The 136,443-nt window shown below is 40.9% G+C and overlaps 2 protein-coding genes and 1 long non-coding RNA gene across 5 annotated transcripts; 2 read left to right on the top strand and 1 right to left on the bottom strand.

Annotated features, from left to right (window-relative positions):
• The first annotated feature begins 39,272 nt into the window (after positions 1 to 39,272).
• SYNM (synemin) lies at positions 39,273 to 62,006 on the top strand. The gene is made up of 4 exons (XM_065847376.2): positions 39,273 to 40,153; positions 45,920 to 46,044; positions 53,175 to 53,248; positions 54,748 to 62,006. The coding sequence occupies exons 1-4, from the start codon at positions 39,368 to 39,370 to the stop codon at positions 58,422 to 58,424; spliced, it is 4,662 nt and encodes a 1,553-aa protein (XP_065703448.1). The 5' UTR covers positions 39,273 to 39,367; the 3' UTR covers positions 58,425 to 62,006.
• Positions 62,007 to 67,315: 5,309 nt separating this feature from the next.
• Positions 67,316 to 81,495, bottom strand: LOC136107007 (uncharacterized). Its single transcript, XR_010652211.2, has 3 exons — positions 81,379 to 81,495; positions 69,038 to 69,187; positions 67,316 to 68,918 (listed from the first exon to the last, which is right to left on the bottom strand). It is a non-coding gene; the product is annotated as an uncharacterized lncRNA (long non-coding RNA).
• Positions 81,496 to 81,715: 220 nt separating this feature from the next.
• Positions 81,716 to 136,233, top strand: LRRC28 (leucine rich repeat containing 28). 3 transcript variants are annotated; one of them, XM_065847362.2, is made up of 10 exons: positions 81,716 to 81,835; positions 84,517 to 84,745; positions 88,824 to 88,864; positions 91,443 to 91,480; positions 92,236 to 92,373; positions 115,574 to 115,780; positions 122,613 to 122,715; positions 125,940 to 126,115; positions 128,636 to 128,795; positions 131,710 to 136,233. In XM_065847362.2, the coding sequence occupies exons 2-10, from the start codon at positions 84,578 to 84,580 to the stop codon at positions 131,780 to 131,782; spliced, it is 1,104 nt and encodes a 367-aa protein (XP_065703434.1). In that variant the 5' UTR covers positions 81,716 to 81,835; positions 84,517 to 84,577; the 3' UTR covers positions 131,783 to 136,233. The 3 variants fall into 3 exon arrangements, with proteins under 3 accessions (XP_065703434.1, XP_071670097.1, XP_065703435.1); XM_071813996.1 differs by lacking the exon at positions 81,716 to 81,835 and adding an exon at positions 81,900 to 82,322; XM_065847363.2 differs by lacking the exons at positions 81,716 to 81,835; positions 91,443 to 91,480 and having other exon boundaries at positions 84,649 to 84,745.
• The last annotated feature ends 210 nt before the right edge of the window (positions 136,234 to 136,443 follow it).

Here is a 136,443-nt window from a genome sequence, read left to right as displayed (position 1 = left end):
GCATCATCTGATTGTACCAGGTCTGAAGTACATCAAGAAGAGGCTTTGAAGAGTATTAACTTTTTGGAGAGTGTCATTGCTCTTGAATAACAGGAAGAGTGGACCTGTGTAGTCACTTCTTTTTCCTGGATTTCATGCATTAATCCTGGAATTTAAACACTGAAGCCTCCTGGCTTCTCCACATGCCTGTGTCCCCATGGAGCACAGTACGAGCCACTCTGGCTCTAGTGACAATACCGTAGTTTTATCACATGTACTGTAGTATCGTCCCTTGTAAAGCACAACACTCTTGAGTAGGCATAGTAAACTGAAGACAATCAAGATCTTAAAGGGTAATACATTTTTATGTGTTTAGTAGCTTACGGTGCTATATAACTTCAGAGCCCAAATACAGCAGTGGCCTCTCCAAATCACACTATTAATATCATATAATGAGCAGTGCTGCTACTCTTGAATTCTGGCACACCAGAGGGCGATTTCCAGCACTTCTAGTCCCCAGTAAAAATCTTATCCTCTCTACCGTATATGTGCTTGCCTTATGCTGAGCAATGCTGTTCAGAACTGCAGTGGTGTCAGTGTGATTGAAGGAAGGTTTTCCACACTGATGCTGGGGTAACCGAAGATGGGAGTTTGGCTTTTTGCTGCCTAGGGATTACCTAAATTGCATTAAAAGAGATGTTTTCAACTGCAGAATAAGTTTTCCTTGCTCAATGGGACCCCTCAAGCATTTTTTTCTCCAAGAACCAGCTCTCCTCCCCGCTTTAACCCTGAGCCAGGACACAAAGCAGTGTTGCACAGTGTGACCTGACACATCCCTGCAGTGTGAGTAAGGCTTTGTGCATTGTGTCCGACCCTCAGACAGAATCAGCATTTCTGACAACTTCCTTCCCTTCGACCCCAGTGAGAGAGCTCCTGGAAGTCAGTTTGTTCATGTTCATACACAGGGAATAATCAAGATTTGAGCTACATTGCAGCATAGCCAACTGTCCTTTCCCCTCTGAACACAGATGTGGATGATGCGCCTCTCAGCTCTGGCACTTGGCATTCTGGATTTTCGTGAGGATTCAGAGAGCAGAATATGTCTCCGTCTTCCCATCTGCTCTCTGAGAATAGCTGGAAATTAAGGCTAGAAGTTGCCTTGCCTTTGCTTTCCTCTGTCTTTCTGTAGGAGTCGCAGGACCCTCGTGCCTCGGGCAGCCCCCTGGGGCTACACAAGCCTTAGGAGCTGATCATGGTTTTGTGTGCCCTGAAATCTTTCCTGAGATTTTATGTGAAGATGCCTGTAGAAAGACACACACACACACACAACAAACCAACCAACCCCCCCCTTACCCAGCCCTCCCCCCCCAAAAAAAAAAAGCTATAGAAGTTTTCCAAGATCATCATTGGAGGACAGAGCTGAGCTCAGCTTAGATTACTCATGCAGTTTTATAGGGCACTGCTGCAATGCATCACTTATTTGCCATCAGTAAGAGGTATGTGAACAGCAATGGGAAACAACAGTAGCAGTGTTTGTACAATGCATCGCCACCTCAGAAAATTTGGTTTCTAGTAACAAACTGTCACGTATCCAAGGCTAACACAAATTAAGACTGTGATACAACAAGTGTCATCGTGTTTTCAAATCGAAAGCATCTTGCTCAAAAAAAAATCGCTTTCATGTTGGGTTTCCAGTGCTTTACAACCACTCGACTGAAGAAAACATTGCCCAGCACCTGAGCAATGGGCACAGGACAGAACAGAATAGTAAGGAACAGCTTTTTTTTTCCCCTTACTAATGGTATTTTGCTCCTTCCCACAGTAATTAGAATTCAGATAATGTTAATATTCCCATTCTTATGTTAAAATTAATAGTAGACTGCTGGTATTTCAGCTAGACATTAATTATATAATATTCATATGACAAATGCTGTTAGTTTTAGAAATCTTCCAGATAAACTTATATAAATTTGTCACCACAAACCCATGAAAAAACTTCCGTGCATATTGATTAAGGCTTTTCTACAGTAATGCCAGAATCCTGAATACTCCAACAGTAGCTGCCTGCTTCTAAATAAAAAGGAGACTATCCAGCTGTATCACTCCATTCTTTCAGTCTTCTTTCTTTTCATTTTAAGCCTGCCATTTCTCACCACCATGTAATGCTGAAGAAATCACCTTCACATCAAAACTTACTTCCAGAACGCATTTTTGTGTAAAAGGTTAATATTTTACAGCTATTATCTGGACATTATTTGAATTTGAGTGATAGAAAAGAAATTTGGTGAGCAGCTGGCATACACTTTCCAAAAACAAGAATCTGTAACAAGAGTTTTCAAGGGCTTTTCAGCCACAGGCAACTATTATATACACACACTCTCACCTCCCTCTGCTCATTCCTCTCTGCATTGTCCACACCTGCATATTGTCTTCGTAAACCCCCTCCTGTGTTGCAAATAAGAGGAGGTCCCCAGCAGGCACAAACTATCAGAGATCCCATTAAGTCACCTGAAGATCTTCCTGGGTGCTCTATGGTAAAAACTTAACAGCATGTTTCATCATTATGCTATTTGCATTAGGGTTACAAGTCAGCTGTTAGGATCATTATTCTGTTGTTCTTGAAGACTGTACCGACTACTCTTGTCTTCCAGTCCCCCACTGTCTCCTCAGCTCCTCTATGACTTACTCAAACAAGCATTTGAAGGCTCAACTTATTTTCAAGACGAGCACGCAGTTTTAATTCAACCCTCTTCTCCTATAAAAGGATGCACCAGCCTCGCTATGAAATGCAAACTGGTTCAGTGGAAAACATGTTTAAGTAAACCTTTTTTCTTTAAAAAAAAAAAAAAAAAAGGTGAAACTGCTTATGTTAGTAACTGAGATGTTGGATACTAAGGCAAATAAGTACTTAGGAGTGTACGAAATCCCAGAAACTCATAGAGCTTGACTCTTTGCTCATGACTGTTAGAAAATGACTTTTGCAAATGCTCTGCAGCGCTTTGTGTAACCTGAGTTTCCCCGTTTCCCTTCATTGTATTCCTTTGTGCAATCCAGATTTGTAAATCATTCCAGGAAACTTTTTATTAACTCACAAGAGCCCTCCAAGACAATATCCTGTAATTTCCACTGCTCTGAGTCAGACCCAATCATATCAGCTGAGAAATATCCGTGACCTTTTTGTGTCATTTTTCATCTGGTGATTGCAGAAAACCAAAGTAACTTCTGGGTAAAGTTCTTCTTCACTATTATGAAGGGGAAGGTTTTACCCATTCCTTCAGCCCAGCTGAATTTGCACTGAATAATTTCATTATGCCTCTGTAAATTCCCCTCACAGCTCAAAAAGCACCAAGTATTTTTCTTTCATTGATTACAGCTGAGTAGTCTAACACAGCTGCATTTCAATGCAAGTGAAGTGATTCCTTTATGTTGTAGCTATTTTGCCAAGAGCGTATGGTGTGAGGTGGATAAAAAGGACAATATTGCAGATGGCCACAGCAGAACCTCATCTATCATAACTCTGAACCTCCCGCAGCACAATTTTTATGTCTCTCCATCGCTGGCCGACTCCTCCTTGCCAGGGTGCGCAGTGACAGGAGCACTCGCAGTGTCCCCCAGCAGCTCAGCCATCGGATCTGCTGCTTCATGAGGATGCTGAGCGATCTGAAGCATCTTTTGTATGAGGAGAGACTGAGAGAGCTGGTTCTGTTCAGCCTGGAGAGAGAAGCTGAGAGGGATCTCATAGATGTTTATAAATATCTCAGGGTGGGTGTCAGAGGATGGACCAGACTCTGTTCAGTGGTGCCCAGTGACAGGGTGAGGGGCAACGGGCACAGGCTGAAACACAGGAGGTTCCATCTGAATATGAGGAGAAACTTGTTTGCTGGGAGGTACCAGAGCCCTGGAAGAGGCTGCCCAGAGCGGGTGTGGAGTCTCCTTCTCTGGAGATGTTCGAAACCCTCCTGGACACATTCCTGTGTGATCTGCTCTGGTGACCCAGTGTTAGCAGGTGGGTTGGACTGGATGGTCTCCAGAGGTCCCTTCCAAACCCAGCCATTCTGTGATTCTGTGATTCATTTCAGCCCCAGCTCAGCAGAACCCATTTCTCCTCCAAGAGCAAGGAAACACCGCGACATTATGGCTGCAGGGGAAATACCAATGAGGGTGTTGCGTTTTCTCATCCTCTGCGTATGTTGTGTTACAGCTGAGCAGGCAAGGTGCCCCATGGGGAGCTGCTATTCGTTTCGGAAGGTACTAGTGGCACATGGATGTGGGGATTTCTGTCCCGTCAGAGCCACAGGCTCTACCATCAGATGAACTTTTGCTGTGAATATGACCTGGGCAATGACCTACAGGCTCCATGGCAGCCCTTTGCACAGTGGGCTCATGTTTTATTTCTGGCAACCTCGACTGGCCAACAGTCACTAATGCATCCAAAACCTCCTCCTGACAAACACGCTGCTTCCCAAGAAAGACAGAAACTCATCCTCTTTTGTTTTCATCCATTTTCACAGTGTACTTATGTTGAGCTGACTGACATTTGAATAAGCCCCAGGAGAATCATACCTAGGACATTTCTACTAAATATTGCCACTGTAGTAGGAGGGTGCAAACACAAGGGAGGCATTTGGAAGAGACTTGTAAACAGTTGCCTTGGTACTGCCTAATTCAAGTGTTACCTTGTCTGGTGGGATCCGCTCCCAGGAATGTGCATAGCCTGGGTTAGCTTTTCCAGAGCTGGGGTGGTAGACTGCAAGCAGGCAAGATTGGGAAATAACTTGTAAAAGGAGTTGAGATGTTTTCAGTCTCTTTTTCTGGGGGCTTTTTGTTTGTTTAGCTTGATACTGTGGCAGCTGTGCCCACATAATTGAGGGGTCTAGGTTGCTTAATAAGAAAAATTGTTGCTTATCCTCTGTCTGTGGGGTTGCTTACACAGAATCAGCGTGGTCCAAGGAACCATCTCCAGAGAAGGATTTCAAAGTCCTGGGCTTTACTTCTGAGCTTGCTTTTGACAAGTTGGGCAAGCTTGGCCAAGACACTTTTCCTGCCCTTGTTCATACTCTCTAAATTTTATTTTCCTGGTCCTGGGGCTCTGCAGGTTACCTGTCTGTACAGGTGAGGCCCTGCTGCAGCTCCAGGTGATACAGTGGTAACACATCGAAGGAGATTTCAGGACTGTATCGCCTGGGTAGCATTTGTAGCATCCTTTTCTCAACATGGCCATAAATTGTTCTGCAGACCTTATTTATGGTCAAAAGAACCTTGTGCTTTTTGGTTTTCTTTTTTTTTTCTTTTTTTTTTTTTCTTTTTTTCCCCTGTTCTTTTATTCGCCTGGTCTGTCACACTTGCTTCTGTCAGCACCTGTTGTCACTCCGTATTCTCCTATGTTTGACTATGGAAGAGCCATCAGGTGAGTATGTTCTGAGCTGCTTCTTCCTTCAGTACTAGTCAATGGCTTGGGACTTGAATGCAGAAATCACCTGGCCATCAGCTATACCTTAAGGGAACGTGGCAGTGCTTCATCTCTGAATACTCTAAGGAAAAAAGGATCCTGATTTCCTCCTCAATCAGAATTCTGGGGAACTTTCTGGAAGCCTTTACTAGGTGAAGGGCTGCTGAGAACAGAAATGTTGGTACTTGGGGCTGGATAGAAGATGTTGTACATGTAGGAGATAACCCTGGGAAGGGAATAGAAATGTTCTTATCCTCCCATTAACACAGTCTAGCCATTTATTGCACATACTAATTGCTTAGTTAATAGTATTGCAATTTGATTATTTAGTGGCTCTAATATCCCTTTTGATTATTCTTTTGTACATTCTTAAGCGTAATGATTTCCAATTAATTAAATGGCTTTAGATTTCATATTACTATTTTAAAAAAAATGAAGAGTGGTTAAAGATAGATAGCCATTTGACTAAATTCTGGGATTCTTGAGATGTTTTAAGTCTGTTTGCTTGGTTCCAGAGGAGAATTATTTCCAGTTTCAGAATTCTGAATGTACAGAGGGAAAAGTTCTGGGAACCCAACTCAGCCCAGAGAACCACAGCTGCTAATAATCATCTTTGTGAAAAATTCTAGTTGATGTAATTTCAGCAGCTTTTCCTACTATGATTTTTTTTTAATCTATAATGGCAGCTGAATTGTTGCTGCATGTATTTAAAGCAATTAAAAAAATACGAAACTACCAAAAAATCAAAAAGCAAACTAAATGTCACACAAACTTGACACCATGGATCTCAGTGTGAGCTCATCTGACATAAGGTCCATTGGAAATTTAATCGATTCCACAGTAAATTCTTTTATCAATGAGTAGCTGATTGGATTTGGTTTCTATGAGTTGACACGTGTGAGTCCACCTGCCAGTTTTTGTGCCTTTAACCATCATATTTCAAAAGGTTTTTTCCTCTCATTCTCTTTACATCATTATGAAAAAAAAACAAAACACATGAAGAACAAAAGGAAACTACCTAAATGACCGCACAGTGGAAACACTGAAACCAAATACCCTGTTCGCAAAGTGATATCGAATGAACCGAGTAAACAACCTGGAAAGAAAGAGATAAACCCATTCTTCTTATCCCTTTCCATTTTGGTAATCTTAGACATTATTTTTGACCACAGCAAAAATCAGACAGACAGGCCATTTTAAGAAGCTTTTAAAAATGTGACAGGACTCTGGTGGAGTCGCTCCCAAATCACCCAAACGAGAGCTGAGTTGGGCTCGGCTGGGTCGGGCTGTGTCCCTGTGGCTGTGGAGCTTGACACGGCAAAATTCGGGTTGTTTGCTTGCTTGGTCTGAAACAATTTCTTTATATTGGTGTTGGGTGAGTCACTAGCCAGGAACTGCATATCATGCAGACCATATGCAGGGAGCTGCAAAGATCTGACTCAGAGATGTAAATCTGTGTCATGGTGAGGCACCGGGGGGTTTACAGACACTTTATTCTTTCCGCCTTTTTTGCTATTGTGGGGGTGGCAAAAAAAATCTCCACACCCTTTTGTCATTTTAGGGATGTTTACTTTGGGATAAATCAATTTCTTCTTTGTGGTTGTGATCAGAGGTGTCTGGAAAACGCGCCGGAGCTCAGATGCTCGCCCGGTCAATCGCCTACAGAACAAATCCCCGGAGGTCTCCGGCGCTGAGCGGCAGCGAGATGATACGTGAATCCGATCGCTCGCATTCCTCTCGCTGGGACCACCCACATCCGATGGGAGCCGTGGAGGCATGGAAAACATCTTGCTTGAGTGTGTGTGCGTCTGAGTGTGTAAACTCGGAGCTATGAGAGCTGGGCTCAGTTTTGGGGCACTAAAAGCTCAGGCCAAGCCACTCACCCCACGGCTGCTCGGGACGTCTTGGGGGATGCCGAGAGGTCCCCGGTTGCTCCCCAGCTCCCATGGGGTGCCAGGGGCTCATGGGTGGGAACCACCTGGGTGTTTTCCCCCACTCCTTGCACTAGGGCTGCCCTTGGTGCCCAGCACCCATGAGTCTCCCCCTCCAGGTCCTGATCCTACTCGGGCGAGACTCCGCTCCGGTTTTTAGGGTGCTGCATATTTTGCTCATGACATATGGACTGTCTGGAGGTTTGCGCCAAGAGGTGGGGTGGATTTTGCTTCAGGAAACCTGGATCCTCATTGAAAAATCCTCATTCATCCAGAGCAAAGAGAGAAAAAAAACCAAAACACAACAACAACAAAACAGCTGCAATGCCTGCAGGCAGGCTCCACTCCGCTATAAATAGACGCTGTTTATTTTACACCAGTTTACTGCACCGTACCACCAAATCATGAAGCAGATTTCTCCGCGTGCAGGCTGCCTCTGTCTTTGCTACCTATGCTGATGCCAGCGGGCTCTGCCTGTGTTCCTTTGTTTTGCTTTGATATGTGGAATTATTGTCTGATAAAATCTTCCAAGCTGGGATGCTGAGTGAGGAGGAAACGAAAAGTGTACACTGGTAACGACAGCGTGCTAATGGGGATCACTCAGAAAGACTGGCTTGTTATTTGGAGCTGTAAAGGACTGAAACTAGACCACAGGTGGGCATCCTGTTGACAAAGTCTTGCTTAGCGTGAGCAAAATTTCGTTCTTATGCAAAACTGCCTGTGCAATCAGCCAGAGAAGCTGCCGCAGGCTTCAGCTGGACATAAGAAACCTAAACTAAAGAATTAGTTGGCCTTTTAAGTTTAAACCATTAAAAATGGACCTGGAGAGCAAAGGCATTCTAAAAGAAAACAGCATTTCTAATGCCTCTTTTCTGATTTCTGAGGGGTGACAGGGCTGTTGAGGCCCCCTCACGTTGCTTAATGTTGTGTCCTTGGTATTGCAACCACTACAAAAACCTGTGCAAGAGCTGCTTGAGGCTGGACCGTTGCATCACACCCATAAACTACAGATGGATTTTGCATAACTCTCCAGTTTTAATTCTGTTGTTACGGCATGCTCTGGACGTCTGCAATGGCTCCTCCGAGGAGTGAGTGTTCAGAAGCCTTGCGAAGGCTGGAGCAGACAGAAGATCTTAATCTCAGCCATGCTATTCCTGCTGGAGCAGAAGGAATTGTGCTCTGGGGCTGTGCAGAAACTCGCTCAGGGTCTGCTGTAAGCTCAGAGAACTTCAGGACCATCCTAATTGTTTTTCTGCTTCTCCCTATCCCTCCAAAGCTGAGCAAGCCCTGATGGGGTGAATGCAGGCTGCATTATTTTCTGCCCATTAGCAGGGAATACACTCGAGTGGCCACATCTTTCCAGAAATCTGTGCAAGGCAGAAAATCAGATGTTGGCTGCTGTGTCCGGAGGGATGCACGAGAGCGGGTAGAGCAGCCACACCATGCATGGGGCAAGATGAGGTTGTGGTGTCCCTGTGCCACCTTCTTCCCATCTTCTGCTGCTGGTCCTGCTCAGGAAACTCAGATTTCTTTTTGCCACTTTTGAGAAAAGCAAGCGGGGGCTTGGGGTGCTTCCTGGCAGACAGGGCACAGCACGGGTTGGGTAAGGCAGGAACGATGTGCAATGGCAGAAAGAAAGAAAAAGAAAGAAAAAGAAAGAAAGAAAGAAAAAGAAAGAAAGAAAGAAAGAAAGAAAGAAAGAAAGAAAGAAAGAAAGAAAGAAAGAAAGAAAGAAAGAAAGAAAGAAAGAAAGAAAGAAAGAAAGAAAGAAAGAAAGAAAGAGAGAGAGAGAGAAAGAGAGAGAGAAAGAGAGAAAGAGAGAAAGAGAGAAAGAGAGAAAGAGAGAGAGAAAGAGAGAGAGAAAGAGAGAGAGAAAGAGAGAGAGAAAGAGAGAGAGAGAGAGAGAGAAAGAGAGAAAGAGAGAAAGAGAGAAAGAGAGAAAGAGAGAAAGAGAGAGAGAAAGAGAGAGAGAAAGAGAGAGAGAAAGAGAGAGAGAAAGAGAGAGAGAGAGAGAGAGAAAGAGAGAAAGAGAGAAAGAGAGAAAGAGAGAAAGAGAGAAAGAGAGAGAGAAAGAGAGAGAGAAAGAGAGAGAGAAAGAGAGAAAGAGAGAAAGAGAGAAAGAGAGAAAGAGAGAAAGAGAGAAAGAGAGAAAGAGAGAAAGAGAGAAAGAGAGAAAGAGAGAAAGAGAGAAAGAGAGAAAGAGAGAAAGAGAGAAAGAAAGAAAGAAAGAAAGAAAGAAAGAAAGAAAGAAAGAAAGAAAGAAAGAAAGAAAGAAAGAAAGGGGATGGGGGGAAGAGCAGGAGCTACAGGTCTGGGCACAGTCATGCCTTGGGTAGGAATGTTGCAAGTCCCTGTCTGCATAGTGTTGTTGTTGATTTTGCCATCTTTGATCAAGGTAAACAGGACTTGTGTGCACAATGAAAACAAACAAGCCAGGCTGGAAAGGATCATGAGTCAATAAGGCTCTTTTGGTGCCTCCACCTTTCTTAACCCCGAGTCAGCAAGTGCTTAAGTGCCTGGTAAAGCCGGAGAAGAGCCCAGGGCTCCAAGCGTGGGGCAGCCCAACCTCCACACGGGCTCCAGCCTCCTCCTCCTGCTTAATTAGAAGACCATCAACAAAATGTTTAAATCCTGGGCAATCAGCATTGTGTTATGAATAATTGTCGTGACACTACTGGAAAGCAGGTTCCCTCTGCATCTGAGACTTACATTGAATCTGCAAAGGATCCTCCCACATTAAATTAGTGGATCAGCAATAAACTATTTTTCACTTGCTCACTCCCTGCACTCCTCCTCACCTCTTTCACATAGATACCATCAGCCAGAACTTACCCTTTGTTATAGCACAGATCTTTTCTTTCATCTGGAGCCATTTCTCAGGATGATGCAAAGTTTGGTTGTTCCTTAAAGTTTTCTGCATTGTGCTGATGAAAAAGAAAAAGAGGGAGAAAGTTTTAAAACAATTTATTTATTTTTTTAATTTTACTTTGCCTGGATCACTTTCCACACTGTTTTTATGACGAAGCACTCACACTTTTGGACATCAAAGCAAATCCTGGCAACTTCCCAGGAGCCCGGGAAGTGCAGCACATGTTACCAGCAGCTCTGGCTGACTTCTGGTGTGAATGGAAATTAGTTGGGGTGGAAAGAATTTTTGCTGAGCACCAGCTCTGTGCCCTCTAACATGCTCCCTCAGCTCTGCCTCTCAAAACATCACTCACCTCTGCAGCCTGGGATACTCAGAAAATTAAAGGTATAACATTAACCCAATGCCGAGCAGCTGCAACACCATTTGAGTGCTTTAAAGTTAGTTTTTGAAATCTTTATTTCCTTCTCAAAATGTGCTCACCCTCTCCCTGGTTAAGCCAGAAGGGCCTGGCATCTCTGAGCAGCATTAAATTGTTCTTAAAACCTCTTTTTTTTTTGGTATCTCTGAGGACAGTAAGAGTCACACACACATTTCTCATCATCATTAACCCTTTTCTGGTTTATTTACATTATCTGCCCCCATCGTGGCTTATCAGCCCTACCCCTAAATAGGCTTTTTTAATGCCCCAATACCATGGTGATGGTCTCTCTAAAAAGAGGACAAAACTTGCACCTCCCACGTGACAATATGGAACTATTACAGTGAAGATTTAAGATGCCAGGAAGAAAAAACCATTGGAGATCACCCCAAGAAACGGGGGTGGGTGTCACCTCAACAGGCTGCTCCCCCCCAGCTGCCCCACAGACACATCATTTCACTCCTAGGGAGGTGCTGACATCTAAATGGCTTAATGGCACTTAAAAACATGTATATATTACTTCAAAGCAATCATGATTATTGGATATTTGGGAACCTAGAAGGTCAATCCAGCCTCTGTATATATTTTAAATTATATGCTTTGTTAAATAAATGAACACAAGGCACTGAAAAATTTCTCATTTCTAGGTGGTTTTGAGTAGACAATAATAACTCCCAAGATATTAGATAACATTTTATTGCAAAATATAAATTAATCTCTGTTTAGCTAAGCAAAGAATATATAACTCAAAAATTAAATGCTGGACTCCCAAAAAGTAATAAAGTAACATAAATAATAATAAGAACATCCCACAGAATTATCTCTATTTTAATCATAGCTCTTAGAAGCACTTTCAATTATTCATTTATTCTATTTTCTTGTTTGGAAAAAAAATCAAACAAACAAAACAGAATTTTATTTAGTTATTTCCATATTAAAAAAACCTTGCCCCCTTGTGAAATTAAACTTATTTTATTGCCTTGCTGAAATTAGGTAACACTTATTTCTACCCTAAAAGTATCATATGTAAAGGTAGGAAAACTCTAATGAAAAGAGAATGGCAGAACTGTTCTTTTATTTGGAATATTTGATTTATTCTTCAGAACAGTTTTGGCATTTGCAATAGAAACATCCTTCTGTCCATTTCATGAAGTGCCATTAATTGTAACCAGCTCCTCAGCAAATATTTTATTTTTTATAATTAAGTTCTTTTAAAGCAGAAATTTAATGTAAAACTTACCTAGACCACTATAGGTTGCTATAGTTAAACCATTTTACAAATGATACACTGGTCAATTGATCAGAGGACTGTACAGATTATTATTTTCTTTCAGACTAACAGAATATTTTGGTGTTTTCTTTGTTTCCTCTAGAAAAAGAGCAGGTATTTCCAGTGTAGGATTTTTAAGGAAATAACCATTAAGTGGAATTAAGCATATTAAATTTTCCAATAGAATTCTGCAGAGGATTTGTAAAAAACGGTCCCGTACCTGAGCTGTTCACAAAGTACATTTTCCATTGAACGTAACAGGAATCTATCTGGAAATGAGCATCAGGTTTTGCGATAGATCTGATTTCCACCCCAGTACTATAGGAGTAAATCAGATGTAACTCTGCTGCACCCACGGGAGTTCTAATCGTGTGAAATCCATGAGAAGAAAGCCAGTAGAGTTTTATTAACATACTTCTTAATTTTTAATTGCATAAATTGCATTGTAAGTGTAAGCGAGGAGACTTAAAAACTTCCTTTCTGATACCTGTGTACAGTCCTTATGCAGCATTAACAGCCATCATTAGGATTATTAGGATAAAATTTGGAAAATCCTGCTATGAGATGTGATGCCGGTGTCCCAGAAGATGTACAGACTCAGAGCCGAAAAGATAATCCCTACATTCCCCAACCTAAAAAAACCACAGTGGTTTTCAGGAGCTGGTTGCAGGATTGGTAAGATTTGCTTAAGCTTTTGTTTCGATTTTAAATCTGTGATGGCAAAGCTACTAGCTCAAACAAAATTAAAACAAAATTATACCTTTCTGTAGAATTAGTCAAAATGTTCCCATCAGTGTTACTATATATTATATATTTAATATATCAAATTTATGTTTATTATATAATTAAATATATTATTTAGACTTGCAGCAAAATGGGAAAAATTAATACTAACATTCTGCATTACAGACACTTTTGATCAGCTGAAGCAAACAAACAAACAAACAATAGATAAAAAACTAATGGTTTTAATTTTTTTTTTTGTTAAATTAGAAACTTTTCAATCTGATACGCATTTTTCCCATTGACTCCTGCGTTTCCAGATTGCAGCCATGACCAGGGTCAGAAACAATGAAGCTCAATGAGAAAGGACAATTCCCAGAGCTTTCCGAGCCAGCACAGTTTGCCTCGGAGGTCGGGATCATTCAAATAAAGATCAGCACCATATCAGAACTTCCGTCTCTTTATCCAAACAGCCGAGTCTTTTCCAGCTGGCCCATCACAGCTCAATAATCATATGGAGTTATATCAGTGATGCTCATTCGTATTTCACAGGCTATAATAAACACAGCAAAATTAGATGAGGTTCCATTTGAGGTTAAATGTTTCCATGAGATAATAATTTCTGTTTATAACAAGGAGAAAGAAAAAAAAAAGAACACTGGTCTATTTTCAAAACCTAATTTAGACCCGGTATCCGTAATATCAGTTCACAACAGACCACGAGTGAGACAGGATTCCGCTCTCTTCTTCATAGTTTTAGATGTAAATGAGGGTGCTGGGAGTCCTGCTGAGTGGAGGCTGAGCCAGCGGGACTCCACGAGCCTTTGTCTTGCCCACGTTGCAGGTGGTTTTCATTGTTTCATCCCCAACCATTCTCACACTGACACATTTTCCTGCCCTGTCCAGGTCAGAGCACTGACATTCTTGTGCCACATTCTGGTTTCTTCCTAAAACATGAAGTAACCCCAAGGAAAAGGCACCGCATCCCTTTCCCTGCCCTCACAGCCGCTTTGGGACTTTGTGGTCCAGCACCATGGGGAGGGTGGGATGTCACCGGCTGGGATGTCACCATCGCACATGAGCACGAAAATTTAAACAGGGGGAAGTGATAACACAAAGTTCACGTTGGAAGAGATGCAGCCCCTGCTGCCACAGAGCTCGCTGGGGCTGTGGGCATGTGGGAATGGGCAGCGTCTGCGGAGGAGTGGAGGCTCAAAGCCTAGGACTGGCTAGTGCAAGAGTAAATTTTGCTATTTGTTATTTAGAAACCTTCAAACAAGCACGTAGAACATACCCCATTAATTGCACCAAAATGTGGATGTTTGGAGCTATAGGTAAGCAGGAACCTAAAAAGGAAAGCAATGCTGCTGTCTAGCTGGAGGAAAGCAGGAGCAGAGTTACCATTAGTTGTACTTTACCAGTGTGTTCCAGGCTTAGCTCAAGTTCTAGCTGCAGTGCACCGGGTGATGAGCAAATGCACCAGCAAAATGTGACCGCTTGCTGTAAAGAGCTTCCCCGTCAGATCAAAGGGTGAGAGGTAAATGCATTAGTCTTGTTTTGCAGTTTGGAAACAGCAGCAGTGGAACATTTGCAGGTGATTTTCCCCAAGGTCCTACTAAAAGTCCAAGGTAAAGGTTGAGAAGACCTGTGAGGCTCCACTCAGCGCTGTCATCCCCCGGCTCTTCTGCCTACGCGGAGCTTGCGGCTGCGTGTCCTGCCCTCTCCTTGACTTCGATAGATTTTTAGGGCACACAGAGAGTAAAACTCCCATAATTACAGGCACCCATGTGTTAAAGAGCACTCCAAATGCTTTTTCTCTGGTTTTGCATTAAAGCAAGAAGGGATAGTTTCGAGTGGTTATTTGGAGTTTAGGTATTCCTGCCTACAGAGCTTTATGTTTTTATGCCATGTTGTTTGTGAGCCATAGGCTGCAGTCTCTTTTCAATGACAAAACAATAAAACAACTTGCTTTTGTTTCCTTTCAGGCACAGAACATTATACTAGCTAAAAAGTGCCTTTTAGAAACATAGCTTTACTCGTGGAAGAGGGCCATTAACATGTTACCCCCTTCTCCAGCAACTATAATTCATTGTGCCATTAAGACGGTGTCACGAGCTGATAGCGAAATAAATAGCTATGAGAAAGTGTTCAGTGAATTATTTTGCAACTGGAGTTTATTAAAAGTGTGTCCTTTAGCCTGTCTGCCCTGGAAAGTTTTGGCAAGGCAACAGAGGCTGATCCTAGTCCTCCTGGGGTGGACAAAAAGATGTCCTGGACGAGGGAGTTTGGCTGCTGCCAACCCACCCGCGGGATGGAGCCGGGGCCACGGCACAGAATCCCTTGCTGCTCTGCAAGCAGCTCGGACAAGAGGCTTAAAATCATGTTCTACAGGAAAAACCTAAATTAGTGCAGTGGAAACCACCTTTCCATCGCAGGAGTGAAGAAATCCCAGATAATTCCAGAAACAGGACCCTGCAAAAAACTGCAGTGATGAGTCCCGGAGGGGAAGGTGGGGAGGAGGCTCCATCCCTCACCCTGTTGCTCACAGACGTGTGTGTTTTTGCCGATTGCTGTTCAGAAAATCACAGAGTTGGTTACTGAGTGTCCACATGAAAATCTCCAATTCTGGAAGTTTTGTTGTCGTAGAACCAGATAAGCTCAGAAATGTGAAGCCAAGGTTTCAAAGTCAGACAGCCAGTAAGTGATTTTTGAGAACTTGCAAGTTGAGAACTCGAAGCTCTGTCTCTAGAGACAAAGGACAAAGCTCCTTTCCACTGAGGAGGATTAGAAGCAACAGGCTCGTTCTTAGCTAAGGACGGGCAGTGCATGAGCCGAGGGGCAACTCGGGATTTTTCAGCCTGTAGGTAGCACTACCAACAAAATTGATAAAATTAATATCTCCTGCAGTGTGTTTTCATTCCTCCTTCCAGTGAGATTTAGCTGAAAGAGAACATGTTCTGTAAAAATCTGAAAAATAAAAAAAAATCAGGAATAGTGGGAGTTAAGACTTTCTTCCAGAAAAATAAAGCCCATTTGGCAGAGGGAAGGTTTCCAGGCAGAGCGTAGCTGCCCGTTCAAACAGGCAGCGAGCTGAGGGAGGCAGGGAGGGGTTTTGGACATCTGAGCAGCGTTTAAATCTCAGGAGATGCGGCGTTGTTTCAAAGCAGACAGGTAACTGGGAAAGTGACACACAGCCCAGTTCGGGACTGGAGATACCCCGTATGTTTTGCAGAGTGCCGTCACGCTGTGCTTGCTGAAGGAGAGATCATCCCCCCCCCAAAATCCCTGCCCTCCAAAAGCCCCCCGTATGCAAGCCCTTTCCCACAGCTGGCCCATCTCACCTCCCCAGTACACACCAGTGCATACTGGGGGCCAGATCCTGGGCTCTGGGGTCCCCACCAGGCCAGGCAGAATGGAAATCTCCCATGGGCAGATTTTGCAGTTCCAGGTGAAAATGCTCGATGAGGTGGGGAGTGGAAAAATCCTTGGCAATTTCCTCAACTTAACGACTTTTTAAATTGGATGGCATTGATTATTTTAGTGATGAAGCGTATTTGGAATATGGAAACAACACAAAGCATGAATGAAGATTAACTCTTTTTTCCAACCCTAGAAAATGTTAAAAAGAGTTACCAGAGTATTTGGAAATATTTTTAATAGTTTGGAACAACTAAATTTAGCTAAACTGCAGATAGGCCTCTCTTTATTACAGCTAGAGTTGCTATGGCAACATGCTACAATTATTTATCGCCATGACGATCCACTGTAGATTTTTTAAATGCATTATCTATTTTTGTTTGCATTGTCATTCCTGCCAGGGGAGGGAAGACACCAATTTGGTGCGCTGTGAAATGGTCAGCATTTCATCCAGGCAGTCGCAGGGTGGAGGCTGGGGAGATTTTAAAATGAGCAGCAGTAAAAACCAAGGAGCAACCACTCTCAGGAATAGTATTATTTTTTCTTTTTCAATCTCAAACAGGTTACTGTTTCTAACTGACAAGTAAATAGGAGCTTGTTCTTTGCTGGTCTTCCTCCTGACTGCTCTTTGATAATCTGAGATACCAGAAACAAATGTGAATGAATGAAGTTCTTCAACACCCGTGAACTGTTATTATCTCTGCTGTGGAGAAAGGGAAATGCGAACAAGCTATATTAGGAAACTTCTCTAAGGTCACATCACCAGGCAGCGATAAGGACACGATTAGGACCTGCTTCCTTGGCCACATTATCTGGTGTGGTGGCAACGTCACGATTACAGTGCTGCTGTCACAAGTGCTCTGTGTCTTTATTAAATATACCAGGTCAGGGGAAATTGGACAAGCCTGGCCGTCTCTAGTTTGCAGAGGAAAAGAAGGATATCTGCTACGTGCTGCAGCTTCAGCTGTTCAGCTGTTCAGCTGCCACAGCACAGGTGCTCCACCAGCTCCCTGATGCTTGTGGGACATTTTTGGGGTGCAGGGTGGGTTTCCACTGGCTTCACTGAGCTCACATCAGCATTTCGGGGTGGATGCTCCAACCCAGAGATGTCTTGTCCCAGCAGATCTCCCCCCATTCGAGGGCACGGTGCGTGGGCAGCGCTGTCTTGTGCAGGAACCTGCCATCCATCCCCCCGTACCTGCTGTGGGAGATGCTGGGGTGGAGCAGGTGTGTTTGGGGAAAGGATGCTGTGTTCTGGCACATCCAAGTAATGCTTTGCTGGTCTTGTCCAGAGTGATGGTTAAGTAATCCTAAGGGGAACTTGGAAAGAGCTCCCTTTGTGGCTCTCTGACTAATGAAAAGCCCTTTATATAATCCTGCAATCAACTGCATGGGGCTGCTGGGACGGGTAATTGGGCTACAAACGGGCTCCATTTACCGGAGATTATGTAATTTACCGTTCTGCCATTGTCTGCTCCCAAAACTGTGATTGTTTCTCCAAGGCTTACATTCCCGAAGATACAAGTAATGGCCAAGACTTGGCTCTTCACATCTTACGTCATGAACAGAATCTTTGTGGGTGCAGCTAGTCTGGATTAAATCCGACTCCCCAGTGTGCTAATATGGGCAACCTCTTGGTGGGAGATTCCAGATTTTTGCTCTTGTATGGCACATGTAGATATGAAAGTGATGGGCACCTGAGAAATTAGTAGACAGGCAAGACAGAGGCATTCAAGCTTCTTTCTTACCAATGGTTGTCCACTGAGGGCTTTGTAGAGCAGGTAAAACAGGTGAAAGACGTACCTCATTGAAAAGGGAGGCAGCATGCAGAGATAGAAAACGCTACATTACATACCCTAATATTGGTCCGGCAGAGAATTTGCTGAGCTGTTTGAATTAGAAAAACATTAAAGAAGAGATAAGTGTTACTTTTATTAAATAAAACCAAACTTTTTGCTCTTGTACTGTTCAGGGTCTCTACAAGCAATGACTGCCCACGAACAAGTGCCAACAACAAGGGGTGAAACTGGGGAGGAAAGCTCACTGGTGTTACACATTGAGAAAGACTCCCTGGAGGGGCAAGAGCCATTTTGAAATACCTCTGTACTTCCCTCAACCAAAACCACATCCTTGTAAAGCCTGAGAACATGGGCTATATAAAAAAAAAAAGACAACAAAACCCCTCACATATATAGCAATTTTAAAATTATAATTCAGCAAAGACACTCTTCGACTAAGGGACCTCTTAGGTCACAACTCCTGCTAGTCTAGTAGAGCAGAAGGTGCAGGTGCCCACCCCTGGTGTCTCCTGGTATTTGCTGCTCAGGAGTGTGCTGGAGTCTTTACTCGTGAGCAAAAGAAGCAATGCAGGGCACTGTGCTTCCTGCCCCTCTATTGCCAAGCACTCACCCAACATCCAAGCAGAGAAGAGTTTTTACAATGGCTCCAGCAGTGACTAACATGTTGGCCTCCTGGTCCTTATCGTGGAGATCCGCTTGGTAGAACAAGCACAGGGGTGCTCTGTGTCCTCGGGCAGCTGCATCCCCACCATTGCCCCTGTCTACAAGTACCAAACCACTGCAAACAGGCCAGCATTCCCCAGAGCTGGCGTCCACGGTTTGCAAACTCAAACTGGTGTGCGTAAAATGTAAAGAATGAGTGAAGGGAGTGGGATAAAAGGGAGTTGCAATAATCCCAGTGGGATTTTACACAGATTTAGTAGGTACCCAGCTTGCAGGGTGGCAACCGGCTGCTGTCAGGTCTATGTGGAATAACAGAAAAGCCTCACCATTTCCAAAGCACAGTCTAATGTTGGGCTGAGATATTCGGACTAGCTACAAGCAGGCTTGTGCGATGCTCTGCCGTGGGTAATTCATCCCACCTCTCAGAGGGGTCTGTTGGTCCCAGCAACGTGACCTGTGAAAGTGGCCGTGGGACTTGCTGTGTGACAGCGGAGCCAGACAGACTTTCCCAGAGGGTCACGCTCTATTTACAAGACTGTTTCCAAGGGGGGATCGTGCTGTAGGTCAGCGCTGCAAGGTCAGCAACCAGACTGAAAAATATAAAAACCAAAGCATAAGAAAGGCTTGCTTCCCAGTGCCGTTTGTGAGGCGACGGTTCCCCACGCCTGGCACATGCCATGGCACAGACACTCCTTCAGAGCGGGACGTGGTCCTGCCTGCAAAGCCGCACACCATGTCCTGTGGCAAATCAACGGAGACGCGTGGACATAGCGATCCCCAGAGCACTCCTGCTGTCATGTCAACAGCCCCTGGGCAAAACGAGTTTAGAAACTGATGTTTCAGACCAGAGAGGTTAGCAGTTGTTGATTTAATAATTTTTCTGCACCTTCCAAGGTTGAGCCATCACCGAGTAGATGCACCATTTTGATCCACCCATGACCTCTAACAAAAGCTAAAGCAGCATTTGCAGAAAGCCTGAGCACAACCAGGCTCTGTGGCAGGAGCACTTGGCAGGTAATGGTTGGGTTACACTGAAAACCAATCTCTTTTCCATCTGGCAGTGGAAATATCTTTTGCAGGAAAAGAAAGAGGCAGGACCAAAACTGCTAAGACCTCCAGAGTCCTTTACTGCTGCAAGGATCCACGGGCAGAGAGAACAGGAGCATCTCTGTTGTCACAGTTTGAAACCCTGAGCATGCAGAAGATGAGTTGGAGCGAGTGGGATTTCCCTGATTTTGCAGGTTTGAAGCCAGGATGGGGACAGGGTGACTGCACCCCTAATGTTGGTGCACAGGGCGACATGAGGCCACTTTTGTGACACAGGCCATCAGGTGACAGCTGCAGCACAAGTCTGTGCAAACAGGAACTCTGCAAGTCACTTTGTCCCCCAAGTTACTCTGCTCCTGTACAGGAAACTGAAGATGTAGGTGGATTATATCTTATGAGTTTTGTAGGACAAGAGAAAATCTATGAGGAATTAGGCCTTTGTTGTACTAAGCACTGCAAATATGCAAAGTAAAAGACCGTATCTCTCTCCAGCTACTTACAATCTTCACAAAGAAAGGGTGGGATTTCAACAGGAAACATAAGTATATTATGTGATTTTTCACTGGTGACACACACAACACAGTGTTTTCTTTGCTCAGACTGTTTACTGATGTGAAAAGCAAAACCCTGCTTGTAAAATCAGACACATGCTGTTTGGAAAGACGTTTTCTAAGAATTCAATCCAGATAAAGTCCTGAGCCAGTTTTTGCAGAGAAGGGATGCAGGAAGACAGATTTGGTTTTAGGATGGATCTGTGGGATTACAATGAGGCCTCTGATGTTTCTCAAGCGATGAATTATTTCAAGGAACAACCTGGGCTATAACAGCCCCTGTGTCACAGTGGCAGGGTGAGAGAGGAACACTTTTAAATGTTAATTAGTAGGGAAGAGCTGTCTTGCACACTAACCACAAAGATCTCTGGTGATGGCAGGATGCAAAGGGGAGCAATAGAGCATTCCATTTGCAATGCATGTTTTTATTTCACCTTGGAGATGCGCTCATTGATGGATTTGGCATGCAGATAATGAAACTGCATTGCTGTAGGGTTCCTGACTGCAAGGTGCTTAAGCACAAAAGGAAACCCCTAGGAAACCTCCTGGTGAGGGGCAGGAACCCTGGCACTTAGAAAAGGGAAAAGGAAGCAGGAAAGTGTTGTACCTGCAAGCAGGTTAGAAACAGCAGGGGCTGAGGATGCACAGTTCCAGCTGGGCAAGGGGAGGGTGAAACAGCAGGGATAGGATGAAGCAATCCTACACAAATCAGACAACATGGATGAGCTGGGTGATGGGGACAGTTCATGCTCCTTTCTGTTGCTTCCTTCTTCACATTGAGGTCTCCTAAGAAGTCCCACTCGTGCACAATTGCCGTCAAGCTGGGAGCAGTTTCCAGTCCTCCAGCTTCACTTCTTATCACACACATTCTTTCCATCGAGTGGACAGAGGAGCCGTGGCTCTACCACGTGCAGGTTTTGAAATGTGGCCAAACTGGGGACACGGTTGTCCCCCGCCCTGTCCCGGCATTGTACTTTGCACCCAGAAGTGGGTGGGGAACGCTGCCACGTTGGAGCTGTTACGGCTCTTGAGCTACACGTGGTTTTACTGGAGGGGTGATGTGCCAAATGCCACGCCAACCCCATCTCCACAGAGCAGACCTCCATCCCACCGCTCTGCTTTGGTTTTCTAGGCTGGGGTCAAATTCATGGTGCCACAAGTGTCACCTCCACCCCAGGCTACCCCGTGAAGAACAACGCTGGGGTGATGTCTTCCTCCATTCAGAGGGAACATCTTGCCTTTCTTGGGTTGCATACAGGTCCTCCTAAACTGGTGTAAATCAGGAATTACTTCAGTGACATTAGAAGGGCCAAATACAGTGTCAGGCAAGAACGAAGCCAAATGTTCCTGCCTGAATCCCTCCTTCTAATTAAACTTAAATTAAAAAAAAAAAAAAGAAAAAAAAAATACATGAAAAATGAGCAGAGGAACCAGCTGATAACGTGTGCTGGGCTGGTGCGGCCAGCGGCTGCATCTCAACGTGGGGGTGGTTGACTTCAGCGGCTGCATTTTGCTCAGTTGCACAGAGTTTTCAAAGTGCTTTTTTGATCGCAGGATGAAAAGTGCTGTATACATGTAGCATTCCCTTGTACAACTGTCTGTCTGTCCCCAGAGCGTGCTCTGCAGCTTGCTTGTTGTCTGCAGTTAAGGGGAACCACGGTTACAGCACGCCTGCATGTTTAATGCTATTTCAAAGTCCCTCTTGACTTCCCTTTTCATCCTTCTTCAGGGCTATGTTTAGACTCTGATTTCCAACCTCCTGGACTGCGATTGTTATTAAAATGCAGCACTGGTAACGCTCCATGCATCCCTGCCATAACAAACCACTGCAGGCAAGCACAGCACCAGGGAGAGGGGGGTCTCCGAGTGACCACGCAGTGTTTAGGCTTTGAAACCAGCCAGGTTTGCTTGGTTTATACAGATCTAAAGACAATTCTCATCTACTCTATACAAATAAGGCACTAGGGAAAAAGGAGGAGAAAGGAGGGTTAAGAGTGTAATCTGCAGAACCAAATGTAAGGGCTATAATTAATCGGGTAATTGCAGTATTTGCGTGGAGTGTCTGTAAATATTACCTTTATTTCTAAGTATAGTACTTCGGACCACGTACCATATCATGGAACTAACTGTCAAATAGAAAACACATCCACTTGACTGGAATATAATGAATATTAGGTCAGCCAAAATGCAAACTGACTAAATTAATTTGTAGTTGTGTACCAACTGATGTTGGTGTGATAATTTAATGAAACCCTTCAAATAAATATCCGCTGGGGGAACAACACCGAGGAGCAAACAGAGTGTGCACTGAAGGATTATAAGGGTTTTATGTGGCTACAGAAGCTGGTCCCAGGGAGCAAACAGACACGAGGGGAGGGGTGATCTTGCAGAGCACAGGGGAGGATGCAAGGGCTGAGCCGGGGAGCCTGGTGATGCTTTGCAGAGCCTTGGACCTCTGAGCTGCCCCCGAAGGACCTCAGCTGGGACACCCAGGGCTGGACGCAGCCCTCCGGAGCCGGCGTGACGCAGACAGAGGCTCCGTGGGTGGCCCTCGGCTCGTGCGGGGCTCCGGCTGCCCCAGCGCTGTCCTGCCGCTCTCCGAGAAAGACGGTGGTTGATGTGACGGCAGTTTGGAGCAGTTTGAGAAACACTGTCTCGGTCTCATGAGAAACACACAACAAAACAAATAGGTTTGAATCCTTCTTGAAATGCTTTGTTTCCTCGGTCAGATGATTTGAAGTTTCCAAAAAACAAAACCCTGTTTTTCTGCATTTTTCACATCCCTTTGTTTCCTTTCTCATTTGAGCAAGGTCAAAATAATCATTGAAATAATTCATTTGAGGAGCCACAATACGTTGATCCCAATGGGAATCTGGGGGAAGAGAGTTGTGTTTGAGGTGTGCAATGTCAGCCCAAATCCAGGCAGAGCAGGGTCAGACAAACAAGTGGTGGGAATCCCAGGCAGGGTCACAGCAGCGCAGAGCTGCTATGGGCTGTGGTTGGCCACACCGATGGACCAGCACGTGTCCCGCCAGGAGAAAGTGGAGATACCACAGAGGGCCCTCGCTTTGCCTAAGGTGGATCAAAGTTACCTCTTCTTTGGGATGCAGAGGCTGTTTGTGCAGACCGATGCTGGAGGGTTGTGCAGGGTCCTTCCTACAGCTCCAGAGATGCCTGTGGGCAGAAGGGGTGAGATGGGCTGAAGGCTGAGGAGCAAACAAGCTTGCTCCAGGTGTAGGGGGGCTGGCGGGACATGCTGCAGCAAGTGAAAAGGGACAGGTGGAGGAAGACAAGCACACACATCCAGGGACAGGCATAGCTGCAAGGCTGCACCGAGTACACCTGCCACAAACCAGAAGACCCAATATTAGCTCTCTGACTCATTATGATGAGAAATACCCTCCTGTATCACCATAGGGTGAGGCAGATAAACATTAGCACAGGATAAAAAAAAGATTAAGCACATCAGGATGGAGACAGAAGGAACTGAGGGACTTTCTCAGCATGAATGTACTTACCCCATGTGACACAGATGTCACTGTCCCCACACAGCCCAAGGTACCACCATCTCCTGGTGCTGCTGCGTATTGGCTGACGATCTCTGTGACAGCTCCAGCCTCTACATTTATCACATTTGGCACCAGGATTTGTCAGGTAAGTGCTGCAGCTGTGTTCCCAAGGTGGCTTCAGGTGATCCAGATGCTGCCCAGTGAGGTCCTGGGGAATTTCTTCCCCACCAGTTGGCTCTGGCATTAGCACTGCCATAACCTGAAGAGCAGGAGGACAGGAGCTCTTTTCCTCCTTCTCGCTTTGCTGCTGGTTTGTGGGGGCAGGGAGGGGAGGATGCTGTGGAAGGACTCTCCAAAAAGTGCCTCGGAGGCAAAGAGAACCACCTCTGTGCAGAAACCTGCCTGTGCCCGTCCAGGCAGAACCTCTCATGACATCACCTCACAACTGGCTTCACAACAACACACTGGAGGAGACCCTGACGTGGAGAGAACCTGCTCCTGGCCATGGAGGAAACACGCTGTGAACCACGGACAGCCTGGCCCTGGTGGAGCCCGAAGGGACCCTCCTCTGTCCCCAGAGCCTCTGGGACTTCACCTGCCACCCCAATCCCTGCCAGGGGCATGGGGGATGCTCCTGTGTGCATGGAGGTAGGTTCCAGCTTAAGCAGTGCCAGTCTAATGTGGGCTCAAAGCACCCTGGAGATGCCCTTTTGATAACTGGGAATTTTCTATCAGTTTAACCACTCCCTTATTCCCCTGCAGTGAAACTGTTCCTTTTTCTGGCACCTGATTTACACAGCAGCAAACAAGGCCAGGCCTGGGGAGTGGGATAGTCCCAAGCCTGTTGTGCTGATGTTGATCTGGGGGAGCCCCAAAAGAGCCTCAAGAGCATTGCTGGGGTTCACAGCTCTCGTGTTCCCCAGCTTCACTCAGACAGAAGCAATCTCAGAAAAGCTGTTTCCACACACTTGCTTTTCCATGTCCTCCCAGCCTTGCATTTATAATCCGGTCCCCAAGTTGACTATAAAAAGGCATCAAATTAACCTGGCTGTGAGCACCTGTTTGTAAACGTGACGGCTCTGACTCTGCTTCGGGGTTGTTTCCAAAATGCACTGGGGAGAATTCAGTGTCCCAGCCCATAATCCTTGTGAGGCTGTGCTGGGAGCGGGCAGCCCGCACGGACCCGGCTGCCTGCCAGGGAACCAGCCCTGCCTGCCGTGGGCAAGGACCTACAAGCCCTCAGGAGCCCGGGACAGGTGTTTTTGCTGCTCTTGCTTGTGGAGGCATCGCAAAGTGTGGGAGGGTGCCGGAGACTCTGTAATTATAGCCTGTGAATTTAAATCCCACAGTTTGCAGGAGCTCTGGGATATTTCATGCAGTGTAAGCTCAGCAACACCTTCGTGACAACATGAAGACTCATGAGTTTTTGCCTGGCTGTGGCAAGGTGCGAGATTTCACTCATTAACTCTTGCGCTACCAGTGACTCCTCTTTGCCTTCTGTAAATGATGGGAAAAAGAACAGGAAAGAAAGAGGCAAGGGAGAAGGAAAACACCCAGAGATGCTTTTAGTAACTGCAGAGCTCAGGGGAGACCTTGGCCATTCCTGGTTGCTCGCATGGGCTTCTTTCTGCCTTTGAGCCTAGTGCTGTAAACAAGGTGAGGGGTTCATGTATTCCCTTGGGATTTTCTTCACCTGAATTAAGCCTGGCTGTGTTTACAGGGACACAGTTCCTTTCACTCTGTATTAAACACATCCCCCCCCCCCCCCCCCATCTCCTTTTTTTCAAAGCATTCAGTTTATTTCAGAGGGTTCATATTGGGCTCCCAAATTCATGGACATCATCGGGAACTCTCTGTATCTCTCTCGGTCTCATCAGGACTCTGTGTCTCCGTTTGCCTCTCACAGGGGAGAGCAGCAGGGCTCCAAGAGTTGCTCGCCAGCATGTATAAAGTGCTAGGAGAGGTTAATGATTTTTAAGTTAGGAGTATTAGTTATGCATATTGTTTCAGCATTCCACATCTATTTAGTAAATATATCTGTATCCTCTATTTTAGAGGGAACACTGCCTCGTTTGTCACCTGGACCCTCCTGCTGTGGTGCTTCACCTGCTCTCCTCATTTCTGCAGGTTTTCCCCCAGACTAACATTCGTGCCTTCACACCCCAGGTGTGCACATGCAAACTGGGGATGAGGTGTGTGCAGAGCAGCCGTGTGCAATTCCCTGCACTTCCTTGGCACCCCATGCTCACCCAGGGGGAGCGGGAGGACAGTGGGGACCTCTGGGGCCAAACGCACAGTTTCACCCCCCCACCAAAGCCCTCAGTGATGCTCGGCACCACCAATGTTTCTACGCTTTTTGGAATGTCTTTAGCTTTGAAGAGGAATATAAAAGCCATTTCCATCTGTTGCTTTGTGCAGCATAAGGGAAGCAGGTTGTTGATCACTTCTCCTGGAGGGTGCCTTACTCGGTGCGGTCTTGGGTGGTCTCTCAGCTTGGCTCCTGCACAACCTTCCCTCAGGAGCAATGGGAGCTTTGCTGGAGTTAATTCCCGCAGAATATGACAACAGGACTGAATTATACCTTTAGCTACCTGAGTTTTTCTTGTTGAGCCTATAATATGCAGAGGCTCGGGCTGCCCTGAGTTGGAAAGTCCATCATTCACCCTCTTATCATAACTCATGGAGCCAACAGGCTGTTTCCTCTGGAATAATAAATATACCTTGAAATGGAGGTTAAAATAGGGCCAGGGAGCGCTGAGAGCACCAGGGCAGGCCCTGACATGTTCATGTTTTTCCTTCTCTCTGTGTATCAGTGGCAGCACATCCTGCCCGAGCGCTGCCCCAGGCCTTGGATGGGGATGTGGGGGCAGATGTTTTTGGCCCCTCCTGGGCGAGGGGATCACGAGGTGACAGTAGGACAGGAGCCATGGTAAGGTCTTCCCTGACCAGCTAAAGAAAGCAAAGAGATGGGTTTCAGCTAAGTGTAATAACATCATTGCACTAAGCTTTGCCTGAAGCTTTTTGCTCTTCCTGTCCTATATGGATAGGGTGACCAATGGTGCAAAGTCTAACTGAGGACAAAATCTTCCCCATTACCAAAACTGCTTGTAATTTGGGTTTTTACATTCCTAAGTACCAGTGGAAGATGTTTGTGAATAAGATATCTAAGTGAGAAGTGATAATTCATACGCACTGAAACATCAGCTCTTCACGCAGCTGTGGGTTTTCTCAGGCTTGGGGAAATTTAATGTCTTCACATCTCTGCTCCTCCGTCGAAAGTGACTGTAAAGCTCAAAAATGACTGTGAGGAGAGAGGGGTCCTGGCAGACAGACAAAGAATCTTTCCACATGTGACCACAGAAAGAAGTATGATAACAACCTGCAATGGGCAGGGGAAAATATTGGGTGAGAGGTGGTGAATTCTGCCTTTGTGTGTGCATATCCTTCTGTGTGGCTCTTTAACACAACCAATAGATGCAAAAAATTTATATATCTGAGCTTGAACTTCCCCACAATCCAGACATGAGCACTTCAGACTGGTTAGTCATAACAAACAGCAGGAAAGTTTGGAGATGTTGGGAGGGTTTTTAGTGTAGCATGATTTTACTCAGGACTTCAGTGAGGTCACATCATAAAGAGGCATTTTTTCCCCATCATAACTAGTTTTGGCTTTCATCGCATTTGTGAGAGCAGAACAGTGGGTCTGAGCCTCCTGCCCAGGTGTGACTCCAGTGACAAGAGCTGAGACTCACATGAGTGAGAGCTGAGCTCGACCTCTGGCTTTGAAATATCCTTGTCCCAAAAGATTTATCACTGGGGCCACACTAAGGCCTTGAAAGAAAGGAAGCGGCTCTGTTTTGTAGTTGTTTCTTCCCGCAAGTTTGTTTGCAGTTGTCCTTCTGTTGTTATTTTAGCTCCAGTGATTACACATGTGGGGCCCTTCGTGCTTTGAGGTCTTTTTGTTTTGTTGGACTCTCAGGGCCATCACTGAAAAGTTACTTCAAAATAAAAATCACTTGTTAAATGGATTTACCTTGTTGTGGACCTGGTATCAGATTTTACTGTGCGAGCTGTAATTAGTCCTTGCATGAGGACTGGTGAGTGGGAGGCAAAGGGTTAAGAGCAAATGTTGGAGAAAGGAAAGATACGTATCATTAAATAAAAATGTGACCACCCATGATTACAAGTGTTGTATTCCTCCTTTTAATAAGCACACACCGTACTTTCATTAACCCGGGCCTGCCTGAATGGCCGCCTGTCTGGCCGAGCGGGCAGTGATTTTGTAAAAGCTGTCCCTAATGACAAAGACAGGCCACCTACCCTGAACTTTTCTCTATGACTTTATTCTTCAGCAGTGCTCATGTGTAAATAAACTTGTTTACTCCCATCAGGATGGTAATGATAATGAAGCCCTATTTGTTTCGCCACAATGACAAAGTAATTTGTGCATAGCCCAAGCGGAGAAAGCGGGGGGTGAGGGTGCAGTTCTGCTTTATGGTTTCTCCATAGGCAAAGTTGCTGCAGTCAGTGTTTTTCTTCATTGTTTTCTCTTCATTGTGTGTGATGGGTCAGCGAGGGAGAACTTCTCATCCCAGAGCTCTGCATGGGCTGGAAAGGGAACAGCAAAGAAAACAGGATGATAAGCCATGAGTGAAGTGAGGAGCCAGACGAGCCGATCTGGGAGGGAGAGAGTGACTAAGTGAGAGGGAAGGGGAGTTATCTGGTCAGGCTTGTGAGTCATTATAGAATATGTACAGAGCAGCACAACCTGATGTTTGGTTAGGTTTTTTTCCATTCACTGATATCTCTGAAGCACTGATGAATCACAGCGACAGGATGTACAGAAAGCAGGGAACCTGAGAGCAACCGGTGCAGCCTGGAGTGCAGGGCAGAGGGCTGGGAGGGGATGGGGCATCTCCAGGGAGGAGGATGTAGCGAGGGAGCACTCCTGGGTAGATGGAGCTGAGCTAAGACTGCTGTGACAGAATGCCCCCCCCCGGCTGCCCTCACCCTGCTTGTGTCCCGTTGCCTCTCCCTTGCCCAGATTTTGGGCATCCTCACAGGTGAGGACCTGACCCAGCTGGAAATCAATCCCTTCATTTTTGGGGCATGGTTAGTTTTCAGCTGATCGTGCCAAACTGGAGAAAGTGAACATAAGATTTGTTTAAAAAGTTAGAACAAACAGTTTAAAGCTAGCTTTTGTAATAATTGCTGGACTAAGAACAGAGATGGGGCGATGTGGTTGTGGCTCACTGTACCCATAACAAGGCAGGCAGTGCAGACTTGGGTTGTGTTCATTATTTGTAACTTCCTGAAAAAACATGATTAATTGAAAAGAAAAACATCATTTAAAAAACACCACCACACCCCTAAATAAACCCAGAATTGAAGAAAAGAAGGAAAAGCCAGCCCAGACAAAATACTCATTGGCAGGCTCCTCAGGAAACCCAGTCAGCAGCTGCAGATGTCTTGTACAGAGTTGGGGAGGTCAATGCAGCTGAAATCTGGAGGGCATTTTACAGGTGACTCACCCCATGGGGTGTCCCACACAGGGGAGCAGATAGAGGCGTGTGTCACAGGGAAACTGGAGCCCAGTCCGTGGGTGCAGAAGTACCCGGAGCTGTGGGGTGATTCCCAAGTGCAGGTGGGTTTGGCAGGAGTTTAGATGGGGCTGGAGAGCAGCAGATATCTGAAAGGTGCTGAGATAATTGACAGGGAATAGAAGTGTAAAATCCCTTAGGCCGTAGCATGTTACATTGCTGAATTACAGGTAAGTATGCTGCAGAATTACTCCACCACAGCATTGGGGTGCAATCTGCTCCAAGCTGAAGCAGAGCGCTCTGTGTTCACACCGCTGAAGGCAGGAGCACCAATTGGCCTCCTAACTGCAACTGTCTTAAGTGGATATACGCCCCTGAAGTGGCTGGATATTCTAATAGCAGTAAATAGTGCCTTGCAATAGAGCTTTTGGGGGTGGCCCTCAGACCCAAGGCGGCAGTGGATCCACGGTTCTTTCTGCTGTGCAGGGTGCTGGGAGCTTTCACCAGCCTGTCCTGCTGGTTGGATGTGCACCAGAGCACAGGAACCATGGGATGCCGTTTCTTCTTACAAATCCCCTCCATTTTGCCTGTGCAAATCAGGCTATTGAGCTTTCCAGAACGTATTCCCTGTCTGACTGCAGTCACAGAAGTTTTGCTCAGACCTCCGGTCAGTGTCGAGGTGACTTTCTGCAGCAGGGATGTGCTGGCAGAAGAGATCTCCAGGAGGCTGTCGTTGACAAGAAGACCTCACTCCCTTATTCTGGCTTCCACCAAGCACAGCAAACACTCACAGATGTGACTCTAGGGCAAAACAGAAACAGCTAATCTGAGGTAATAACACTTTGCTCCTCTGTAGCATCTTCCTCAAGGACCTCAAAGTGCTTTTCAAACGTTAATGAATTAAAGCTTTGCAGCCCTCCTGATGGAAGTGAAAAGGAAGGCGAAACACAGCACAGCAGTGCTACACAAGCTCAAAAACTCTCCAAATTGTTTCCATGGGGACTGAAGTCTCCGCTAACAGCAGCGCGGATCAGCCCACCCCTCCAAAATGCCGAGGGAGCGGGAGCACAGCACCTGCCTGCTGGGGATGGAAACCGGGGAGGGCACGAGGAAGCCTGGCCGGGAAAAGACCTTTCTGCTGAGGAACCTATTTGTGCAAATCTCTCTTTCTGGTCAGGCATGTTTACAAAAAACAAATCACTGAGTCCTCCTGAGCAGGCACCCGATTTGACTCCTCTGAGAAACGATGGTTTGCATGAACCTTCTTAATTTGTTAGAGCAAGAAAGTTCAGGCAATGCTGAGAGGCTGCGTGTGCAGCTGAGCTTTAAAACCTTCCTTGTGCTGCACAAGGCACAGCTCTGCTGGAGCACCGAGCCACCTGGCATCGCTAATGACCTTGTTTTCTCAACTCACCCGAGACAGCACGACACAACGCCCTTCCCCACACCACCTCCGCTCTCACTCAGAAATAACAACGGTGTCGCCTGCGAAACCTCTGGCACCACCTCACACGCTTCTTCGAGGGCTTTCACCCCACGCCTGTCTCGTTTTGACATCGTCTAGCGAGGAGAACCTGACAGGAACCCTAAAGCAGGGAAATACAGGAACCACATTCCCTGCCCGAGTCCCCTTTGCTGCATGACTAAGGATGCAAATGCCCTCAGGCTGTAGGAGCAACTGCACCTACACCCAAAAATCACAATATCTCCATGTCTCTTCCCTTCCCAGCGGTGTGTCCTGACCCATCTGCTCTGCTAGCGCTCACGTCTGCTGCGAGCAGGGCTGAGCTCCTGGGTTTCCAGTTCTGCAGCCTCCACCTGCAGAGCTAAGGCTGCGCTACGGGGAACAGGCACGTTGAGAGCTCTGGTGTTATAGAACATCCCAGAGCAGAAACTGGCCAGTCATAATTTTGGTTCTTAAGGTAATTGTGCTCCAGTGTTGCTTCAGAGGTGCTGACAAAGGTGAGGTAAGGGCCAGGTGACTTTTCCTTCTGTGGCAGACTTAATATGAGAGACAGTGGTTCTGGGGCAAAACCTGAAATTTGGACTTGGACTCTGAAACCTGCAAAGACGAAATAATTGTGTGTATTAATTCATTGAATTAACTGAATTGAATTATTTGATGAATTGTATAATTGAAACAAATGAATTGAAATCATTAATTCGTTCATTTGAACGACAAGGATTCATCTCTCTGATGTGGCTAAATGTTAGTTCCTAATTCAGATTTGTTTCACCCAGTGATTTGGAATAACAGTTAAAACAGTAAATCCAGTCTGCTTCATAGGCTTTCCAGTACCAAACCAGAGCTAAATCTGACAAGCACCAGTAAGTAAAAGAAAAGGCCAGATAGATTATTAGAAATGAGTGTAACACATATAATAAGCATTGAGATCAATAAAAATAACACAGTTCAGTTTCATGGTGAGGTTCTATTATAAATTATTGAGTATTTGTATTTTGGAATTGATTGCCACAATAACTGTCCTGCAGCTGTTCCTGTTGTTAACTCTCAAGGCCTTGGGCATGATAAATGGCTCAGATTATTGTTTATAAAAACAACTCCTTTCAAGGCTTTTTAAGCTTGTGATTAAATATTGTCCTAAATGAGGATTGAAGGTTAACAGTCAGTATTGCTGGAATCATAAATTAAACTCGCCTCCCATAGCTGACTGTCAAAACAGGTAAGGGCATGGGAGGACAAATGTTGAGATTTCTCCCTGCAAATCTAATTGGTTGAACTTTATACGAGTCTAAGACAAAACTGGGGTGGATCTGAGCTGGTTTGTCCCTCCACTGCTTTTTAGAAAGCTGGCAATAATCACATGGCTTGGAAAATGCATTTCTTTGTGCGTGAAGAAACTTAAACATGTGTTCCACGTGAAAGCATCCAGAATGATTTGAAGGGCTGAATGGGGTGCAGAGAATTTGGGGGAGAAGATGTTGCATTAAGGTGTGGGCTGAAAACATCTATTTTGAAGGTTCAGCCCAAGCTACCAGGGCTAAGAGGAGACGAAAGACCAGCCTGGGGAGCTACCACCCTCTCTCAAGGGCACGAGGGCTTTTAACCTTAAATAACAATTACAGCTGATGCGAAGCCATGGCCAGAAGATTGTGGGGACCCAGGAAAGCCAGACGATAATATCAGAGGGGATGTATCTGTGTGAGCAGATCTACCACTCCTCCCCACGTTCGCCTGCACAGACGCCCGGCTGACAGACGAGAAGAGCAGCGCTGTTACTGAGGTTTCTCTGAATATTTTTGGGTCTGATTAAATTCCGAGTGCAAACACTCTCAGCAGTTCCCTTGCAAACAACCTGCTCTTTAGAAATGTGATCAACAGCCTCTCAGGTGTGTTTTCCAGAATCTAAAATAGCTCAGCTGTGGTGCTGCCCTTCATGAAACCCCAAACAAGGGTATCAAGACATGGGTGGGAGGAGGTTAGAGCCCAAAAATCTGTAGAAAGCCAAAAGGCGTTAGAGGATGAAAAAGGGAGTGAGAGGATGAAAAAAAGGGTGCCAGGCTGAAAACAGGATTGCAGGTCAAGAAGGGAAGGGAGGCTAAAAAGGGAGGGATGGTCCAAAAAGGATGGGAGGCTGAGAAGGGGTTGGAGGCTGGTGGTGGGAGAGAGGCCAAAAAACCAGTCAGAGTCTTGGTGATGGAGGGGCGGCTACTACAGAGTTGGAGGGGCTGGAAGGGGAGGGGAGGTTGAAGAAGTTTGGGAGACTGAAAAAGAGTGGGAGGCCAAGAAGGAGCAGGAGAGGGACAGACGTGTCCTCCAAGTGTTCTTTTGCTAATGGCTTTGTTGCTGCAAGGAAGCGTGCTGTCATCCACGCTTAAACTGCTGAATATAAATTGGAAAAAAACCTAAATGCTGTAAGAATGAATCTCAATGCCCACCTCCAGCATCTGAAACCAATGAAGGAGATGGAATTAAATCAAGACCCAGCAATAACCACGTGGCTGCTCAGCCCTGGTCACAGCAAGTGAAAACAGAGAGGGGCTCGGTGGGAGAGGTACCTCTGACAGCATTTATGGGCCTCTCAGCAATACGGGAGGAAAAACCTCCTGGTAAAAAGTGAAATGAAACCCTCTAGCAACACCCTGCCATAACCACATGAAAGCCCCATTCCTGTCTGGTGGCCTTTGTTGGGGACCTCCCAGCAAAGTGTGAAATGTCACACGCTACAGCCAAAGCGCCCGGGTTGTGCCTCACTCCTCCCTTGGCTGCTCCTGGAGAAAACAGGGTGTTTAAACAGACATAACAAAGCTGTTTATATCCTAAAGTACTCTTTTATGCTTGGGAACTGAGACTGTAGCCTCAGCATCCAAGATAACTCCATAATAACCTTTTAGTGGAAATAACCCTTATTTACAAGGAAGTTCTGTTGCTATGCTGAGATGTAAAATAAAAGCAGCAGATATTATTCATAATGCACTAGAAAAGTAGACTCCTTACAAGGGATTTTTTTTTTTTATTCTAAAAGCAACAATTTCAGATTAGAAATCATGGGGAAAATCTTGGGCCCATTGAAGTCAGCACAAGCAATTTCCTTATCCATGTTATGAAGAACATTTTACCTTATGAAAGCCCGGCAGATTTTTTGATCTAATTTCTTTTTATCATTTATTCTATTTGATTACTTTCTGTACATTTCTGCTGGCCGGTGCAAGCAGGTTGGGATCTTTTCTGCCTTGAGTCAATTTAACTGTCCCATTCCTATACCCTAGAGCAGCAAAGACAACTACATGTACTCTCAATTTCTTAAAAAAAAACAACCAACCAAAAAACTCCCAAAACAAAAAGCAGCAAACCCAATTGGCCCTTATCCCTAGCCACAAACTAGTGATATTAATTCTCTATGCCCTCCTTGTTTATTTTCTAGCACTACCAAAACTGGGCTGTTAAATTATCTCATGTTGTTCCTTCAAGTGGGAAAATGCCGACATTCAGAAGGAAACCATTCTCTGTTTCAGGTAAGTGACAAACTGTATGTTGGATATTGAGTTAACCGGGAGATATTACTTATTTGCACTCCTGAGTACTGAAGGGTATTAGGGAATTAAATATTATAGAATTAAAGCAGCTGTGATGCTTGTTCTCGGACATGCTTCTGTACACAAAAAAGAGGTACAAAATTGAATCACAGGTCCAATGATAGACCAGATTTTGAATCTTCCCAGACGTTTCCATAGGGCAATTCTACAAGGTGTATAGAACACCCCAGCACAGCCCCACACATGTAATGTGCAACTCCCTGGCTGTTGCACATCCCTACCCACCATCCTCTCACCGTCACTGTAGGAGCTTTGCCTGCTGAGATCCAAATTCAGGCTGCAGAGAGTGGTGCTCGTCCTCTGTGACACAGATCTGCTGTTCAAGTCCTCCATTGTCTGCTCTGAACTGCTGTGCTGCACATTTAAATCAGCTATGATGTCCTGAAAGGGACTTGGGACATAAAGACCATGTCAGGATTGCTCAATCTACCTCACAGAAAGGTTTTACATCTTAATTCATTAATATTTGGAAAGAATTTTTGAGCCTTTTGGGCAGCATGCATGACAGAAACCACCTTAAAAGCCAGGAATCATCCACCTACAGCTCTCAAAGAGCTTCAAAAGTTAGTTGGAATGTTACACACATGTTAAAATACATTATTCCCCTCCAAAGTTTCACAGCTCCATCCTATGCTGTCCAGAGAAAAGAAGAATAAATAGTGTGGCTGGACTTAGTTATTGCACCACCACCACCGTTGTAGCCTTGTGGTATTATCCACCTCTGTTCCTTCCCCCATTCTTTACATTCAAGTACAAGAGCAGAGGCATTGTACTAGAAAAAATAGATTTTGTTTTAATTTAGTTAGCACAGGATTGAACCCAGGAGACATGTGATACTATTGTTTACATAGGAGATACAGTAAATACTAGATACCCCACATGTCCAACCAATTGTGCCATATAATACACCTTTTTGAAGTATCTAAGTAATCTATTTTTATCATTTTACATTACGCTGTGGCCAGATCCTCATGTTAAGAAAACAAGGAAATACTAAAATCTGTGTGGTTTGGTTGGAGAGTGTTTGGAACCGCAGACAAGTGAGCAAAAAGTTATGTAAAGGCCCAGGCTTAAAGTTCTCCTGGGTAAAACACACCATCTAGAGGTAGCCACCACTTCTGCAAGTGCTCTTCAAAATAACTGCAGACAGAAGGAATGGAACCGCTCACACTAAAGAAGAAATCTCACCTCGATAGAAGCAACTAAAACACCTTAATCAGAACCTCAGCGTTACTTGAAACGGGTATTTTCTGTTTCTGAAACAGGCTCTTCCGTATCAAGTAAAACAAGGCTTCTTTTTTCAACGGCCTTTTGAAAAGAAAATCAGGTTACTGCTCGCACTTCTGACACCAGAGGTCAGAAGGAAGGTGCTGGCTCTTGGGGACTGTGTTATACGTGGGCAGCACAAATGCCTCTGCAGATAGACTCTTGCTTTCAGGTTATATATCTGTGAAGGTTTACCAAAAGGGCCAATATGATGGGATGGTATATAGGAAATTGCACTTTTCAAGAAATCCCTAAAGTGTGTAACTCCGGCTGCAGTCAGTGGGGATGTTGGAGACGCTGCAGGGACTGCGGGAGCTGCAAAGTGTCCCCTCCGGTCTGGGAGCAGAGAGAGGATCCTCAATTCCAGCCCATGGAGAAACAGCCCCTGCCCTGGTGACATTTTAGACAGTTTTTGAAGGGTTGCAGGTTTTGTGGAGCCCAGCAAAAGGATTAAGAGAACTGGAGTCCAGCTTTCCCCAGTATTGGGGAAGTATCTGATATTCATTAAAAGAGTAAATGGCTGGTGTTTTTTTTTTATTATTTCTATTAAAAATGCAGGATAGCCATGAAAGCCAAAAGGTGAAGATGGGAAATACCGCACTTCACATTCCTTCCCCACCCACTGTGGGGGAATATTCCTGCACTGATCCGATTGCAGGTACTGTCTGTAAACAAACGTGTGTTTTGAAGCTCCCATGTAAACAAGAATCAAGACATCTTGCACCGTTTCAATAAACTTGTTTTCTTTGTGTCAGTCTATCTCAAGAATGTTGGAATCAGAACATTTCCCAGTGACAGCTTCATCCTTTAAACTCTGCAGATGAGAGAGCGTGCAGAACAATCTGTGCTGAGGCAGGATTCAGAGTTACCAGGGTGACACTTTGTAGGATGCTGACAACGAGCTTCTCAAACACACAAGAAAGGACCATGGAGACCTGATTTTCCTCTGCTATCACTGAAGTGGCAACGGAGGCTGTGAATTTCCCCTGCCCTCTGCCTCCCCAGATCTTTGCTACTGTGGCCTGTGAGTTAGAGGTGACTTCTGGGGGCACGATAATGGCCCCGGCACCAGGGATTTACCTTGGGAAGAGGGAGGATCCAAGCCGTGGCTTTTCTTGGTTGTGCCCAAGGTCTGCTGCTTCTCTTTCTGTTCCGTCAGGCAGTCCTGCAGCTGTCTTCAGTCTCAGTCACAGCACAAAGTTGTGGCTCTACCACACGTCTTCCCACAAAACCCAAAAAAACAATTAAATTACTGTGGCAGCAAAAGCCTCTGGGTGCTTTTCGTTTGCCCATCACTGGTAGAGTGCTTCAGGTTACTTTCCCTCTTTCTGCAGGTACAAATTAATTCATTGAAGTCTTTAGGGAGAACAACCCTAAAGACTCATTTTTGTTTCAGGTCTCCACACACCTGCATTGGTCAGGGGATTCTCAATGTGCTACTGAGTGTTTGAATCCAGCTCAGAAAACTTCAGGTTCTGGTTCAGAAATAGTTTGCCCAAAGTTTGCCCATTTCAGTCCTTCCCTGACTGAGACCATGAATTTCTTGCCTTGAAGGAGAGGTTTATGGTGTTTTTTTCAAGAGAGATGAAAGCAGAGCTTTAGCATCTACTGGGTTTTCAACAGCGAAATCACAAAAATGTATGAATACAGTTGTCGCAAAATTTAGTCAAATTGTCAGTAGGAAAAGACAAGCAATTTCTTGGTTGACATTCAGCAGAACATCCACAGTGAACCCCAGAAAACTCGTTTAAACAGCCACCCTGCTCCTGCCAGCACACGCGTTGTCAGCGTGCTCTTTGCTCAGGGTTTTTAGGATAACAGTGACATCAGAGGTAGAAAAAACCTCACAAACCACAGGAACTTACCTCTTCCCAGAAACATAGTGGTTTCCCTCATAAAAGAACAGCAGGTGTTAGAGTGTCACTGAGGGACTTGATTTTGACCACAAAGCCAAGAAAAAGCAAGTGTCTCTAGTAAATCTCAGCTTCTCAGTGACCTCTGACGGAGCAAATCTGCCAAGGCTAAATTGGCTGACTTTTAGGCCAAAGCCAATGATTTATCTGTGCTGGTTGGGCTCAAATCCTGGAGGCTATATTGAGATTAGAAGGAAACTTGCTCACTGGATGGCAAAGAAGGAGACAAAATTGGGCTTTTCTGACCGCAGGGAAATGTGGTGCAGAGATGGAAGATGTGGGGAAGGGTGGGACCGAGCAGAGAAGGGAGTGCAGTGCCTAGAGCAGATAGATGGGTGAGGTAGAGCTGTGCCGTGATCCCAGCTTTGCAGGGCTTGTGCTGAATTCCAGTCCTTTTCCTGTGTGAGCTTTCACTGGGAGCGGCTCTGGGTGGGAGATTCAGGGGTGGGAGCCATGCAGAACTGGCTGCCTTAGGACAAGCAGGAAATCTCTGCAAAACTCTCAGTGCTGCAGCGCCAGGTGAAATATGTGTGTGTGTCTGAGAGAGGAAGGGAGAGAAAGAATGCCTGGGGAGATGAAAAAGGTTGAAATGAGTCACTCCTCCTCTTTTTGTCTAATTTGGTAGATAACACTGAGTGTGATGCTTCCCTGCCTCCCTGCTGAGCAGCTTGTGCAGAGCTGGTTCCAGTGCAGTCAATGAAAGGACTCCTCTGGATCCAGCCCATATATGGTGCAAAATAAGGCAGAGGAGAGTCAGACACAGCGACACGCTGGCTGCAGGCGCCTCTGCCGTGTGTGAAGCCTGGGAGGTGGGATGATTTTTTGTTGTGCAAAGATTTTATGAGCTGTGACATAAGCTCAAAATTGGAGGCATTTCAGCGGCTTCCTCAACTTAAAAGTGGTGTTCTTGAATGGCATTTGACACGTTATAAGAACTTAAGCCCAGCCACGGAACATGTATGGATTAGACATCCCAGGGAACAGAGTTCCCACGATGCAGTGATGGTAAAGCAGGAGGAGCCTGAGCCGGTCTGGCTCCACACTGGGGGAGGCGAGGACAAGGATCGTGGAATCACAGAACAGTTTGGGTTGAAGGGACCGTCCCAGCTCCCCCAGTGCCACCCCTGCCATGAGCAGGGACATCTTCACCAGCTCAGGTTGCTCAGAGCCCCGTCCAGCCTGGCCTGGGATGTCTCCAGGGATGGGGCATGCAACACCTCTCCAGGCCAGTATTTTACCACACTCGTAAAAATTTCTCCTGCATGTCTCACCTGAATCTCCCCTCTTTTAGTTTAAAACTGTTACTTCTTGTCCTATTGCAACAGGCCCTGCTCAAAAGTGTGTCCCCCAAATTCAGGCATTGGAACAGGCTGCTCAGGGCAGTGGTGGAGTCACCATCCCTGGAGGGGTTTAAAAGAAGTTTAGACGAGGTTCTTAAGGACATGGGTTAGTGCTAGAGCTAGGTTATGGTTGGACTCAATGATCCTGAGGGACTCCTTCAACTGAAATGATTCTAGGATTTTACCTTTCTTATCAGCCCCTTTTAAGCAGGAAAGGCCGCAATAAGATCTCCCAGATGTGGCAGCAGAAGTTTTGCGAGAGCGGTGATGGGCGCTCCCTAGGCGGGGCTCTGTTCCCTGGGCGGGGCTTTGGCCTCTCCCTCGTCTAACTTGGCAGAAGGCGCTAACGACCCGGCAGGGGGCGCCGCAGGGCAGCGGTGCGGGGCCTGCGTGGGCGGGGCCTGCGTGGGCGGGGCCTGCGTGGGCGGGGCCTGCGTGGGCGGGGCCTGCGTGGGCGGGGCCTGCGTGGGCGGGGCCTGCGTGGGCGGGGCCTGCGTGGGCGGGGCCTGCGTGGGCGGCAGTGTTGCCCCGGGGCTGGCAGCTCGCAGAGCCCCGCGAGGACGCGGCGGAGGCGGCAGCAGTAGTTGAGGGGCCGTCCCGGCCCCGACCCGGCATCCCGAACAAGATGTGGCGGCGCTGGGAAGCGGGATGGGACGAGAAAAGGGAGCTGCAGGAGCTCAACTCCCGGCTGCGGGTGTTCGTGTCCCGCGTGCGGGAGCTGGAGGAGGAGAACCGCTTTCTGGCGCGGGAGCTGGCGGAGCTGCGGGAGCAGGAGCTGATCGGGCTCCGGGTGCCCGAGCAGGAGCTGGCCTGGCTGCGGATGCAGCTGGAGGAGCTGAGCCGGGCGAAGTTGGAAGCGGAGCTGGAGCGGGACGGGCTGCGGCGGGAGCTGGAGCAGCTGCAGCTGCTGGGGGCCGAGGTGCTGGCGATGCGGCGCCGGCTGGAGCCCGAGCTGGCCGGGCAGCGGCAGCTGCTGGAGCGGCTGCGGGGCGACTGCTTCGCGCTGGAGGAGCTGCTGCTGCAGCTGCAGGCCGAGCACGGGCACCTGGCGGAGCGGCAGCGCCGGGAGGCGGTGGAGATACGGGAGCTGCGGATGGACCTGGCCGCCTTGCCGCCCCCCTTGGCCGGGCTGAGCCTGGAGCAGCTGGAGGAGACCTACGAGATGCTGCTGAGCCAGAGCTGCCGGGAGACCCTCCTGCGCTACCAGGAGCAGATCCAGCTGCTGCAGGAGCAGGAGGCGCAGCGGAGCCGGGAGAACCTGGAGCTGCTGCGGGAGGAGAGCCGGCAGTGCCGGCAGCACCTGGAGGACCTGCAGCGGCAGGGCCGGGAGCTGTGCGGGCTCCGGGAGCGGCTGGAGCAGGAGTTGCTCGCCTTGGAGGACCGCCACGGCGCCGAAGTGGAGGAGTACCAGGTGTGTGACACTGTGTCCCCGCTCCGCGATCCATGTCCCCCCCATCCCGGGTCGGTGTCCGTCTCCCCCCACCCCGCCTCGGTCGTCCTCTCTTCGCCGGGACCCTCTGGCTGTGCCGCTTCCTTCCAGCCCTCCTGTGTTCGTTCTGGTTCTCTGTGTCTCCTCCCGCTCAGAAAGACTCAGAAAGACTCACTTTTTCCCTTCAGTTCTGGCCCGTCGTGGGATGTTGATTTCTCATGGCCCTGGCATCCTGCTCCCTTAGACCAACTTCATCCCTCCCACTCCCTCTGCGGGAAGTGTCCAAACCCCTCTGAAAGGTCCCGCATTGCCAGGGCCTCCTCACCCCACTCCGCCTTCCTGCAGGAGGATTTTCCCCAGGCTGGAATAGGTGGCCCAGCAAAAGCTTGTTCCTGCTGAGCCCTTCTCTGATCTCTTGGAGACCCGCTTGGGGAGAGCTGGCTGGGAAAGGTGGGGATCAAAAGGGAGATGGTGACCCTGAGGACATGGTCCTGGTGACAGGTGCTCCCTCCCAAGCTGCCCTTGGCAAGTACCCAAGAGCTGGTGCGCAGGTTTGCCAGGGATGAGCACAGGGGACATGGAACAGATGAACCGAGTCCTCATGCGGTGGGACGCAAAGCTTCCTTCCTTCTAGTCTGAGACTTGAGGTTGTCCTATCCCCATCAGAGACATTATCCAGATTCTCTTCCAGCACCCTGAGCCTAGAGAAAAGCTTGTGGGCTCCAGCATAGTTCAGAAAACTTTTAGTTATTTAAAGGCAGAAAGACTCATTACTGTGCTGCAGGCAATGAGCAGAGTGGGAATAATTTGAAAGAAAGCGATGTAGGTGACTTGTATGTGTTCAAGGTGTATGTTTGGTGTTTTTAAACAGGGTTATGGCATCCATAGCTGAGAATTTGCTCGCTGTCAGAATAACATTTGGCATAACAATGTATAATCACCCTGTGCGTGTGAGCAGATCAGCAAATGCCGGAACAGCAAAACCTCAGTTCATCCAGTTTAGAGTGAAGAGCATGTATTAGATCATCCAGAGCATCAATCGATTTCCTGAGGGCAACATTTCTTTTGTTAATTGTTAGACCTTTTATTAACACTCTGCTGGAGCTGGGTGTTTGTCCGAACCCCGTGTGCTGCCCATCACATTGTGTCCAGCAGCCCTGGTAGATTATGGAGATGCTGGCAACTGGGAAAGGGCTGGGACTGGTTGCTGTGTGTCTGGTTTTCGTACACTGCATGATTGTTTGCAAGTTGCATAGTTTGCAGATGCTGTGAACTGAGGCAGATTAGGTATGTAAGAAGTAATTAGAAAGGCTTTCAGCTCTTAAATATTTTCATTTTTGACAGGACACTTCATTCTTTCAAACATGTATGTAAGTGTTTCCAAAGCTTTAGGAGATGATGTTACATGTAAATCCCTCATTAATTAAATCTATCCATCAGTCAAAGCCAGGTGAAAATGCAAAGAAGAAAAAAAACCCTTTCTTTCTTTTTTTTTTTTTAAAGCAGTATAAGTTTATAGAAATGTACATAAGCCTACTAATATTTAAAGTTACTTTGATTTCCAAAATGTGACCTCCATGTTGCCTATATTTGTTATTAGGGATCTATAATGAAAACTTCATAGCTCTTCAATCATCATTGCTCAAATTGAAAACCTTTGAGTACAGTGTTATTTTAATAAGGGCATTTGGCACAGCTCACTATCTGTGCTACAAGTTTTTATTCTAAAGCCAGTTAGAACGGGTGTGTTCAGATACTAAACTCTCTTTCCACTCAGCAAGGTGTTTTTGTACCAGTGTGGTGTCTTTGCATCTGGTTCTGTTTTTCAAGAACTTTATTCAGAAGAGCAAGTAGAGACAGTGACCTGTTGTAGATGTCAGATAATCAAAATCAATGCACACCATAATTGTTCTTATTCAGTCCTCAAAAATGGATTGTAATTTTGATACCAAGATAACAAATTTTTGGGTTACTCTCACGAGCATTTGGCATGAGTTGGATTTTACAGGAACAGTAGTGTCAAATCTTAGTGATACAAGAAAATAAGTGCTTTGATAGCCAGCCTGAAAACATGTGAGCTCTCTTAGCTTTGAATATATATCTAGATAATATATAAACTCTGGTTAAAATGATATCATAAGGTTTGTAACTTTTGAATGGTTTAATATTTAAAGTGTTTGGTTTCTCATGAGAAAGGCCTTTTCCAGTGGCCAGTCTACTGTACAAGAGAAATAAAATATCTTTTGCTCACATGCAGGAAGAAAAATTATATAATGTGTAGAAGAGGCTGGTTTAGGTTTCCTTCTTGTGAGCAAAGCTTTTGTTCTCCCTCATTGTTTCTTTTATTGGTGAAAGTATGTTCAGCATGGATTTTAAACTGCTCATTAAAGAGCATCCATTCCATGGTTATTTATTGTAAAGTGTCACATAGAAATGATATGTATGTACAGATATAAGCCAAGTGATTATTGTGCATTGCAGCTGCAATGGCAATTAGATTTATTCATATTTTCCATATGTCATCCAGTCGCCTTATATGTCCATCTTTGCCTCCTGCACTGTCCTTATCCTCACTAAAGCTTTCAGCAATGCTAAATAGAAATGTGTATTTGGAGTTATAATTTAGCTGAACCAGGCAAGCTGTAAATCATGCATAGTTTGGAAAATGTTCACTGGCCATGGGTGCTAAAGGGATGAACTCAGTACGTCTCTTACTTGCATAATTTTAGCTGCCTGCTGTGACAATACTCACGCAAAAACTCCCAGTGATTGGAGAAAGCCTTGCATTTTTTGGGTGTAAAAATTGGCCATGGCTCACCCTGCTGCTTTGAAACGAGGCAGATCTTTTCCACTAACATGGTGGGTTTAGGATCGGTTCCTGCATCAGTGTCGTGAGCTCCAGAGATGAAAACATCTTGTCAAATGAATATATAATATCAATGTTGTGCATTTTTTTTGTGCACCAGTTTCTAGCCCTCTAAGTGCAGAGTGTCAGCTCCTCTCCTACAGAGCCACTGGATGAGTTGCGGGATCGATGAATAGTACAGGGATGGACAGGGCTGGAGTCCTCTCTTTATTCCCCGAGTAGGTGCAGCTTGGACAACCCAAGTAAATTCTTTTCCCCCTAACTCACTTCTAAAATTTCCCGCTGGTGCCTAGAAGGGAACATCTGAAGGGTGAGAAAATCACCTCTATTTAGTCACTCAGTTCTAGCAGGACACCACTGTTTTTTGGGGGGGGGGGGTCATGTGTTTGATGTTATTGAGAAACAGATTTTTCCAATCAAGTCCTGGGTGAAGCAAACACAGGTTACCTTTTGCAAAATGGAAGTTTGTCAGTTTGCAATCCTCCGAGCTGCTGGCCAGCCTGCCTATGCAGCGGCTGCTCCTGTTGGAAGGAATTTCTTCGGAACTCTGACACAGCTGGCTGACTTCTGTAGCCCCTTATGGTAATCATTAAGACACTGCATTGAACTCAGACTTTTGGATCCCGAGCGCTCTCCAAATCCAGCGGTGGAGATGGCTGGATCATAGGTGGCTTTTCAAGCACAGGCTGGAGAACGTGGGGGTGAGGGACTGAGTTGCTCAGTCCTAGGATAGATGTGAATATCCCCAGACTTTCAGAGCCCCCCACACCCTCTAGTCCAGTGTACAGATTCTTCTGGGACTGGAGCAAGACCTGTGCATTGTAAAGCTTTTTTTAATGTACGCATCTACACGTATATGTCAGTCTCTGTTTAATCGGGGAGGCGATAAACACGCAAATAATTTCATGCTTTGTATTGGAGCTCTTACCACCTCTAGGGGTTGGTCCCACAGAGATCCAGTCTTGTCTTTGTCTCCTTTTGCTGGCTCCTCTGGCTCTGTCAACACCCCGTCCATTCTTGCTGGAAAGCCTTTTCCTTTTAAAAGCAGTGCCTGGCACTTTTCTTCCCTTCTCGTCTTGGGATTTTCCATTGTGTTAGTTCTTGAACGGGATTGTTGCCTCGGAGCCGCTAAAGGTCAGCGGTTCTGCCTGCCAGGCTGTTCCTGCCGCTGCTGCCGGGATGGGGCTGTTGGGTGGTTGATAGTGCTGTTTCAGATATGCGGATATGATTTGTCTTCTGCCATAAAACGGGAGTTTTAGGGTACACTGAAGACTGTAGGCAAAGTTTGTCACGTCAAAGACAACATCAGTGTAATTGTTTAATAAAAACTGCAAATGAAGAATTAGATTAACATTTATGTTCTCTAGATATATCCACATGTATATGAAGATACAGCCAGCTTCCTTCATAAGGCTTTCTTTTTACTTAAAATGAAAAAAATACTATTAATGTTTGAAATGCCAGCATTTTATGTTCTTCATTCTTAAGCCTTACTTCTGCTTAGTGCATCATACTGGCATTAACCAACCTGGGGAGCGCCCTGCCGTATCTTCCTTTTTATGCTCTTGCTCATACTGTGAGACTTGAACACTTGCTGCATATAAATGATGTATTTTCAGTTTTTTAAAACTAGAATATCAGTGTCTTGATTTTCCAGTTAATACAATCTAAAATACACTCTCAGTAATTCCTGTTCAGTGTTGTACATGTGTATGAGATTTTGCTGTGTAAATGACAATTCAGTGTCCTTGTGTAGTGCAGGGTGATGTGAACAAAGTAGAATTGGGTCTTTCCTGATTTGCCCTTCATGTGAGAGGTGGCACTAGTGATTAAAGCACTTGCTTTCTGCAGCGTTCTTTTCAAGAGCATGAGAGTCAATTGTCTTGGTCTAAATCAAATCTTGATGTTCTGTTGCGTGTCTTCATTGCTTTTTGTGTTGTGTACACTTACTCGGTATTTAATCTTCCATTTACTATTTCAGAGTATGGTCAAATTTAGATCATTTTGGTATTTTTCTGCTCATCAGTCCCTTTCAGCATTTCGAAAACTTGTTAAAGGTGGGCAGGTACTATCTTATCAGTGCTGCTGCTTTCATGTAATTTGTGGGTGTTGTCTAAACTACACTCCTCCCATACATACACACGAATACCCCTATACAGATATGAACTGATATTATCAGCATGAAAATGAAGAATCCCTCATATCTTCTGAGCAGCAGTTAGGACAAAGCTGGGCAGGCTATGGAGCAGGTGGCCAAATATTGTACAAAACTTAGCTCAAAGGAACTGCTGGAGGCTCATCCTTCACCTTCTAGGCACCACGAATATCCCCAGATGCTAGAATCCAAATATTTGTTTGGACCCATATGTCTATGGAACCAAAAATACTGATGAAGGGAAATAGGCCAGGTTGCTGTGGCAAGGCAATTGCCAAAATTTCCAGTCTCAGGTGCGATTTAAACATGTAAATCTATGCTCTTAAAATGGCAAAATGCATTACGTTTATAAAGGAGTGTATTTTCCTTGCTATGTGGCCTAGATAACTTCTGTACAGGGCATCTGAATGGGTTTTACTTACTTAACTAGCTTAGTAAGGCATAAAATGAAATCCTAGCATGAAACTCTGCTTCAGTAACAATGTGTTTCAGATTCTATATGGGTAGTCCTAGAGCTGATTTGTCCTGGTTTTTTGAAGTGGTGGAACATATTGACTTATTCTCTGTGGTTTTGGTGTATTGGGTTTTTGTTGTTTGTTTTTGTATTGTTAGTTTGTTGGGGGGGGGGGGACGACACACTTTTTTATTAAAAGTTTTAAGTTATTAGGCATTCAAGTGTACAGATTTTCATGTTAGTTCAAAACTAATAATGAATATTTCTGTTTAGAGGATAATTGACACCCTAGAAGAAGAAAAGCAGTTCCTGACGATGTCTATCACAGATTACCTGAAGGACTACCAAGAACTACTGCAGGTGAAAGCCGGCCTCATCCTTGAAATTGAAACCTACAGGTAAGAATTGCGGTCACACTAAATTGTCTAATCAGAGGATAATTTAAATCTCTCTTTATAGATACAGAAGCTCTGTTCATCTTCTTTCCAGCATTTAAAATACAGACAGGTACTTTTAGAGTCTGAGATCAAGACTCATTGTAGGTATTGTGGTTTGCTAAATGGAGCGAATGGACCCTTAATATCAGTTTTTAACTTGCTGTTGGCTTGTTCTGTGACATGGGCCCCACGCCGTTCTGTGCTTGGCGGTGCTGTCTGTGGAAGGAAGATAACGCCCCTTCAGAAGGCTGCTAATACGTGTGGATTGGCTGAGTTCTCTGGGAAAACTGTAAGAATAGTCAAATACAGTTATTAGTAACACTGATGAGCATTACCAGTGGCAGGGGTGACTGGAATTTGATCACTGAAGCAAAACTATCTCTGGTCATAATTCATCCTCCTCCTCTGTCTCTAGAGAAACACGTTAGAGAAGCCAATATAATCCATAGGAATCTTATTACTTTGTACAAATATATTGATATGTGAGAAACCTTCTTAGTCCCAGTCAGGTTGATATCAAATTGATGTGAATTGTTGGTGCAATATTGGATTACAAGCTGAGGGGCCAATATCCTTAAATTGTAATCAATAAAACATGGGCAGTGTAGTTGCCATCTCTCAGCATATTTAAATGATGAAATGTGCCATGTATGTTGATTAGTGTCCACTAATCAATTAGTGTCCGCATTGATATAAGTAGCGAGTTCCCTATTCTTGTTTCAGTTGTAGAATAGTGGGAAGATAACAGAAAATTCTGATTAAATCCTGGCTTTCTCCATCGTTGGTTTTTTATGGAAACATGTTGGGATCAAGTATCATCTCTGCTTATGAATCTCCAGTACCATATATCTCTCTAGCTTCTTAATAGCTGTGTGGTTGGAAAACCAGAGTAATTCTCCAGTCTGGAGAATCACAATGTATCAGTTGGCACATGCTGTGAAAGTGATTTAGAAGGAAAAAAACAAAAACATGTATGAATTTGAGGTAGGTACTATTTTATTGTAAAGATAATGGTTTTGTGGGTTTTTTTCTACAACTTAGATGATATTTTCAATACATTTCATTGAGATATTGATCTTCAAATACAGAGAAGCCTAATTCTTACTGAGCAAAGTCAAAATTTGCAAAAACGTAATGTCAGCCTATTTTCATATCATTTTTAAGGAGTGTTACCTCAATGGTTACCTTGTCTATACTATGTGCATTATTCATATTCAACCTGCATAATCAGACATGGCATTAGCTATTATATATATATAATACATGCTTGTGTCCAAAGTGTGCAGTGTTGCTGTGAACCAATAAGCATCTAAGTCTGGATCAAGACAGCACCAGCTGCATGATGGGTGAAATGTGTAGACTAAAGCAACCCACTGATGACTCAGGAATGTAATTGTAGTTGCATAACTGAAAACATGAGAAGCGTGAAAGATCAACTTCCAAGTAGCCTGATAAAGGACTGGTGAGCAAAGGATGTCTGTAGCCCATCAGAGACTAAAAAATGGTCTGTTCAAGATGCCTCGAGTATCGTGTGCTCTGAGGTGTGGACCCAGGCTGGCTTCTGGATGAGATGGATCCCTGTGATCCTTGGAAAGCCAGTAGTGTCTGGAGCATTACTAGTGGAAGAGAAACTGTGGGAACAGTAGCCAATTGTGATCCTTATCTGCATTAATTCTGTTTACTTTGCTAAAATACACGATTCTTCTAAATTTAATCCTAGCTCTGATGTTGACTTTTACTATTGTCACTTAAACTTTCTCCCTCGGTTTATTCATCTGCAAAATGGGATTAACGCTTTCACAGTAACAGACATTTCGGAATTGCTTCAATGATTAGTATTCATCCAGAAGCAGGAATGATAATGCCCAGATATTTAGTTGTTTGGACATGCTCTTAGTTAATAAGTGAACCATCACTGCTTCTGCTCTGTAAAACCCTGTAAGCCAATTAAATTCTGGAAGTCCTCCAGCGGTCATCTCGCTTCTTATCTGGGCATTATTGCTTTGCCTAAGGATTCCCTGCCCTTCTTAATGCAAAGAGAACAATTCGGCATCACCTGCAGTGTGTGTTTTTTGTTTAGTTAAGATGCTCCTTAACCTGTGGGGTTTCTTCATCTGATTGTAGTGAATGCAACCTATATCACTGATTGCCTTGGCAAGGCAAGTTTGTGTGGACAAATGAGCATCTACCTGCTGAAGAAGACATACAGATGAAAACAGACCTTGCTACAGATCAGAGAGCAGACTATCTAATGCCTGCAAACAGAGTTATTTTAAAGTATCGGAAGCTGAAAAGTGATTTTTTTGATTTGTGTTTTTACATTTATGCATTTACATAAATGCATTTATGCATTTATACATTTTACCTGTTGCTCCCTTAAGAAAACGATGCTTTTATCAGCACTGCTGTAGGACAGAATCAGTATAAATCCAGTTAATAAGCTGTTTAGTAAGATAATTCTATACTTTTTTCAAATCCTGTTCCTCTCCCAGGTCTTTTTATCTGGGATAACCAGGGCATGTGAAGCCAGCTTCAGTTTGTTTTCAGGAAGGATACTGGCAGATACCCTTGCTTATGCAGATTAGAAACAAGAGGCACCTTTCACAATTGGTTCAACATCCTCATCTTTCCATTGAGAGGTTTCCATGAGGGACTTGCCACCTCCTCACCTCCTGGCATTAGAGGTTAAGGGTGTAGTATCTGATCTGCTTCTTAGAGCTTTCTTTGTACCTCCCATCCTCTGTATTCTCTTTGTTTTATGACTCCTACAAGTCCTGTTTTAAAGCCAGTTCTTTCCGTTAGTCAGCATTGCTCCTGGACTGGCACGGAGGACCACTGTTGCCAGGAACACCCTTCCCCAAGGACCGAGTCACCTTCCTCACTGATTCAGCTCCCCCTTCCTGCTCTGGGAGCTGAGGCTCGCTCAGGAACTGAAATATGGGTCTTACGTGGCTTTATGAAATGGGAATCTTCGGTCCAAATCCTTTTTCACAAGTGTTGAAAAAAATATTTAGCAAGTGTCTTCTAGTTTTGTTCAGTGTTCTTGGAACCCTGCAAAAGCACAACTACTTAAGCCATGCTTAGATTTTATTTCCAGGTCACCCATTCCAGACCCACCATTCCAGTGGTGAATTCTTCACTGTGTAAGACTTAATTTTAAAAGAAGGTAGAAAATCTGCCCAGGATCAGAATTACAATTAATCCTTTCTCAGCTATCAGAAGCTTCTTCTCTTCAAATAGAGGCTGCTCAGAGCCTCTGCCATAGGTTAGGCTGTTTTTTTGCCCTCTCTAAATGTATTGTTATTGAAGGGTAAAACGTTTACTTTGAAATCCCAGTGCCATGCAAATGTTCTGTTCTAGGTTAGCGTCCTGCGTTTTGAAGCAGCAGAGGATCTCTTAACACACTTGTCAGGGATACTTTCTAATCCTCCTTCAGCTGGTTTCCTCTGTCAACACATCTTCTGACCCTTTCCATGCCTTCCTCAAGAAATCAGCACCAGCGTTATGGCCTCCTCAGCTACTCACCACAGCTCTGTCAGTCACTTTCATTATTTCCTGTTTACAACTTGGGCCGTCCGTTATGTCCTATTCCTGTATATGTTTTATTATGAGAATGTTCTGAGTTTTGTGCACCCAGGGAGTTTAACATGCAGTCAGTTACCTGCTGTTCTTCACACAGACCTTGTCCTCCCATCCCATGATGGAAAACAGACCTTGAGTGGCCTTTACTCCTAAAAATGCTTCCTTCGTTCTGCTTTCTGGAGAGGTTTTTTTAATAACTCCTTACCAAATGCTCTGCATAAAGAGGATGAATCTTTATGGCCTGCTGGCTAACTGCCCCTGTCTGAGATTGGGGGTTTCTGTATTTGAAAGAGAGTCCTTGCTGTTGTGAATGACCACGACAACATTTGCAAGGCATCTTTTTGGTTTTTGTGACTTCTCTCTTCCCCACCCCAACCAGTTTATCTCACCCACCTGCTTTCACGGACTAGTTATTTCTGTAGTCACCCAGCACACCGCGGGCCTTCGTGCTGACTGGCGTGTCCCTGCTAACTTTAGCTAAATGACATTAATGACGAGATGAGTTAAAGGTGCAGCTGGAATATTTTCTGGCAACACTTGAACTATTAACATAATGTGTGTATATGTCATTTAGTATCTGATTTCCAGGAAGTAGCTGGCGAAGTTATTTTTTAAAAGAGAGCTACCTGAAGGAATGCTTTATGTTATTATTGTGAATACTTAAGAGTGCATGCAGTTGAGATTAAAACCCTACTCTTCAGGCAGTTTAAGTTTTAAAGCAGGCCTTACCACAAAGGCTATAGTTGAAATGATTAGTATTAGGAAAGGATGCAAAGGAACAGAAGCTATGGTCAAGCTGAGGAATATAACCTGAGTTTGCCGGTTTCCAAGCCAGTGCTCAGTACGTTGCACTGTGCTTTCTCATGCTCGTTTATTAAACCAAAGTCAGCTTAGCATTTTCTTGTTTGCCTGTGTACAGTAAAACACTGATTCACTGCCCAGTTTTATGAAGTTTCGTGAGGCTTTGCCGTTCATTTTCAAATACAGCATATTTTCAGTAGTAATATTTCAGGTCCAGCTTTCCTGTGTGCTGTTGCCCTTTGCCATATACAGTTACCTTTTGGAACTTATTTTTAGTGACTTCATGCGTTGCTGCAGCAACTGAACAACTGTTGTTTTAACAGCAGCCAGAAATCCTTAGTCAGGCTACCCGCGTTCCTCGTTTCCTTCGTCATGGTTAACGCTTTCATTGCCAGCTCCTTGATGTTTCTGCAATACCACCACCAGCTTCTCCAGTGTGTGTCTATCAGAGCAATTTGTCTGAGGCTCATTAGCTTTGTCAGATCGGATGTTTGGTCTTGGGAAGATTCGCTAATTCCTATAAAGCTTCTCTTAACACAGAGGAAGATAAATAGCTTTTTCTTTGGCTGTACCCAGTAAAGGTTATCCTAGGGTTGAATTTGACTAACCAAATAGAAGTAAGGGTGTCCAACTAAGCCTGTTTTAAGGGGCAATGCGACCTGTAAATATGTTAAGTAATTCTAACATGGCTCTTCTTTTAAATCTAGGCAAATCCATGGTTGCAAAGAAAACCTTACTAATGATATTTTGCTGATGTAGCATTGTTCTACTGAATCTAGAGGCAGTCAGAAACCAAAAGAAGCATAAAATGTCCAAAGGGATCAGTCACGTGGAATCTGTGGGTGACATTTAAAACGCCTGCATTGTTCATTTTGACAGAAATGCCCAGCAAATATTTTTATGCCACAATCCTAAATTGCATTCAGCTCTCCCACTAGGGAGCTGGAAGCCTTGGCTATCAGAATCCTACAGCCTGGCTCCTGACGGCTTTCACGTTGCAGCTGTGCGTTATCAGTGCAAAACATCTGGCGTTTCCCAAACCGGAAATGATGAAACAGTTATCGCACTGGTAGAGCCGAGTATAAACCCACCAAAGTTACTGTACTGATTATAGCATTCCGTCGCATATTGAAAGAACCTCCCGTAGAATTTCTAAGCTGTTGCACCAGAATGCTGCAGTTTAGCACTATTTTTGGGGATTAACACAGCTTGTGGCCCTGCAAAAGTGGAAAAGAGACAAACTGGTTTTTTTTCCCTTTTTTTAAAAAAGGCTGAACATATTTTATGTCAGACAGTACAAGCACATAGACAGCAGGACAGAAAGAAGGAAAGCACACAGAGAACTTATCAGGAACTCTGAGATCTAGTCTTACTGGATAAACATCTCTAAAACTTACAGGATTGAATAACATCCCCCTAATATCTGCTTTTTCTATTTGGTATATTAAAGAAGCCAGCTTTTTTTTTTTTTTTTTTTCTAGAGCAATTTGGTAATTCTAGGGAATGCACTTAGTCTTTTTTTCCCCTCTGGGAGAACAAAAGTATGCTGCCTGTCTATTTGAATATTCTTAATGCAAAGCAGTTACTCCTGAAAATGTTTTGCCCTTCAGTTGTGCTAATCTGCAGTGTTTTCCACCACTGTAGAAAGGAGAAAGTGTAGGGCAGTAGCCTCATGCAGGAACAGAACAAACCTGTGGCTGCTGTCAGATGGGTCTTGAGGGAACATTGTAGTGATATAATTTCCATAAAGTAAAGGTAAGAAAGTTGGTGTCCTGTCCATTTCGGATGGATTGCTGCTGAGCTAACGTGAGGTGTTGTTGGTGAACAAGAGGAAAGGCTTGACCTCAGTAATCCCGTGGAAGTTCTGGGTTCCTGGAACTAGGGGAGGTATTAGAGTCACTGCAAAAAGGGGTGAATGGAAGGCTGAGGAACAGGGGACAAAGAAAGATGTCATTAAAAGAAACCAAGCAGTTTCTGTCATAAGGATTTTTTTCCTAGTCCTTTGTTGTAAAAGTGTTGACTTTTTGGATTGAATAGGAACTAAGAACAGTTTAATACTTGTTTCCTCCAGCACTAGCCAGTGTTTGACAGTGCAAGTGATACTTTCCTTCGATATTTTTTTTTTTTTTTTCCTTTTTTTGTTTGAAAAGGATAGAACTTACAAATCCTGGCTGTAATAGTTCCCTCATATATTGCACTGCAACCACACCTCTAGTACTGTATTACCAGCAGGAAAGCTGCTATTTGCTTGCAAATATTGTTTTCTTTTTTGCCTTTTCTTTATAAAACATCTCCATGTTATTCTCTGAGAAAGCTTTACTGAGTATCTGTTAAGTTTTGTTTGGCTTTTTCTCCTAACTCTGTTATAAGATCTGCTAGCTTGTGTGATTCCAGAGCGGGAATAGGTGCATCTTGTCCATGTCAGGAAGCAGTATAATGAGTAATGTGGAAGATTTGATGTCAAACTGTGTCTGCTGCTGTCATCTCCTGTAAGATTATTGCATTGTTCTCAAGAACTGGACGTTGCAAACTAAGAGTCTGGAAAATGCAAAGGATTTCGCATTCTCAGTAGTAAAAATAGGGGGTGTGAAAAGCACTTGGGATCTGACCCAACTGCAGGGTAATTGTTTCAGTTTAAGACTTGTAAATGTTAAATATTATTATTATTCCAAATATTTCAATTGAATGCCTTTTAATGTGTTTTGCAGAGCTTTATTAGAAGGGGAAAGCAACCAGTGGATTATTACATGGAGAGATCAGTATATGGGGAAATTGCCTCAAGGTAAAAAATTAATATTAAAAAATGACTGACATTAAATATAACTGGAAATTATTGTGTTATAGTATTCCTCAAGTGTACTTTTTATGAGTGTATTGCGAAGTGAATATTGAATTGGTTTTGAGTGTTAATATTTTAAATCAACACAGTGATGTTTTATATGAGATAATTTATAAAATCGTGATTCAAATGGAGAAGGTAAATAGGGAGTGGTGTTTCATAGATCTAATAGTGCAGAAACTTTTGGATGCCCATAGCTCTTTAAAGAGTTTTGAAGTATGAAGCAAGAGGTATTTAACAAAATATGTTGTTGAAACCATGGAATTCATCATCACAAGGCTTTGTGAGTGTTAAAAAGTTTATGTGGGTTTAAAGATAAATTTTAGCAGAGTAATGAAAGAAAAATCAAAGGCTTACTAAACATAAAGATACCATTTCTATCTTAGGAGCTGCAAATCTCTGGAGGCTGTGAGAGTATACCAGGGAAGTATCATTATTTACTTGCCCTGTTCTTATACTCTTCCCTATGTATCTACTGTTGGTTACCATAAACAGGGTATTTGACAAGATGGGCCTTCGATTTGACTGCTACGGCCATTGTTATGAATTAATCTCGATAATACTCCTGAGTTTAACAATGTGTGGTCTGAAAATCTTCAGACTAACACAGACACTAGTCCCAGCAGAGCTGGGAAGGCTGGGCCTGTAGCAGTAGGTGGAACAGACTAGGCCAAGGTTGAAAGGCTCACACAGAATTGCTGGTGTTGTTAAATTGTCAGCGCTATCCCCAGCACAGTTTTAATCTAGACTAGCCAGTACTTCTGCAGATGATGCTCAGGCATATTCAGTGGTTACCACAGCCCAGAAAGCACCACCAGACATCAGAGCTGTGACCAGCTTTTTAGGAGTAAGAGCTGAGAGTTGTGCAGTGCTGGTTGGCCTCAGAGCCAGACAGTAACTCCTAGCCCATTTTATTCAATTATATGGATATAGCCTCAGAGGTTCTTTATTTCTCTCCCTTGTACCTTTGGCTATAAAGGGTTGTGTATGTGTTTTCAGTTTCCAATATGTGGTACCAGGTATGCCATTAATCCTCAATGGGAACTGAGAAACTTCAGGCCACTTTGGCTAATGAAGCAAAAAAACAAGCCTAGGATATTAGCATATGCTATTAAATAAGAATTTGTTAATGTAAATTAACATTAATATAAATACCAAAGGTGTAATTCTTAAGTAAATGCCATAATACCCAGTAGCTCACAACAGGTAAAGTTAACAAGAACTTGTAAGTCGTTAAAAAGCTTTGCTTTCAGTTTTAATATAATTTATGCATAGACTTAATTATCATGCAAAATATACAGAAATGCCTTTACAAAGCTGCATTAAAGAGGAAGGCATTATTTCTTTCAAAAATTTAGTATAAAATTTTAGTTCATGCCTTCTATATTATTTTAGATACAAGCCATTAGTTTAATGCTTGGTGACCTATGCTCTTTTTGCAGATATTATAAACACTTCATATAACTACACTGATGTTTACTCTACTTATGAAGAAAGAAATAGAAATAAAGCTTCGCCAGCTCTCAGGATCACTGACACAAGGCATAGATTACCAGTGACAAATACGCGCAGTTCTGCACATTATTCAGCTCAGTCAACACAGGCTGGATCACACACAACAGCCAGTGGAAGAGCTTTTGGAAGAGATGTGCTTGGTTCAATATCTCGCCCTTCAACAACTGTTACAAAGGATGAAAGGATTGTGACAGACCACAAAGAGTTAAGAACATTTACTCCAGCCTACAGTGGCTGGAAAAGCACTGAAATGCAGCAAAAGACAATTCCAGAAAGAAAGAAAACAGAAGTTACAACTTCATCCACAATATCATTTTCAAAAGAATCGACACGTGTTGAAAGTTCAGACAAGGACCACAAGGCTGACACGAAGCCACGGATTTCTGAAAATATAAAAACAAAACCAAGCTTCACTAAATTTCCGACTTACGAGCTGAAAATCAATTCAAAACCATCCAAGTATGAAGAAACTATAACTGAAACTCAGACCACACTAAAAGAAAGAGGCAGCAAACCAACTGAAGAGAAAAAGTCTCTGCCGAAAGAAAAAGATAAGCTAGAGAAACAAACAAAAGAGGAGGAGAATAAAACAGATGAGAAATCTTTTCTAGAAGAACGAAGTGTTGATTTTGGAAGGAGGAGTGAGCAGAAAAAATATATCCGGGAGGAAGTTATTCACCAGAGTGATATTTCTAATGCAAGAAACTGGAAAAGCGAATCAACCAAAAAAGATACAAATGTGACCTTAGAATCAAGAAGCAAAGAAGCCATTGAGATACCTATCAGTCTTGAAATGCCTGCTCCTGACAAGGAATCTCAGAGTAATAAAGAAATACGGTTACAAGCTTCTAAAACTTCCTTAGATGAAGAGAGAATCAGTGACAGAAGTCATAAAATGGGAACTCTGTCAACTGAAAATATGGCAGAGAATATTGTTGCTGACATTCTTAAAAGTTTCACGCAGTCTTCTGGCTCAGAAATATCAACAGACACAAAAGTGACCTATTTTAGTAAGAAAGAACAACCAGATGATGGGAAAATAAAGACTGAGATCACAGTGCAATCTCAAGTTCAAGAAAACATAGATATTTCTCATGGCGCTGGCTCAGGAGATCTATCAAACCAGGACGTCAGAAAAAGGGTTCGAGAGGGTGTTGAGGGAACTCCTTCCAAAGAGGAGATAGAAGATATAGTCCATCATGGCCTGAAACGAAATGAGGGCAGGAGGAACATGTCTGTAAATGTTGAGATCGTAGAGGAGCCACTAGATTATGCTGCTGATGAAAGGACTGATTTTTCAACACCTTTTGAAGTGGAGGAAGTGGAAGATACATTCCCTGAGAGAGAGCGGCGTTACGGTGAGGAAGAGGAAGAACATGTAACCTTCACGTATGAAGACGTTAAGAAGAAGAAACAACATCATGAGAGTTTCACTCATGTGGAAGAAGTAACTGAGGAAGATGACTCACCTATTGAACAAAAATATTTTGTATCTGTTCCCGATGATCATCCTGTTACCAATAAAAAAGACGATGACTCAGTGTATGGGCAAATTCATATAGAAGAAGAATCAACTATTAAATATTCTTGGCAAGATGAATTCTTGCAAGGCACCCAAAGTAAGAGAGGTGAAGGTGTAAGCTCTCCTGAGGAAACATATCAAGTGGTAGGGGAGGAAGCAAGTGCCCATATTTTAAAAGAGCATCCTGAAGCTGAAACGTCCCATGTTGAATCTGTTGTTATCGAAAAAGAAATTAAAATTCCCCCTGAATTTCAGACCTCCATAAAAGGGCTTTTATCAAAGGAAACGAAGGACCCTAAACATCAATTGAAGGAAGCACTGGCGCAGTTGGAGGGCAGTCTCCCAGAAAGTGTGAAAGAGGAGCTGTCTGCATTAACAAAAGAAAGTCAAGCTGACTCTAGTACCGTAGAATTTGATATCAAAAAAGTTGATAAAACAGAGGAGGGTGGCTCGGTGACAATCGTTGCTGAAGTCAATCTGTCACAGACTCTTAATACTGATGAATTCGATGTAGCTCAGCTTAGTGAAGAAATTGCAAGTGAGAAGGAGAAGGCAACATTGCACTCTCTGAAAAAAGAGAGCTTGGAGAGAGTTGTTGATGGTAAAAGCAACATGGAAATAGATGTTTCTTCCCGCAGTGATAGATACACTCCTTTGGCTGATCAAGAAATTTATAACTCATCCACAATAAGGAGGAGTGGTGGTACGGGCTATCATACCACTGAAAAAGTTATTTATGACAGTTCGGTTTTGGAAACTGCAGATTTTGGAGAAGTCTCTCGCTCATCACAGTCAACTGATGAGAGTACATCCGTAAGGCGAATAAAGGTTGGTCCAGCAGAAGTCCAGAGATTTGAGCAGGTCGTATATGAAGGGCCTGGTTCTGAAACACTGGAACTCAGTGCTACAGAAGATCTTGTTCAGACAGAAGGATCATCAGAGTTTAGCCGATCTGTGAAGCATTTTAAACAGGGTCCTAAAGAAATCCAAACGTTAGAAGAAATAATTTATACAGGCCCTATTACTACAACTGTAGAAGAGGTTGATTCTGGCAATCTTTCCCAGAGGTTTTCAACAGACTTCAACAGGTCCACAAGACGTGTCACGGTAGGATCAAGGCAAGTGACAGAAGAAGTCTCTTTTGAAGGGTCTGCTTCGGACTCTCTGGAGCTCAACAGTAACCTCTCTCAAACAGAAGGGTCTGCGGATGTCAGCAGATCTGTACGGCACTTCAGATTAAGTCCAAAAGAGATGCACACTGAGCAAGTTATCTTTGAAGGACCCATCTCTGGTAAAGTGGAGGTCAGCGACGCTAGAGACTTCTCACAGGCAGAAAGTTCCATCAGACACATTCAGTTGGGTCCCCAAGAGTTTATGACGGCTGAAAAAATCATCTACCAGGGGCCTGTCTCTGAGCACACAGAAATCCGTGAACTGGAAGACCAGACCCTTTCAGAAAGCTCAATAAAGCACGTTAGAGTCGGTCAAGTGGGAGTTAAAACCACTGAACAAATCATATATCAGGGACATCTTTCAGAGAATAAAGGAAGCTCAGATATTGATGGATCTTTTAGGCACATTAAAATAAGTCCTGTAGAAACTCATGCTGAGCAAAGAATCTTTTCAAGACCTATTTCTGAAAAGCTGGAAGATCTTTCACAAACAGAAGAGTCATCTGAGAGCAGCAGGTCTGTAAAGCATATTAAAGTAGGATCCAAGGAAACATCTTTTACTTTTCAAATGGATGTTTCCAATATGGGTGGCGCATCTACAGTAAAAAGTGGAGAACAGCAAGCAACGATGCTCGTATCCAACAAGCAAGACCCTTCTGTTAGTCAGTCACAGATTGTAGTTGAAAGCAACCAGGTTGTAGAAAATGAAAATAAGAGAGGTTATGTTCTCTCCAGTTTTTCTCAAGATCATGGTGAAAAGGTAGTGGAAAAATCATTTTTTGATAAAACTGTACAGCTGCAAAGAATGGTAGACCAAAGGTCAGTTATTTCTGATGAAAAGAAAGTCGCTCTTCTCTATCTGGACCATGAGGAGGAAGATGAAGAAGATAATGATGGACAGTGGTTCTGAAAGGACTCTTTAATGACGTCTACTTAATAATGTGTTTATACACATTTTTGATTATCCTTTTTTTTTAAAAAATATGCATACTAAATATGCATATTAAAAAAAAGGAGGAAAAAGGGATGGGGAGACATTCAAGCTGTTTAGATTATTAGTAATGGACTGAAAAGTATTGAATCTAGGCTTCTACCTATTCAGCACACTTTTTAACTTATTGGAAATTTTATTTTTGGGAGAAATCATGCTATTAACATATTTTTCCTCAGAGACCCGTGTCCAATAATTTGAGATTTTTCCACCCATAGAGACAGGAATTTGCTGCTGGGGAATTCAAAGGATTGTATTTTTTGTTTTTTTTTATAGCAGGTCAATAAGTGTGTGCTTGAATAGGACTTTTCCATTATTGTTTTTTAAATACTGTATTGTAGTTGGTTACTAAAATATTCAGCAATTCTGTTTAAATCTCAAGCTACTAACCACAAATATATCACAAGACTAATGAGAGTGGCAGTAGCTGATTTTCAGTTCCGTTCTGTGTACTTATATGCAATACCTAATGAAAACATTTTAAGATACAGTTATTACAGCTATAAAAAGTAAATACAATTCCATAGGATCAAACTTAGTATAGCTAGAATGCAGTGGGGAAAAAAAAAAGGTAACATCAAAGCAATAATTTCTCACAGTATTCATAATGAGTAATACTGATTTTATGGTTAGACAGTAATACATTTAATATCTTTAAAAATAAATCAAATTTTAAAATAGGCTGGATAGGATTTCCAGTGAAGTAAGTCTTTGCAGATTCAGTGGTGATGTAAATTAATAACATGAACTTATTTAGTGGTATATGGGTTACCTTGATACTAGGTATTGCTAAAGGTAAGTGTGAAGTGTCGAACATGCCTAATTTCTTAGCATAGTGAGATTAGTGCTCTGTTCTGAAGAGAACTTGTAAAAATGGCATTGATGACACACCATCATTGTGTGCCATCATTTCCAGATAATCCTTTCTTTGTTTACAAATGAAAAGATGCCTTTTTCAGTTACTGGCTCTACAAATCCAACCTGAGATTTGAATTTTCCTTTTTTTATTTCTTTTGTTTGTGTTTTTCTGGCCGAAGTATTTGCCTCAGGCCAAAGTTGGTTTCTACTTAAATCATTTGAAAATAAGCTAATTTCTCTTGGATTGCACACTGGTTAAATGAAGGACGTAACTTAACTTTACCATTACAATTCATTACTTCAAAGTCCAGATCAGAAACCAGTACCGGTCACTGTACTGAACCATGCAGTGCTAGCAGAAGCAAAAAATAGCCAAAATATTTTTGTCACTGGGGCAAGAAGATCCCATACTGGACACAGATGAGAAATAAGATAGACAAATGAGAAGCTGCTATTTTTCCATGCACAAACACAGGCGCACACGTTCACTCCCTCTCTCGCACCTTCTCTGGCCGGGTGGCTTTGTTGGGCCAGTCCGGTGGCCTCTGATGCAGAATTTTGTTCCCTGTGGTTGTGCAAGCGTAGTTTTGTGTGTGCTAATCCAGTTAAACTCTCTTAGTCTGGCATGGCTAGTCACTTTTCAGATTCCTTAATATTATCAGAAGCTAGATTTTTCAAAACTGACGGCTACTTCATAATATGAATGTAAATGCAAAGCTGAGAAGCTCCATGCTGACTGACATATCGTGCTGTTTCAGATATGGGACAGTTCAATTGTTGTGTGCCTTAGTAACTAAGTTTGAAACTGTACAAAGCTATTGATGTTCCAAAGATTAACTCATGAGGTTTGTCTGCAATGCAAGATTTTCTGTATTTTCCTCATTTTGTGTGTGTACCAGTGTAGATCAGGATTGGGTATTTTTCAGTCACATGCTATGAAATAATTTGTTGAAATTGGAAATGTAACCACCAGCTGGAAAATGAATAGGAAACAGAGTTGTGTAGAAGCACTACAGGCATGTATGCTAAGCTTATTTATACTTTTCACTGTGTAATGGCTAACAATATTTTTTCAAAATCATTCATATGTGCTCAAAAAAGATCTCGTGCTTCCATTAATAAGTAGGGTGTTATTAATTGTAATACTTTGAATATTATCCTATAGATTTGTTTCCTTAGATGACCCTACGATTTTAAAGACGGTAACATCTCTGTGTTTATTTAATAATTGTGTGTAAGCCAGTATTTTCCAGCTAGATGCCTAACTGCAAGCAAGCAGGCTCTGTACTTCAGGTATTAAATAACTGCATAAAGGAAGAAGTCAGGTCTGTAGTAAGCAACAGTTTAAAAAAATCAGTTTTAATTTCCTTATAGTTTTATTCTAAGCTGAAACTTACAAAGCTATTTGCAAGGTCAAACCCATTTATTGATACTGTGTGGAATCTTTGACATACGTGCTCCTTAGGAACAATTATACCAACACTGTTATGTTTATTTTCACCTGCTTATAGGATTATAATGTCAGATGAAGGGATAAACCAGTAAGGAGCGAGTGAATCATAAAATGTGGGTGGCCTTAGCACTGAAGGAGAATTTAAAAAAAAAAAATCACTATTGTTTCCACTAAGGCAACAACAATTCTTTAAAAATTCCTTTACACATCACTGACAGATGTAGGTTATACCAAGATATGTTTCTAATTTGATTGTCTGGAGGGAAAAAATTGTTCTGTGTACTTTAGTTCTATTTAAGATTGGGATTTTAATCAACTGTGGAAAAATCAGTTTATTGTAGGGAGCTGGAAATGTGCATTAGCCTAACATTTAAAGATATGTCCAGTTCCTTTGCGTGAATACTTTAAGGCTGTGGAAACAAGGGTATCCCAGGTAAAAAGGGTTTAAGTTTTAAAAAAGTGTATAAGCAGCCATTTTCCATTTAGTTCTTATTAACCTGAGACATTTTGACATAATGAGAGCTTTTGGATAATGCAACCTTCAGGCAACAAAATGTAGTTAGGTGGACGATCCTGTCCTGCAGGCTTATGGTTGTATTTGCAGCATTAGGGCCATAGGGACACGCATGACTAGTAAGAGCAAATATAACGTACTGTCTGTACTAACTCACGCTATATGGTCACCTTCTGCATAAATACTATAACCTGTGGCTGAAAGGATTGGTGAGATCACCTCGGTCAGCATGCACTTTTGAAGCTTACTCATATAAGCTGCGCTTTTCTTTAAATCCAAGTAAGAACTTTACTGCTGAGCTTGGTTTAAACAAAATGCTTTAAAAATATCATTAGTAATTTGGAGAGTAAAAACTATGTATTTATATGCTGATATAGATCAGAAGTGGGGCACTGTTTTCCAAAAGTGTAAAACCACTGGTCTATAAAGCAAATAAAACATAGAATTTAAAGAAAGATGTGTGAGACCTAGAACTCTGTATTGACTGATGTTTGTGAATAGCAGGTGTTTAAAAAGACGGTAAGAATGTTGAAACTGGGTTTGTTGATGTCAGCTGTGTGAAACTTTGCAGGCAGCTTGTGTTTTGGTCATTTGCAATGAAACTGCGTTTTTGTGGTGGTATAAGCTTTGTGATTTTACACTTTTTCACTCTTGAGTATTAAACAATCAAAATCAATACAGATGTTTCTCTTTCTTCCTGTCCGGTATTTTTAAGGCTGCTCTGTCAAAGGACTTCATGTCTATAAACATCTCGCTCTAAGGCCTCTCAGACTGAGTTAATTTCAAGTTAAAGAATGAACATAATTTTTAATTACAGCAAAGGCACACCTTTTTCACACTGGTAAGAGAAATAATGGCAGAACATAGATATTCTGTATTGCAAGTGCACACAACTTGGGCAGAGGAGCAGCAGTTTTTGAGTTCAACAGCAGGTAGTGGGAGAGGTGGAGTATAAAACACCAGAAGATGAAACTCTTGGAGTTGCCAGTATCATAATCTTCCTTGGATCCTGGGATCTGACCAATGTAAGTCTTAACTTTTACCCTTTTCTACCAAGGAAAACATTTTATGCACACTTAGACCTTTAATGGAAATAGGTTCTTTGTGTTTTGGTGGGGACTGTTTGTTTGTTTGCTTTTTTTTTTGTTGGTTGGGTTTAACCTGTGTCTCTTTCTGTGCTGTGGAGTTTATTTTTTTTCTCTTCAACCACATACTTTATTTGTAATGAAGAAAATTTAACCCAGTTTTCTGTTGATTAAAGAAATGGGTCCTAATGAGGGTTTTTGTGTGAAAGAGGGAGATCACTTTTAATACACTGAGGAAAAAAAAATTAGTTCTCAATTTCTTGCAACACAGGGAAAAACAGTATCTGAAGCTACTGACAAATCACAGCCTATTCTGAAGATGGTTAAATGATCAGCAAAATAGTTTCCACTGAAACTGGCCTCTGTCGGGAAAACATATTTTCAGCCTTCATCTGCTAAGTTAATAGTGTTGCTGTTTAAACTGTCAATGGTGAAGGTCTGATTTCTCTGAAAGTTGAAGCGTGTCTCTGAATAGTAAGGAATGGGACGCGCAGTGGGTTGGTGTTTAATAACACACTGTTTAAGGTTACAGTTTCCTGAGTCTGACACACTTGTCAGTTGTGATAGCTAATTAAAGATGCAATGAAAATATGGGGGTCTCCCTGTGAAATTCTAGAAAGTGAGGAAAAAAAGGCTATTTATTCAAAAAAGGTGTTTATTCAGTACTCCAAATTTGAGTAGTTTCAAAGGTAAGAGTGTTTGGTCCTGATGTATCCCTGCAACCAAATGTGAGCAATATAACAAGCAACATGCTCAACAAACACAGAAAAGCTTTTCTTCAGCTAGGAAAAACTTTTTCGGAAGATGCTATCTCCAGCTATCGGCTTATCATAAACCCCTAGTATTGGGTTTGGTTTTAACTTCCAAATCACGGTATGAAATTGGTGTGGCAGGAATTTATAGCTGGAATCAAGTCTATTATACTTTGTTGAACTACAGACCCTTTTTTCAGGTGAGAAAGTGTTAAGGGAGTTAACTTTACTAAAGGAAATAAAGGCAGTGACTAATATTCTGGAAAGACAGTGTAAGAAATATGCTCACCTGTATTAATTTTATTCCTGTACTTTCCCATGTAACTAATCTATCCTTAAGGAATTTTTTTCAGTATTTTATGCAAAGAAGGGACACTGGGTCTTCCTGGTGGATAAGAGAAATAGAACAAATTGCTAAGAATGAGAAGCCTGTCACACTGATCTAGTTTTCCTGATAGTAATGTTGTGGTGTGGGACAACAGGAGGAGACTTGGGCTGTGTTGATGTTTCAGTGTGTTGGTTTATCTTGTTTGATCTTTGCTTTGTCAGCTTTTTTGTGGCCCTGAAAAACAGGCAGGGAGATACAGGTAACAGTTTATTATCAGGTTAGTGTTGTTTGCCATTTTAATTTTGTGTTGCAGAGACTGTATATCTGCAAGACACCAGGCTACTTCATAAAACTCTGTAAAAAGGCAAATTCTGTTTGTAATTGGAAACTGCTGCTTTGGTTGGTTGATATTTCTCATAATTTTGGCCTTATTTTCACTTAATGTCATTGCATCTTACTGTGAAAACCACAAGATGCTGTTTGACCACCTCTGTCATTATTTGCTATTATCACTTAAGCAGAGGAGTTAACCAAGAGAATTAGTGACTTTCTTCCGGTGAGTTAGGAATAAAACTGAAGCTGAATGTATATTCTCTTATAGCCAGGTGGGAACTGGTTTCTTCTCCCTGGCAGTTAGCAATAGGACAAGGGGACATGGGCTTAAACTCTGCCAGGGGAAGTTTAGGCTGGATATTAGGAAGAAGTTCTTTACGGAGAGAGTGATCAGGCATTGGAATGGCCTGCCCAGGGAGCTGGTGGACTCACCATCCCTGGAGGTTTTTAAACTGAGATTGGACATGGCTCTTGTGCCATGATCTAGTAAATGGGCTGAAGTTGGACCAAGGGTTGGACTTGATGATCTCTGAGGTCTTTTCCAACCTAACCAATTCTGTGATTCTGTGATTCTTACTTATCACTTGTTGCTTTGATTAATCAGGAGGGGCGATGGTGGCACACAATCAAATCTCTTCAGGCAGTGGCTGTTAAATCGGTGACACATCTGACATTTAGCGGAGGAAAAAGTCTGAAGAGTTAGCGATTTGAACTGCTGCCCTGGGAGCTTTCCAACAGTTTGACTCATCTGTCTTTTCCATCAGACGCTTGTGTGACTCTTGTGCCTAAATATCTCTGAGAAGTGCAAACGAACATTGCTTCTAACAAGATGCAAAAAGATGCTCAGCCAAGAAAAGATCTAATTCAAAACTTGCTCTGAATATGTCAGCAGTTTCTTGAATTGCTATCAATCCTTTTTTTATTGTGGGTGCCAAGTGAAGGTAGTACAACATATAATTCAACAATATACATTTGTTTGAATCTCACTGGTGTAAACTTATAAAAAAACTCAAATACATCTATTTGCCAGTAGTATATACAGATGTATTGAAAAATACTGTTAGTCCAAGTAATACAGTTAGCTCTTTGACCATCAGACTAAATAAGGATACGGCTAATTTAATTTAACCTCTCAGCTTCCATGAAAACATCGCCTCTGGAGCTGTGCATTGAGGTGGGAGTGTTAAAAAGATAACTTTGTATTTCCTATCACATTACTGGGAAGTAAATTATATTTATTGTGGATCGCTTTGACTGTACAGTGGTAAACACTTGTATAAATACTGGTTTTTACTCGGCTATCGCTGAAAACGCAGAGCAGGTTCTGTTCAGCAGGGGCTTTTGGTGAGACCTTGATTGACGGTTTATATATTTTGTTCCAGACAAAGGGAATTGCTCTTACAGCAGAGCCCTAGAAATTTACATTAGGATTTCTTAAATTACTCAAAAATCCTTAGCTCACCAACCACAGCCAAGAAAGAACACCCTGAAAATGATTAAGTTACAATATTACGTACTACCATGTGGTGGTGGTGGGGGGCATTGTTTTTCCTTTGTACCTGCAAGTGGATGTTTTTCTTCTCCCTCATTCATCATGGCAATTTTATGCAAGCCGAAGAATGTTTAGAGGGAATGAATAATTTGAGGTCACAGTATTAGTCCTTAGGGAGTTGAGGGGTGAGAAAGGATTTTGAGGTTCAGTGTTTAAAGACTGTGTTTACTAAATAGGAAAATAAAGATTGTAGAAAAAAAAAAATACATTTCCAGAACAACTCTTGCAGTTAGAAAACAAGTTTTCAGGTACACGGTTCTTTCTTGTTCTTGGGAGACAGATAATCAGATTATTTATTTTCACTTATGTGATACCTTCCTGTTGCATGCAGCATGTACACATAGACAAAGATAATGAACTATTTATCTAGAGCCTGCTTCATCCAAATTTAAGCAAATTGCACAAGAAATGGATTTTTATTTACTAGTTTTGTGGCTGGTTTCAAAAACAATACTATAAAGTATTAACTTCTAATTTTACTGTTATGAGTTTTCAGAGATGTCTTTCAGATGCCAGTGATATTCCATATGAAGGTAGATGTTCCTTGTTCCTGTAGTGGGAGTAAATCTGTGCTTTGAGCCCACTAGTTCTAAATGTCAGTAACTGAGAGATGGACATTGATATGTGATAACTGGCTCTACATCTGAAAAATGTTTTTTATCATCATCTGACTGCTCCCTTCCCTGTGAATCCTCCTCTAATAAAATAATCTGGATCCTAGATTAGGTGAGCAAATTGAAGATATAAGTTTTAAAATTTGGTATTATAAGCTACTGCAGTAGGAAGTGGTACACGAAACAAAGCCCAGGTACTTCACAGTGACACACAGTAATAGAATCATCTACAGTGGTAGACTGTACGCTATGAAACTTCAGAGAATTCTAAGGTAATGCATTCACATTGGTCTCTGCTACACGTCAGTGTTTCTTTGAATGGGGCAAGAGTTCAAGTTTAGAACTCCTATAACCTAAGAACTAGTAATGTTATAAAGATGCTTTTCTGACGGGTAAATTGTACCTTTGCAGAATTTATTTATTCCATAAGATCCCATCCTGTTGTGTGGTAACATTAGTGGGTATTTAATGTATTATGGGTATAAAATCTATTTTCTGAAGCCTCAAGAGAAATCCTTCTAACTTTATGCAGATTATTAGACAATTTGTATTACTGGGAGAAAAATAGAAAAACTGGGGAGGAGGTGGGGAAGAAGGCTTTGACACATTTTTGTATCACTCTCCAAATTACACCCTGTGGAACCATTACAGTTTTTCAGGGCAGGCAGATTCTTTAAGATGAGCATTGATTAAAGCTGCTTACTGCTAAAGAACCATAGTCCCAACTTCCAATTTGCTTTTTCTGCTGAAGAGCCAGACCATTTGGCACACTCAAACCTGCATCTGGACAAAACTTGTATTTGAAATGCTTTCCAAAAAGCTGTGCTGGCAACAACCCATGCAGCTTCTGTTATAATGCAGAATGGACAGTTAAAATAGTCCACAAAACTAGCCTGTGCTACGAGACCACTGGCCATGCTTTTTCAGTCCTCCATCAGGCAACTTTTGTGGCTTAGATGCAGTTTGGCAGGTTTTGTCTTTTTGTTACATGTTGATACTCAGCATCAGATTAGTTATTACAAAGGAACAGTTTGCACAATTCTCATGGAAAAAATCTTTCTTCAAAAATTGGTCAAGTTGAATACATTTCTTCCAATTAGACTAGTAATAGCACATTACTGTGTAGAATAGAATTTTCCTGCAGAAGGAAAAGATTGGCTTCTGAGCAATGCAGTGTAAAAAAAATATAGTGTTCTGTATTCTTTAAAAATTCAGTGAGCCATAGATTGCTATAGATGCTTTTGAAATAAAGTCAAAGACTGCACTTCCATAAAAATCAAACAAGCTAATTTCATTTTTTTAGGAAATATTTATAACAAGTAATTATTACTTTAAATACTGAATTTACCAAAGAGGGGAGGAGTAGCAGACTAATTTTTTGCTTTCTTTTAATGAAGAAAAAAAAATTACACTAGTTCCCTAAGGGGAAATGTAAACAGCACAATTATTCTTTAATAACTAACTTTACATCTTACTTCGCACCATCGTTCAGTTAAGAGTAAATAACCATGAGTTAAACTGGTGTTATAAAATCTGAATTGGAGATCTGCTGTTTATTTTATGTGACACTGAATATGGTTTTGTTTACTTGTAGCTGAAAATAGATTAACCTCATTTGACGCATGGGAATGCACTTTAACTGTACATTAACACTAGGGGAAAAAAATGAAAAGGTAAGTACAACTCATTTTGCTAGCATTCCTAAATATATATAATTCTGTGTAAGAACATAAGGTAAAACACAGTGTTCCGTAATAAATGTATTACTTTCCCCTTTCCTGGAAGATTACAACAGACATGTTCATTGTTAATTTAGCAATTCAGTGGAGTGATTTTAAAGTAAAATTGTTTCATGTAAACCAATTGCTGGCAGGCCATTCAATTTGTTGCTGGGTTACTGATCCCGCTCTTATCCTGGCACAAATACCAGCAACTGGGGGGAGAAGAAAAAGCACGTTTCTTAGCACTTACTTGAATATGGTACGATTTGCAAGGAATGGTTGGGCTCTGATCCCACACCATTAAAGTAAATAGTAAGCTGGACATTAACTTCATGCAACAGATGATCAAAGCCGTAGCAATGTAACCTGGCGACTCCCTTTCAGGACTTGTTTTCAGAGGAATAAGATAGAAAATATTATTTTTGGAATGCAAGCAGTGAAAATCCCTCTTCCTATGTGTTGAAGCAAATATTTCATGATATCATAAATAAAACACTTCCTGCCGGGAAGAGCAGAGGGGAGGAACTTCCCATTATTAGTGCCTGTGAACCACCAGCCAGATTCCCAAGAGTGTAGGAGGCTGTGGCAGATGGGCTCTGTCACTTGAGGAGATTATTGCCCCCAGTTATCTGCCAGCAATTAGTTCAGCATTGGATCAAGGACAACAGAAGGGGACATGTACAAGTTCTACGGTTCACAGACATGAGTGTCAGCTTTGACTAAAATAGGTAATGGTTAAATTTCTATTTAAACCACATAGCTGGCTCTGAGCTCTGGATCTGAGCAGATGAACAGCCTTCTGTGCTGCTCCAGCAGGAACCTGGTGTCTAGTAGTCCTGTACACAGATGTTTAACGGATGCCTCGTGTTGCACAATGCCACAATTCACAGCAGGGGAAAGCAGGAAAGTTGGCAGATTTGATGATTAAGTGCAGTGTTTTACGGAGAAGAGTACCTGCCTCCTACCACAGCAAAGCTTTCAGAAGTGCTGACAGAATAAGAATTAAGTTAGATACTGATTAACATTACATCGTAGAGCTGAAAAGTGTAACTTTTTCCATATGTTATGGAGTTCAGATGCAAGTTGTCAGATTCTCCAGCAGAATCAGTCAGCAGCAACTATAAATATGGGATTTCTCGTCACTGCTGGCTTTCATGCTTCCCCTGCTTCTGGGGCTGATTTGGATGAGCCAAGTTCCTGTTGCTGAGATGAAGAACCATGGTTTGTTACAAAGTCAGCCAGAATAAGATCTGCCAGGGTATAAATCACCTATCTAAAAAGCATCTTTGTAACATTGCCAACTCTTAAGCTAATGGGTATACCTGCTTAGGTTTCACGTGTGCTGTATGTGTGTGTCCTTCCACCCGTTCTGTTGCTTCCAGGCGCCCTGCTGTCTTGGTTACTTCTGGGCTAAGATCCATACGTAGCCATTCTGATTCCTGGCCCTTCTTTCAGCAGCAGAGTTGCTTTTTCTGAGAGGAAGAGTGACTAAAATTTAAGAACTGATGGGCAGAAAAGAGAGGAAGAAATATAAACTCTTAAATGAGCTAATTAACTTCAATTTCTGTTATGAAAGAAGATGAAAACAAATCCTACTTATTACAAAATCCACATCTTCTCTGTATGTGGCCCGATCTTAAAATGCTCTTAGTTAAGACAGGACATAAGTACCTAAACCATATGTGCAAGATAACATCAAGAGTTGCCACATAAATTTCTTTATCTTAACACAGAGGAGCCATTAAAATAACAACCAAAGGTTTACTTTCTGGAATTTAACTAAGATAGGTAATAGTTTCCTGTGTTTCTGCCAACTTGCTTTTGCAACTGCCTCATCCAAAGGGTTCTGAATAGAGATCCTGCCATTGTCTTCTGTGCATTTTAGTTTGGTACTGTAATTATTCTTAAATATAATCCAAATGTATTTGTCAGATTTTTTGTCTGTAAAGCCTGTTGATTTACTGTGCTAATATTTGCAAAATCCAAAATATGGAAAAATGCAAGTAAGGTCTCTATCAGTAAAAGAAGCAAACTGTGGGTAACAAAGCAAATGTGTAGTTGTCAAAATTGCAGATGTTTTCTCTGGTATGTTAAATGCCTTATTTACCTTTCAGCACACTTCACACAGGCTTTTCATTTGCTTCCGGGGAAGTTTTAGGGCAGCTGGTATGTAATGACTGATCTTGCACACTTGGAAAGAGGTATGTGTAACTTCTGCACTTTATTTACTGAATTACAAACAAAACGGAGTTATTTGTACATGTACATGAGATATCCTAGTTTTCTAACTGAAAAGGAAGCTAAGAAAAATTTGAGTTTGTCCTGTTCAAAAGCAAATAATTGATTTGTTACTGCTTTCCATTTTCCTGTCACTGAGTAGCATTAAATTCTGTTCTTGACTCATAAGTTACCTAATATATATAATCTTGTTTAGAGCGTTAGCTCACTTTCTAAACCCTTGGCATTTGGGCCAGTCTGTAATTGGTACCTCAGTGGCAGCTATTTTAATCTTTCCTATGATCATTAGTCACTACCTGGTGAAGTTAAGGAGCTATTTTCTTCAGGTGCTATGGAAGTGGAAGGAAGTATTACTGCTGCAACTCCTTATCACTATCTTAATTCTGTGAATGGCAATTCAGCTCCATGAAGGAGGCAGTTGCTATTTCATTATACTCTGTTTGTGACATTTGTTTGTACATACAAATACATACATCACAAATGCCTTTCTAATTCGTTGTACTCAAGCAGATGCTATTTTAGGCTGACATTTTCCAACTAGGCCTGAGGCAGTTAGATGTCTAAATTAAATTCAGTTTGACTGTTTCAGGCATTGAACATCTCTGACCTACAATCTTAGTGAGAGTGGGTCTGTGCTAAAATGATGTTATTAGCTCTTCAGTAATGCAAAAAAATGTGCATCTACATCTATTTTTTCCAATAAAACAGCTATATAATTGAATTGTCAATGCAAATATAGACTTGAAGACCGGGATAGGATTTTATTAAGTGAATGCAAGATATGTATGCTTGAAGTGAAGCTGCTGTACAGTCAAAACCACTGAGCTGTTTGATTTGGAGATACAAGCACTTCCTATGAAAACAATATACTCTTGTTGATTTAAACATATGTGTTTTATTGAGTGACCAGCAAGTGATTCGTTATAGCTGGTTTTCTAGTGAAGATTTTATATTTTCCGTGCTTGCCTTTTGATGGTAGAGCTTAAATATTGAAAACCAATGGCATTGAACATGATCCATGTTAAACCTCTCATTATTGCCTCAGTGATATTTCCAGACACAAGTGTGATTGAGAATTTGGGTTCTGTTCCCAAATCTTTACTTACTGATTATGAACACTTCTAGAAAAATAACATGAATATTCTGAATCCCAGTTTAACCAACTTTCAAATGAGTTAAAAAAAACCAACAGGCTTAATGAGGCATAGTAGTCTTTACGAAATGTTTTTAGATTGTCATATCAAAGATGCCATAAAGGAAAGTAAGGAAAAGTACTAGTGTGTTTTGCATGGCACAAGGGATGACATATATAAGCATGAAATATAAATTGGGAAAGTTTGCAGCAAATAGAACTGATTCCAAAGTAAGTGTGAACATGGCTCAAATCTACAATTGAAATTCAGTGCAGTTAGCCTCATACTGAACTGTGACAATTGCAACCTGGGGAAAAACGGGAATTAAAGAAATGTCTCTCTGCCTGGTGCCTGCTGTGTTGTACAGACTGTATTCAAATGCTCTTTAAAGAACACAGTCTGGAAGAGGCTCAAGCATTGAAAAGCGAAGAGGGAAACAATTCCAAACAAGGCTGCCTGTGTGCAGCTCTGTTTCTGGTGTCGCCCTTTGAAGGTTTACACTGAAGTACTCTTTGTCTCACAAGCTACTTCAGATTAATATCATTTATGGAAAGGGGCATAAACAAAAGGCAAATGTCTCGAATGCTTTTCAGTGCTCGGGAGAAGTGTTATTGTGAAAGTCTGACGCCAGCTGACACTGACCACCCTGGTAAGGCTGGTCTGCCTCAGGTTATCATCAGTTTACAGGCCAGCATGGTAGAAAATAACTACAAGATTATCTGCTGACTTCCCCTCTCCAAACTGATTGTGCATCCACAAGTGCTGTAGTGAAAAAAGACCAAAATTGGTCTGATGTAGTTGTTTCTGCAGTCATCTAAACCAGTATGAGCAGTTACCAAATACAGCCTGTAAAACTTGGAACTGGGAAAAAATGTAGTTATGTTCTAAAGGCTTAGGGAAGATCATTATTTGTGGTCTGTATGTCTTTGGAGTAGTAGGAAGTCAAATAATCTTAGTGATTACATGAGAGCCTTGATAAGTGATCTCAGAATGGATATCTATGCCCTCCTTGCATACAGACCAGGCAGCCACTACCAGCATATGTAAGCATTTAAACTAATTTTGAAATGAACTGAAATGTAACATAGGTCAAGTTACCAACATTTTCTACCTAAATGTGCACTATCAATTTGCTTTTGGTGCTATTCAGTTAGAATTTCATAAGCCCTGAATATTCTGAGAAGTGGTTTACCTGTGTGATCCTTTCTCATCAGCAATGGTAACTAAGAAAGCCAGGACATTACTTTTCAAGTCATCTACAGCTGTCTGTCTTTTGGAACCAACAATAAAATCATTTGCAGAAAGTTCTCACCTCTGGGAATGATTGTTCATGGGGCTTCTGTGTTTCAAGACACAGTCCAAAACTTTTAAATTTTTTTATCCTCTTTGTTCAATCAACCTAACAATAGAAGGATGATCTGGCTGTAGAAGCTCTTCTGGCTACAGTAAGAGCAGTGGCTTTTTCTTACCCTTTTAAGGAAGTTGTCTCTGTGGTCTCCAGGATTTGTAAGTAGCTCCAGGAAATCAAAGCACTTAAAAAAATCTCAAGTGGACGATTTACATGTACCGTTGCAGTTTGCTGGGAAAAGAGCTGACTATTCATCTGTAGCCAGAATTTATACGGTATTGCGGTCATTAAATATTGCTCACCTTATCAGCTGTACTGGTGAATTTGACTTTGGATAATATGTCATTTTAAAATGTTTATCACTCTCCCTTCACTGGACGTTCAGTGCAGCTGTAGAGTCCTAGTGATGACACAGCCCTCACCCAGGGTTTTGCTATATTGGTATTTGTCTAGAGCCCAAATTTTGTTCATCACACTGGCTATATATGGGTTCTCTCCTGGCTCTCCAGAGAGGGTTAGACATGGAGAAGGACTTGTACCCAAGCATTGTACCCAAGGGTTGTGAGATGCCAACAGCTAGAGCCCTCTTCTGAATATGATGCAGACAGAACCAATGGTAGATCAGCCCAGAGCTGCATGTTTGCTGGACTGGAACAGAAACTGAAGGGGTGTCATGCTACCTGATGAGGAGAGAGCCCTGATTAAAAAAATACCTACAGGAAAGCTCTAGTCTGCAGTAGAAGATTACGTATGAAAAATGAGGACAAAGACATTGCTGTTCCATTCACCATGAGCTTGGGCTGAATCATGCCTATAGTATCCTGATATAATCAAAGCTCTTTTCTCAGCAAAAAGTGAAGATATTTTGCTTAGAAGACATTGCCAGGGTTTCTGCCTAAGATTTGGAAGCAGGAAAGCAAAACTCATAATCTAACTGCTAAGTGAAAATAAGACAGCAAATACACAGAAAAACACATGGGAAATCAAGTGGTTTGTTGGCTAAAACACAGGTAGGATTCATGCAAACTTAGATACGACAGAAAGTTTGCTTTTCTAATTAGTGCATATTTTTACTTCTGTAGCTTCACTGGACTTACTATCTAAGCCTTTTAAAGATAAATTATCTCTTCTTTGAGGGACAGGAGAGAAGGAAAGTCTGAGGGATCTGAAAACAGTGGGGAACATGACTTAAGTGTCATGAACAAATTGCTTGCAGTTTGCTAATGTCCATCACAGAGGTTGGGAAAGTCAAATACTGCTGGAAAACATTTTTGTTTCCTTTCCATTTATTTTCCTTTTATAAACTTGCCATCCATAAATCTTTCATGGCCTTCCTGTCTCAGGTCACTTGACATAGTTTCTTAAAATATACATGAAACTACTTCGCTAGCAGCACTTTTTATAAATCAATGAAATACTGAGGATAAATAAAACTATCTCCTTGAAGAAGGGGAAAGAATGTAGCTCTGTATTTTAACATAAAGCCACAATACTAAATTAAATAGCTTTACAAGAAATGCTCATTGCTAGTTCTCAAAACAATGATGCTTCTGTCTGAAGAGTGCTGTCTATCATGGCATAACTTCCACCTTTACTGAACAAGGAAATTCCTCTTTACCTGCTACACCCTCTGTGGTTTTTGGACTCTTCCTATCAGGTACTGAACAAACTCAAACACTATGGCAGCAGCATAGGTCAGAACACTGAGACTCATCTGAGCACTGATGTTGTGATGCTTTCATGTCCTTAACTTTGCTCCTTTCCCTTTTTGCTCTTATCTTTCGATCTTGCTGTTGTGCATTGACCCTTGACTTTGTCTTTCAGCAAGGAAAAGTATCTTTAGTAGTTGTTTCTGTACAGTCCTTCCCCTAAGAAACTGAAGGAAAAGGACTGGAGATTTTTCAAACACAAAGGATTTGCTATTCACCTTGTATTGCTTTGAAAATCATGTTTGTGTGGTGAAGAGGTCAGGGAGTGAACAACTGCAAATGGAAGTAGGAAAAAATTATTTCCTTCACTGACACAGTTTTCTCTGCATCAGAGATGGCCAAGTCATTGAGAGCTGAGCCCCCTCTTCAGCAAAATAGAACTTATCCTGTCATCAACCCGTACAAACTTGACATATGCTGGTAAATGCTGGCATACTGTACCACATAAATCTTCCATGGAAGTGTGCTTCTCCATTTCATCATATCACAACATGTTATCAATTTCCTCTCTTTCTCCACTTATTGAAGAGTATATTAAGGCTATTTAGATTTTTTTTTTCTGAAACACAGAGGCTGAACCATAGTGCATTTATCCACTTGTTTTCCAAATCCATACCGATCTATTTTCATCGCACTGGATACCTCAAGCTAGAGTAAGGAAATTACTTCAAATGAAAAAAAAAATTCATAGCTGTTTGGAAATAATGGATATAGGATAAGACAACAAAATCCAAACTAAAACAGGTTTCATCTAAGCTATCTGCATTCTTTGCACTTCTGTTAGTGTAAGCAGTGCCATTACCAATCTGGTTTCAAAAATGTACTGAGCTTTATTAAGGAGTCTCCTCCAGCCAAAAGCAGTCACTTTAAATTGCTGGTGGTAGCACAATTCTGGAGAGGGAGGCAGGAGATCACCTAGAGTTGTGTTCTCTCAAACTGAATTGTCCACACAGGAAAAGATGAAGCAAATAAATTGCCTACATGAAACAGGCAGCGCTGTCTCTCTGAGCTGATCCTAAACCAGGTATCACCAATATACTACCCGAGTCGCTATTTTTAGTGTGTGGAATGGCTACAAGTGTTGCCTTAGTGACTGTAACACCTCAACAGACTCATGGTGCACAAGAATGGCAGTAGTAGTTATTCAGGCAAAAATTATGACATAAGGGAAAGCAGTACTTTCAATCTATCCAGTTTCACTTACAGCTACATTCAGCAGGAGACTATGTTGTTATTAATTTTCTAGCTCTTCCACCCCTTCCTGTATTTTCCTGTACTTTGTTAAAGATGTACATGTTAAAACATCTGTCATGCTTCTATTTTAGGAAAGAAAAAATATTAATTTAAGAATTACAATAAAGTTGCAGCTGTGCTCCTTTGGTAATCTGTATTGGTAGGGCTATCTCTAATTTGTATGCATGTATCTATGGATTACTGTTGTAAAGAAGCAATCACTCATTAGACAATAGCTGTTCTAAGCATATTGATGTATATTTAAGAGACTTGAACTCATCGAGCATGACTTCAATACTAAAAACACCTGGTCACTAAAACAGTTTAATAGACCTAATTACTTCACTGTCCCAGAATTATGGGGTACTAATCTCTGGAAGAGAGTAAAAGGTGCACGACTCTTTTTCCTATACCATTAGTAAAAAAAGAAAAATAGCTTCAGTGTGAGGGTCTAGTTGTAGTCAGCTGAAGTTACTGACTCTCCATTTCTGATTTCGAATGGAGGCTGAATCGGCTCCTTTTGCCAGACAGAACATGTTAACGTCTTACAGACATATGGTCTGGAATGGGTCCCTAGGAGCAGAGCTGGTGCCAGACACAATGCCATATTGTCCAAAAAACTCAACGGGAGTTAGTAGCTAGAATTTCGTTAAGATTTTATAACCTGGGAAGGTCTTTACCAATGTTGTATTGCAAATGTGACAAAACCAGCAAGGAGGTAAGGACTGCTGAGCAGTCACTACTGTTACTCAACCACAATGTAAGAACCATCTCAAGCCTAATTATGTCTTGACTTTTGTTACGTTTTAGCTCAGATTTTGACCATTAGACTTCTCAGTAAGAAAATGCTCAGGAATTCACATGAAAATTTTTTGAGAGGACACACAGTGCTTAACAAGAAAACAAATATATTTGACTCTTCTGGTTTGCTCTCCAGAACTAAAAATTCTGCATTTAGGAAGCAGTCTACTGAGTGTCTCCCAACACAAAGGACATCCAGGCATTTATTTAAGCTATTCCTAGTGTGTTCAAGAGAAAAAAAGGTCAGACTTCATTTGTAACCAGAGTGATAGTCTACGTGAAAAGGAGAAACCCTGCAAGCTCTCTAAAAGCAAATCTCCCACCGGTCACAGGAACAGAAGATTTCTATATCTGACTTCACTATAACACGTTCTACAATATGCTTGCATAAATCAAAGAGCTGTGTATACACCATGTTTCCCTCTTCACTATTTATATTCAGTTGGAAGGAAAATAGCTCACCACCTGCCTCGTTTCTATCACAATGTAACAGGCCACAGAGTTAACACCTTTCTGATATGAATGGCAGAATAAAGTTACATAAATGGTCACTCTTACACAACCAAGACATTGGGCACCTTAGTTGGTACTTTTCCATAAGACATACAAATATCTCATAAATATATGGAAATATGTTATTTCAAGTAGGTGTATTATGTGTAACTAAAAAACAAATGTAGCACACTTCCATTTCACGCTTACATGTGCTAAAATTATGGAACTGTGTGGATAAGAGTATAAGGAATTAATATTGAATCAAAGTTTTAAATTAAATTTATAGGAACCATGGAGCCTTACTGACTATATGGAGTCTCTTGACAAACATGACTTTGTTCTGACACACAGAAGACCATGGGACTTCTCCCGCAGAAAAATAAACAGCTAACTGAGGAGAAAGAAAATAACATTAGGCAGCAATAGTCATATCAGATTAAAGAACTGAGTAAGCTTGGTATCTGGAAGCAGGAACAGCTTCAGAACAAGGTTAAAACCACTGCTTTCAGGTGAATGAATAAAATTCTTCACTCTGACTAGATCCAGTGAATCATTAGAAATGCTCAGGAATCTTCAGACAATGATTGCAAGCTCAGCAAATCTGTGGGGTGAACTCCAGAGAAGTGCAGTGAAGAGGAAAAGAAAGCAGATCTTGGGCCAGGCAGAAAGACAGAGAAATAACCACTGTGCAGCCTCAATGACAGCAGAGGGCGGCAGTAAAAAAGAATATTATTGAGGTCATATAAAAATAGACCAAAGAACATTTCATGCCATTTGCAGCCTGAAACTAATAAACATCAATGTGCTGCCTAAATTTGTTATTTAAGTTTTACTACTTTTCTGGTTTAAAGTGAAGCAAAACTGTAGATAATATTCTAAGTGGCTTTCATTTAACTGAATCAGTCAATTTTAAGGAGTTTCATACTGTGAATTCCAGAAGACAAATACAATTTTATTCAATAACGCATTTGTGCCATACAGCAATGCTGATAAGTTGAAAAATTATACTTGTTTGGAAATAATTTGAAAGCCTTGATTATCTTGTCAACAAGAGGCAACACAAAATATCTCCGTATCAGCTATGTGCACCATTAGCAGTTGTTAAAGCAGGACTAACAACTGAATAAACCACGGAGAGCTGGCTGATTTGTTACCTTTGTGATGATCCCATATTGAGATTTCCCATGGAGCAGAGGCTGCAACACTGATGCTGCCTATTGTTCTATTTGCTTAGCACATTAACAGAGGAATTTGGTTTCTGGTGCAGCCAGTGAGGCACTGATCTTTTTCCAATTGAGATTAATTAAATCAGTGGAAATTTAGAACGAGCAGAGACTGCATGATCAGGACCAAAAATCCACTGCTCACTTATTCTGTGTTAGGGTTGTTCCATTCAAATTGCAGTTTGTCTAAATTACTAGTACTTTCCATTACTTCTTATGAAATCTATTCCACAACATAATCTATGTGATTACCTGGAAATTTCCCTCAAAAAATGAGCTCAGCACAAGTTAGTGATAGACTGTTTCAAAAGCTTCTACTTTGAGCAATGCTGATTTGAACCATACCAGGCAGTCCAAGTCACTTTCTTTCAAATTAGCATTTTCATTAGCATTACTATGCCATTGAAAAAGGAGCCAGTTAAACTTTAACAAATACAGTAACAAATAAACTGAAAATGAAAATACTCAAGCCAAGGGTGGATTAAGTCTAAACGTTAAATACTGGCGTGTTGGCACTTGTCATGCAGGAGCTCCATCTGCCTTCCAGTTTTTGGTACTGCTGCAGAAGCCAGAGTTTAAGTAAAAGGTTTACAGAATCAAAGTTTGCTGTACTGTGATGAGTCACTGCAACTTTATTTCACTCAAGACAGTTTTGTCACTGCACCAGAATTACTAACTGGAGGTTAGGGAAGACCTCCGAAGAAGAACCAGGACTTTCTGGAGAATGGATTCTTTATCCATCAGTAAAATCAGAACTTTTTTGAGAGTTAGTTTCTTCCTGTCATGAGAGACAAATCAATGAATGTATGTTTAAGGCAAAAACCGTCATAAGAAAAGAACAGATCTTAAATTCTCAAAATTTATACCGATTGAGAACTGTATCATTCTGTATATGAAAGCTGTATATACTGAAAAAGCATTATGTAATATGTTGTAAAGTGAAAACAAGGGTAAGCAGAATTAATAGAGTTGAAATTCTAGAAGAAAGAATGCAAACTCAAAAATTTCTTAGTAGTGACAGTCAGACCATACCATATATTGTCTCTCCAGTAGAGTAGGCAAGTATGCTTCTTAAAGTCTCAGCTTGTAGAATCTGGTAATGACACAAGGCTCTCGTTAGAAGAAAAATGTAAGTTTTTCATAGATGAGGGGAAAAAGCCACCCTCAGCATCTGCAAGAGCAGAAAAATGAAATTGTGTCCTTAACTGCATGCAAACTTCCAAAATTCCCAGCAATGTACATTTTACAGGGATACGCAGAAGACAAAAGGATAGCACAAACCACTGAGCCCCCATACTGGAATCCTGCCATGTAAGGGAGAACTCTGCCATTTTCCTCAACCATTTCAAACATCCCAGGCAAGTGTTAAACAGATTTTTCTCCTGTCTGACCATGGAAAAGAGGTTCACCGGCTGTGAGACTCGGCAGGTATCAGACAGTCCACACTGGGTTACTACCACTTTCCACGCTGGTGCATGTTGTATGCTAACGCTCTAGTACACAGCAACCCTTCAACAAGCAGAACCTAAAGAAAGCTGAAACTGCATCTGTTGGTCATTGGATTGATCTGTTGATTCCTTGTGCCTAGAAGGCTCCTCCAACCCTGTGAACCTCTCTGTACCAGGTATAACTGGATGAGCATAGTGTTTAGTGATGTATTTTTGCTTCACTATAATTCTCAGAATCCAGTCATGTCCAAGAAGGCCCATCTTGTACTGCTAGTTAACACACTAAAGAGCAAAGGTTAAAAATATTCAGTAAGTATCCAACCTTAGAGGAGAAACACTCCTTCCCTGTCATGCATCAGTCACACTAAAATTTCCTGCTGCTAAAATCTGACCTTTAATTGCCCAGTGAATATTTTTATCATAATCCAAATTTACAAAGTCTAATTTAACGCACATGATTCAATATAAGTGGTATCCACAGTACGGGGTGGAAAAGACTCACCCAGGATTATTAGGGAGGCTGAATCTCAGAGTGTTCAAAACTCAAATTCAAAAGCTCAGTAAGACATTGGATTTCTGTGAAACTGAGAGCTAAGAAGCTTTTCACAAAAACCTCAATAAAAATAATTTATTCATGTTTCACTCGGAAAACAAAAGAAAATGGTTGTATAAAGCTTCACTATCCAAAGGTATTTCCAGTTGCATTTTCCCACAGTTGTTAGTCCCAAATAGTTACCTTGTGCAATAAATCTGATAATGTATCGTAATCTCTTTTTATTCACGCTACATTCACCCAGCTTGTATAGGTTTGGCACAAACAACAGATCACGGGTGGAGCTGTGCCCATTTGCTCCAGTTACTGGATTTGTTCCAGTGAACAAACTGACGAAGGTGGATGGGTCTTCAAGACACTGGCAACTGCAAACCTCTTAACTAGATCTACTTCTTCAAGTTGCACTTCAGAACAAGTTTTATTAGTTTCTCTATACAGGCACAGATGAGATCAGCCGTCCTTTTGAGTAAGCTGTAAATTTCAAGCCCCTCCATTACTTGCTCTCAAAAGCACAAAATTAGTAACTAAACTGGGGAAAAAACACTAAAAACCTACTTAGCAAAGGGTCTCACTTGTTCAATGGTAATGACGTGGCAACCGTGAGGCAAGCGCTCTCCTTAACAGAATATCAGATTCCAGTGCTCCCTGCTCTGCTTATCATTTTTAGCCTTCTGACTACACAGGCAAGACTGCACACCTGTGCTGTGCAGGATCGGAGCTTCAGAGATCAGCTTTCAGATCTGAGAGGGAGCAGCGCTTTTTAGAAACACTACACAGAATTTGTATGACGCAAGCCTGAGAGATCGTGATGGCATTGGTTAAGGAAAAAAAATCAGATTGGGCATGAATGAGTGTGATGATTGCAGGCTATGTGAGACAATAACGAGAGAATGCTGAGTGACTGCTTCAGGAAGAAAGATGTAAGAGAAAGTGATGTGTGAACATTCAAATCACATTAGAGATTAGAAGAAATGGCTTCTGCAAGGTATTGATCTTCTACATTCAGCTTCTTGGTTCCCCTGCAGACCTGCTGTATGAATCTTGTTAAGACAAGTTTACTTTAGTCTGCGGGAACTAGAAAGAGGATTTCTCCAGCTGGGATTCCTTTTTTTAAGCACCTGGAAGAGCTAATCTTCAGCAAAGAACTTTTAGTCCCCTTTAATGTTAAATATTCTGACTGAGGGAAGTTTCTGTCATTAGAGTATTGACATAACACAAACAAGACCTTCCCCAAGGTAGGATTTATGTATTGGGTCATCTCAATGACTGTGAATAAATGTACATTTAAAGTGAAAACCAGGTGAACGGCACATAAGTAAACTGAGCTTCCATGACCCCCTTACCTGTTTCAATAGCCGACTATCATGGGTAAAAATGGTCATGATGGACAGGTTGGGGCATAGGCAGGATTGCCTGAGTGTCTCCAGTACCTGTTAACAAAATTTAACTAGGAAGCTGGTCTCTGACCACCACAACTTTTACCTGCAAGTGATGTTCTGTTGAGATAACTGCTGCTAGCACCGGACCTGTGTAAAGGCCTGGGAAGGCAGAGTGAGCCTGCACGTCTCTCCAAGGACAGCCCCTGACACAGCAGTCACGGCCAGGCTCCCACCCCGCCACTCGACCCACGGCAGGCGGCGAGCGAGGCGCTGAGGTGGGGCGCCCTCTCATTGGCTGGCAGCGGAGGGGACGCACATCTGGGAGGGAAGTTAACTTGTTATTGGATGGTGGGCGTCCAACTGCTTTGTGATTGGGTGAGAGGCGAGACGTAGGTGGTGAATGGGCGGTATCGTGGCGGGGTGCGAGGTCGGGCGGCGTCTCGCGAGAATCCCGTGGCGGCCGCGCGTCTCGCGCGGCTGCGGCCGCCCCGCCCCCGGGCGCTTGGGCCGGCGGCGCCGCCGAGCGAAGGCGATCGCAGCTCCGCGCTCCGGCGGCGCCGGTGAGTGACCCTTCCCCGGGCGGATCGGGGTCTGGGGCTGTGTGGCGTTGCCTCCCCTGCACTGTCCCCTGCTGTCTGCCCGCTGGACCGCGCGGCCACGGTTCTTTCTCCGTGAGGGGCTGTGAGCCTGCGGCAGCCCCCCGCACTGAGGCCCTGTGCTCCCCGCTGCTCTCCGGCCCGCACTTGAGGCGCGGGGGCGGCCTCCCGCCGCCTCCTCAGCCCTCACAGGCCTCACACACACAGGCCGGTTCCCCCGCACCCATCCGTGACCGACCGGCCTCTCACAGGGAGCACCGAGCGGGGCTGCCCCGCCTCACAGGCTCGTTCTCTTGTGCCCCGCGGCTCCTCCAAGTTATCATCCCACCAGCAGCCCCTCTCGGCCGGGGGTCTGGGGGTTCTGAGCCTCCCGGTGTCAGCCCTTTGCCTACCTCACAGAGCCTCTGCTCAGTGTGGGCTCATTCCTGCCTTCTCCCCGCGCTGTGGAACGGTGGGTTTATCCCCTGAATGACCCGACTCCTCACAGGGCTATCATCACTGGGTATATCTGTCCCCATCCTCCGTTTTCCCTTTCCTTGCAGACTGGGATTGTGTCCCTCTCTGCTGGTATCACAGTATGTTTGGGATTGGAAGGGACCTCAAAAGATCGTCTAGTCCAATCCCCCTGTGTCTCGTCTCTGGCAAACCAGATTATTTGGAGATAAAACGTTTGGCTGGTGGTGGAAGGGAGTGGGAGGGTTTTCCTTCGAAGTAAGAGCCAAAATAGAGTCGGGTGTGACTGGACTTTGCATTTGTGGACTTGCACATTTGTGTATTCATGTGTGCCATGGCTGAGTCTGGTCCAGGTGGCATGTGGAGTCACAGCTCTGAAGAGAAGTCCACATGTGCAGAACACCTGAAAAGGGTCTCCGAACAAACTGGAAGACTATTAAATGTTTATGTGTGTGTTTTGTGACTTCACAGCTTTTCATTAAAAAATATTCAAGGGAAAGATCAACTTTACTGTTTCTTGTATTGTAGTAATTAGTTTTCAAGTACTCTTGGACTATCCACATTAAAAATTCTGATGCTTTTCCTTGAGTTATTTTAATGCTGATCACATATCTGGAGTCTGGAGTTGTGGCTTAATTTCATTTATGTGTTGAACTGAGGGAGCTTTAGTGTTGCTAGTGCCCAGGGCCAGCAGTGTGTGTACCCTGTCTTCTTACAATAGCTAATGAAAGCAATTGTTATAGCAATGGTTCTTCTCATATAAATACTGTATAACCAAAGTTGCACTGATACTTTCTAATCTTATGTAGGGTTCTCAACAGGGTAATAATTTGATTACAAAACCAATATTAGCATGGCTTGAGTTGGGGATACCTCAAAACTAGAAAAGGTGTGCAGAATATTACATCTAAGTTGTGATTAGTAGTGCTTATAGGACTCTAAGAAATTAAATGCTGTATTCTCATAGAAGGATATAGATCACTGGTGAAAGCTGCTTATCTGCAAATCAAGAGAATTACTGAAACTGATAAAGTAGTTTGATTTACAGGTACAGTCCAGTTGTGAATTTTCAACTTGGTAAGGAGTTTTGTTTACAATGACTACTGTGTAATCAAATAGGATTCCTGTTCGTAACTCAGTACATTCTCTTCCAATATCTGTTGTGTTTAGGAATCTCTCCTTCAGTAAAGGAATGAATTAAAATAGGAAATGCTATTGGTAGAAAGCAGTTACAGTTCTTCACCTTTTGTTAATGGAAATTAATTTATGCATGAGTCTGTAGCAAACTGGTAACTTTAAGTTAATAAGTAGTCTGCATTTATTATGTTCTCCTGACTTCTGAGACAGTTGAAAAGATGGAACATTGTTGTTGGTATCTAAATCTAGACAACATAATAATAAGTGGAATTTTGGTTATACATGGATATATCTGATTTCAGATACGAGTTAATTTTTAATCTGTCTACATACTTTTGTTGCCTGATTTTGAAACTGTCAGTTAAAGCCTGACATTTAATTCTCGTTACTAAAAATAAAACCAGAAAGAGCTGAAGATCTGTCACATCTAGCTCTTTATAAATTTCCTTGCTGTATGTTTCAGATTTCTCTTATATTTATTATTTTAAAAAGGCCTCACTGGCTGTCCATCCCCAATATCTCTTCCAACTGATGAATTCTTCCAGTAGTTTTCCATGGGAAAGCCTAACAAACTTTCATTGCATTTTGTCATTCTGGCTTAAAAGCTACACAAAAACGTTTCAGTCATCTGAAGATAAGAATTCTTCTAATAGTGCATTTTTCTTATCTGTGGATTCTTCTTTTAGCACACTTCACAGAATAGATGTAGGACATCAATAATGGTTAGTTAGAGGTTGTTTGTTTGTTTTGTTTTTTCCTTGTGGCAACTTTGACAAAATATCTGAAAGACCCATGGAAAATATATTTGAAAAAAATCATTATGAGTACCTTAAGATCTTGTCAGTCAGACAACATGCTAAAACTTCATGCAGAAAATAGGCAAAGACTTGCTTATACCATGCTGTGGATGTTCTGGGTACTTTATGTATTGACTGGAAAAAGTGTGTTCAGATAAATTATCACAGGGTATATAATAACTAACTTTCTGCAAAACAATGCATGGCATACACCTTGATAACATTGTGGGGTTTTTTTAATCTCTTTTTGTCTCCTAGAAATGGCTATGCTTTCAGAAGATGCAATGCACTAGATGTTGTGCTTGGAACAAGATTAGTCATGGCATCAGAACTATGTAAAACAATCTCTGAAGCAAAGCTGGAAAGGCACAAGAACTTGTTCTTAAATTACCGAAATCTCCATCACTTTCCTTTGGAGTTACTGAAAGATGAGGGGCTGCAGTACTTGGAGAGACTTTATATGAAAAGAAATTCCCTGACCACATTGGTACGACATCCTCTTTATTGTAGTTTACTGTCAGTATCTTTTGATTTTTGGAACAGAAAACACCCATAATTTTTAAAAATAATAATCTTATAGCAAATCTGATCCTGAATCATGTCATCCACTGTGAAATATGAGTATTTGGTTGTATTATGTTTGAACTTGCATAGCTAATGTAGAGTATAATAAATGAAAGTATATGACATTTTATGTTACCCATTTGAAGCTCTTTGAAGATCTGCTGTGTGTTTTATTGTGAGGTTTCCTGTTTAACTGCTATAAATTTTGCTCATGTCAGTGGTCAGGACTTTCTGCTGTTAGGTGATAAAGCGCAGTCTAGTCTATATTCCTTCATTAAACTAAACAACTTTTACCTTGATGTGTTGTTTATTCTAAAGACCGTGTCAATCGCAGGGTATAATTAGAAGCTTACTGTTAAGGTGCCAGTGAAAACTTCGATCTGTGAGCTGCTTTGACAGGAGAACAATTAGTTTCAGGCTTCTGGGGTTTTCTGTTGTGTTTTTTTGTTTTGTTGTTTTTCTCTGAACTACACAAATTCTCACCCTGAATTAATGTTGTGACCACAGAATTCGGTGTAGGGTAGTTAAATAGCTGTATGAGACATTCTGAGCTGTTAAGACTCTTTATAAAAAGAGAGTCAAAACTTGCCACTGTCAATAGGCTCAGGTCTCCAACTAATTCAGGTTTGTGTGATGGATTGTGTTTTTTTTTTTTTCCCTTGGGCTCTTTCATGGTATGATAAGTAAAATAATAGTCAGTGTAGAGGAGCTGGAGGGCCTGACTACTTAAAATTCATTTTTTTTTTTTTCAGTGCTTCCTAGAAAAAGTCTAGTACTCCAGTTTAATGAATTGTGTTTAAAGCTTTGACAATGATACATTAGAATTCCTCAATACAGGTTTCACTTCATGGGCCAAAAGCTGAAAGGATTCTGTTGATTTTATGCCTTTTCCTCATCTAGAACGAGTACATGCAAACGCATGTACTGTAGATAATTATTTTGGCCTTTTTTTGTTTTGGGCAAGTCCTTTGCGTATTGATTTAATAGCAGGGTAGGATTCATGGTTACAAATTAAAGCTACTTGCAAAAATAACCAAAGACTGTAAGCAGTTCTGCTTTGACACTTTGTGAAATTCAGTGATCATTTAGTGGTGTAAGGTTCACAAAGTTTGCACTGCTCAAAAGATGAAACAATAATGAAAGTTTTGCGTATCACTTTTCTGCAAGTATATGTTAGAACCTAGCTTGGTTTTTCTCAAAGCCGTTATAAAATAGAAATAAACTGTTACTTGAGAAACTGTTTTTTAGTTCAATTTTCCTCTCAATAACTATGGATATTGGTAAAGCATAAGCTGGAGCAAAGATTGAGTTTGGGGTTTCATATTTAAGAACAACCTATGAAAACTGGAAAAGAACCTAGAAAGCAGCAACAAGGGATTTTTAGAGAACAAGCCCTATGAGAGAAGGTGGAGGGATTTAGGTTAATTCCTCTTGCAAAAAGAGAAGATGGAGAGGAAAAATTAAAATAGGAGGAATGGAGGAGAGCAGAAATCATCATGATTTTAGCAAAGCAGTATTTTAATTTTTTTTTTAATGTCCACTGCTGGTAGGACAAGTTATACTCTCAGTAAAGGAGTATAAAGTAAGTTACGTTGTGGCAGGAGGTGGGGGAATCTCATCTGAGAATAGTTGAAAACAAATAAGTTATTGAAGGAAGGTATATTCCATCCGCTGAGACTTTTTGAAAGAGAAAATGTGCCAATTTCTTTGAGGGGTGGTCCTGTGTGAGAAGAATTATTTTAATGTCTCTTTCAGCCTTGTGCTTCTTTGCTTCTGTGCAAGATTATGAGCATTAGCTCATCAATAAATACTTTAAATTGCATATGGATTATTAACAATCATCAAAACTACATCCGCACCATATTTCTTTAATGTTAGGTGGTGCTTTCCTCCCACCATTTCATTCCTTTGGAGTTCTGAAAAATGTTGACTAAATCAGCTTTTGTTCTTTGCTCTTCTAAAATGACTCTACTCCTCGACAGATGGCTCCTATGAAAATGTCAGGAATAGTTATTCTGACACGATTTACATATACCTTGCCTAAGAATAATTTTGGTTTTGTCTTCATTGGTAAGATGGAATTGATAGAGGGCTAAGGCATAATGAATGGATCAAGAAGCTGTATAGTGCATCTGGATCCCAGCGTCAAGTTTTCCAACTACTCCTCATTAATGTTTGACTAATAGAATGTTAGCCTTGCAGTAGTCCTGTCTCTCTGTGTAGTAAAAAGAAATGGGAGTTTGCACTGTCAGAAGCAGGATCTAGCCATATCAAAGAACAATTGTTCTTGATTTACTAACTCACAATATGCAATGCTGTCCTGTTCAGACACGGCAGGCTCACTTTTTGAAAACTGTCCAGTGCGTGTGAGGGTGAGGCAAGGTTCATTAAACTGGTGACAGAATTGGTGATTCATTTATCATCATTGTTTGTTGTCATGTCACCAGTAGAGACCAGAATTCGTCTTACCTCTCAATAGACAGATCATGAATGGTTTGGGGTTTTTTAATCTTAATTTCATTGTAGGATGTTCTGTTGAGCAACTTTGCATCAGATCCATTGGTTTTGTGGTACCTAAGAGGATAAGCAGAGTTTGCTTATATAGACTTGCTAAACTGTAAAATTGTTTCTCTCCTGCGTTTAGCTATCTTAGAATATGCAGTGGTTAAAGCAAGAATAAGAGCATAACCTTCATGTATAGTGTGAAAATAGTTTGTGATTTGAATTAGTATTTCTGTTCTAATAAAGTGTTTAGGATGACAGTGAATTTGTTTTTTCACATGCCCTCTCTGTTTTTAAAATTAAAGCTTCAATTTTGTATGTTGCAGCCTTTGCATATTTCCCAACTAAAGCTTTTATCATTGACCAAATAAAATTTTGTGCAGAGGAGATGAATGTACTGCAGCAAACTTTCCAGTAGGTGGCAACAGTGGATTAGTTATAGCCTGGTTCTTGGGTCTTGACGTCAAGGGATTCATTTATTGAGCCGTCATTTGCTGCTCCATGGTTAAAACTGTTTTTTGCACTTGAATCTAGGATGTGGCACGTTTGCTACGTAATATTATGCCTTCACTTTTTCAGGTTAGCATATGCCTTCATAATAAGTTTATAAGTACAAAGTTGAGTATTTTAGATTATAATATACCCTAAACTTGCATTACAGTGAAAATTGCTATTTTTTTTAACCAGGAAATCGACCATGTGACCAAGCTACTTTTAAAATTCATTTGTCTCCGCATATATGTGTATTGTAAAAACTTTTTTCAATAAATCATATCTACATTAAAAGTAGGTTTCTTAGGCAATAAAACCATCTTAACCTTGAATAACTTTGAGTATGGTTACCAACATATAATCTGAAACTTGTGAAGCTGATTTTATTATGTATGTTCATGGTCATAAATGCAGAAACAATTGCAGCTAGGAATCACTTAGCAGTTAGAAAATGCTATGCATGTTAATGTGTAAATATGGAAATCTAGTTTGATGGATTCAGCACTTCTGGCTTGGTGGTAATTGATTAAGCTACACAAAGTTTGTAGGTCATTTCCCAACTTAGCATCATTATGAAATAAAATATATCATGGTTAGACGTCTTGTATAGTTCTTGTTCTGCTTTAAGTCTGTAAAGACTGCAGCCTCTTAGCAGTCTCTTAGCTTCAACTTACTCAATTAAATCTTTTCAAAATTAAGGTTTTGATGATCTGTCTTTTCAGCCTCAGAAGTCTGACTACGATTTGTTTGAGGACGTTAATGTCACTTCTAGGCTGTAGTTCTGTTTCAGTAGTGAATTGCTCACCTTTGATATATCCCAGATTGCACTGACGGAGAATGTGGGGGGATGTGGAAATAGGGTGTTGTATACAAGCTCCTTGTTGCCATTTTTTTCTGTGACTAGCTGCTGACATGTTTTAGTGTGGTTATTAAAATTACTTGGGTACACAATATGTGTGTGTCTGTTTTTTGGTTTGAAACCTAAAAAATCTCTAACTCTTTTTCAGCCAGAAAACCTTGCACAGAAGCTTCCAAACCTCGTGGAATTGTGAGTTTGTGTAGGACTTCTAATATATTTTTATTATGCTGATACATCTTAAAATAATTCTAGAACGTATTGCTTGTACATAACCTACGTCTTTAAGTGTGAAGGGTTTACTTTAGAGGTCAAGAAAGAGTTGTTTTTTTTTTTTAAGGAGGTATATTCAGATGTATTCAGTCTCATATTAATTTTTTTTGGTAATTTCTTGTTTATTGCATAACAAGAACTGTTATACAAATGCCTACACTGCTAAAGGAAAAAAAATACTTGCTCCCGAACTCCTATGTGGACTGTTATCGGCCTGATAAGTACCAGAACCTGCAAATGCAACGGTCTGATGGTTACGGCAGAGCCAGAGTAACAGGTTGCTGCCTCAAGCCCCTTTCTAGTTGCACATTTCCACCCCAGCTACTAGGGATATTGTGATCTCAGCCTTACTGGTTGTAGTAATAAGGTTTTATTTTTCAAATCAAGTCACAAATTGTCAAGTAAGAGCACAAATGAGCAAGTAAGGGTAGTACCTATTTAATCACGGTTGCTGTAGGCAGAGTGGTTTCTCCAGTCTTGTCCAAAGAATGGATGTCACGTGAACTGTAATATTTTGGCGATTAAGGTGTAAGCCCCTGAGTCAATGTCTTCTTCCCTCCTCTTTTTCTCCTTGTAAACTAACAGTTTCCTTGTATGGCAGTATTGGCAGTGGGAGGGCTAAAAGGGACAACCTCCCTTTCAGTCGAGTAAGTGATGAACCATGGATTCTGTTTATTTAATTGAAAGCTCCAAAGAGGAGGAGGTGTATATCTGAGCAGTCTAATGCATTCAACTTTCTGATCTTGTCATCTTAATTTGGCCCTTGAAACCACACCTTTCTAGTACACGCGACCACAGTATAATTGAACCGGTTTGTAGGTCACTGCAGTCTCTGACTTGCTTAAGAGGCAGTTTTGTCTCATCATGCCCAAGTCTTGAGAGTATGTTTATGCTCTGAAGCAATAAAATAAATATTTTTGTATTTGATATGCCTAGTCGTTAATAATTTGCCATGGGGCATCAGGAAATCTCCCTGCTATCTGATGGTGCCTTCAGGAAAACCTGTATAAGTTTCAGCTTAAAATAATCTCTCACAAACACTGAATTGTAGGAGTCAAACCTAATTATTTGAGGTTCAGCAAGCTTATTTGAACCACCATTATTGCACACATTCTGGTGGTCTAGAGAGAACTGCAGTGGGCCTGTGGTTTGTGTAGCTCTAATAGTACAAGTCAGTTCCTGATTAGACAATAGGAGATGTTTTGTTGGCCGAGAGGAGACCACAGAATCAAGATTTATTTAAAGAATAATTGGTTACAGTAGCTTTAAATTTTGAAAGACAAACTTAACTGATTTTCTGTTTCCTGAAATTTACATCCTTAGCAATTTCACTATATATTTTTAAAAGCTTCACTATTGTCTGTTTTCTTTGTATATTGTGCACCTCATACTGGGCACTTAGCTTGAGTGAAATAGTTCACAAGTGTTTTCAGGAGCTGCAGCTGGAATGAGTAGGATAATTTTCATCCTGAGGTGTATATATAAGGATTTCTACAAACTATCTGCTATTCTTACATTTGTTACATTTTTAATAAACTTTAAATGTTTGTAATTTGTTGAAAGAGAGAAAGAGAAGGCTCAGATGCTCCATGCAGTTGAAACGTTCATGTGTCTTTTTTGTTCTGCCTCTATCTCACCAAAAAGACAGGCTCCTACTTTTGGAAATGCTGTTTGAATAGAATGGCAAAAAATATGCTGTGCAAATAATTTCCAGGTGTGCCTAAGCAATTGGACATTGGGTACGCAGTTTACCTTTACAATTAGATATCAATATTTAAAAAATTTGTTTTTCTTTCTTTCTACAAGACTGGTTTATTAATTTAAGCAATGTTGCTTGAAAACTAAATTGTGCGAAATCTAAGAATAGTTTTAAAGTTACTTGCAGAACTGGAAGTGCTACAGCAGAGGGTGGTGAATATTCTTGGTGAGAGAACCAACCTAAATGACCATGTGCAAGACTGGGTTTTTCTTTTGAAAAATGTACCCTAGGTTTGAAAAATCCACTTGCAGTGGGTAGATCATGTGCTTGTTTCTTCAGTCAATAAAGATGTAAGAGTTTATATGCAGGGGAAAAATGTTGGTAATTGTATAACTTGTGTGGGTTTAGACTTTTTTTTCCTTGCCCAGCATTTAGTGTGGAATAACCTGATAAATCAAATATGGTTCATTCTGGTTATTCAGTCTCCTTTATTGCTTTTTGTTTTGTGACTCTCAAAACTGAAGCCCATCATTATTGTAATTGTGTATGTTTTGTTTTAAATAATTGTATGTCATTCTCTCTTATTTTTATGCTGATCATTTAATAATCTAAGTGAAACTTAAGTACCTATTCATTGCCAGTTTATACAGTTTCCAGAGCTTTTGTGGTTATAGAGAGGAGTGGCTTTGAGGGTGCTCTTTCAGTCTGAAATTGGATATTTTGCAAACTGATTATGTAGCAAAAGTCCTTGAGGGTAACAGGTGGTGTCCTCTCCTTTTTTTTTTCTCCTCCCCCCAGGTACCTTCATTCAAATAACATAGTTGTTGTACCTGAAGGTAAGTAATCTACCAGCTCACAATAAGTGGGAGGAATCATGAAATATTAATTTTTCTTCTTTGAAGAGGCCTATTTTTCTTTGTTTTCTCATAAAACATTAAAGATTTTCATGCAAAATATACCAGTGTAGTTCTTAGTCAATAATACATTTGTTTATGCTATGTTAAATTATTTTAATGAATTCTCAAATGCACCTAAATGCTGTTTGCTTCAGTTCTAATTGCAGCAAGTGAAAAGGCTAAACAGCACTGATCTACAGAAACAAATGTCCAGAGTGTCTTCTACTTTCAGCCAGTTAGCACACAGAATGCTCTGCTGCTTTGGATCGTGACACATTTGAAACCTAAGTATCAGGAACTTGTACTAGTTTCCCTTCCTTGCCTTAATTGTACAGTTATGTGCTCAACTTCAAGAAAGTATTTTAAACTTTTTCTGAGTATATAAATTGGATAGACTCAAAACAAAGGAATGGAAAAAGTTATTTCAGAGCAGAATCATCTGAGGAGAATCTAGAATTGGGAGTATTCTGTACATCGTTCTTTTTTTTTTCCTCCCTGTCTCACTGCCAGCCGCACTCTTTGTTAGATAAGTGTTTCCACAAGCCGTCATTCAGTTGTGAGACCGGCTTTAATACATCAAAATCTGCTCAGACATAGGTGTTAGGTGATTTGGTTTTTTTATCCTCTCATAGTCTTACTAAGATTTTAACATTACTGTTGGGTCACATTCATGTTTTAATCTGTTCTCTCACAAGCCATTGGCTCCCTCGTTAAACTGCAGTTTCTGGACCTAAGCGATAATGCCCTCGAAATTGTGTGTCCAGAGATTGGCCGCCTGAGATCTTTACGTCATCTTCGTTTGGCTAACAACCAGCTGAAATATTTACCTGCAGGTAAGTACAAATGCGGGAGGGATTACAGCGATGACAAATTCCATTTGAACTTGATTTGCATAGTGATCTGGTCTAGGTTTATTTGTATCTTAGGATTGAAGCATGGTACAACTTGTGTTTAAAGGCTAGGCCGGCGTTGTCATTGTATGTGTTGTACTAAATATACTCTGTAGTTAGAAAAAAGCCACACTGTATGTACTTCAGGTAAAGAAAAGTCCTGAAAAATGCTTCCAAAGTGGGGAAAAAAATGTATCTATTTAACAGTCCTGGCCATTGTCTCAAGAAAATATTGAACTTCCTTGAGAAGACACAAAATGCCGATGACAACTGCCATTATGATAAAATGATACTTCTTCCAATTTTCCAGAATATAAAGGATTGCAGTCCTTCCTTTCTTTTTGCCCAGCAGCCCCATTCTTGTATTTTCAAAAAAGACACATGTCTAGTAGGTTTGCCTATGGCAGTTCTACCTCACTATGACAGTAAATAACAAATGTTTGTCTTGCTAGTTTATAATAAAAAAGCAAAATTTATTCAAAGTAAATATGACAGAAAGAAAAAGTTGGCCATAGGCAGATTTTGATTTTTTTTTCCTTCTAAGTACTTTGATAAGCAGACATAACTGATTATTCTTCTCTCATTAGTCTTATATCTTTCCAGATAAGATGATGGTGAATTTTAATTTTTTTTTTGTTGTTGTTTTTATTTTTTAATCTTTCTATGGCATATTTGCATCCTCTGATCTGCAGAGATCTAAGGGAAGCACTTCAAAAAAATGGTCTAACTTAATCTAACAGGATTAGCTTTTGGCTCTAATTTTAACTAACTTCTCAATGTGACCTTCATGTGCTGGAAGTTGACATTGCTTATGCTCAAGAAGTACATTGCAATTGCTTCTTCAAGTTTTGGGTACAGAAATCTAGCTGTTCTTTCCTTAGTACTTTTCTAGGCATAATAAGCTTAATAAGAATAAGTGAAAGGATGATTATGATTAAAAAGAAAAAAAATTATATGACTATGTAAATGCTCTGGAATGAAATTTGATAAACCTGTTAAACGTTATGACCCAAGGCCAATAAAATTTCCATCAATTTTCAGATGTCCTACATTCAAAAGAAAGGAGCGACTTGAGTGTGCTTTATGTTCCTCAAAGATAATTTACCTTATGGTGCTGTACCATGAAAGAAAGACTTGTTCAAAGAAAAAGTGACACATTTTCTGCAAAACTTCACACATTAACTTAAAAAGGTTCCAAAAAAGACTTTCAAAAGGATAATTTACATTACTGAAGGGTTGATTTCAAGTCTACCACACTTGATTAGGAACTGGTCTCAGCTGCATGGGCACGCTGTGTTTAATTTCTCCTGAAGTTTACAAGATTTGGTACTGAGCATTGCCCCAAAGTGTGTTTAGTTTTGTGTGCATGAAAATTTTGCAGGCTTAGAATAATACTCTTGTTGCCACCTTTTATATCGGAGAAACCAGTGGTGCCTGGTCTTTCTGGTTTTGCTGGTAGCGTCCCATCAGTTTATACATACGTCATTTCTGCAATCAGAACTCATCCTGTCTGTTCAGATGCTGTCACTATCAACATGACTGGATATCGTACACCTTGAGTGTTATCACTCCAAGCGAGATTAATCCTTCACTTACACTGGAGAATTAATCTATCACTTTAAGTGTTCACTAAACAGCACACTTCCAAAAGAGGCCTTCCAAGCTTATTTTTGTAGTTCTCTTCCTAAAGTTGTGAAGCTTTCAAAGATGACTTTATAACAAAATCTTTGAGTTTGAAAATAATGTCTATGTTCAACAATTGAAAAAGCAGAGCAAAATAGTAAGTTTTGATGAATTGTTTTGTCTTTAGTTATATTGGTAGTATGAATCTTCACGATAGTGTTAAATAGTATTCTATCAGGAAAGCTAGCCAAGTTAATAAATGTGATGTGATTTCACCGCAGTACATCACTTCACTGGTTAGGGTAAGACAGCTCTTAATTTACAGTAAGTAGCCATTTAAGATATAATTTAGCTTCTACTAATGGAGCTTGTGCAGAATGTAAAGCTCTGCAGTAAAAAGTAGCTTTCAGGTATAGGTGATGGTCATTTGTGGAAGTAGCTTTTTAAAACTTGGGACCATCATTTTCTTCCAGACTTAGTCCTGCAGGTATCACACAAATGGCCGTGAACTCTTTATTGCAGCAGAGGGTCCCGTTAAGAAAGGCTGACGAGTGTTTGTTGTGTAACCAGAGAGGCCAACTTGCGGCCTCATGATGTCATCACATCAAAAGCTACTTTGGACTTGTTCCCCTGTCATTCCTCTTGTCTCTCCCTTCCCAGGGTCTAGTGTTATAAATACCCTCAGGTTTTGTTGAAACTACATGGATATCTAGGAGGATACTCTTAGTAATATCCTCAATCGCTGAAATGTCTGTTCTTTACAACTGCGGAACAGTTGTATGGCAAATGTTTGCCGTTGAGTGTCTGAACACCCACACTTTCCTATTGCATTTTGTATTTTAAGAATGATTCTCTCTTGTGTCTTCTTTAATTGTGATTAAGAACTGAAAGAAGCAATGCAATTAATGGCATGTGTTGAGTCATTATCCGTTTTAATGTTTTTGTTCCACAGTTGTGCTTTTACTGTTCTTTTTTAGTATTTAAGATTTGCCTTACAGAAATCTAGCATAATGCTAATTTTAAAACAATTGACATAGCGAAGCTGGGAGGAGTGGCTGACACACCAGAAGGCTGTGCCACCATCCAGCGAGACCTGGACAGGCTGGAGAGTTCAGCAGGGGAAAATTTAATGAAATATAACAAGGGCAAGTGTAGAGTCTTACATCTGGGTAGGATGCAAGGTTCCAGTATAAGTTGGGGAATGACCTATTCGAGGGCAGTGTAGGGAAAGGGACCTGGGGGTCCTGGTGGACAGCAGGGTGACCATGAGCCAGCACTGTGCCCTTGTGGCCAGGAAGGCCAATGGCATCCTGGGGTGCATTAGAAGGGGGGTGGTCAGTAGGTCAAGAGAGGTTCTGCTGCCCCTCTACTCTGCCCTGGTGAGACCACATCTGGAATATTGTGTCCAGTTCTGGGCCCCTCAGTTCCAGAAGGACAGGGAACTGCTGGAGAGAGTCCAGCGCAGGGCAACCAAGATGCTGAAGGGAGTGGAGCATCTCCCGTGTGAGGAAAGGCTGAGGGAGCTGGGTCTCTTTAGCTTGGAGAAGAGGAGGCTGAGGGGTGACCTCATTAATGTTTACAGATATATAAAGGGTGAGTGTCAGGAGGATGGAGCCAGGCTCTTCTCGGTGACAACCAATGATAGGACAAGGAGCAATGGGTTCAAACTGGAACACAAAAGGTTCCACTTAAATTTCAGAAGAAACTTCTTCTCAGTGAGGGTAACAGAACACTGGAACAGGCTGCCCAGGGGGGTTGTGGAGTCTTCTACTCTGGAGACATTCAAAACCCTCCTGGACGCCTTCCTGTGTAATCTCATCTGGGTGTTCCTGCTCCGGCGAGGGAATTAGACTGGATGAGCTTTCGAGGTCCCTTCCAATCCCTGACATTCTGTGATTCTGTGAGTGTGCATAAAGATATATGCCTTCAGTCTGATTGCAGACATCCTTCAGACGCTACTGAACGCTGAGCTTCTGCTGCGGTTTCTCGTCAGTGTGGTAGGCAAGATTTCAGTCTCTAGGTACCTGTTTACACAAAACTTGTGAAAATTTCATAATGAAAACCTCCCTTCTCAGGTTTGGTCATGATTGTCCAACTAGCTTTCAAAAGTTACTTTGAGGGAGGAGATGGGGAAGAATGATGAAAATACACGCAGACAGCATGAATAGATAAGCCTTAGTTTCCTGAAGAAATCAAGCAATACCAGACCGATGAGGGGGAAAAGGGCATTAGGTGCAGCATGGAAATCGTGTTCCTTGGGGATTAGAAAGCACTTTCTGTGCTGTGCCACTCTTGGAGTGTAAATGATAATCCTACCTTTGTGCTTAGCAAACGCTATCAAATTGGTGTCACCCATGGATAAGATGGTGTGTTTTGGCCTTGAGGCACCTTGTTTAATTGTGGACTAGCACTGAAACGATGGAACGTCTGTCACGCGTCATTAAATTGTGAGAATTGTTGAAAGGTGACTAGGCTAAACTTGATGAGAACCAACGAGAAAACATTGTCCAGAATAAGCATGTTGAAAATGAAATAGAATATAAAATGGCTGGAAGAAAATGCACTGTGAAATTCTCTTGAAGTCAGCGTTTTGAGTGTATTTTGGATAAGGTTAATAAGCGGACCAGCTTCTGCCTAATGCAGAATCCTCAGTAACTAGATTCTGTGGTAATCAGAATCGCAAACTGAGAGACTCTGTCTTTGAGGGGAGGGCTGATTAAAGGTTTAATATTACAAGGTCCTCTAGAGCACTTTTTTCATTGAAATGCACACTTTTTTTTGTTGATGTTCTGCAAACTATGAATCTTGTAACTTCTGCCTTTAACAATTCATGGATTTATTTGGCTCTGGTACGTTTAATTCTTGAATGTGAAGTAAAGTTTAAGTGAAGTTTTCTACTGTTTAACTGTAGCACTTAAATAATCTAAATTCTTGACTGGCATTTGGAAATATGTAATGCCAGAGATCTTTTTTTGCAAAAATCTTAGAGTTGCAGCACAAACAGAAGATGGTTATCATTTCATATTACATTAGTTCCTATATAAGCTTGACTTAGAGTTGACATTTTTGTAGTAGTGTAACATTATCTTTTTTTTTAGATATTTCTCTTTATTCAGAGAATTGCTGTCTCACCTTAATTTAGAATTGTAAAGCGAGTCCTGAATGAATGTGCTGTCAGCAGTAAATTTTCTGAATCTTCTCGCTTATGAATGACCAATTAGAAGGTTCCCCTTTGTTTCTCACGTTCATAATGCGTATGATATTTCAACTCCATTCTTGAGAAATTCTATTTATTTTCTATTTTTATGTAAGAATGATTGCATCATTTGCAAAAAAAAGGCCAAACAAACAGTGAGATGCACTGGAAAAATTATTCTTCAGGAGTCCCAAAGCCAAGGTTCTCTCTCTGTTTTACTCTGTTACAGATTAGACTTGATTTTACTTTAGCCTTGGAAACTTTTGCTGTGAATTGATGGCTCTTCAGGTTTGCATTTTGGTCTTTTGCTTAGTGAATGCATGTTTGGACAACACAAGACTTAAAAGACGGTGGGTTGTACTCCAAGTTGGACTTAAGTTTCATATTTGACCAGGATTAGATTTTTTTATTGCACATTACTAGAGAAATACTTCTCCTCAGAAATGGCAAGTTGTAGCATCTTGTTCTAAGATTTAATTAAAAATGAGGTTATGTTTACTCAGCACACGGTGGAGTTAATTATAGATTTACTAAAATGAAAAGCTTAATGTTTTGCCAAGTCAAGAGCAAAAGCTTAAGTAATTAAACAAAAAATAGGTTATGGTTTATGATCCCAGCCCATCTTTTGGCCGAGTCCTCTTCAAGAAGGGAAAAAAAATATCGACAGTTGTCTTTACATGGGCTAGAGCACGTTTTGCTTTGAGTTTGTTGTGAGGGAACTTGAGTGCATTGATCAGGGCAAAAAAATAATACCATACTTGATGTAAACTGTCTGAGGATATTTCTGTAAAATGCAGGTGGGGGTGACTGGAGAGCACCAGCAGCTGCTGAGAGGGGTACAGATCTCTGCAAGAGTCAAAGGCAGGTTTAGCAAATACCCTTTCTTCCCTATATGAGGAAATGGGTGGCTTCCATTTCAAATTATCATTTCTGTGTTGTCTCTGGAGGCTTCTGCGTATTGCACCCACTGGGTGCCATTTGGCCTCATTTTGGTAGAATCCAAAGCAAAATTTATTCATCTGCCTTTAGAATTTTTGAAGTGCAATCTGCAGTACTAGTATGGGGAGGTTAATAGCAAATATACTCTTCATTTCATTTTTCTTCAAATCCTTTTCCTTTTAAAGGCAAATTGTTTTAGAAATATAGTCAGTTTAAACCTCATTAAAATACATTTGTAGGCTTGTAAAACTTCATCTTCAAAGCATTTGAGAAAGATCCTGTGAAGCTGATAAAGGAGTGTTATCCTCATTTTACAGAATGGGAAAAGGTGTTTTTAACAGAAGTGATTTGCTCCAGGCCACAGCAGGAGTCAGTGTTAGCCAGAAATAGAACGTGGGTGTTCCCATTCCATTTGTTAAGACCACACCTTTTTGAGGTTGCTCATATTTAATATTGGGGAGGATTGAATCTTTCCACCCGTTATTAGGAAATTAATAATTATCTCTCCATAATTAATAACCCTGTAAGTTAATAGGAAATTAATAGCAGTAAGATCAGTGAGTTTTTGTAACTGAAACAGCTTACGCTTCCAGAAAGCTGCAAGAGTTCATGAAGATGAATTTTGAAAAATGTAACTTACAGATAAATACAAGATAATTTTCTCTTGCATAGGTAACTTCAGTGGCAATAACAAGAAGGCTTCAGTCATTATTAAAATTATAAATCAAACTGTAATTCTTCATTAATGCTTTGTCTATTTATAAATTAACCGTGGAATGTTGATTAAGTATTGCTAAGTCTGTTTTTCCTAGAATATGCTTTGTTAATTGGGGGCAAGAGAAACTTTGAGACATGAAAACGGCATAGTCATTTCTCTCACTTTTAAAAAGTTTCTAAAAAGTACAATATCTGCAGTTACTATTCAGTATTTCACTGGTAAAGACTTCTTGAATACCCAACCTAGTAATTCTGAATAGAGCTCAGTATAAGGTGTTTCAGTAAATCTTAATGAAAGGCATATAAAAACAACTTCTTCCTTACCTCCTTTGCACAGTAGATTTCCACTGATTATGGGTACAGCATGCCAATAATTCTATTCTTATTCTAGACCCTGGCGTTAAAATATGTAGTCCTAATCCATTTTTTAAAACTAGCTTTTCGTATTTTGATTTACAGCCTTCAAAATGTTAGGGAATAAATTTGGTGCCTTCTTCCCCTTCTCCCTGCTCTGTATTTCCCTTCTATTTTTATTACTGTCTCTGATTAGGGTAGATTGCTTTGATACTTAATATTGTTAATAGTGATTGTGACTTTAAAAGCAAAGGCACAAACTGATGCAGACTCTGCTCTTTTTTTCAGAGTTGGCATAACCTTAGTCCACTCTGCTTTCCTAATTTAGTAGCATGTATAAAAATATGCGCTACGGGACAGGTTTGGTACGCCAGGCACCCATCCAGGAGTGTGGTGTTTTAAGTAATGGACTTGTGGGGATTTGAGGAAAACATAGATTAGGTTACATGAGCTTTGCCCTGGGTAGGTATGTGACTATTTAAAGGAGCATGGACTTCTAAGTAAAAAATCTCTTTTAATTATTAGCATAATACATTGTTTTCCTTTGAGTAGGTTGAAGCCTAATTATTAAAAATAAGTTTTTCTTTGCACACATCTGTAAAATATATGCTCTGTTTAATAATGAATTTCTAGATTCAGTTTACTGTATAAAAGCAAGAGTCAGCATACTGAGGTTTACGTTAGCTCTTATGTTCAACAAGAATTGGGGTTTTTTTACCTAAATCAATGCAAAGCTTACCCACACTTGCCTATTACTGTATTGTTTTTTTCAAATCAGGGTTAGTAAGGCTTCAGTAATTATGCTGTGTTAAAGTAGAAGAACAATAAAAATACCTGATATTATCTTCAAGACATTCTTTGGATTTCAAGGAGGAAAGGATTTTCGTGTTTTGATCTTGTATAAACTCCAATACAGACCTGTTCTGACAGCCTGTGAGGACTGAAACATTTTATAAGAAAAATTTCCCGTAGGAAATTATAGCAGAGAGTCATCTCTGAAGAGTTAGGAACCAAACAGCCGCATGGATGTTACTGTCCTTGGGCTTTGTGACCTAAATTGAGGTGACCAAAGCACAGGGTGGCTTATTGTCCACGTGTTGTTCCTGACAGATTGGCCTCCATGCATGTCCAGAGTGGGACCTATTTATTAAAGGATGTTGGTTCTGTGAGATTCTAGAAGACTCTGCCTTGCTCGAACATTTGGTTTGGGTTAAATTCTCAGGAGAAGTACCAGTATTTCAAGTTTATGGGGAAGGAAGTGAAGACAAACAATAAAAAAACTTCTATTAAATTCCTGGGAATTTCATTAACAGAAGATTTTCCTGTATACCCTCACCTGTATAGTGTATTGGAATGAATCATCTGTGTATACAGAGCTGCTCAGTATTCTTTATTTGTCTGGTTGCCCCTTCTTATGGTTATTTTTTTTTTCCAGTTCCCCCCTGTTAAGGGGCTTTTAAAATTCTCCTTGTCAGTATCATACAACATTTTTTAGTATACCATGGAAGGTTCGTCATGTTACTGGATGCTGGTAGCAAAAACAGTAGTATAACAGTAGTATAACAGTAGTATAACAGTAGTATAACAGTAGTATAACAGTAGTGAAATTCTAGAGAATGTTATAAGCTTAGAAAGTTGTTCTAATATATGCTTTTATTCCAGCACTTCTTCCAGATAGGCTTCCATTGGGCATACTGGAACTGAAATATTTCCCGTAACTGTAGCAGAAATGACGTTAAGAAATGAAAAAAACCAACCAAACTATCTCTTTCAACAATGGCCTGTGGGATTCCTCATGGTGTTGCACAGCAGGTTCTCAAAAATGCATGTGCTAAGTATGTGTGTGTTGTAATTCATTAATCTGAAAACTAATAGGAAACACTTGGAAGAAGCCATCAGTGTCTTTCATTGTAACTTTTAAATTACGTATTCAAATATTGCTTTGTGTACTAGGCTTATTGGACTAGAAAATTCCTTTGTAAAATTTGCTATTCTAATTTAGCTCAATCACTGGAAAAAGTATTTGGAAATTAAGCTATTTTAATGAGCATGGTTTTAGTTAAAAAAAGAAATTGTGATATGGCTCAGTGCATCGTATTTCCAACTACCTGCAACTTTATAAAACACATAACTTAAAAACAACCTCTGTGGTCATTACGTATCTAAAAAAGTCATCAGGGATGAACTGAAACTGGCACTGAGATTTCATGGCAATAAATTAAGGCTAAAATTCTACTGAACCAAAAGCCTAATGACCGTTTGAGTTTTCTAATATTAGTATTATAATATGTAAAAGTCTCTGAAATTTACTGGTTTCAGGTTTTTTATTCTTTATGTCTTTTAACAAGATCATAATGATTTGTGGATCAATCACACTTTTTCTTAGGTCCTTTCTTTGTTTTTGGTGATGCTTTAATTTGAAAATCTCTTCATATGGCTTGGGCAGAGATTGACCCGTAAAGGTTCCCTTTCTATGTGATAATTCTTACTGGCCACAGAATCTTACTGAAAGTTATGGTGACAACACATGTCTGGAAAGAGATATCTCTCAGAATGGCATCATGTGAGTTCTAAGCATTAATTATACTGTATTCCTGGTAGAAGGAACATGATTTTAGAGGGTAAGAATATGTCAGTACAAGGCTGCCTGTGACCTGCTGTTGCCCATTTATTTTATTTTCAATTTTGCTTCCTTTTCTGAAGCAACAAAATCCCAGATACCTATGTTTTTAGTGCGTTGAAACTGGTTTCTGAGAATAGGCCAGTGTTGCCATTTATTCCCTACTTCTCCATGTGAGATCGTTGTGAAAGTTGTGCATCAAACTTGCAGAATCTGGCCCCACCAGCCTCAGACCTTTTTCTCCCTCCTGTTCTTTCCTCCTCTGAAAAGGAGTCAGTGAGAAACCTGGTGAGGTGTAGGTGAAATCAGGACGGAGGAGAGAAGAGCCAACCTCATTATTAGCAGCGATGCTCTCAAGCCTTTTGTGCTTCTGGCTTTGCAGTGCTCCACTTGTGAAAATCAAAATCTTTGCAGGAACACGTATATTTTCTGAGCTCTGGGCCATGGGCTTTCCCCTGGTAGCCATCCTCCTCAAGGGCTTTTAGGTAGGAGATAAAGGACTTGTGCCAAGATAAAGGAGTTGGAGTGCTGCTTCTCATGTTGAGATACTTGGACGATTCGCAGCATTCCTGAGAGTATGGGAGCGGATTTAACCGGATTCTCTATTGTTCAGAGATTTGGTGCTGCTTCTTGAATCCTGGCTCACACTTCTCTTTGGCAGCCCTTGGCTTCTCAAGTCACTGTAAGCCTTTTTTCTCCAGGGGTTTTCCTCTTGTCTGTGGGGGGTGGACAGGAATTTTGAAGATGTTGAGAGTGCTTTAAGTGATCACGACAAGCATTCATCTGCAACTTAAAACTTTGTGGAGACGTTGGAGATCTTAAATATAACTGTAGAAACATGGAAGTTACGTTGCGTGGTTTTATGCTTTTTTATTAAATAAGTAGTCTTAAGTACAACTCATTTCAACAACATTTCATTAAACATAAAATTGTGTAATATTTTTCTAGTAAACTCAATTTGAGATTTCTCAAATCTGTATTGTTAAAATACAGATTAAAAAAAAGTTGTCTTGCATGTCCAAGTGGCTTTGAAACTTTCCTTAAAAAAGTCAGCCAGTCATGTGGCGTATGTAAAATATTAACTGAAAAGGAATTGAATATGAAATATTGATTTCAATACTAGAGTGAGAAGAGGTCTTCAGATGATAAGGAAATCGGTAATAGGGCAGTGTGAAGATGCTGCTACCACATACAAATTGTTCGTACGGTAATGTAGTCTTTCAAACATCTGACAAAAGAAATGACAACCTGAATTTTCTAGGGTATATGAGAACAGAGCCCCGATGGAATGAATCTACCCCACTCTCATCTCCACTCCTGCAATCGCTAGAGCTGCCACTGGGGAACAGAGGGCTCCTGCGAGAGAGTCTCTTGACCTTTGAATAGACTCCCAATGACACGCTGAGCCGGAGGCCACAAGACAAAAGTGGGAAGTTTATGCAGCAATATATAACTTTAAAGAACATTAAGTTGTCATTGCTGCTTTGATCAGTGATGGAGTATACTTTGATAAAACTCAGATAAAGGGCTTCAGGCTGTAGCATCAAAACAATGCATTCTGTTCCTTCTAGTTTGAAAAATGTATTTCTACAGTCTGTTTTTAAAAAGTGGAATGTGCTTGTGAGAACTGATTAGACCTGGCATACAGACCTAAATAATGAAGGTCAAATAGAATTATTTGGGTTTTATGTTTTGATTGTTTGAAAACGTAGGTTTGAGATTTACGGAGGGGACTCATTGTGACTCAGTTATATACCACAGAAAAAAAATAACTCGGGAAGTGGCCACAGTTTAAATTCTGTAATTATTCCATTTGTGGTGTTTGTTTTATGTGAGTTTATTGACTGCATAGCAGAGGAGAGGAAGGAGAAGTGGAGGGTCTTTGGTTGCTTTTGGTCGATCTTATTCCTGTGGAGTTGAGGTGTGCAATTCTGTGTTCTAGTCTTGCTCTGAGTGTTTGAAGGTATTAGTTATATAAATATCTGAAAAGCCATCAAGACTATAAACACTAACATTCCTGGTTGCTCTAATTTTCTGCGTTACCTGCATGGGCTCTAAAGCTCTATAGATGATTACTCCATTCATAGCTCTGACAAATCATCTCCTGCTCTCCCAAATTTGTTGTGGCATCTCTGATAATCTTGGTAATGGGGAAGGTGTGATGCTTCGTTGCTTGTCTGGCTGATCTGCTGTACAACTGTCTCCAGTATTGTTGGAAATGAATGTAAACTGGTGTGTTTATTACGGTAGAATGCTTGGATCTATGGTAAGATGTTGAGGGGGGAATGATTTTTGTTTGCTTTTGCACTTTAAAAAAATCTAAGCCCACAAGGAATCTTTAGGGTTTTCCAACTTTATTCTTGCTTAAGCAAAAAAACTACACTAAAATAAAAGTCACGTAAGCTACCGTAACATTTTTAAAGGTATCATTCCCCTCCTTTTGGAACTTCTTTGCTCAGCATGCTAATCCTCTGCTGGGAGCACAGCAAAGCCTTTTCTTTGGAATTTGATACAAGGGTTTTTCCATGTTACGGCTGGCAACAGTCACGTTCTGAGCAACGTACCTTGGGGCTGTCACAAGGTGGATTCTCCTTCTTGCGCAATGCATGTAGTAGCCTGTCTTTACTTCGTGAGAGGAAGAATATGACACTTCTAATACGTTTCTTCCCTTTGGGTGTCTGTGCTTACAAAAATTGTCATTTATTATTGAGAGTTAACATATTCTGAGAAATTAACCTGAACTTGAGTGATCATATAGTGCCTAATATCAGACTAGCTTCCCAAGTAAAGGAATTTCGGAAAAGGTTGGTTTGTAACTCATCTGTCAGCACTGAATTCTTCTGCTCAGGATTCTGATAGTAAAGATCTGACTTCACTCGTTGCCTGGCTCAAGATACATGTGATATATATGAAGTTCACTTCTGAAACTTCGGAACAGATGCTCTTTAAAATACTTGTAAAAGTCTTTCTTTTAGAGCTGTTACCCGAAAGTAAAACGGAACATAAAGGAGTTTTAAGAAGCTCCGGGCCTCTCTCATAAACATTTGCCAATAGCTGTTCACATAGGTGAAGTCAGATGTGTAATTGAGGGGGCTGGGCCGAAACCTCTAAACCTCTGTGCTGGAGAGTTGGATGTATGCTGGGAAAGATGTGTTTCATATACAAATGGTGTTTGTGTTTCTGTAGTATGAAAACTTCTTTAATACAGACAATCTGTTCAATAGTGTTTAGTCAGGCTTTCAAAGAACCTCAGCTGATATTAAACTGAGGGTCTTTTTTCTCTCAAATTTTTCATAGTTTTGTAAATGTGTGAAAAAGGAAATAGCAGTAGTAACTGCTTTGCAAATTCCAGGTTTACTTTAGAAGTGCCATACTGATTTCAGTGTGCTCTGGTGCCAAAGGCCTCTAACTTTGGTTGGCTGCACTGGCTTATTCCAGGAAGGTCGTAAGCAAAGATGAAGGAAGCCATACAAGCCAAATCAGCTTGTCAGGAGGATTATCTCCATGCTTACTGCCTTTACCGACTTTGTTTTAAAATAAATAAATAAATGGTGAAAACTGCAGTTTATTGTATCCTTCACCACTATAACAGGGTTGGTAAAAGTTGAACGGTGTGTATCTGCTGTGGCTGCGAACTTCTTCATGACATTCAAGAGCCACTTCAGCTGTTCAGTTTTGAGAAGAAAATTACCTGTTAACTAAACTAAAATAGTTTGCTGCTCATTTTTCATGTGAAACCTCTTACTGATTTGAAAATGTTGTGAGAGTCTTTTTTGTTACACCAAACTAACAATTGTGACCAGAAACTCTTGAAGCTTAGTTTTTGTAATTTTTAGGGTTGGGTGTTAGAAGGTAACTTTTTTCCCCTTAAACTCTTAAGTCCTTAGAAAGTTATATGTGAATGTACTTTTGTCTCTTTAGTTCCCTTGTTGATTTTTTGTTCTTTCCCTAAGCTCCCTGTAAGTTATGTGCAGTGATTAGCTATATTAACGGGTGGTTGATTTTACTTATGCATTAAGCAAATGCAATTTACTAGTAGGACTTAAGTGCTCAGGGAAGCTTGGAGAACAAAGTCATACAGTCTTGGAAAGTGAACAAACACAAATTGTTAGTGCTGTGCAATAGAAGAATATTGCAGTGTATTGATTTCCATTTTGACCTTGCTGGCCAAATATAATTTTCTTTTATACATACCATTGTGAGAGAGTTAAAATACTGCTTCTTATCGACATCCTTGTTTTACTGAGCTAGTCTATTAAATAAATAGGCAAAATAAAATGCATCATTTACTGACATTAAATCTAAATGGAAAAAGCCTTTAGAGAGAATGTGTAGAACTGCAGGTATTGTGTGAGATTAACTTTCTTGTGGTTCATGTCACGCACAGAGTTTGATACCTGTATTTCAGTTATCTTAATTTTATTGCGGTGGTATTTAAAATAAAGCCCCGTGTTTAACATAGCATTGTTCAAATCTGCCTTAAATTGTCGTTCTTCATGGAAGGCTTTGATACTGAGCAACTGCAAGTATACTTTGGTTGGTAATTATTTAATGTTTGAGAGCTTTATGATCTAAGACTGCTTATTGGTGTACCTAAAGAAATGCAGTTCGGAATGGCTGAGTTGGGGGGTTGGAGTATTAATTGCAAACCCTGCATGTCTCCTTTGTGCTGATTTGGAACACTAAACAGTGGAATCTTCCCCTGACTAAGACAAGGCTTGCGGTTGCTCTCAGCATTTTGGAAATCAGGACATTGCTGGTGTGGTTTCAAGTCAGACGTCTTCTTTTTTTGGTGATAATCTTCGTTAGAAACTGCTAGTAGTTGGTCTGTACCATTTTCTCATTATGGTGGTAGCTCCTGCCTACCCTTCTCAGGTGGTGAGTTGGCCGGTCTGCTGGTGGCTGCACGGACACTGCTCAGCGCAGAGGAGGAGCAAGGGAAGCTCCTGTTACTGCTAGAAAAGAACATGAGTCCTCAGCTCACATTTGAGAAAGATGCTCCTCTGTTATAACGGGGATATTTCCTGTGAATGTTTAGCCAGTCCCTCCCCCGTAATTACTGTTGCAACTTGCAGTAACTTCCAGTGGCCTGGAAGAACTCTTATTTTCATAGGACCAGTGAAGGCCATCCCAGCCATTAGCATTCCTTTGAAAAACAAATACGGTGACTCCACTGCCGTAAGTGTGGTTCCAAACTAAAGCTCTTCCTTGGATTCTTTTCCTTTCCTTCATCCCACTCAAATTTGTAGTTGCATTGTTTTGTTATGGAGGCAGAGTTTACCTTCAGGGAACAGGGTTCTTTGGTATCTCCCAGTAGTAAGATAAGTGAGCACAAGTTGGCTTAATATAGCAAATACTTTTCCACTGCAAGATGGAAATCTAACCTGGACTATTGCTTCTGTTATGCATTTAGTTCTTGGAGAGGAATGGAGAAAAAGAACCCCATGAATCTCAAGAAAAAGGAAGAAAGATGTGTCTCTTTTGAGTTGGTTGGAAACGGTTGATAGCAACAGGCACAACAGATAGGTCTTTACTTGGATTATTTAGACACTAGTGTAGTAACAGCTTAGGAGCTACTAATCTGTGTTTGTCAGAGGCCAGACCATTGTGTTGATCTGAGGTTTTTTCCTTTGAAGAAGAAGAAAGGAAAAGACGGTGTAAGAATTTACAGCCAGGACTGGCCTTTTCTCTGTGGCTTCCTGAGCCATCCTTAACCTCTCCTTAGGACACTCATTTTGTTTGCCTTCATTTTAGGCTACTAGTGGTTTGTTGTACTTAATCAAAGCAGGGCACTTAACTAGTCATCTCTGTCTGGCCAGCATCTTCAATTCAAATCGTTAGCTCTTCATTTGATGCACAGAGTTTTTCTGGAAGGCTTTTTTCTCCCCTTCTATGTATTAATATTAGCACACAGTGAATTGTAGACAATACGCAGCAGTAAAGATGGTGAGACATAAACAAAACAAGGGGAACCTAACAGTTCTCATGCTTTATTCATGTCACATTTGTTTATGTCCGTACCACCCAGGAACACAAAAAGGAAAACAGCTGCTCCTCAAAGGAAAGACAACAGCAAAAATACGTCACTTCCTAACTAAGAGACTTTTCCCTAAGGTGCTAGCAGAGTTTTTCATGCAATATACTTGATCAAGTACGATTCTATGCAAAATTTGGGGTATCATTTTAATAAAACCATGGAATAATATTAATATAGTAATTTCACATCTAGTACCTAGTTGTGTAGCAATGGTACCTTGCTGTGGGGCAGTGAGGTACTAGGCAGAGTACACTAGAACAAAATGAAAGGGTAGGTTGTCTTCTAAAAGAAAACCAAAAAAACAAAACACCTAAGACAAACAAACAAAAAACCTCAAACCAAACAAACAGCAAACCTGATTGTTTCATGGCCTTGAGTTACCTTTGTGCATAAACAATTTTTTTCCCTTCTTGCCCTTTCACCCACCTTTTCCACTTTTCTCATGCGTGTTAATTTCTGGTATTTTTACCATCTGATCTGTTCTGAGTGTTCTCATTGAGACCATCAGATTCGGGAAGAAAATGGAATTCTAAACCTGTGTTGAGGGACACAACCTAATAACCATTCTGGCTCTGCACTCTCTGGTGCTTCAGTGCCGATGCTGTGAAACAAGCAGAGTGCTGGATCCATGAAATACAGAACACTGCCAGTTTTGTTAATTTAAGCTTAATTGTGATAGAAGGGGGGAACCACTGTCCTTTAGAAGAGTTTGATTTAGCAAGACCCTCATGTCTGATGTCCATTTTCAGTGGCTTTTAGCTGAACTATAATTACCATTTAGCAAGACTAGACTTAGCCACTTTTCTCACCTTTCCTTGTGAATGATGGTACAAAATAAATAAGGTTTGGTACTAAATTTGCATATGGCATTTAGCAAGGTTGAGAAAAAAATATTCTATTTGGGTATGTTCAGTAGAAGTATGTATTTTTCACTTGGTTTGGGGTTTTGTCTGCCCCTTAAGTGTCTTGGAGAAGAGTCTGTGTAGTTTATGTCTAAAGTAGGTGAAACTGAGAATCGGGAACATCTTTTGAGGTGTTACTTACATGATTATATTCATTCACAAAGACAGTCTTGCCCCAGAAAAATCTTTTTTCCTTTTGTTTCCAGCCAGGCTATTTGTATGAAATGCAACCATCAGGATTGCTTTAAAAGTAATAGATTCCAGTTTAATCAGCTGGGATAGAGTTGTGCTTTTTTTTCATAGAATATTTATGGGTTTGAACTCTCATTCAGCACCTTATCAAAAAATGGGTTATTCATAAAATAGTTTCTGCACTATCACAACATCTCTTGCAGTTTCTCTTTTTTTTTTTTTTTTTTTTCTTAAGATATGGAGCATGTATTAGCCTACATGGGAAAAATACAAGGAAAAAAAATCATCCTCAGGTCTGTTTGGCGAGAGAAACAGAACATTTTTCAAGCTCTCTCAAGAAATACAGTAAAAGATCTGCATACAGCAGTGTCAAATGTAAATGTGATTCAGTTTGCCTCCCCCTTTCTTTGTCCTTAAATCTAATTATACCAATTTTCAGTTACGGTCAGGCCTCCTTGTTTGAAGATGGCACAGGTCTATCATAAGTGCCAATTTGTGCTAGAAAATTTAATTTTTATAGGCTATGAAATGTGAGCTGTGTGGTAGGACCGTAAATGTAATGTAATGTATAATAGGCTATTTAATTTGTTTTAACCATCTAAAAATCTATTTAAGTCCTCCTGAGACATCCCAGAGCCGATCTAAAGGAGATCTTTTCCCTCAAGCTCATAGTGATTTAAACTTATATTTCCTGTCCAATACAGTTTTAAACTGATAATAGGATCACAATTCAAATTCACAGGCATGTGTAGAGACTTACATTCTTTTTCTAATGGGACAAGTAATAAGCTTTCTAAGTCTGAAAGACTTAAACCACCTTTTGCTCCCCATTGCATGGTTTTACAGCTCTAATAGGAAAATGCGTCCTGTACTCAGATTCGTGGAAGTCAATTAAAACGGCATGTCAAGGTTGAAGTATGGCAGCCACTCCTAGCACCCTCTGTTCCTTTCCTGCAGCGACCAACTTTCTTTTTAGATGCCAGGATCGAGAGGGATCACTGGGTGCATGAAGCCCCATGCTTCAAAATCGCAGCTGGTCATCACAGCGCTTGATTCTGGAAGAATTCACAGGAACGTGTCCCTGTGGGTACCACAGGCTGGCAGACATTGCTCCCTGGTATATAGCAAAGATTTGTAGTACAGCGTCCTGCAGTCTTGGGACATCAATGTGCTGCTGGGGTTACAGAGGGGATGGTGGGACGAGGGAGGTTCACCTCTGTGCTAGAACCTTTTGGCAGCAGCGTGTTAGATATAAATGTTTGTATGATAGTAATAAGACCATCATTGCCTACAATACAAAGGTATGTTAACATATTTTCTTGCTCCTCATAAAATACTGGCTACATACACAAATTGCCTTGTTTTCAGTGGGGGCTCATTATCCTCAGAGCAGGGGTGTCTACAAGATCTCAATGTAGGAGTAGGTACATTTATGCAGTCCTAAAATTATATTTGGCCCTTTGAAAGCAACCACGAGGCTGATGTGGCCCCCAGTGAAAATTAGTTTAACACCCCTGCCTTAGAGCATGAACCAGTTGAGAGTTCCTCTCTTTGTTCATTGTCTCAGAGGCCTGACTTGCAGCACCTTCTTACTCTGCTTATTTCCTGTTCCTTTTCATTTCATTTCAATCATTTAAGTCTAAAAGTTCTTCATTTTCTTCCTGTATGATAATTTGGTTCTCTACCACATTACCAGTACTTTAAATGCTTGTGTCGATAGCAAACCGAAACCTAATTTTTTTTTACCATGGTACAAAATGGAAATTCTAAACAAAGTAGACCCTTGAGCAACAATCCCACTAGTAATGTTTTCTCCATCCCAATAATTTGCCATGACGTGTTGATACTGGTGCGTTACCATTAACCAAGAAATTTCATCGCAGAAAGATAAAGTGGTGTAACATAATTTACATTCGGAAAGATCTGGGTTGCATTTTCATTCTCCTTTCTATGTATGTTCTAGTCATTGGTTACTCTTGGTTGCTCTTCCCTTAGAACAGGTGTTACAAGACACTGAGGAGTGCTGAGGTCACATTAACAGGGCTTTTTTGAACACAGGTTCTGCATTTCTTTTCCCAATCCTAGGCTGCTATCCCAGAAAATGTCCTGTTCATTGAGAATCCTCATGCCTGAGTTTGCAATTTTGATATATAACCCATTTTTTCAGTGTTCTGGGATGGAAAGTTTTTAGTAGCCTCGTTTCATTTTAGTAATGGATGTGGTAATTTTCAGTGCTTTGTCTTTGTTCCCTGAGGTATTCTGTCTCTGTCCTCATACGCAGCATTATTCTTACAGGAAAAAATGATGCAAAAAGCTAATTCGATATTTGGTCTGTCCTCCTAAATTCTAGCCCTTGTTGACACCAGTTTTTCATTTCTTTCTCATTTCTTGTTGAGAAACCTTTTGTTTGTCTGCAAGCTCCCATTTTCCTGGCCTCCTGGTGGTTTTCATTGAACTTCTGTGGCCTGACCTCCAAGTGCCAGCTCTCTTTGCTCATCAGTCCCTTTTTCCATTCCTTGTAGGTTCTCTGCTTTCTTTTAAATCCTGCTTTGAGGTGCATTCTCATGCAGGTAGGTCTGTAGCCCTTTCCTGTCCCCTTTTTTCTTTTACTTGGATGGAAAGACTCAGATAACATTTGATTTAAAGTAGATCCATGCCTTCCATACGCTCACATCCAATTGTGGATGTGTTTCATATATCTGTGGATGAAATTTTGGGTTATGGCCCAACAGGGAAAGGTGGGATTGCTCTTGAAATGTAAAGAAAACTGTAAGTTATTCTTGAGTTATGCAGTTGGTGAGGCCTGTACCTGCAGAAGGTTAAGGAAGTTTAAATTGCCTTTGGCAATTATTATATGTTGTATAGGCTGCTTACTTCCAGATGGTATCTTTTCCTTTATGTAAAACCATGGAAATTAATTTTAAAAACTGGTATTTATACCACCTGCATCAGAAATAATATTTTTCTTCTTCCCTTATGCTAGGTGTGTTTATACAAATACAGTCAGTTTTGTTAGAAGGTCAATAATTCTGGACATTTCCTGAAATTCTTTCAAAGTTTCACTTTCTTGTTTACGATAGAAAGGTATCCTGGTGTTTCTTGTCTCTTTGAGTTGAGAGACAAACTTATTTGGCAGTATTTCCTTGGAAAACCTAAACATGTATGATGACGGTTCCCTGTCCCTTTCTCCAAGTGGCTGGGAAGCTGTTACCAAGAATGCAAAGGCTGCTTTTTGGAGCCACAGTAATCGCTTGTGAATCTTTGTTTTATCAAGGATGAAAATCGCTCAAGCGCTGGCAGTCTTAGAATGCAGTCTGAAGTGTTTATGTGTACATCTGTGTCACTGGAACCACCTTCAGAAGGCTGTAGGCAGGACTCCGGGTATAAACCTGCGATCAAGCTCTGTAAAATAGGGTAGTGTGTAAATTTACAGTCTGTCAGCCACTTTGCGTGTGCTACACCACGAACACGTTTGTACCATATGGCCAAGCCATAGGATTGCCCAGCTGCATGTGACAGCAGCAGTTCATGCAGATGGACACAGCTGAAACACTCGCATCCGAAGAATTGGGCAAGAACTTCACCTTTGGCCTCAGGTTTTTCTGAGTCAGAGGTTTAGCAAAGCTACTGACGATTTGTTTGTTTGTTTGTTTTCTGGATTCTGATATCAAAATGGGTCTCAGTGCTCTGCCACGTTGATTTTGATAGTGTTAATCCTACAGCTAATATAAATTTGGAATTACACATTTATGAATTTCATCTAAATGTAATTGGAACTCTATGTGGTTTAATGGCAAGGTATAATGCCTGTCTCTTTCTTATGGATTGAGGGTGGAATCTCTGAATAAAAGGCCCATCTTTGTCAGTTCTTTTTATTTGGGAATAGCTATTTTCTTTTCTGGGTCTTCCTGAAAATTCCAAAGTCCACCTTTCATGTGCCTTAGTGCTTGCTGAGGTGGCAGCAAGAGAGAGATTTGTACGTCCTTCCCTGTGTTTCTTAGCCAAGGCATCCTTCAGTATTTATGTTGCAGGATTTTTAATGCATGGATAATAGTATTTTGTAACTAAAAGCTTGAAAAACTTACCAATGGGCTGTTTATATTTTGTGTTATTCCTCTTTATCATTTTCCTTTAATGAGACTGAAGCCAATTTAGTGTTATTAGTAAATGTCTGAGCATGTTCTGCAAAATGAGTGTTCAACACTCTGGTGGTGAGGCTGCATGTTGTATATTTAATGTGATGGCACTTCTAAGTTGTTTGGAGTACGTTTAAACTTCTGCATGGGTCGGTGGGTGTTTCTGTAACATATGGCACTATATGTTGAAAGCGGATGTTTACATCTGGTATGCATTGGAAGATTAAGGTAGAGAGGATGAAGTTTTGGGCAAGTATGTGTTTTTTGGATGAAGGATAAAGTGAGAATACTTTTATTTCCTCTTAGATTTGAAACATATCATTCTAGCAATGCCTTTGAAACTCTGCCAACTTTGCCAACCGTAACATTTATGGGATTTTGGACCTAAATTGAATTAGAAAACTGTTTTTAGTGGCAGAGAAAAAGGTTAGTGCATGAAAATAGCTGCGCCTGTTATTGACTGCATGTGGTCAGTGGTTTGGCTGAATGTAGGTGGCTCTCTTCCTGTCACTGTTTTCAAGCATATGGCTTTGTTTGTGATGAATATAAAACTCTTTAAAAATGAGTTCTACTTCAGTTCTTTTGCAACAGTAGTCTTTTGCTATTTAGTAGTGATTATTTTGCTTTTGCCATTCATTTTCAATCTTGTAGTAAAAAGGAAACTTTTAAAATAAAGCTTGTGATTCCTGTTGGCATCAAAACTAAGAGTTTTGAAGAATGTGGTCATCTGTGTATAGCAGCTGCTTTTGTCACTAGTACTTTCTAAAAGGATGGATATACTGTGTTGTTGATTCTGTATTGTAGTTAATGCTGGGATTGTTTGCAGTGGGCAGAAACTCCTTTTAAATGTGCACACACGTTTTGTTCAATTAGTACTACTCTGAAAATCTCTAATACTGAATTATGATGAACTTCCTTTTTTTTTTCCTGTTTGTGTTTTCGGTTTTGAAAGTAACATTTAGAGCAGTTTTTCCGAAGGTCAACTTCAGACTTGCCTTTTCTTTTTCCCATTGTGTAGAAGACAGCTTGAAATGAACCTTGAATTTGTTTTCCTCTTTAGAGGTTGTATACAAGGTGCTACCTTGAGCTCAGGGAATAGCAAATTTTGTAGCTCCTGCTGCAGAGGGGGCTTAAGGGCACAACATGCTCTGTTTAGCTTTAACTTAAACAGTATTACCATATTTATATATTTTTAAAAAAAAATACCTGTGTGATAGAGCTGTAAATTGTGCAGATTGTGAATTGTGTAGATTGTCTGGTGTTCTCAGTGTAGAAAATTCCAGTGAATCTTGTTTTAGCATCTATCAGATGCAAGAGCTGGTTTCATTTAGCTGAGAGCAAAGTACATTTGGTTCTGCAAGATGCTGAGAACTGCAGTAAGAATTAGGGGCACCGGGCTCCTCATGAGTTGGTTCCATTGCTGTGAAGTAATAAAACACAGAGCAAAAGTTTCCCCATGTTTAGGGAAAATAAAATATAGAATTATCCAATTTTTGGAGTAACTGGAAAAGAATAACAAAATAAAGAATGAGAGAACCTGTAGAGCTGCTTAATAAATTTGTCAGTCAGTCCTTAGCGAAATGCATCCTGGTCCCACAGACATAAGGAACTCACGCTGTTGCATGATCACATCGTACAGGCTCTTAAGAACTTCATTTGTTACCTGCATCAAAAAAATAGTGCCATACTATATAAAATACAAAATGTGCTTTAAAAATTCTTAGAATGTTAAAAAAGAAAATCTCTAGAAGCTGTAATTATTGCAGCTATAGGTTAGAACTTACTGTAATATTTCTCTACAATATAACATAACAGTATAACTTGCAGTTTATTAAGAAATTTCTAATTTAAACTAGGTCTTTTGAATTGTATTTTGAAGACAGAGTTGTTATTCCTAAATGTGCTTGGTAAAAGACTGCCACTAAGCAAGAACTGCTATGCATTTATTTGTAAGTCTTGTTGCAAGACAATTTAAGTAAGGTACATATAAGCTCTGCATCCTTAAATTAAAAAAAAAAAGAAATTTGCATGAGTTTGGGCTCATGCAAAACACCCTCAGTAACAAGAAGCTATTTAATGCGAGTTTTTTTGATTTTGGGTTTTTTCCTAGTTCTGATTTAGGACCAGGAACCTACTTGATGTGTCTGACAGCAGTCATTGTCACAATTCAGGAATGCTCTGTCTTGAGAGATCTCATATTTAAACGTACTGCCTGATAGTTGTTCCTCATCAAAAAGATTTGAAATATGAAGATGCTGGAGGCTATAAGTATCAGTTCTGAGCACAGATCGATAGACCAGTGAATTAAGAGAAAACCAGCACAGTTAACTGATGACCTTTGTTTTTGATTTATATGAGATATTTCCTTGTGGTCTTGTTTGTGAAAGTAATTCTATTAATTCTCAATGCCCCCTGTTTGGATTGTAGAGGTTGGAGACTTGAGGGAGCTGCAAACGCTGGACATTTCAACCAACCGTTTGATAACGTTACCTGAAAGGCTGCACATGTGCCTTTCGCTGCAGTACCTGACTGCAGACCGAAACCACCTGTGGTATGTTCCCCGCCACCTCTGCCAACTACCAAGCCTCAACGAGCTCTCCATGGCTGGGAACCGCCTCGCGTTTTTGCCACTTGGTGAGTCACCACCGTCATTGTGCTGGGGGGAGGCTCAGAGGAGGAAAGCAAACTTTCCATCCCAAAAAAGAAAAAAACCAAATTCAACAAGTAATTTTCTTTGATGCTAAGCCATACAAACTCTGTTTATAGAGTTGTCACAGTGATCATATTGTTGGAAAATATGCTAATAAGTGAAAAAATACGCAGGTTAAGGTTTCATGTCTGTTTTAAAGCACTAGACCATCTATCAAATTTATTTTTAGCTAACTGAAAGGAGAAAAAGTTTAAATGATGTTGTGTTTAAATATGGTACTATGTAACCCGAGCTCCACCACTTTGGGTAATGATCTGTTTCTATTTGCTGGATCTGATGATTTAACTAAGATTCTTCAGCTAGGGTTTAAAACTTGCTATGGAATCTCAGTAACTCCACAGAAACTATTCTTCATCATTAGGAATGTCAGTGCTGCATAATCTAGCGCAGGGTTTAGTCCGTGCTGTGTGGAGGCATCCATCAAAACTTCCATGGCAGTATCACAGAGTTTATCTGCCGTTTTCTCAACACTTTGGAAATGTTGAAACAGGTTGTTGTGGTTTAAGCCCAGCTGGCAACTAGGACCACACAGCCGCTCACTCACTCCCCCTCAGTGGGATGTGGGACAGAATCTGAAAGGTAAAAGTGAGAAAGCCTGTGGGTTGAGATAAAGATGGTGTAATAAGTAAAGCAAAAGCTATGCTTGCAAGCAAAGCAAACCGGGGAATTCATTCACCGCTCCCATGGCAGGCAGGTGTTTGGCCATCTCCAGGAAAGCCGGGATCCATCACATGGAACAGTTACTTGGGAAAACAAAGGTCGTTATTCCAAGTGTCCCCTCCTTCCTTCCTTCTTCCCCCAGCTTTCTGTGCTGAGCAGACCCCACCCATGTGGCAGGGATGTCCCTTGGGTGAGCTGGATCAGCTCTCCCAGCTCTGGTCCCTCCCAGCTCCTGTCCCCCCAGCCCAGGCTGTGGGTGCTGTGAGGAGCAGAAAAACCCTTGACTCTGTGTACGCCCTGCTCAGCAGTAACTGAAACATCCCTCTGGTATCAGCATTATTCCCATCAACACAAAACACAGCACTATACCAGCCACTGGGAAGAAAATTAACTCTGTCCCAGCCAAAATGAGGACACAGGTCTTCACGAGCAGGAGATGCAGTCAGTGCATGGTGGTTTGTTGTGGAAGTAGTTGTGTTGTCAGTAAGTGTGGACTGTTTATTCTGTTTCTGAAAAACAAGTCGTCTTCCACAAGTTTGTTACTTTTTAGCCCTGCCAAGGGCTGATCTCTGCTGCAATACAGTCACACATGCAGATCTGCCTTGTTATTTGAATAGCCAGTAATGGTTGTTATAATACAGTCAGATTTTGGTGTTAATTAGGTGCAGATGAAGTTATGATAACCACATTGAAAAGAAGCTGAAAATTGCGGTGGCTAAAAATGAGATAATAATTTCTAAATTAATTACTTTTTATAGGTTTAACTTAATTTTTCAGCCTTAGCAATTTCATCTTTAAAGAAGTTTGATGTCTTTCTGATTTTCTTAGCACCTTAGTTTATATTACTGGAAAGTAAGTGCAAATAATGTCTCCAAACATAGTGTTTTGGTTATGTCCCAACATATGTCATTGTATAAATGAGAAGACGAGTGCCAAGATGCATCATCCAGATTCCACAGTACTAACTAAAACAAGCAAAGTAACTTCACCTATTTTGGCAAATATTTCTAACTCCATTTCATGAGACAGGGAAGATGAATCTTTTCAATTTTGCAAAAAGAAGAGGCTGTTCAGTAAGATGAGATGTGAAGTAGTAAAAGGTAAAAGATTTGCTGCTTTCGCACTAGTAGCTTATCGGTGAGTGAGCTGTGACCTGGATGAGCCGTAGATCTGCTGAAGTGTTTCAAGTTCAAAAGGAGGAAATAAATCTCTAATATAATGACACACCTTCTTTTTTCTTTATTTTTAGACTCAAATTCAAAACATTCAAAAGGAACTTTTAAAATAACGGGAAACATCAAAGACTATCAATTGACCTTGTTCAGTAGTTCTTAATAGTGCCTCACTGGTGAACATTTGGAGATAATTTGCTATCTGTGGATATGAAACTGAATCATAAATCCTAGAGTTCAGAGGAAAAGGAACACAGTAGAAATGTAAATGTTTAATCCTTCCTCTGAAGTATCAGAAGGCTTCGGAGTGGTCAAGATGTCATGAAATAAAGGAGAAGAGAGTTAATGCATTGAAAAGCAAAAAGATTAAATCTATGTTCTGTTGTATAGGAAAATACTTTTCTTGGTGTACAGCACTACACAACAATTACTGAAGTTAAGGCATAAACGTAGCATTATTTCTGCTAGCTGCACATGTTGGCTAATGTTTTGTGTGTATTGCATCCAACTTTACTAGTTAAGGGCTGTGAGTAAGGAAGTTAAATAACAGTGAAAGATACTGCAGAAATATCTACAAGTGATATTCAAGCAAGAATTGTCAAATGATTTTTTTCCACTAGGAAGATGAGTAGAAAAGCAGACATTTTATTAATCTCCTGACAGAATAGGGTTTTTGTCTCTTTTTTTATTAGACATGTCCATGTTAGAAGAAATATGTTTGGAACATATTGCTTAATGCTTTTTAAAGTGTGACTTTATTTATTTCATATGGCGGTTGATGTCTACTATGCCAAGGAATCCATTCTTCCTCATCTAAGTATGTTCCTCTTAGCTGCCAGTGGAGCCTCTTGTTGAGTGTAATGGAAATCTGCATTTTCCTGTTCCTAGACTGATCGGTGTAAGAGCCATTCCAGCACTGCTGGAGAGGTACTATGTAGTTTTTTTCTCCTGTACATTCTTTTAAGGGAGGTGCATCTTAAGAAAAAAAGTGTAACAAACACTATGAAGCAATTTTACAAAATAGAATTAAAATACCTGATTCCACTCTCTGACTTTCAGAACTGGTGAATGAACAAGCAGATTGGTAAACAATAATGAATTAATCATTTGTTTTGCAGAATACACTTAATTCTTGGATATGCTAGTATTTTTGTTTTAATTATTACTTTTCAGCTCTTGTCTACATTCAAAGAAACAAGACTGCGTGGATCTGAGCCTTTGGGCCTTCTTAATGAATTAATTTGCACGGGGGGAGGGAAAAAGTGGAAACTCTATCCTGGACAACCCTGTTATTGTCAGCTTTCTTGCTGCCCTAATACATGGTCTTAGGAATTCTGTTCTTGAAGGGCAGATGGAACTACCGATCATTTTATATCAATCTACTTGAAATATGAATTATGCTTTGAAAGAAATTTAACTTTAAAATTTTACCATTACCAAATGCTCCAATGCCTGAAAGCAAATTCCATTGCAAGCAGAAATTTGAATCTGATGACATCGCAAAAATAAAATTATTTATGTAATGAAGTACAAATAGAATTAAAATAGGCCAGAAAATCTCAAGTGTACTGGCAGTACAGGGTATGTTATGACAGCAAATATTCAGTGTTATATCACTTTATTGAGAGTTTGTGTACTTTTTGTTTAGAAAATGGGTCTAGTAATTATCAGCGCACACTAAACAAAGGTCTTATTCTACCTCAGTATATGCTGCTTTTGTGTCTGTGCCCTCACAGTATGGTTAAAAGAGCATCAGTGCAGACACACAAGAGCTTTTGTTCCATCTTCAGCCATGTGGAATGCATATGCCAGGGCCCTGAGGTTAAAAAAAAAAAGAGGGGGAGGAAAGAGAAAAAAAACACATAGAATTGGGGTTTGTTCAGGACTCATGGCATTGGGTCATTTCTGGAGAAAGGTCTTTGATCTGCGAGCCTGGAAGGAGGAAAGTGGAAATGTTTTAGACACAGTACAGCGCTTGCAAAAGCCACATGAAAACCGTCTTTGTAGCTTGAGCCTTTTCATAGATGGGCAGCTTCCTTCTTTTACAGAGTTCTTCAGAAGCGTGTTTTCTAGAGAACTTTTAACAATATTTGTTGACTGATATAAGACGTAAAAATTAATGTGGATGGGATACAAAGAGCTTTTTAAAGTGATGATTTATTTAAATTTAAACTTTATGGATAGTGTTTGAAACCGGAAAAAAAATCTTTTGGGGACTAGAAGATGCTTGGTTATTTAATGCAAAGAAACTATATCAAAGAAACATTTATAGTTACAGGCTATTTGGCTTTGGGAATTGAATTTTTCCTACTGAGATATTTTGTCTAACATCCAAAAATTTGCTTTAATTACCTAGGAAATACAGTCAACTCAGAACTCAGAATCTAAACATAGCATAAGATAAAGACAGAGGGAAGAGATGAGATGCAGCCTGACTCCCCCTCAACGCATATGAAAAGAACAGCTTTAGGGCTTTTTTTGACTTGCCTGATTTTCAGTCAATTTGCATACATCTGGGTAGAAATGAGCAAGATGAGCCTCTGTTAATTTTTTTTTTCCCCATTCTCTAAATTAATAACAGTAGCGCATTCAAGCTACCCAGCAATTCATGGTTTTCTGTTCATGGTGGAATTGGCTCTGCACCACGAGGCGATGTTCTCTGAGCAGTGGGTGTGCCGCGCACACACTGGCTGCTTCACGTTTCATTGGGTGATTCTTTTCCAGCCTTACAGTATTTCATGGTGTTATAGTACCTCAGTAGTGCAATATTTTTATTCATTGTAGGATAACAATGTTTTTGTTTTATCTAAAAATATCCCAGAGCTTCACTCAACTATTTTCAGCTGCAATACCGAGCCAAAATAAATCATCTTTTTGAGGTGTTAGCGCATAACGACGCACAGCAGCATCTCACAGCAGTGCCCATCAGTCAGCAGAGATATTTGTCCTGGCTGCTTGGGGCAGGACAGTTGATGGATGCAGCAGATAGCTCTGTGAACTGGAATGTCTTTGGGACAGGCTCAGAGAGGCATGTGATGGTTGAACGGGACTCCAGTTTGAGCAAAGCTCAGATTATGGCCCCTGAAACCTCTATAGACTGTTGCAGAACAGGGCCTGTATTAAAAGAAAAACAAAACAAAAGCACTCAGTTATTTTATGTTAATATTTTTATTTCAGAGAAGGAATATATTAATTTTCCATTGGTATCATCATTTGTTCTTTATATCAGAAGTTTGATAACGTGACACCCTCTGCAGCTTCTCAGAAGAAGCTTTTTGGGTTTCTGGTACTTACAGCTGCCTTTCAAGTGGATGAGAGCTGGAGACTTTCAGTATATTTTAAGATGGCCAAACGTTTTTTGGGGGAAGATCACTCAAAATATCATTTGCTTTATCTGCACTAAGTGGTGTCCAGAGCTCTTGTTCTTGTATTACCTATTGTCACAGTAGGGAATGATAAGAAATAATTATTCCAAGTGGCATTTCTGAATAGAAATATCATGGAAATTTTTTAAACTTCCATTCAGTTCTTCACCACAATTGCAAAAGGCTGATTTCTCTGGTTATCTGTATCTTTATGCAGACTGATGTAATTGACAGTTGATAAAGACAGGAAGTCAGAATTAGTCGATATTAGTATCGTCTTGCAATGTGGCTGATTCAGGCAAACGCTTGCTTATTTTGCTTAGTTTCTATAACATACTCATAAAAGTTTAAGAAGTTGAATGACATATGGACATTTCTGTTTATTTTTTTCATAATACAATTTGTCTGGGTTGCAGCTCTCAGCCCCCGGGCACAGGGCTCTCAAACACTGTTCACTTGGTTTGTGCTTTGTATTAAACACGTGTCTTTTCCCAAGCCCGTATGGTGAGCGGCGCAGGAGCTGCAGATGACGCAGGCTGCCCAGATGACCCTACACGTCAGCTTTCCTGCCACGTCAAAACTCTTTTAACTATTCTTTTTAGTTCGCTGTTGGGTTTGCCTTTTTTAATGTCTCACATTAGCATTTTCACTTGTTTTAATAGCAGGCAGATTTACCACTGGCTAGATCTTGCTGATAAGCAAAATTCTTGTGTCTGAGAATTGTTCATAGAAGCCTAAATTTTAATTTTGCTCCATTTTCTCACTTTAATTTTCTAAACAAAAAAAACCCTATTCCATACTTACATGCTCCTATCTGGAGGTATGCTAATGTATTTATAATCTATGAAGATATTGCTTGAACATGCTGTACTTTTAACTGCCAGCCATGAATATTTTCACAGAAGTCATGCAAGCAGCACACCTTCAGATGGAGTGATCCTTTACTTGGAGCCCCAACTTTTGTTGTATATTGTTCTGCAGTTTAATGCTTGTATATTTTCTTGTGTTCTGTAATTTACTGTGTCACACGGACTTGTTTTGGAATGATTACTGATCGTATTTGCCTATGGCTGATGTAATCAACCAAATATTTCTTCTTGGAGAAAAGAAAAAGTGGGACAGACCACATAATTTAGATCTTTACCGCTTTACTAAAGATAGTGATGCTGTGATTTCGGTGACATGAGGCGAGTTAATGAAAGCAGGTTTGACCTTATGAACTTGAAGTGCACACTGTAGATTTGAAATCATTTGTCCCTTTGCTTCTTCAAATTGACTTTGGAGTTTGTCAATTTTAAAATTTAATTATTTATAATGTGATTTTCAGGGCTACTGGAAAGGGGTTTTGTTGTAGTAATTTTAAATGCTATTTTCTAAACAGCTTTTCAGCTCATCCATAATAAAACCATTGACTGAAGTTTTACAACTAAGAAGTACTAATTTATGTTTGCTTAAATTGAGTCTAATTGGCTTATTTATAATTCAAGAGCATTGCTTTGCTTATAATTGTCACTGTGTCATCCCTTCTCCCCCTGACTTTTCTTCTTTTCTAATCCCAGATTTAGGTCGTTCTCGGGAGCTACAATATGTTTATGTGGATAACAATATTCATCTGAAAGGCCTCCCATCTTATCTGTATAATAAAGTCATTGGGTGCAGTGGGTAGGTATGAATTAATTCACGTCTTGCATACATGTTACTTGTAAAATTTCTCGTAAATATCTTCCTGTATGATACAACTGATTTTTGTCTGTGTGTTTTCCAGAACTGATGTTACTTTGAGGGGATTACTGCAGCCCCTGGGGCTGTTATATTTTCATAATAAATCTTCTGTCTTAATTGCTGACTTTCAATATTTTAGTATTAAACTGTAACAGACAGTGCAGTTATTCTGAAGGAATTTACAATGGTAATGCAAGACCTAGCTGCATTTAAAGGTTGACCAAAAATGTAGCCTTCACAGGCTTTCTAGAACTAAAGAATAAACAAAATATTTTTCAATGTGTTACAGCATCTGTCTGGTTCATAAATTCTCCCACTCTGTAAGTTATGGGCCGTGTCTGTCACGTGCGGCTCCTTCACTCATTTTACGTCCCAGTATCAGCTTCTTGTAGGTCTCGGTACCTACCAGTTAAAATAAGTAACTTTTTTTAGGAATTGTGGATTGACAGGTATATTTTTACATGTGGATTTTTAAAAATATCCACGGCTGTCTCATGTTTGTGGTTAGGATGTGAGAAAGAAGTGGTCTGTCTAGGACACAAGCTTAATTCTTTCTGCACTGGCACTGGCAAAAATTAGGATCAGCGTCACCGATGAATGGAGCCTTACTGGTGTAAAACTGATCAGAAGCGGATTGTCCCCGTTGCCATCTAATTATAAATTTCTGGTATGCTCACTCTCAGCAAATCTTGCATTAAATATAAATTCCCTCTCTTCAGCCTGCACTCTACTGCAATATGTGAGATGCTGAGTCTTGGCATTTTAAGGTTTTTCTAATATTCCCGTGTCAGCTGGTTGTGTGGTATTTAAATACTTGCCGTTGGATTATAATCCTGCTGAACTGTGTGCAGTCTCAAGCTTCTACTAATCTTGTTTTTCAGAAAAAATAATTTCTAGCCTTTGTTCTTTCGGAACTGATTGTAAATTTTAAGGCAGACATTAAATTGACCCTAAATGTAATAAACTGTATTGATTGTGACTGAAAACACTAGTGACAATGCAGGAAATAATATTTGTATTTGTGTACCACCAGATATGTGTCTTTATGTTGTGAAACCATCTCAAAACATCATAGATTATTTTCAAGGAAAATTTTCAAGACAGGAAGAATACTTATATATACTATTAAGAAAGCAAAGGTTTTATATGATAATGTGCTGAGTGACATTAAAATCATGTAATAATGGTCATGTGAAGAATTTCTGTGTTCTTTCCAAGAAGGCATTAGTAACCAACGTGGTGTTTTCATGGGCCAGACAAGAGTTGAAGATGTGGGCTTTAGTGCTCTGTCTGGTCATCCACTGGAGAATGAAATCTGACATGCTACTGTTACTAGCATAAAGCTCCATTTCTGAAAATAGAATAGAAATTGCATTGTGTAAGTAATGAATGTCTGGGAATCCTGCAGTCAGACTGACTGAAAAAAAAAATCTTTTTATGTAAGAGGTGATGATCTCAGCACTTAAAATAAATTTTGATCTTATTTTTTGCAGATTGGATTTCATAGTCTCCAGCTATAGGTGTATGTCAGTATTGTTGAAGGCAGCCAATAGGTGGTCACAGCTTTTTTTTTTTCCCCAGTTATTTATTCACCAGGGTTCTTCCGCAGTTTAATTTTTTTCCAGCTAGATAGAATGTCCTCTGTTCCACTTTTTAACTTCCATGGATTTTATGTGGGTTCATTTTTTAATTCTTTGTTCAGGCACCTAGTATTATTCATAGGTTGAGACTCATTCCCTAATCCATCCTGATTTAGGGGTGTATATCTCTTGGATTATTCCTCTTGTTGTTCTGTTTAGCTTGTTTACCTTGTTTTTCAGTGTTGTGGTTGGGCTTTAATAGCCTCACCCTTTATGTAGAGTAAACCAAATGGGCCAGCTCTGAACTGCAGAAACTCTGATGATCTTATGGGTGTGTGTTCTAGCCAAGTTGGTAAGGGGTTAATCAGCTTGGAAATAAAACATCTTAGATGTGTTTGTTGTCATTGCTAACTCATTGGGTATGGACTGCTGGGAAATGGATTGTTGGAATATTGGATCTCTGAATTCCCAATTATATTTTAACCCCATTAATGGTTTGTGGGAAAGTATTAAATATTTAACAAGAGGCTTATTGACTTGCTGTTTGATGCTGCTCTTTTTTGCTTGTTTCTCTGGGCTGTTTTTCCTTTAATCAGAGGAGATGAGATCCTTTGTTATCAGAGAAGTGCTATGAGATGTCTTTCACATCCGATAAGGTCAAATGCAGTTACCTCAGTTTTAGGTCCAATATCTGGGAAGGCTGACAAATTTGCGTTTCTGTTCCATTTGTTAGGACTGGCCCTAACAAGTTCCTCTTGGCTTCAAATTTAGGTTGTCATAAACAATTCCGATTCCCTTGTTGACTTCCCCAACCTCTTAGTAGAATTTTCCTATGCGTGTGTCTTTGGTATGATAGCTTGTAACAGGGATCACGTAAAGAGTTCTTATTTTTACTACAAGCTAAGTTTCTGTCCTTGGATCCAAAAAACCTTCCTTTTCCTCATACAATTTGGGAAGGACAAGGCTCATAGACTTGCCAGTTATCTTCCCACTACAGCTTGGGCTGATTGTTTTATTTTTTCTTCACCCATCCACCCCCCACCCTCGCAGGGAGCTCTGGGGATGAGGGAGGGTACAGTACAGAATCACCTGGTGGCACTTCAGTGATATTTTTTGGTGCTTGTACTTGGCCTTACATATTCTAGTTGAGAAATCCGTTACCACTCTCAGCTGTTTGATCCAAAACACAGGAAGACAACTGTTAGGTATGAAACTTCTCCCCTATGTAAAATATTTAGTGATAACGGCATTCAGAGGCTAAGAGAGATGAGCGTGTTGGCGAGGTAAGGGGCATGTAATGCACTTGCTTCCCCTCCATGGGATTCTGTGCTAATTTCTCCAGCTTTTGAATGTTGTTTAATAACGAAAGACCTCCAGATGTCCCATGACTAGCATGTCACAGGAGGTGGGGGTCGATAGAAAAATGTGTGTCAACAGATATTGCGCTCTGCAAGGAATCTGTGAAGGATGCTGCACTGAAGAACAGTATCAAGGATACTTTGGGTTGGTCATCTGGGCTTCTCCATAACATTACTTTTGTTTGTTTGTTTTCTAACCATTTTTAAATGTCTTGCGTCTTTCTAGTTGTGGTTCTCCAATCCAAGTTTCAGAGGTGAAATTGCTCTCTTTTTCATCGGGCCAGTTAACTGTGTTCCTGCCAGCAGAGGTGAAATCCATAGGGACGGAAACAGATCGCGTGCTGCCTTTGCAAGAACTGGCCATGAGGACCCTCTATAACACCTACTGCAGGTTTTTAAAAGGTATGCATTCTTCAGATTACAGTGTGGAAGTGCTTTTCTGGCAGTGATAGAAACATTTCAAAGAGCTGGGCAAGGATTTATATTTTAAAAGATTTGTTTAGTCAAGTTTTAAATGCTGTATTAGAGCAAAAATGTCCAGCATCTAGGAACAGAGATCCAAAAACTATTTCTAAGGTTGAGCGGTGTTTACAAATGGTTTCTTTCTTGAGGACTGTATAAAGAAGGATGCTTTTTGCAGGAGAAACTCTTTAATGGAAATAGATCAGAATTACAGTTCCTGAGGCAAGGTTAGATGCATCAGCCACCAATGCAACTTCTTGCCAGGCAGCACACTCCTAAGCTGGCAGACTTGTTACACGTAAGGCAGAAGAAATGCGAGCGGCCCTTGGCCATGTCAGTACAACGTGACAGCTGAGCTGGTTTAGTTCTGCCCCAGTTCAGACTCTTTGCTCATCTGGTTGCTCATCATGGGATCACATGACTTAGCAATATCTGATAATAACCTGCAGATTCAGATTTTTGTCAGATTTAGATGTATGGTGACTCCCTCTTGTTTGCAGCATCTTAGGAATTCGTCAGTTTTGGAGGTGGAAGTAGAAAGCAGAAGGGCAGAGTTACAATGCGGAAGATTGGAGGGTTATAAGGGGTCACTTGTACCGTGGCCACTGGAGGAAATCATGACTGCAGAACTATTGCTTTGCCAGAAAAAGTGTACAAGAAGGTCTGCAGCAAATACACGGAAGGGAAGAAGCTTCATGTTGAGGGGTGGGGTGAACAAACAAGTCTGTGTTCATAGGAAACGGAGCTGCTTTGTGGAGAACGTGTTCCGTGGCATAGACAGCGTATTAATTGACCAGTTTGCAGTTGTGTATTTCTGTGTATTGGGAGAGGAGAGGCTTTTAGTTGTTCACTATGAGGATATCAGCTGTACCAAAACTGCACAATGACAGTTGCTGTTTCATTTTCTTTTGCAAATTCTAATCTTTGAAAAGGAGTTTGAGAACATCAGGTACAAGATCTCCTAAATAATCAGTAACTGCTTTTCTCACCCAGTTGTGATTTGCACAGTGATTTCTGGAATATGACTGTGAATGTGGTTCCTGAAGATGCTGAGGTTTGGTTTGGGAATAGCAAGTTAACATTGCAAAATCAGTTCATAGATGGCTTATACAAGGCCTTGAGGATGGTATCTGTTTGCAGCCAAGGTGTGGAACCTGAAAAGGGTAGTGAAACTTTTTTTTTTTTAATTATCTTTTCCGTTTCAGCTTTCTACACTGTACTTTGTAGTCGTTTTAGATATTTATATACACACACACATATATACCTTATTAAAGACTGTGCATCACCGCTGGTGACACCCACATTTCACTGAGAGAGGAGTAATGTGGAGTTCAGGCAGGTGTTAGATAATGGGTGTTGGGGAAGCAGGTGGCACAGATGATTCAAGTAGCAGATTCGATCTGTCACTGCCTAAATTTGCAGTTTCAAGGGTGCTGTTAAATACTTGGCTCCTCCTAGGTAAGTATGACAGAAGTGACTGGACTACTTTTCCTCAATTTTTGCTTGGGTACAGAACGTGACCTTTTATTTCTGACGCAAATGTACTATTAGTCATGTTTGTCGTATCAGTTGAGGCTGTTGCGGTACATTGTGTATGGGGTTAAACCTTACAGTGTTTGAAAGCTGAAGCTGGTGTGATATCACAAAACTGATTTATCAGGTACTGCGTCTTGTCTTGATTACTCAGCACCTAAACTCATTCACCTGTCTTGGCTGTCTCTCAGTTTCTAGATGGAGATTAGCATCTTGGTTTTCATTTCTAAACCAGAATGTGGCTGGGGCAAAGGCTGATCAAATGATTGCTCTTTCGCATGAAATGACCCCTTTTGGTGAAAATGAAGGCACACTGAAGAGATAGTGAATGTACTGATCTTTTTAGAGTGGTCTCTTTGGTTGGACCTGTGAGAATTATGCTGGGCTGCATTATATGTCAAGTAATTCAGAATACTTCAGATCCCTTTTTGCTGATGGTGGAGTTTGGGCTTTTTAGTGAGTTTAGCTATCCTGCTGAGTTCATTGCTGAATTATGTTGGTGAAATAATACTGATATCCTTTTCAGAATTTTAATTATCATTACTAATTATTTTAACTACCAGTTATTAATTACTAAACACCTGTCTTGTTCATCTTTGTGTCTAACAATGCTTTATGATCTATTAATGGCTTTTATTATTTGCTTGAGCCATAATATTTTTACCTGGATATTTGGGCCCAGTTAATCTTATGCCTGCAGATGCTAAAATTATACATTTAACTTCAACTTTTTGAACTTACACGTGGAAAGCACCATGTACTTCACTCTAATTGTGGTAATTTATGTTACGTTGCTGTTCTTTTGACAAAGTCTTAAGAATGTGAGACAGCTTATTTTCTGTATTGTTCATGGATCATGCTTGTTGTGCTTGACTTTATCACGCAGTTGTTTTGTTACAAACCTTTTTTGTTTCTTTTCTTCTCTAGATTTGAACTTTCTGACTCCAATCTCACTACCCAAAAGCCTCTTGGAATTGCTGCACTGTCCCTTGGGACACTGCCACCGCTGCAGCCAGCCCATGTTTACCATTGTCTACCCAAAGCTCTTTCCCTTGAGGGAAACCCCAATGGCAGGATTGCATCAAGGGTAATTATACAGGAAATTACACTGGGGTTTCATTTAGGAAGAAAAACACCTTATGGAACAAAGCATAATTCTTAAGGATTTTTTTTTTTTAAACTTAGCAGCCTTTCAAATCTAAAGCCCCTGTCCTATGATTGCATATGAAAGTTGACAAATCTTTTCTTTTACATACATGTGTATTTATTAATATAAGACAACCAGCATAATGCTGTTAGGCTGTTTAACACAGGCTATCACACTTGCCTCTTTCAGGCCGCTGTGTGATAGTGGAGGGTTTCAAAATGATGGGATTGACTTGGCTGTGGTGGCATAGCACATGCACGGCACTTCTGTGCCTTGGGAAGCAAATACTGCCTAACACCAATACTTCACCTGATGATCTCAACCCCGACTTCAGGAGGATGCCACTGCCAAATAGAAGTGCTGTAGGATTAAAGGCAGAAAAAAACTCTAAAGCCAGAGCTTAATTAAAATGTTCTGTGGTAAAATACTCTTGTTTTTCTTTCCATGCTAATTAACTTGAGATATGCTGTGGAAACATTCCTACATTGTAACATACGCTTCATAGCAATACGTCTCTTTAAACAGTTGTGTGTCCGCAGGATTCACAAGTCAAGCATGGTACAGTCATAGAAGGGACTCAAAACTGGGAGGTGGTTCAGGGAGTATTGCCCTCATGTAGATAAAGATTTAAAATACCTTTAAGGTGAGCACTAATCATTTTTCAGTGGTTCTTTGCCTAACCCCTATGAATCTGTAGCCTACCATGAGCTATAACATCAACAAATTCACTTTCTGCAATGGAAGAATATAATCAGAGAAATTTCAGCTGGTTCTACTAAGACAAAAGTACAGTACTGTTTGTAACTAATAAAGAAAGTTTATGGAAAAGTAATTTGCAGTTAAGTAAATCCAATGCTCAGGTGCTTTTTAGAGAATTCATGTCAAACCATTAGTTGCAAAGCATCTGCTTAAAGGTGGGGAGCAGAAAAGTGCTCTAAAAAGCAATGTTTCAGAAATTACTTGTTGGTATATATAATGCACAAGGATGCTACTTAGTTCTTGTCCTGCTGAAACCCTCGATTTGACAGCTAACTTCTGTAAGAATACGAAACTGCTTTTCAATAGATAGATCTTATAAAAAATAAAAAAGAGGCTAATTGGTGATTCAGGTTGATGGTACCTATTTTCACAGCTGTATCACAGGTTATTTTGCTGTGAGTTTTTGACATAAGAGGTATCTGATTTGTAAGCAATTCAACTTTATGAAATGAAAACAACTTAGGTATGCAAAATCAGGACAGGAACCAGAATGCTGCATAAATGTTATATTGGAAAAGTCATCTTTCTTAGAAAGATCTGGTTGTGACGATTGCATACTTCAACTTGCCATTCTGTTACGCTTCAGTCATATGTTGAAATTCAATGGATTTCATGTTGAATGAAATAAATTACTTTCACATTACAGTCATTATATTCAGGGTGGCATAAGATGTTATAATCATGCTAGAAAGAATTTCATTCAAGCCTTTAGCTCCATTAGAATGGTATCACTTTCTAAGCAAGTGTTGCAAAACTACTTGGTGGTCACTAAATCCTTATATTATCAAAAATAACCCAACAATGGGAGAGTTTGGACTAGAGGCCTCTACTTTCTAAGTAATTGCTAAGCATTGCTCGTTGTAGAATGCTATGAGATGACAGACACATCAGGAGACAGCTTTGGGAATTATTAAAGTTATGACTCAACAAAAGCATATCTGAAGGCTATTTTAGAAGAACAGTATATTAACATCCTGAAATATATTGATGGAAACTATTTCTGCATGGTTTTCACTTATTTAAAAAGTGGTTATCATTCCCTCCCGTAGACAAGAATGTACTGCAAAATGTTCTGCAAAATGCCATGATGAATACAGTCTTAAGTAGCTGACATTTGATGCAAATCCAGAGAAAATAATATCTGAGCAGAGAAGCCCATCATCCTTATCTCTGTAGCTTGTGCACTTGACGTCGTAAGATTATGTGGAATTGTAGAGGTGCGATAGCTGGTTTAGAGAGACGTGAAGGACAGGGTTTCTGTTCTAAAGAGCTTACAGTGACCATGAAAACACAGAGAGTAGTGATCCTGAACATTTGAACAGCGCTGATTAGCACATGCCACATCCATGCCAGTAACTTATGTCTGCATTTCCTTATCATGTGCTGTATCCTCTTATAGGAAAGGATATTTCAGTGTTGAACTGGATTTCTGTATCTGAAAAAGCAGAGGTGACATGAGCCCTGGGTAAAGTGGGATTTCTCAGTTAGCAGAAACCAGATCTTAGGATTTTTAAAGCGGGTATCTAGGTCCCTGCCGGGACGGGGGCAGGAGGAGGGTCAATGTGAGCACAGCCAGGGCAGTGTCACACTTTCAAGTTACGCCCCCCGCTGTAGTACCGGGCACAAAGCGACAGCCCTGCGGGTCAATCGGCCTTTCTGAAGATCTGGGCCCAGCTCGTTCACTCAGCTGAGCCAAAGGAGGTCACTGGACTTCAGTCATTTCATGCATACAAACAGTAATTTAAGAAACACATGAGCAAAGCTGGAGCAAAGAGTTGCCCGGCTATTTTCCTTTTAGCTGTTAAACCTACTGGCTATAACACCCAGCCACACCCTCTGCAGAAAGAAAAACCACATGCTGCTGCTTTAAACCTAATACATAAGAAACCAGGAAGGTTTTTGAGAACCCCTGCAATGTTTCCCTGCCTTTGTATCAGGCACTGATTATAGAGCAAGTGAACCTGCTTTTTCTGAAGTGTCCAGATCGGCTAATCCTGTATTTTACAAATCAGCACATTGTCTGCTGTGTAATGGGGCCAGGAGCTTTAATCTTTACTGACAACTGTCCCCCCCCCCTTTATTTTTTCTTTTCTAGGAGGACAACTGTTAGTTTTGTGGCATACTGCTGCTCCACCCAGTGTCTGCAGACTTTTGACCTACTGAGTTGATAAACATGTAAAACTACTCAGGAGTGCTGCCAGTTTAAAGCTGCATTAGACGTCGTATCCCCTTGGTACTGGAATTCTGTGTGTGCGCGTGTGCCAAGGCAGAAGTGCCCAGTCGGGAACAGTAAGAGGCACTTAAATCCTGCCCTATCAGGTTTGGATGAACTGGAGAAACTTTTCGGAAGTGTAAATACCGAGCCTTTAAAAGTATTAACTTCTCTCTCCTCCAAGACAGCGTACAAACCAAACAAATTCACAAGCTCTGACTTCAGGATTTCCAGTATTTTTCAAATGCGGCTGTCTTCACGTTGGCCCGTTGCATCACTTGAGGCTGTTTTCATTCTTTTAACGGGGGGAAAAAAGGTCCAGTTATGACAAACTGGTTTTCACTTATTCCCCCTCATACTCATCACCCCTACAGCAGGATTCAGATGTATAGATCTGAGCCTACAGAAACCTTTGATGGATGCCAGTGACTTTCCCATAGAATTTAGCTTTATTTTCTCCCTCACATCTGAGTATTTTCCCCAGTGGAGTTATCCCAGTTTTATACCAGGTCTTTGACAGTTAACTGTGCTTTAAATCCACATGTTAAAAGCAGATCTTTCTTTCTGGTGTCATTAGAAGCACCACGGATTTAGTTGGAGTAACTAAGTTATGTTTGGAGACTAAGGATCCAGTTTCGGTAAGGGAGACCGGTACTGATATCTGCACTGAGTGCTCTCGCTGCAGCGTGTTTGAGGGTGTACTGTCTTTATTTTCATTGCCTGAGTGTTATATTTTTAAAAACACTTCCCCTTTTGCTTCTTTCAGTTCTTCAGGAAGAAAATGACTTTAAGTACAAATTTCACTTGGGGGGAAAAAAAAGCTAGGAATATGATAGTAATATTTATCTATATTTATTATATTTTTACAATTGCGGACTGTAGATCTGCAGAGAGTTGGTTTTCACCTTTTTCTATATTCAGCATTTGGCTGACTTGTGATAGTGTGTCAGTGGAGTGTGTTAACCTCAGAGACGGCTGGAAATCCGGGGTGGGGAGGTATGTGCATCTCCACGCTTAGGTAAATATGCATATATTGTTATCTTCACAGAAGGGCTGTAAGATTTGTTTTCATATATTAATGGCAGATGTAGCGCAAGTTTCCACTATCGTATTTTTGGGAGTCCTTTTTTGTTAGATCTTGTTCATTTTAAATAAAGGACAATGGGTGGAAAAAAAAAGGGCCTAAAATGTCTGCATGACTTAAAATTTCAATTTTACCCTGAAACAATTTATACAAAATTATCCCCTCTTGACTTGTTTTGGAATATACCATTTTAAAAATACAATGTGTTTTTTTCTTTTTTACTTTCTATTTCTTAGATATAAACTACTTGTTGATTTGGCACAGTGTGCTGCTCTGTGCAGTAGGTACTTAAAAGCTGAAACAGGAATGAATGAATCAGTTTGTTATAAAAATGGCAAGATAAAGAGACTTATTTGGTAGTGCATTAGCATATGTTGTGGTGAGGTGTACATACTTGGAAGGGAGGAGGCACTAAAACATTTTCCTTTTGCCAAAGAAGCATTTGTCCCCGCTGCAGGCTTCCTGGCATCTCTTCAATAAATAGAGTATCTTAAGAGCTTAAGAGAGTACCAAAAAGGCAGGTTTTGAGAGCAGAATTTTTAGGTTGTGCATGTCACTTGTAAAAGCTTTGCTGGTTTCATTGGGTTGGTTTTAGGGAGTTGAATTAGCATTAAGAAATGTAAAATTGTTCAGGAATGCCAGTATCATCCACTGTTTAAGAATTGTGAAACTTTCTAAAATAAATCCCATTTATTAAATCCGCCTTGCAGTAGGGGAAAGAGCCATGTCCGAGCAGACTTCGGACTATTGGATTTCTGACTCTGTCATTCCACTGATTGGTTTCTGTATCGATAATCCCACCAGGCCTTCCCACCCAGCGGGATTTACCGCTGAAGCAGCAAAATGAATCTTCAGCTTTTTCTTCGGCACTACACAGCTGAGATGTAAATCACCCATGTACAATTATACTTGTTTCAGAAATGTACAAGTGTAGTAGAGAATCCATTTTTTTGATGGATAAGGCAACTATGATAGTGTTACAAATAGTATTTTTTGATACAATACTCTGATCAGGAGTTTTCAGTATTATTTTTGCTGTGGCTTGCTCTGTTGTCTTTGAAGGAGATGTTTTGTTGGAAGTTTTTGTCCTTTTGTTTTTTTAGCAGCTTACAGACTTCGAAGCACAGATTATTTCTGAATTCAATCTATAAGGGTTATTTTGGAGCTAAATCTCTTGATCAGCTAAAAGGCATTGACATTTGTTTCGTTAGGAATCAGATGGTAAGAATGGAGCTTGATCTTTTGAATTACTACTATTCAAGTTTTATTTTCTTTTTTCATCCTATAATTGAATAATTTTTTTTATTGAGTTCATACCAGTCTCTTTATTATTGTCTACAAGTGCAGTTCAGAAATTTAGTCAGTTCTATAAGCAGGATGAATCTTAACTAACATTTTAATAGATGATATTTCAAGAATGGAATGTTTAGTGAATAAGTGACTTAAATACGCAATGAAGCTGAAATGTCATACGCTATTTTTATAAAACAAGGAAGAGGAAAGCCAATAGATAGACTGAAAATGCAGCTTAAATTCATGTTTCTCTGATTTTTTTTTTTTTTATAGAAACAGTGTTTGTATTCATCTTTATCTTTGGTTGATATTGTTCTATTATAGATTAAAATAAATCCATTCTCACTTGTCCAAACTTTTCTAAAGTTGTTCTACTGTAAGAGTATTTCATAAGTAGCTGACATGATGAGAGCCAGCTCTGCAGGCTCACAGGAGAGAGGGAGCTTCTTGCTGATTGAACCGTGCATCACTTGTTTTTCACTATGAGGTGTTGCAATACTTGGACTTCTCTTTAACGCATATATTTCTAGGTGATTTTTGATTGCTTGCTCTTGTTCATCAGGTTAGTTCACACTGAGTTAAAATTTTCCTTGTACTGCGAAAAAGTCTGGTTTCATCAGTTGAAAAAAATTACCATTTTAAAAGGGGTTTTGATCGTAAAAAGAGATCTTAACTCTTTGCTTAGGGTGGGAGCAGGAGAAGTTTCACATTTTTTTTTTCTAGGCAGTATAACGAGAGAGGTACAGGAGAGAAATGAGGGAAAGTAAGTCTTCAACCCATTGATGTTGCTATAATTTTTTTTTCCGAGTAAATATTAACTTCTGATGCAATTAGGGGGCACAGCATAACTTTTGTTTATGTTGTGATACCAAGCACCATATTAATAAAATTGGGACCCTACTGCTTATAGAAATAGCTTTTTGTTCTGCCACAAAGGAACCAGAGGAATCTCTGGATTTGTTTAAAAATCCTGCGCGAGAGGTTTTACCGCGGCCACCGTTAGGTTTGGAACACTTCTTGGGAGCCTTCCTGTGACTCCCCGGGACGATCAGAAATACAAATGTCCTTTCCTGTGTGAAGAACAAGGTCTAATATCAAGAAGTTCATATTGTTCTGGTTTGGCCTGATCGTTCTCTTGGGCTCTTACTGAAGTTCATGACAAACCTTCTGTTTACTTCATTGTGGTGAGGTTAAGATCTTTCACTGAGCAGAGCGGAGCTGTTCATTGCCAAGTTGGCTTCAATTCTTATATATCAAATTCTGCTGAATCCCTTTTTCTGGCACGAAGGGAGGATGAGACTGTGGTGACATCCGTGTGGCGACAGCGTGTCAGGTTCTACTGACATCCCGGCCGAGCTGACAACTGGAGGATGACAAACCTTTCACCAGAGAGGATGACTTTTCTGTGGAGGCCACTGCAGCCCCATCAGAGCACCACTGATAACAGAACAACTTTGGCTTGATGTCAGTGGAGGTTGGATCAAGTTTTAACTGATGAGAGAGAAGAATGTGTTTTACCCTTTTTGTATTTCTTGCAAAAACTGGAACAATGATGTTGAAGTCCATGCCTGCTGCTAGGCAGCCTTTCTATCTGCAGCTGAATTTACGTAATTCCAAGATATAACTATCTTTGCCTCTTACCTCCCTCTTAATACTACTCACGTTGTTGCAAAATGTTGTAGTTAACTTGAGATAGAAGAGGCTGAGTAAATTGAATCCAGAGTTTTTATTACTTTTTGTATTACAGACCTATTTTGTAAGAGACCAAAGGTCTGGTGGAAAGAAATAGCAAGGTTCATGTGAAGTCTTCATTACTTTTGCTTTTATGTGCCCTTCTTTGGATTACAACTTGGACTTGGATTACAATTAAGTTTGTTCTATGTCTGTTGAAAGCAAACGTGTATTGCTTTTTTGCTCTGTATTAACCAAATGTCACTTGGTGTGAAGGTGAGCTTGCTAGATGTTTTATTTAAAGTTAGTGGTGCAATTTATTGTATGTGCTTGTTAATAAACTATATTTTTTGATAGAATTACACTTCATTAAAGTTAACTAAATTCTTACTCCTGGGGCTATTAAGCTATGATAAATGTAGCATTTCATTTATATTTCAGTTCATTTGCGCAGCAAATAGCTATTAATATGTCTCTTGTCCCAAGGCTGAAGAGGTGGGGTGAAGACACTTCTTAAAACACCACCAAGCCAAACCCAGTTTGCTTAATCCCTTTGTCTCAGACAGTGT

This window comes from Patagioenas fasciata, chromosome 12 (assembly GCF_037038585.1).
Source record: "Patagioenas fasciata isolate bPatFas1 chromosome 12, bPatFas1.hap1, whole genome shotgun sequence".
NCBI lineage: Eukaryota > Metazoa > Chordata > Aves > Columbiformes > Columbidae > Patagioenas > Patagioenas fasciata.
This window is presented reverse-complemented; position numbering and strand designations above follow the sequence as displayed.

What these genes read in the sequence shown, in the direction of transcription:
- SYNM (XM_065847376.2), top strand. Translation starts at nt 39,368, where the DNA reads ATGTGGCGGCGCTGGGAAGCGGGATGGGACGAGAAAAGGGAGCTGCAG. An exon ending in CCGAAGTGGAGGAGTACCAG is followed by an intron (nt 40,154 to 45,919) that starts GTGTGTGACACT and finishes ATTTCTGTTTAG; the next exon opens with AGGATAATTGACACCCTAGA. An exon ending in TATGGGGAAATTGCCTCAAG is followed by an intron (nt 53,249 to 54,747) that starts GTAAAAAATTAA and finishes CTCTTTTTGCAG; the next exon opens with ATATTATAAACACTTCATAT.
- LRRC28 (XM_065847362.2), top strand. Translation starts at nt 84,578, where the DNA reads ATGGCATCAGAACTATGTAAAACAATCTCTGAAGCAAAGCTGGAAAGG. An exon ending in AAAGTCATTGGGTGCAGTGG is followed by an intron (nt 122,716 to 125,939) that starts GTAGGTATGAAT and finishes GCGTCTTTCTAG; the next exon opens with TTGTGGTTCTCCAATCCAAG. An exon ending in CTACTGCAGGTTTTTAAAAG is followed by an intron (nt 126,116 to 128,635) that starts GTATGCATTCTT and finishes TTTCTTCTCTAG; the next exon opens with ATTTGAACTTTCTGACTCCA.